Source organism: Podarcis vaucheri (assembly GCF_965113315.1).
Source record: "Podarcis vaucheri genome assembly, chromosome: 3".
NCBI lineage: Eukaryota > Metazoa > Chordata > Lepidosauria > Squamata > Lacertidae > Podarcis > Podarcis vaucheri.
In genome coordinates this window covers 106,963,887-107,107,616 of record NC_138761.1, presented here as the reverse complement: position 1 = coordinate 107,107,616, position 143,730 = coordinate 106,963,887, and the positions used below count along the sequence as shown (strand labels likewise).

Sequence of the window (143,730 nt, the reverse complement as noted above, 5' to 3'; positions counted from 1 at the left end):
CACCCATGAAGTTCAGAGCACAGCTGAATATTGTTTTTGGACAAAAGAGAAAGGCTGAACTATTTTTCTGGCCTTTCTACATTTATTGCTTTATTACACATATTTTTAGTACTGTTCATCTCTGCAACCCCCCCCCCCCAATTTTCCAACTTTATCTCAGCCAGTTTATAAAATCAGATCCATCCAAGAGAAAATGGCCCGAAGTTCAATTGGAATGAGTTTTAAATAAAAAAAAGATTGCGGAAAGCAGGAATTAATTCTGACATATCCTATCAGCAATTTGTGTCATCATTTGTCTCTCATTCCCCGGACAATTGAAATCAACAAAAGATAATCACTTTCAAAACTACAAAATTTCAACTGGAAAGAATTTTCTTTGCTCCCCGAGCTTTTGTTATTTTTTTTGCGGGGGGTGGGGTGGACCATTGTAGCATCTTTAATCTTTTCACTCGTCTGCACAGTATGCGATACAGATGGGGCAGAAAAGGAAATACTTGGCTACTTTCCACTTCTGATTCAAGAAATGAGAAACAAAAGAAAATTGAAAGCAAACCCACCAAACATGCAAGACACAAATGAAAAGGAACATTTTTATTACATGGCGGCTGGCTTGTGCATTTGGTGTTATTTGTACAATGGTAAGGAGGGCTATAAGCCAGAACCTGTTAGGCATTATCCGTAGATTTGAAAGAGGAAAGACCCCAAAATTGAACAAAGCAAAAGCTATAAGACACAATTAATTTAAGCTGCCATACACTGTACACAAACTGATTTTATCCTAACCAGAGGCCCGCCGCCAAAAATGTGGCTGGTTGTTTCAAATAAATATGTGACCTTCAGACTTCTTCACTTCTGCAGGTCCTGACCATATGCATGTCTCCAGTCTAACCCTCATTTCTCATGGTTTTGCTTTTCCTCTATATGGAAGAGACTGTATGCGATTGTGGGCATGGGATGGTCTCCTATGACCTGGAAAGGAGGTGTTTGCTGAGTGGCAGAGCGTGCAGAAGGTTCCTGAATCGATTCCTTGGTGGCGGCAGCCCCTCCTCCCCTCGCCTGCTCTCCAGCAGGTGCTACAAGCTGCCCAAGGGAGGAGGCTGGCAGCAGCTGCCATGGAGAGGCCATAGAGACACTGGCGGAGGAACAGGAGTGCGGAGGTAGTAGACTGCCCCCAGCACCACTATTCCGGTAGGCTCCCATCATGGCGGGCCCCCCAAGACACACCCCACACACCATGCCCCCACAGGTGGCACGTCACACCCCCAGAACACACGCCACCCCCCTGCAGGTGGCGTACCACACCTCCGGGATGCACACCACGCCCCCAGGGGGCACCAGCCATGCTCGCGCCTGCTCTCTGCTCCCGGAAGCAGAGCATGAAGCTTCGCCACTGCGTAGAGATGCAACAGGGTGCTGCTTTGCAGCTTCTGCAGTGACTCAGGACAAGGGCTGGCTAATCCCCGCCACCACTCGATGTCAGGCAGCAGAAGATCCCACCCCCATGGCAGGTTGGCAGGAACGGATAAGACAAGGAAAAATTCTTACCAACTGCTTTTTATTCAATACAGTGGTACTGTGGTGCGAAAGGGATCCAGAATGGGATGTAAGAAGCGACAGCACATCTGCACGTGCACAGGTCACGTTTTGCTGCTTCCACGCTTCCGTGCATGCACGTGGTGTCATTTTGAGCGTCTGCACATGCGCGAGCAGTGAAACCGGGAAGGAACGGGCTCCGTTACTTCCAGGTTGCTGCGGAGCACAACCCGAAAGCGCTCAACCTGAAGCACAGTCAACTCGAGGTATTCAGAGAGAGAGGCTTGGAAATGCAGCCTTTAGGGATAATGGTGGTGCTCAGAGTGAGACTCCACCCTGTCCCTCTCTCCGTTCATCACTATGGGTGCTGAGAAGTGCCCTCTGCCTCTGAGCTCTTTGCTCTCCTACTTTCAAGGCTTGCCAGCTTCTGGGACAGGGGTGGGGTCTGGAATGCTTTCTAAAGACACTGTGTCCATCAGCTGTTCCCCCTCTGGTGGTGCTTCTTCTCCCTCCTCTCCCATTATTTCCCAGCTTTTCCCTTCATCTCCCTCAAATCCCTGTTGTAATTCTGAACTGTTTTCTTCTTCTCTGGAAGGGTCAAGCTCTGCCCAGTCCCTGACATCCGAGCTCGGCAACGTGGACACTGGCAGGGGAAACAGGGACATTCTAGGATCAAATCAGAAGCCTGGGTGGCTTTCAAAATTCTGGAACTGTCCCTGAAAAATTGGGATACTTGAGGGGTATGGAATGGTGTAAAGCTAAAATCTGAAATAGCAAGATTTTTTTAAAAAGAAGAGAGAGGAGGGGGGAGGAAAGGAAAGGAGAAAGGAAGGACAATTGCAGTTTACTGCTTTCGATTCAGCCTTGGTGTTTTCAAGGAGAGATGGGATACAAATGCTTTAAACCAAGGGTAGGCAAACTAAGGCCTGGGGGCCGGATCCAGCCCAATCGCCTTCTAAATCCGGCCCATGGATGGTCCGGGAATCAGCCTGTTTTTACATAAGTAGAATGTGTCCTTTTATTTAAAATGCATCTCTGGGTTATTTGTGGGGCATAGGAATTCGTTCATTTCCCCCCAAAAAAATATAGTTTGGCCCTCCCACAAGGTTTGAGGGACAGTGGACTGGCCCCTTGCTGAAAAAGTTTGCTGACCCCTGCTTTGAACGAAAAGATTTGTTATCTGATGACCACACAATATATCATTGAAACTGAGGAAATTAATTGCTGTACAACAGAAGTAGCCAGCAGGATGCCCTCCACATAAGGATTTGTTTGAATGAAAAGTGGTACAGAAATATAATAAATCAAACCAAATAAGACTCCAGGACCCATCAGCCACAGCCGGTGTAGCGAATGGTCGGGGATGGTGGGAGTTGGAGTCCAACAAACATATGTGTGATGGCCTGGGATTTGGATTCGGAGGCTGAACTTGAGGAATTCCAGCCTGCACAGGATTCCCCGCATCCAGAACCAGCTGGGCCGGGGCTGGGACTTGAGCCTGATGGGTCCTCACCTGTGCTGGATCCTCAGGTGCAGGCACCAGCTGAGTCTGCTCTGGCTCCTGAGGGGGTGGAGGACCCATTGCCTGCAGGTGCTCCACTCTCAGCCCCGTAAGGGGAAGCTGAGGTTGCCTCCGGGTCCAGTAACCCTCCAGCCTCTCCTGAGCTGCAGAGGCTCAAGGCAGAGAGGTGGAGGGAACTAAGTTCCCACAGGAGGAGTGCTCGCCTCCAGGCCAGGAGAGGCAAGTCATCTGAAGATCGGGGCTGCCCTGTGCCTCGGGGCAGATAAAAGGCAGCCAGCCCCAGTCCCAAGTTGCGGGAGCAACTTTGTTGGTTGTCAGTTCCTGCCTGAACCCTGTCCTGCTATCCTGTCGGAGCTCCTGACCTCACCCAACTACCATTCCTGCATCCAGCTTCAACTTCTTCGGACTGCCTCCATACTGCACCTTCGACCTCGGACTGGACTCGGATCTCGCCTCTCGGTTAGCCCCCGGGACCAGCATAATATGGGGGGCATTCCCACTGGCAACCCCTGTCATAAAATATGGCAATGGCCCATTGCTAGAGCTTTGGGGGGTGGGGGGAAGGATTAGACAAGTTCACAGTTTAGTAATAGTGGTTGTGATTATTAGCCAGGATAATGGAACTTACATGCAAAGGGGATGGTTGTATACACACTATATATGTAAGCCTGTATTTGTTAAGATTGCTGGAAATTGTAGTTCATTGAGGGGAAACTACAGTTCCCATGATTATTTGGGGGAAGTAATGTGCTTTAACTGTATGATGTGTATTCTTTGCAATACAAGATGATGGAGACAAAAAACCCAGGAGATCAGCGTTGACTTTATTCTCTGCTTGTGAGTTTCCAGAGGCATTTCATCACAGCTGGAAACAGAACGCAGGCCTGCATGAACCTTGGTCTGATCCAAATCTTACATACTTAGGAAGATTTTAAAAACGAACTGGCATGGCAGATGATAAATTTAGTTTCTGCATATTTGGTATTGGCAAGCCTGAATTGTCATGGATTCTGCGTCTTTCTAGCGTAATTGACAATCTGATATAGTTTCAGCAATTATCCAATACAAATATTTCCTTTTAAAAAGGGGGTGGGACCTCAAGACCTATATCTTGTTTATTAGAACAAAAGCAGCTGAAAAAGCATTCTCCCGCATTTTTTCCCCTTAGAGTAACACTTAAATTGCTATTGAAATGGCTGGGAACAAACGCTGCAAAATCTCAAAGGCATACACTTTCCTAACCCTTGCCATCTTCGCTTTCAGAAAAGGCTTATATGCTTTAAAACGCTGTAGCTTAGGGAGAAAAGAGCTCTCAGGGAAGGGAGATTTACAAAAACTGTGCAAAATGTGGAGAGAGTAGACGAAGAGAAACCACTCTCTCTTCATCTGCTTCCCTGCCTCCCAAACCACTTGAAATATGAGAGACTTTTTTAAAAAGGTTGAATTGGGGCAGCTTTTGGACAAACAAGCAGAAGTTGTTCTTTGATATGATTAACTTACAGAAATAAGCCCTCTTTGTGCCTTCAGAATAATGTGTGTGGGGACAACGTGCGCAGGGCAATCGGGACCATTACCCATAAACAGAGCGCATTTTGTTGTTGTTTAGTTGTTTAGTCGTGTCGACTCTTCGTGACCCCATGGACCAGAGCACGCCAGGCACTCATGTCTTCCACTGCCTCCCACAGTTTGGTCAAACTCATGCTGGTAGCTGCGAGAACACTATCCAACCATCTCGTCCTCTGTCGTCCCCTTCTCCTTGTGCCCTCCATCTTTCGCAACATCAGGGTCTTTTCCAGGGAGTCTTCTCTTCTCATAAGGTGGCCAAAGTATTGGAGCCTCAGCTTCAGGATCTGTCCTTCCAGTGAGCACTCAGGGCTGATTTCCTTCAGAATGGATCGGTTTGATCTTCTTGCAGTCCATGGGACTCTCAAGAGTCTCCTCCAGCACCATAATTCAAAAGCATCAATTCTTCGTTGATCAGCCTTCTTTATGGTCCAGCTCTCACTTCCATACATCACTACTGGGAAAACCATAGCTTTAATTATACGGACCTTTGTCGGCAGGGTGATGTCTCTGCTTTTTAAGATGCAGAGTGCATAACTCCACCCAAAACCTACCCACATCTTTGTATGGGAAGCTCTGAAGGGGGCATTTCACACATATTCGGCCAAATGCACACTGAAAGGGCTCCTCATCCTCAGGAAGCATGATAATACAGTGGCTCTGAATGTGGGGAACTTTCCAAACTTGTTGATCTGAACACACTTAGACATCATGTTCAGATTTTCCGGCTCAATGAAGGAAGGCTGGGGGGGCGGGGAGGTTGTAGAGCTGGCGTGAACAGGAATGTTTTGGGTGGGGATGGTCCCACTGCATGCTTTGGGTGGTATTCAACCACATTTTGCTCAGAGTAAAGGTAAAGGGACCCCTGACCATTAGGTCCAGTCGCAGACAACTCTGGGGTTGCGGCGCTCATCCCGCTGTATTGGCCAAGGGAGCCGGCGTACAGCTTCCGGGTCATGTGGCCAGCATGACTAAGCCATTTCTGGTGAACCAGAGCAGCCCACGGAATCGCCATTTACCTTCCCGCCGGAGTGGTACCTATTTATCTACTTGCACTTTGACGTGCTTTCGAACTGCTAGGTTGGCAGGAGCAGGGACCGAGCTACGGGAGCTTACGCAGTCGGGGGGATTCAAACCGCCGACCTTCTGATCGGCAAGTCCCAGGCTCTGTGGTTTAACCCACAGCGTCACCCACGTCCCTTTTTGCTCAGAGTAGGTGCACCAAAATTAACACACCTAGCTTAGCCATGTTCAATCATTTTAATGGGCCTGCTCAGAGTAAGAAGTAGTTGAATGACCCCTGTTATGTTCACGCCCATTCAAAGAATGCATAAGCGGGGCTTCTGTTGCCACAATAATGAGTACTAGCTTTCGGGGAAAGAGTAAGCAATCCCTTTCTGTTTTGCTTCTGCTGCAACAAACACAGGAGGTGTTTGCTTGTGTTAACAAATAAGAACTTTGGCCAAACAAATACTATTTAGAGTTCACAGGGATCTTTCACAAACACAACAAATAAGAAAGGTAAAGGTAAAGGACGCCTGGACAGTTAAGTCCAGACAAAGGTGACTATGGGGCATGGCGCTCATCTCGCTTTCAGGCCAAGGGAGCCATTGTTTGTCCACAGACAGCTTTCTGGGTCATGACTAGAGGACTGACAAGAAGAAGAAGAGGAGTTTGGATTTGATATCCTGCTTTATCACTACCCTAAGGAGTTTCAAAGCAGCTAACAATCTCCTTTCCTTTCCTCCCCCACAACAAACACTCTGTGAGGTGAGTGAGGCTGAGAGACTTCAGAGAAGTGTGACTAGCCCAAGGTCACCCAGCAGCTGCATGTGGAGGAGCAGGGATGCGAACCCGGTTCACCTGATTACGAGTCTACTGCTCTTAACCACTACACCACACTGGCTCTCCGCCTTCTGGTTGACTAAACCACTTCTGGTGCAACGGGACACCGCCATGAGTGCTAAAATGCTGTTTAGCTTCCCGCTGCAGAGGTTCCTATTTATCTACTTGCACTGGTGTGCTTTCAAACTGCTAGGTTGTCAGGAGCTGGGACAGAGCAATGGGAGCTCACCCCATCGTGGAGATTCGAACTGCTGACCATCTGATCAGCAAGCCCAGGAGGCTCAGTGGTTGAGGCCACAATGCCACCAACGAATACTGCTGCCCTCGCTGTGCCAAATTGCTGATTATTGGTAGGGGAAGAGGCTCCCAGGTACCATACAGGGTTTCCCTTCTTTCCTCACCTCTGTGACGCAGGACATACTGCAAGTCACTTTAGCCATATTCCTTGAGTTGCAACTAGCCTAGGCATTAAAATTCTGGGCAGATGGGAATCCTGAGCATGAACTGCTGACTTTTTCTTATTATTTGAAAACCAAAATGCTTGAGGCTTGGAATTTGGGGTTGCCTAGCATCTATAAACTCTCCTCATTTGTGCTTTCCAGCCTAGCTTTTTAATGCACATCGTTGTTCTTTCAGGCACAATGACGACTGGGCTCTGAAAGCAGCGGAAACAGAAATGTACACATCAAGCGAGATAGTTATACACAAGAAACAGTCATCGGACTCCAGCATTTATAATACTTGTTGTTTTAGAAGCTCACTTGGCAAGGAGGGAGCTGGGGAGGGAGGTATAGGGGGAACTACCTACATTTTTGACAGCCTCTTAATTTAGAAAGCCCGAAAGTCTCCACCATTTCACAAACCAGGGAGTAATTTTCATAATTACTGTTGTACACAGAAACATGCATGTAGATGTGGTGGCTCTTTACAACCAACTTGCGGGGGCTCCACTTACATTGCCTACGCCCCCTTGCAGTGAACCAGGCCAAAAAAGGAGTGATGAGGAATGCTTTTGCTACCAAAGCTGATTATCTCAGCAGATAATACTGCCAAACTGCCATCATTAGCAGGAGAAAAATGCCACTTATTGCTTCTTATATGGTTTCCAGAAGTAACTATGCTCCCAAGCTTATTAATATTTCTTTTGCTAAGAGTTTATGATATTCTCAACAGCGGGGGGTTCTGTGAATGTGAATTTTTGGCAACCCTGTCAGTCCTGCAGAAACTTATATATGAATACACGTTACCCCTATTTTATCCCACAATGCACTTTGTCCAGAAAATGCAAAGCCATTTAAGTCCTTGGACTTCAGGCTCTCTGTGATCACTCAGTGTCTGCCTCGTCCATTCACTTTCAGGCAGGCCAACTGGATTAAAAAAGGACAGTTTACCCCAGATTCCTTTCATTCCTGGTCATATCTTCTGGAGGTCTTTTCACCTCTGCATCTGTTACATCTTCTTGCCTCTGAGTGTTTGTGTGACTTTGTTGTAGAGAAGGATTTTAGTCTTTCCCTAATCCAATCTTCTACTGAGTTCCCACCAGCTGTAATTCACTGTGGCCTTGTCTGGAACGCGAGCCCAAAGAGAAACAGTGGTGTGCTATACTGAGCAATTATTTCCTTCAGAACGGCACACTGTCTTATACCTCCCGTTGCTCGGTCCTTGCTCTCCTGCCAACCTAGCAGTTCGAAAGCATGTCAAAGTGCAAGTAGATAAATAGGTACCACTCTGGTGGGAAGGTAAACGGCATTTCCGTGCGCTGCTCTGGTTCGCCAGAAGCGGCTTGGTCATGCTGGCCACATGACCCGGAAGCTATACACCGGCTCCCTCGGCCAATAAAGCGACATGAGCGCCACAACCCCAGAGTCGGCCACGACTGGACCTAATGGTCAGGGGTCCCTTTACCTTTTACCTGGCTACCCAACCTTCCTCCTCTGCTTATTCCTTACCTGCTGCTTCTTGTGTGTATGTCATGTCATCAAGCCTTTGTTCCCCTCTGTCTACCTGAGAAGCTTGGCCTGTGTGGAAGCTAAGCCGTTTGCTCCAAGTTAGACACATGGCTTTTATAAGCCATTCTTGTCACAGAATCATAGGGTTGGACGGGCCCACGAGGTTCCTCTAGTCCAAACTTTGCGATGTAGGAATATTTTGCCCAACGCAGGTCTCAAAGCCATAAAACTGAGATTAAGAGTCTCATGCTCTACTGACTCAGCTATCCATAGTTCCTAAACCAGCAATTTAGGAACTTTATCCACTATAACTAAGCCAAGTTTTACTGCCTATGCAACTTTTTTTATTGATGTATGGAAAAGCACATGAACCTAACCTTTGAAGTGTTTGTGAGCAAACCCATTTTTTTAACCTACCATACATGTGGTCTTTTCGTGTCCTGGGGAAAGTTTTGGAACTTGCAAGGGCATATTTTAAAGGTCTAATAGCCTATATTTTCATGTTTTACTTTGATGGATATTTTGTGGTTTTAAATCTCTGCTGGAGTTCTCTCACCAGTGAGTATTTGCCCCTAATCTGGATCTTGGCAACTAGGAATTCTCCTTTCCACATATTTATTTATTCCATTGCACCAACAAAAAGACAGTGATGGAACAATGTAAAGAAAAGGGGGTGCTACTCCACAGGTGGTCAGGATGTTAAAAAGCATCTGCAATGGGTCTGCTAAGCCTGGCCCAATTCTGGACTTTCATTATGCAATATTACCTGCATGCACACAGGGCGTGCCAAATTAACAGGATGTGACCTGGAACATCTTTAGTTCCCCACTTCAATTTGCTAAATCAAAGCCTTGTATTCGAAAGACCATAATACTGCTACAAAGTCAGATCTGACTCCAGAACTGACAGCATTTTGACTGGGCAAAGATAACTAGATTCACTGTAATCACAAGTTCCCTCTGTTAATGTGGATTTATGACGGATAGAAGAATTAATCCTTTCCAAATTGGATAAGGCCATTTTGAAATCTGTTTCTAGTAAAATCAAATGTGTCTCTCTGCATGAAAAGATATTTAAAAGAAAAAGGGGGAAAAGAAACATGGAAACAGAACTCATTGCAATGCACTGTTGGCTGACCTTTAGATACTTCTTCTATTCTTTGCCCCAAAAGGCATTATACGCATGTAATTTCCAATATGGGAACAATTTGAGTTGTAATTAGGCAAATCTCAGATGGTTCCGCCACTGATTTGTTCATTCTTTCAATATTATTCTATGGGACACACCAAAAACATTAGGTTGGGTTCAAGAAAGGGACAATTAGGAAAACTTTAATCTTCTTACAAGGGGTATGTAAACACTTCATCACTTCGTAATGGTGTTCATGCACTTGACATACTAGGCATATGAATCATATTTTTGCCCTGGCATTCAGAACAGGAGAGCCACTCTGTCTGCTGACCAATTGCATGGCACTCTGCTCATAACAACGCAAGGTCTTGCCTGGCTAGATCTGAGCAAGGTCCGTCCAGTTCACCATTAATTTTCTCCCAGCAGCAGCTAGACTTACACACAGGACAGCCAATGCTTGCAAAGCCTCAGGAACATGGGAAGATGACTCACACCGAGTCAATCTTCATTGATATAGCCCAGTGTTATCTATTGTGACTGGCAGCTCCCCAGGGGTTCTGAAAGGTCCTTCTGATTGCTAGCTATCTTCTCCTTTTAAGTTGAGATATTAGGGATTGAATTGCAGACTTTGCACATGAAAAACATATGCTGTGCCTCTGAGGGATGGCCCAGAATCAGACAGTCCCTATCAAAGAATTTATCAACAATAACCTATCCTTATTGTTAAGAACTGAGGTTGCTATTGCATATTCTCTACAGTTTAAACCTGGTTTAATCGTCATGTCCTGAGGCCTCTGGGCCTCCGGAAATATGGCAGGATAGGTGATGAAGAGTGCACTGCAGCAGCTATGGGGTCATTATGGGATTCACATTGATAAATATGGAAACAAATACCATATTGGCCTGAATATAAGCCTCACTTTTTCCCCAAATTCCGACTGTGAAAAGTTGAAGTGGGGCTTAAATTCGCGACCTTGTGGTATGCTGCCAGGAGCGAGGGGCAAACAGCGCAAGGAGCACGGCAAAGCAGTGCCTGCCCTGTGTGTAGTCCCCCATCCTCTCCCCCAAGGCCAGGAAGAGAGGGAGCAAGGAAGGAGGAGAAGAAGAAGAGTTTGGGTTTGATATCCCGCTTTATCACTACCCGAAGGAGTCTCAAAGCAGCTAACATTGTCCTTTTCCTTCCTCCCCCACAACAAACACTCTGTGAGGTGAGTGGGGCTGAGAGACTTCAGAGACCCTCCCTCGCCCAGTATACAGCTAGGAGCAGCGAGGAATTGGGTGGCTTATATTTGGGTATTTTTTTCCTCCCTCCCCCTCCCATTTTAAAGGTGTGGCTTATATTTGGGCCAATACAGTACATTCATACCTCATGTTACATCCGCTTCATGTTACGTTCTTTCAGTACCAGAAAGGGTTACTTCTGGGTTTTGCTGCTCATGCATGTGCAAAAGCACAAAATGACGTCACGCACATGCACAGAAGCGGCGAATTGCAACCCGCGCGTGCGCAGACGCGCTGCTGTGGGTTGAGTTCTTTTCATGTTGTGAACGGATCCAGAACGGATCCCGTTCGCAACCAGAGGTACCACTGTACTATGAAGATGAAATATCTTTTTTTGTCACCATAGGTGGGTGGTATATAGTAATGAAATGAATGGCAAGGTCATATTCTGGGTATTGGATGGAAGCATGGTAACCCCTGAATGGCATTGTTGGTTTCACTGTATGACAGAAGATTCCCCCAACTACACACCCTCAAGTGGCTTGTAAATTCAAAACTGAATCTAAGTGCTACTACTGGACAGTACCATTTTCTACCAGGGAGCGGGTGGCGCTGTGGTCTAAACCACTGAGCCTCTTGGGCTTGCAGATCAGAAGGTTGGCAGTTTGAATCCCAGGGATGGGGTGAGCTCCTGTTGCTCTGTCCCAGCTCCTGCCAGCCTAGCTGTTCAAAAGCACACCAGCACAAGTAGATAAATAGATACTGCCGTGGTGGGAAGGTAAATGGCATTTCTGTGCGCTCTGGTTTCTGTCACGGTGTCCCGTTGCACCAGAAGCGGTTTAGTCATGCTGGCTACATGACCCAGAAAGCTGTCTGTGGACAAACACTGGCTCCGTAGGCCTGAATTGAGATAAGTGCCGTACCCCATAGTCACCTTTGACTTGACTTAACCATCTAGGGGTCCTTTACCTTTTACCATTTTCTACCACCCATGAGAAGAGTGGGTCCCACCTTCTACACCTAGCAAGTTAAAAGGAAAGAAATACAGTGGTACCTTGGGATAAGTACTTAATTCATTCTGGAGGTCCGTTCTTAACCTGAAACTGTTCTTAACCTGAAGCACCACTTTAGCTAATGGGGCCTCCTGCTGCCGCTGCACCGCTGTTCTCATCCTGAAGCTCTTAACCTGAGGTATTATATCCTGAAGTTCTTAACCTGAGGTATTATATCTGGGTTAGCAGAGTCTGTAACCTGAAGTGAATGTAACCCAAAGTGTATGTAACCCGAGTTACCACTGTAGAATGATCTGCAAAGCATTAGACCTACAATTTGAACTGTAGCTTTCTCCAGTTTTTTAACTGCCATGTCTATGGCTCCCAAGCCAGGGAATACCTAGAACTGTTGTTCTCCACATGTTGTTGGACCTCAGCTCCCATCATCATAGACCGCTGGCCATGCTGGCTGGGCCTGATGGGAGTTGGAGTCCAATATGTTTGGAGGGCTACAGGCTCCCCTACAACTCCTCTAATGCATATTCATGTGCAGAACTAGTATTTGCCTATCATAAGCACACGAACTCATGTGAAGTTTTCGTTAGAATGATGGGTCCTTTTTCAAAGGGCAATAAGCTCTATAAAGCAAAGGTATCTGTGCCCCAGCAGGTGGCTTAAAGAAAACAAACCACTTCTTCGACAAGCAGATCCTTTCACAAAAGCATGAACTCAGCTGTTTAAAAAATCACTTGGTTTTACAGCTGGGTTATTCTCACTGCAGTGAAGGAGATGCTCAAATCCTGCAACCTGAGCCCGCGTGTAATGGTGAGAATATAAAAATACAGAAGTGTGTTTCCCTACCAACCATCAATAAAACTGTTCTGCATTAGGCTGATTCTTGGTTCTCCATATTTATTTTCCTCTCTTTTCACTACTGAATGTTAATGTGAACTGACTGTCATGTACAATTACTCTTTACAGAAGTCTGACTGTGCCTTATGTTCTTGGGTAAAAAGATCTGGGCATGCAGAAAATACTCACCGGAGTGGATGACCAGCCTCTGAACCAGACTTGTGGCTTTGCACATTCCGCCTTTCATGTGGCTATGTAGATTCCACCACACACACCCCTGTTTCCAGCCAAAGAACTGAGTAAAAACCAAGTAAAAAGACAAAATTATTGGCAAGGGAGGAAACCCATTTCTGCTGGAAAGTCTGCCACCTATCGCCAGTTGCGCTGGACATTAAGTAGTGCCTGGAGAATTACCCTCTCAAGTGTGATTGGAAGAAGGGAAGGATGTGGGAGAGCAGCAATGGTACCCAGCATCTTAGCAGAGGGGTGGCATTGGGGAGTGGCACCAAAGAAAGTTGCTGGGGCCACAAAGGAAGAGACAGAGCTTGTTCTTGATATAGAAAAATAGGGTGGTTGGCTTTTGCTGCCCAACTCCCCAAAGGAATGAGTCCCCTAAACCCATGAGATGAATGGATGGAGGCAGGATGCAGTGAAAGCAAGGCAGATCTTTATTTTTCCATTTTCTGTTCTCCTAGCAAGAAGGCAAGAGAACCTAAAACCAAGAAGAAATATCTCTTTTAAGGGTATAAAACTCTCATTCTTGTTCAAGGCTTCTGGTGCTTTTTGATTTATCTGCAAGCTGTTCCTTCCTCCTGAGTTTCGTAAATTTGCTAAAATAATAGAACTAGAGCGGCTATTGTGATTGCCTGACCTTGAATGGAGTGAAGGAGATGTGATTTGTAGGAGCAGATCAGAGCTTTCCAAGCTGTGTGTCGCGGCATGTTAGTGTGTCGGCTTCAGTGTGTAGATGTGTCACCAACATGAAAAGTTTGGAAAGCTTTCCAAAAGTTTGGAAAGCCCTCCAGATGTTTTGGGACTACGACTCCCATTATCCCTGACCACTGGTCCTGTTAGCTAGGAATGATGGGAGTTGTAGTCCCAAAACATCTGGAAGGCCGAGTTTGGGGATGCCTGATCTAGACGTTATGAGAAAAGCTTCTACATCTTATTAACAGTGCCATAAGTATTGTTGTTTGCATGCCAATGGAAATTGTTTTGAAGGGGGATGTAATCTAGGTCATCGACAGAGGTGCTATTGCCCTCATTACTGATGGTTAAGAATGGGCTTCAAACAGAGTTTCTGAAAAGAGAAGAGATCTAATAGACAGGGTAGCCCTATATCAATTAGCATGGCGGGGGAAGACAGAAAAAGCCACAGCCAATATGAATAGATCAGCCTTCCCCAGGCTAGTGCACTCCAGATGTTATAGACTATAACTTCCATCATCCCTGATCATTGGCCATACTGTTTGGGGTTGATGGGAGTTGTAGTCCCAACACCTGGAAAGCACAAGGTTGGGGAAGGCTGAGGTAGATAATACTAGGCTAGACAGTCCCATGGCTTGAGAATACACTTATGGATAGCATGCCCTAAATCAAAATAAATCAGGATCTGGACTATGTTTATTCAATAGTACTTATTCTCCCAAGTGGACGTATCCAAAATCTAAAATTATTTCTATACAATACTGTAACTCTATGCAACATGTGAATTCATGAATCTCTTCCAGAAATTAACATAATACCAAAGGGGATGTAGATGAGAATTAATGCTATAACAAAGGCCCATTAATCATTGCTTTCCATGAGCCAATTTAACTACAAAAGTTGATGCTGATAACATGACAGAAGTTAAACACAAAAACCTGCGAGAAGTATGTCAATAAATCCTTTGGAGGCTTTGGAGATTTTGCCCTTCATAAAATAAAAAGCTCTAGAAATTAAAAACAACAGCAAAAACGGTCTTACTTAGAGAAAACTATTTGTCAGCTTTTAGCAAGCAGAGTATTAGAAACAGAACATGAAAAAGAAAACAGGGCTTGAACCTAAGAGAACGGAACAGTGTTTGTTAGGGTCTGACGGGGATAGAAGTTGCGAAGAAAAGAAAAAGATTTTTCATTTCCAATGAAAGTCCAATGGCTGCAGATGAGAACTTATTCGCAAACTTTTGATGCTTCTTCCAAACAGACAAAATTTAATAAGAAACACTTTTATCAGATGGAATCCATCCGTTCAACTCTCATCTTTAAAAGACTCCGTCAGACACAACATAGAGTGGTAGTTTCACACTCCAGAGGATTATTTTTTTCCCTGTAGAAGGGCCCAGGTTACATCTGAAAAGGTAAAGGACCCCTGGATGGTTAAATCCAGTCAAAGGCGACTATGGGGTTGTGGCGCTCATTTTGCTTTCAGGCTGAGGGAGCCAGCATTTGTCCACAGACAGCATTCTGGGTCATGTAGCCAGCATGACTAAACTGCATCTGGTGCAACAAGATACTGTGATGGAAATCAGAGCACATGGAAATGCCATTTACCTTCCCACTGCAGTGATACCTATTTACTTGCACCTTGTCGAACCACTGACCTTCTGATCGGCAAGCCCAAGAATGGCTCAGTAGTTTAGACCACAGAGCCATGGTACCCCTGGTCACAAGGAAGTGGCAAGGCAGGGCTTGTGTGGGGATGGACTGAGCAACTAATCTCATCCTGTGTCCGTCTCACTGGTGTTCAATCACAGAACCATTCCATTCTGTTTTGTGCAGACAAAAAGAATGCATTTAAACTGTAAGGACTTGTGAACATATTTTTAGTTTATTTTTTATTTTTAAAATTTCTATACCGCTTTATATTTTTAATAAAAATCTCACAGCGGTTTAAGGTAAAGGGTAAAGGGACCCCTGACCATTAGGTCCAGTTGCAGATGACTCTGGGGTTGCAGCGCTCATCTCACTTTATTGGCCAAGGGAGCCGGCGTACAGCTTCCGGGTCATGTGGCCAGCATGACTAAGCCACTTCTGGTGAACCAGAGCAGCGCACGGAAACACCATTTACCTTCCCGCCAGAGTGGTACCTATTTATCTGTTTGCACTTTGACGTGCTTCTGAACTGCTAGGTTGGCAGGAGCAGGGACTGAGCAACAGGAGCTCACTCCGTCGTGGGGATTCGAACCACCAACCTTCTGATTGGCAAGCCCTAGGCTCTGTGGTTTAACCCACAGCGCCACCCGCAGCTGTAAAGCGGCTTACAACATATTAAATCAATAAAACAATAGCCGGATGATGTTCTTCCTGCCTCATGAGGAGCCGCATGTTAAAAATGCACAAATTTAAATGCATTCATCCAAAAATTCCACAGCATTTTGTAAGCGACTTTTATGCCCACTGAAACTGCATCGCAAAATCCAACGAAAGGCATTATCCAACTGCGAATCGTGTTCTGATGCTCAGGATGATCCACCACTGAAATCACCTCAATTCCTCCCAAATCCCTAGTTTTATTGTAACAAAGAAACAGAGATGTTCCTGGAGTCAAATAGGGCTTTGGAGTTATTTGGGACACATTTCCATTTTGCAAGAACAATGTAAAATCTGGTGGGCTGAAAGGCTGGATACATATGCAAGAACAATAAAATAAAATAAAATTACTAACATATCCTGAACCAAGAACCAGCCGTCTTGTCAGGAACATTAGTACACAGCGGAGAGGATACCCATAAAAGAGATCACACAGTCTTCCAGTTATTTCCCAGTGTAGAAATCATTGCCCAAGAGATGGCTGCCTCATGCCTTACTCACAACTGGCAAAAAGCCCTCATAACATATTCTTCATAGTCAAGCGATAAATTTCATGCCTCAAAACTGGCTGGTGCACTCACACAAAGAAAGTGTGTTTTCAAGAGCTGAGCTGTGCCTGAGAACTTAGGCTTTGCATCTTTTTTTCTGCTCTCTAGTACACAATGTATTGCAATATTTAAAGATCTGCATGGCTGTCCAGCTGTTTTCATTGTACAAGGATGTGGGAAGCTATAGGGAAAGCGGTAAAAAGAAAGTAACTGACCCACAATGAGAGGAACCTGCAACTTGACACCTCTTTCCAGTATTCTAGGGAAGTTTGTAAAATGCATTGACCCCAAACAAAAGTTCATTTATTATTTTAAAAGATGTATAATCCACTGGCATTATGAAATATGGAAGCATGGTGCAAAAAAAAAAAACTAAACTAAAGTATAAAATATACGCTAAGAATAATAAAGTTAAAACAACAGTACAATAACAAAGGATGATCAGTGGACAATAATTTAAACTATCGGTCAGAAAAAGCTTGGGAAGCATAAATGCTCCTTATCCAAAGTGTTGCACATCTTCATTGTACTAATAGGACTATAGTGTTGGAAAGTACCCTGGCAGTCATCTTAGTCCTGCTCTGTGCTGAGTGCAGGATCCGCAATGCAGGATGCAACAACAACATCCCTGACAGATGACTGCCAAGCGTCTTCAACCAAAGGAGATCCCAGCACTTTGCAGCGCAGACTGTTCTATTGCAAGGGACTCCACTCTGGTGGGCAAACTTGGGCCCAGCAGCACACATAAGGGAACCAGCATATCCTTGCTGGCTGCAGCATGATGTGGAGAGGCGTTACACAATTGAATGATGCCAGGACTAAGGTGCAAGGAGACCCATCACAGGGGAATGCGATGCTTGCGGTGGTGGTGGTAGCAAACAACCTTTCACAAGGCTGCACGTATGCATTGTTTTCATCTAGCTACCCTAATTTCTTAGCTGTTGTTTCCTGTAAGCATTACACTCAAAGCGACGTGCCGGATAAAATCCACACAACCTAAGAAATCCAAAATAAAACAGATACAACCTGAAGACTTTTAAAAATTAAAAAAAAGAGACTGTTTCGGAACGTTGCTGTTCTTTGCATTTGGGAATTTAATTCACTTCATGTGCATGGTCTTAAAAATATAGCCATTCCCCATAATAACCAGTTCTAGGATTGTAGCCATAGGTCACTAGTTTCTCCAAACCACTTCCCTCACTTTAAATGTATTGGACTACTCTGGGAGGAACTATTTGAGCTGAAAATCCGTAGTTGTAAGCTCTGTACAAAATTGCACTATAGCTAATGCCATAATGGGGTGTTTGTGCCAAGTCTGCTTTGGGTATGGACTGGTTCTCCATTTGCTTAAAAGCCATCCATGCTCCTAGCTGTTATCAATTACCATTACATCAGTGATTCCTCCCCCTCACTGCCCCCACGATAATAGTACCCCAATGTGATTTTTCCAAGAGAGAAAATAATATGTTGCAAATATCCTTTTGTTCAGCTTAATCAAGCGTTCATTAAAAATGACATCGCCGCACAAATGAAATAATGGAATGTTCCCATTCTCCCTGACACATTCGCATGGAGCCTGTCCAGTTGGCTATTCACCTTATTTTTAAGACAATGCCTATTACATGTTCAACTGAGCTCCAAGGTAAGCATCCCTACTCACTGCTAGAGTGGAAACAAAGCTTTTATTTACATTTGTCGGAACAAAGCTTGTTCTGCCATGAGGGGACCTTTATTGACTGCAGTGTTTTGTATGGTGACAACGTTGACATTCCTCCAACACCATCAATGTGATTGTGGAGCACTGGGGTTTGCAATAACCTTTGCCCTCCTTCGCGATGGAAACCGAGATAGTGGAAGCCATAGCTGCTGGTAACCAAACAGTGCTGACCTGAATTAAATCGAGGTGTGCTGCACTTCCAAACTGCTTTCACTCCCGTTTTTCTCCTGTTTTAGTCGATAGATTTGTAAGTTCAGCCGGACATCACTTCATTGGAAACAGTTGCTACTAGCAGTTGCCATGGTGACTTCTAACATAGTGCATAAGCATACAGGCATGTAGAACGGGAGAGTGGAAGGGTAGTGATCTCTAAAGCCACCTTGAGATAGTTTTGTTCTTTTTAGCATGTGGTAACAAGCTACTTGTATTAGCATTCAACCTTATAATATTGATTGCAAACCAAAAGTATGCCATGAAATAATGCCTAGTATAACATGACTACTGTAATAATGGCCTTGGCCCTGTATACCTGAAGGCAAGTCTCTGTTAGGATATAGTTCTGTTCCACCTTAAAAGGGACAGGCATGACTGGTGTGTGTCACATGCCTGTTTACATTTCCAGCACAGGCTTGCTGGGAACTTCCATTTGTATATTGCTTTTGCATTGCTGTTTGCTTGGAGACGAAGGGAAGCAGACATGCTTTCCTTTGTTCCTGAACTATGCTGAATAGAATGCTGTAAATACACATGTCTCTGTCTGCCACTTTCTTTGTGAGGATTTATTCACTCTGTTGATAAGAGCGTGCACAATTTCTAAACGTATCTGAGGCTTGTGTCACTGATAAGATGCTGTACCGGGAACCGGAGTTCGTCCGGCTGCCATCCGGTGGCTGGAGCCAGCTGGGGGCCTGCCAAATGCCCCCGTCTCCCTGGCAGCATCCCAACAGTCTCCAGCCCCATTGTTCAGCCCAGACACTGAAAACCAGCACTGATGGCCTTCTGGCAGTTCCCTCATTGTGAGAATTGAGATTACAGGGAACCAGACAGAGGGCCTTCTTGGTAGTGGCACCCACTCTGTGGAACACCCTCCCATCAGATGTCAAGGAGATAAGCAGCTATGTGATTTTTAAAATATATCTGAAGGCAACCCTGTTCAGGGAAGTTTTTACTGTTTGCTGCTGTATTGTGTTTTTACTAATTTTTTGTTGGGAGCTGACCAAACTTGACCTTTGCCCAATGCATGGTACCACCCTCCCAGCCAGTGTTTGTTAGGATACTTCCGTTCCACCTTAAAAGGGAGCAGGATGTTTGTGTCACAGCCTGCGTATTTCCTGTGTTCACAGGAAGTTTATGTTTTCTATTGCTTTCGTTCTCTCTGTGTCGGAGACACTGACGCAGGCAGTCATGTCTTTCTTTGTTCTGATCAACGCTGAATAAAACTTGTAAATAATGCTCTCCTGAGTGCGACTTTTGCTGTGCATTATCTGCTGATAGAGTGTGCATGAGTTTGGAATGTGGCAAGATATTTTCTAGAAACTCGTGTCGCTAATTGCTGATACTGCGTGCCTACAGGAGATCGATGGATTGTCCGGCAGACGGCTTGGGGCCATGATGGACTTTGTCTCCCTGGCAGTATCCCAACAGTGTTAACATGTGTAGAATCACCTGCAATGGTCTGCAGGCTTCTATCAATGCCTTTCTTCTTCATGGACTCTACAAGATTATTAGCAACAGCTGGTTTTTTCTTTCTTTCTTTGAATCTTTGTCCAGAGTGAAGAGATATCTTCCACCTGGCTCACTGCACACAGAATAATGCTTTTTTGTGTGGTGGTGCTGTGGGACTGCTGATCTGAATTGTCTGCTTTCAGCATCTTCATGGCCATCAAAGAAGACACAGTCCATTTCACCCTTTCTGAGAAAGATCATCAAATTCCTGATCCAGGGATTTCTTAACTTTTGTGACTCTCTTGACTTTATGGTCAGCAACTACAAGTCTCTTGCCTTCTCCAGTGATCAAACCAGCATCCATAAAGGCATCAGTGATGGCAGCTATGGCACACAGGCCAACACCATATCTGATGTTCCACATAGCAACATTATATTTCTAATGTGCTATACTTTGTCTTTTCATTAAAAGAGAAAGACGCACCTGGTTTTCTTAATGTTAATCCATAACTTCCAACATTTCCATCTTGGGCATCAGCTACTTGTTCTTCATTTTCATCAGCAGAGAAAATTATTTCACTTTATAGTATTGAAGCATCCTGCTTACTTCTTTGCTTCTTTCATCTTCTTGCCACCTCCACTTTTTGGCTTGTCTGTTATGCTCAGGCAAATCTGGCAAGCCAATCTGATGCGGTCCAATAGAACCAGTCTTCTCTCTCTGACAAGTTCCTTCACAGCAACAACTTCCTACACATCTCTTTAAGGCATGCACAGTTAATGTGCAACCAGCATCTGCAGGACAGCCAAATTCAGAGCAAATTTCACACTTGCAGTTGAGGATGTCGAAAAGCTTGTCAAGTTTTGAAGCGGAAGCCTATTTGACATCTAGCTTGCCTCTACCAAGAGATATGTTTTTGGTCTGCTCCCAGCTTTCTTGGATCTTCTTCAAGATTGTGAATCTACAGTGGGGACAAGAAATGAACCATTTGCTCGTTGCATGGCAAGTCCCCCTCCCCCATTGTGAAATAAAGACACAGGACACTTTATGTAAGGTTAATGGGCGTAAAACACCACAACTTTATTGATTGCAGGAATTGAGAGGTATTGGCTTAGGCATTGGTTCCTATCGACTAACCGGCTTCAGCCCAGTTGCAACAAGACCGGTGAGGGTTAACCACCAATGGGGGAAGTCCTGCTGAAGTACGCCAACTAGGATCCCCCGGGTCTCACCACTCGGGGGCGTGTCTTAGGCCCACACCTCCATAGGCTTCAGACAGGGCAACACCCCCTGGAATCCTTTACCGGACTACCCTTTGCTTGGGGGCAGGTGATGGTGCTTCCTTCCCCTCTTCATTTGCATAACAATACCCCTGCCAATGCCTAAACGCCAATACCAGGAAAGTTGTGACGTTTGCTACGAGGTAGGCGAAAAAAACCAAATGGTTGGTGCCAATTCGCCAAGTGGAAAAATTCCTACCAGGCCCCTTGACAGCGACCAACCGAAGTCCATAGCAAGGTCAAAGGAGCAAGTGAAGGGCGGGTAGGGTGGGAAACCTGATCAGCTGGAGAGGCAAGAGAGGGCGGTCCTTGTGTGCACCGGGAATAAATAGCCCGGGCCACGCCGACTGGCTAGGCAGGGAGCTGACGCGCCCAAGGATTCCCTCATTCTCACGGGGACTGGAAGCCAGCCCCCGTGTGGGGGGGGAGAGGGTGTGGGCCCGCAACCCCACCTCCTCTCCAGCTTGGAAGTGGCTTTCCCAATTTTCAAGCACTTTGGGGTAAATGTCCTTTGCAAGACCGGCTGCTGGGTAGTTTCTGACATCCTCACTGCTTTATTCACTTAGCCATAGTCCATACCTCAAAGCATCTTGCAGAGTTGAGAATTCAGAGAACAAAAACTCTCTGCCAGTTCCGATTACGTTGCTCATTCGCGTGAATGTTCCCCAGTCTTGTTCCCTGTTTAGAAGCCATTATAGGTGAATTCCTATTGGTTAGGATGGTAGTAGTATTAACACTAAAGGACAAGAAATTTTTAGCATGCTGATGAAGATTCTTCAACCTGTGAAAGGAAATACAGCTACATTAGTGAATTTTGTAATATACAATTTAATATAAAATATGTATACTATATAAACAATAAATAAACATATTGATATGCAATATATAACTGCAAGTACCTGACAATCATTTCTAATTCTTCAACCTGTGAAAGAAGGAAATACAGCTACAGCACATCATTAGTGAATTTTGTGTGTGTAATTGTAATATACAATTTAATATAAAATATGTATAATATATAAATAATAAAGATATTGATATGCAATATATAACTGCAAGTACCTGACAATCATTTCTAATGCTTTTTATGCAATTTTACATGCATTTTTTCACAAACATTTTTTAAATAAGACAAGTTTAAAATGATCGGAAATTCCACAAAGATGCAAAAGTTCAATATTTTTATGTAGTTATTTACCAAGCAAAGCTAAATTATATTAATTTAAGCAGAATATCATTTGAATTCCCCAAGTCATATTGCAACTTTTTAGCACCCCTCCTTTTCGGAATTGAAAATTCAGTACACCCTCATCATCTCCCCACTGAAATCATGTTACTCCCCGTCTTAAAGGTCTCCCTTCCAGCATGTCAAGTATGCAGCTACTGGAAATGACAAGAAAATTGCCCTTTATTAAACAACTTGATTGTGTCCCTGTTAAGTTGATGCGAGTTCTGCCATTGATTTGAATTTAGGTTACAGCTTTTAATGACATGCCTGATCTGCACCTAGTCTAATGTATAAAGATGCCTTACTCTTCAGAATGGTATCAAGTATTTTCTTACACCAGTATTCACCCTTCTGTTGCTAATTTAACAGCTTGTGCTAAATTAAGGGTGTTTGGTTTTTTTATATGACAAAGGGCCTTCATTATTGGGGAATCAGTTCTCCATAATCATGAATAAAACTTTTATTCTGTGTGAATATGTGTGATCTTTCTAGACAGCAGCATTCATAATTAAAATTACTCTGCTAATCTTTATATAAGCCACTCTAGGACCTCCTCCCCCCATACATTGAAATTGTTCAGAATGTTGGTAGGAGACTTGGAACCAAGAAAAGCTGGAGGCGGTTGGAGGTTGGATGGCGGCTAACAGATTGAGGTTGAATCCTGACAAGACAGAAGTACTGTTTTTGGGGGACAGGAGGCGGGCAGGTGTGGAAGATTCCCTCGTCCTGAATGGGGTAACTGTACCCCTGAAGGACCAGGTGCACAGCCTGGGAGTCATTTTGGACTCACAGCTGTCCATGGAGGCACAGGTCAAATCTGTATCCAGGGCAGCTGTTTACCAGCTCCACCTGGTACGTAGGCCTGCGGACCGCCTCGCCAGAGTGGTGCATGCTCTGGTTATCTCCTGCTTGGATTACTGCAATGCGCTCTACGTGGGGCTACCTTTGAAGGTGACCTGGAAACTACAACTAATCCAGAACGCGGCAGCTAGACTGGTGACTTGGAGTGGCCGCAGAGACCGCATAACACCGGTCTTGAAAGACCTACATTGGCTCCCAGTACATTTCCGAGCACAATTCAAAGTGTTGGTGCTGACCTTTAAAGCCCTAAACGGCCTTGGTCCAGTATATCTGAAGGAGCGTCTCCACCTCCATCATTCTACCCGGACACTGAGGTCCAGCACCGAGGGCCTTCTGGCGGTTCCCTCACTGCGAGAAGCCAAGTTACAGGGAACCAGGCAGAGGGCCGTCTCAGTAGTGGCGCCCACCCTGTGGAACGCCCTCCCACCAGATGTCAAAGAGAACAACAACTACCAGGCTTTTAGAAGACATCTGAAGGCAGCCCTGTTTCGGGAAGCTTTTAATGTTTGATGTATTATAGTATTTTAATATTCTTTTGGAAGCCGCCCAGAGTGGCTGGGGAAGCCCAGCCAGATGGGCGGGGTATAAATAATAAATTTATTATTATTATTATTATTATTATTATTATTATTATTATTATTGAGGGCTGTAGAATGGTGTTTCCCAAATGAGTGTTTCCCAAAGCGGATGATATCCCGCCCCTAGCGTGCTGGAACCAATCCGGGGTGGTGACGGAGCGGGGACGGTAATAGCCTCAGGTGCAATTGGTGGGGCACTGAATAAAAGTAAGGGAGCAGTGGAAGTATAAAGAAAGAAGAGAAGATTAAGAAAATGTTGACAATTTTTTGTTGCGTAATGACGTTGACTGATGTAACATAAAGTCGTAGAGATTATTTTCCAAATAAACACTCAAAATGCAAGTTATAACCGATCCGTGGTCAAGTTAGCTGACAGGTCTTAAGAAGGTAGATTTCCAGGGGGCACTGAGTAGTGGGGGTTTTTTCTGAAAAGGCGGGGGGTAGGCCAGATAATTTTGGGAACCTCTGCTCTAGACCTTTCTGTAAGGTAAAAGATAAAGGACGCCTGGATGGTTAAGTCCAGTCAAAGGCGACTGGACTGGACTGGCGAGAGCCAGTGTGGTGTAGTGGTTAAGAGCGGTAGTCTCATAATCTGGGGAACCGGGTTCGCGTCTCCGCTCCTCCACATGCAGCTGCTGGGTGACCTTGGGCCAGTCACACTTCTGTGAAGTCTCTCAGCCCCACTCACCTCACAGAGTGTTTGTTGTGGGGGAGGAAGGGAAAGGAGAATGTTAGCCGCTTTGAGACTCCTGAAGGGGAGTGAAAGGCGGGATATCAAATCCAAACTCTTCTTCTTCTTCTTCTATGGGGTTACGGCGCTCATCTTGCTTTCAGGCCGAGGGAGCCGGTGTTTGTCCACAGACAGCTTTCCAGGTCATGTGGCCAGCATGACTAAACCGCTTCTGGCGCAACGGGACACCGTGAAAGAAACCAGAGAGCATAGAAATGCCATTTACCTTCACACCGCAGAGGTACCTATTTATCTACTTGCACTGGCATGCTTTCGAACTGCTAGGTTGACAGGAGCCGGGAGAGCGCAACGGGAGCTCACCACCGTCACATGGATTTGAACCGCTGACCTTCCAATCAGCAAGCCCAAGAAGTTCAGTGGTTTAGACCACAGCGCCACCTGCATCCCAGACCTTTATGTAGCAACAACTTAACTAATATACAGTGGTACCTCGGGTTACATACGCTTCGGGTTACATAAACTACAGGTTACAGACTCCGCTAACCCAGAAATAGTACCTCAGGTTAAGAACTTTGCTTCAGGATGAGAACAGGAAATCGTGCTCCATCGGTGTGGCAGCAGCAGGAGTCCCCATTAGCTAAAGTGGTGCTTCAGGTTAAGAACAGTTTCAGGTTAAGAGCAGACCTCCAGAACAAATTAAGTACTTAACCTGAGGTACCACTGTATATGCAGAGCTTAAGAAGAGTCTTGAAAGATAATGCTGAAGGCCTCCCATTTCCCACAATGGCTACTCAGAAGTAAAGGGGAAGCCCATGACTTGAAGGCAGGAGGTCTCTCCAACTTTTCTTCCCCAGTCGTTGGCATCCATCTGTCTCAAGAGAGAATGGAATTCGCCTCTGGGGGTGAAGTCACACACTTGTGGAAGCACAACTGTGGAACAGGCTCCACCAAGAAGAACTCACCGCAACAACACAGTTTTTAACCTGTACATAAACAAAATTAAGTGTGCTAAGAAATGCCTGTACACAGGGTTCAAGCCACAGCTTTCAAGAAAGAATCTTCTCCATGCAAGGTCCTCTTCAGACCTGATAACTTAATGACGTGCAAAGGGCAGAAGCAGAATTAAGTAAGAAACGAGAGAAAGGCAAGTTCACTTTTTCACCTTTGTATTTGTGGAAGTGGTTCTCATCCATTTCTACATACAAAATGTAGTCAAAAACAGATGTGAGAAATTGAGTTTACAATGAGGCTATTGCTGGAAAGCAAGCTGCTGGTCAATTTGTTCTTGTTGACGTCTGATTAAAAGGCCCATGAAATATTTTCAAACTTAAATCACATCCAAACAAAGCGAACTGTTGATGAATGCCTATTAAGCATCATGAGATGCTCAGATACTGCAATAATCGGGGCCATATAGAGATAAATAGCTGCAGATATATGAGTCAAGTCCCCCAGCTGGCCTGTGTGAAAATGAATGAGAACCACATGCAGTGACACTTGGAAGAAAGCATACGGTTAAAAGGAAGTACTCTCAGATCTCATCTGATAAAGACAGGTTTGTGTTGCACTTGGCCGGCAGTGAAAGCAACTTGCACATGCCGCTTGTGTAATTAAAAGAAAATACCCATGAAAGCTAAACGCTCTTAATCAAATTTGAATCCCATTTATCTTGTATGATGTGTGAAGCCCACCATCCAAAATAAGCCTATTATAGGCAGTTTCCCATTTCTGCCCACATGCAGAACCTGTATTCAACCTGTTCTGCACAGTGTGGAAGCTGTGATCATGAAGCTGAATTTGAAGGGGTCGACACAAAGGTTATCTCTGAAGACCATCCCCCTTCGCAGTTGCTGGATTTAGTTTGAGCTAAACTTTCCCCAGTCTTACTCACCCAGACATCTCTTCAAACCATCCCTAGAAAGAGACTACAAACATGATGCTTTGATCATAAACACTTCACTTAGAAGTGTCCCGGCAATTCATGCAGCTTTCTTTCAATACAGTGGTACCTTGGGTTAAGTACTTAATTCATTCCGGAGGTCTGTTCTTAACCTGAAGCACCACTTTAGCTAATGGGGCCTCCTGCTGCTGCCACACCGCTGGAACACAATTTCTGTTCTCATCCTGAATCAAAGTTCTTAACCTGAAGCAATATTTCTGGGTTAACGGAGTCTGTAACCTGAAGAGTATGTAACCTGAAGTGTGTGTAATCAGAGGTACCACTGTAGTGAGGTTGCATGTGAGCTTCTGTCAATTTATTTTAGCAATGGGTCAAAGTTTAATTATTTCTGTGGCATCTAAAGTGATCATTGGTGAGAATGATCTATTATATAGGAAGCTACCTTAGTGAGACCATTGGTCCATCTAACTCAGTCTTGTCTACACTGGCCTGAATTCTCCAGGGGACATTCCTAGCTCTTCTTGGAGATACTGCGGATTGAATTTTGTATCTTCTTCATGCAAATAGATTCTCTACCACTGAGCTACAGCCCTTCCCCTATAAGGAAGGTACATAGAAGACTGGGGAAGGATGAACTTATCATTATTGGGAAGAAAATTGGTAATTAAAATGAATGTATCGCCAAAAATGCAATTTTTATTTCAATCAATACCCTTCATCAGCAATTCAGGACACTTCAAAGAATGGCAAAAGGATATTCCTAGATTTATCCGGCATGGGAAGAAGCCAAGAATAAAATATAAATTACTGATAGATTCTAAAGACAGAGGCAAATTCTCCCTACCAGATCTAAGACTATATTATGAGGCATCCTGTCTATGCTGGCTAAGGGAATGGATATTATTTAAAAAAAAACACTGATATGGTTGGCATGCATATTTGTGGTATGAGAAGGTTAAAGTACATAGAGCTTTCCTAAATCACATAGCAAGCAAACCGGTTTATGGAGTATGGGGGAAATGGATGGAAAACTCTGAGAATGGACGTGAAACACTGAAGGCTTCATAAGCCTAAGCAATACTTTCCACATACGGGAGCAAACAGCCATGATGTCAATCTAGTGATGTTCTCAATATGTTCAAGCCAAAAATGTATCTATCCTCCCCCAGGATAAAGCACTGGAATGGACAGGGAAGGCACCAATTTTCAGCCATACAAAGTTTCCAGGTAGTTGGTTCACCACAATGTCACCAAGAAACCATCCTCTCCAATCTCAGAGCAGCTTTGTAGTTTAAAATAAAACGATGATGATGCACTAAATGAATGGATAAGCACAACAGTGTTCACAACAAACTTTTTAAAAAACAAAAACAATAAAAACTAACAACCCATATAAAACAAGGGGCAGGGATAGAGCAAGACTGATGGCTGAGCCAACATCCAATTTGTTGGTATGCATGTCTGTCATTTCAGTAGCACGGCAACTCAGGGAGATGCCTTGAGCTTTTTTCCTATGGTATGTCTTTTTTTCACCCTTATTATTCTGTAGACAGAAATTCATGCTCATACATAATAAATTAGCAGAAATATGAACCATGGCCATGTTTTTCGACAAAGAGGAATGCTTTTGAATGTAATGAATAGCTAGAAATAGCAGTCACTTACCATTTAGCCATAAACAACTGGATAGATTTCGAGGTACAGCTCACAATCCCTGACTGAAACAGTGTAGCTCATTTGATACTGCTTAGTGGATTGAGTAATTGCCATTTTGTTCAACCTATGCACACCCCAACACACAGGCAAAAGTACGCTAAACAATGTAAATTCAGCCAGAGCAAGAATCTCAGCTGCATTGTAAAGCTGAACATAACAGTAACTATCAAAACACTATGTCACATTTATTGAACCCCATCTCAAGATGTCTCACGTTAATTTTACATTTAAGAGGGTTTGCCCAACACAGAATGTAATCTTTTAAAGACACTGGATCTGCTGCCAATGTCCTCTTACTTCAAATTCAAACTCAGTTTGCTCTAAAAATTCTGGGTTGGTGCAAGGGAGGGGGCGAGTTTTCAATCCTCTCCCCTCTTTTTTTTTTTTTTTAGAAGTCACCATTCAGCAGTAGAACAAGACAAAACCTGTTCAGTGAGTCACTAAAATGGAGCAGCACTCTGGACAAATCCCTGGAAAATACACTGTTGGGAACATGCTTAAAAGGGAATGGCTAAGATGAGTTAATGTTCTACTTCTTTTCCAGCTCAAGCTGCCCAAATGCCTGATCCTAATACCCTGAGTGTTTTGTAGAATTGACTTCCCAGCGGGTATGTTTGCTTAAATCACAACTGAATAGAAATCACGGCGAGTTACATTTGAACCAAGCAAGTTCTTTCGCAAATACCTCCAACTTAATGAGATCTAATCTCAGGCCGTCAAAGGGAAAACGCATAAGCGTTTGCTCAGTTCTTTTGATAAAGTACACCTCTGGACTGAGCCAGATACAGGGTCAAGCCATTAAGTCTAGACTTATCGTTTATCAGAGATTAAAGGTGTTTGGAAGCAAGCTGCTAAGACTGAGGCCAGCAGCAAAGCTCGATTATAAAACATATGGATCAAAATGGTTCTCAGGACCAGATTTGGACTGCTATATTGTTTCCTTGAAAGAATGCGTTGGCCTCTATGAATATGACTGGGGAGAAAAATCCCTTTGTCCAGCAAAATGTTCCCAAAAAGCTAAGCAAATGAAATATTAACTGCCAACAAGAAAGTACTGTTTGAAGAGACTTGGGGCGGGGCGGGGGGAAATCCGAGAGAGACAAGAAAAGACATGTTCTATAGCGCCATCCTTCAGCATAAAGCAGAAGACCAAAAATATAAGAAGATAGCAAACTATCAGATCATTGGCTCATCTAGATCAGTGTTTCCCAAACTTGGGTGTCCAGCTATTTTTGGACTACAACTGCCATCATCCATAGCTGGCAAGACCAGTGGTCGGGAATGATGGGAGTTGTAGTCCAAAAACAGCTGGAGGCCCACCTTTGAGAAACACTGATCTATGTCAATATTGCCTACATCAGGAGTAACCAACATGGTATGCCTTCCAGATGTTGTTGGACTACAATTCCCATCAGCCCCAGCTAGATGGCAAAGGGTCAGGGCTGACAGGAATTGTAGTCCCCCAACATCTGGAAGGTACCATGTTGGTACCATGCAACCCTGGGTCTGCACTGGCTACTTCTGGCTTCCCCTGGTTTCTGCAAAGTTCTACCTGGAGATTGTCAGGGAATGGACCTAACATCTTTGGCATGTGTGCTCCACAACTGAGCTGCAATCCTTCCCCAAAGTATAACCCTGAGGACTTGTCTACACAGAGACTTTCTGGTGCTCCTGGTTCAATTATATACCACAAGCAGACAGAAATTTATGGAATGTTGTGGGAAAGGCAGCCTCCTATTGGGAGTGTTAGACGTCTGTCCTGATGGATTTTGCAAACCCATGCTGGAACCATGGAGGGCTGCAAAGAGTAGGGAATGGGAGGGACAATTCCGTAGTAATGCACATCTTACAACGTTTCACACAAAAATACCAGAAACAACAAATGGGGAATACTCATTTGAAGACATTAGGTTGCAGGAGAGACATTAGTTCTCATGATTACAAATAGTTATCACTGAAGGTATCTGACTTGCTTTCTTTCCCATATTATAGACATGGACAAGTCCAAGCAAATATGTGTAATGTTTAATGACATTCTTTTAATGTCACTGGAATAAAGCTTTTCTCATGCCTCTGTACAAGACACCTGGAGAGGGGCCGAGATCTTTTCAGCAGAGCTCCTCCCAGAAAAGACCAGAAACAAAACAAGTTCACATGCACACATGCAGGCAGAGAGACAAATAAGAGGCATTTGCATTATGCTGTGTGCTGGTTCTTGACACTGGCCACAGAAAATATTAACCAGTTTCCTAACAATGTATTCAAATAGATGTGTGTGGAAGAAGCTTTGGTGTGCAAATACACAACTTGCTCGTGCAATCTATTGTACAGTACTGTACAATAGCACACTAGCATGTGGTTGTTGTTGTTTAGTCGTTTAGTCGTGTCTGACTCTTCGTGACCCCATGGACCAGAGCACGCCAGGCACTCCTGTCTTCCACTACCTCCCACAGTTTGGTCAAACTCATGCTGGTAGCTGCGAGAACACTGTCCAACTATCTCATCCTCTGTCATCCCCTTCTCCTTGTGCCCTCAATCTTTCCCAGCATCAGGGTGTTTTCCAGGGAGTCTTCTCTTCTCATGATGTAGCCAAAGTATTGGAGCCTCAGCTTCAGGGTCTGTCCTTCCAGTGAGCACTCAGGGCTGATTTCCTTAAGAATGGATAGGTTTAATCATCTTGCAGTCCATGGGACTCTCAAGAGTCTCCTCCAGCACCATAATTCAAAAGCATCAATTCTTCGGCGATCAGCCTTCTTTATGATTCAGTTCTCACTTCCATACATCACTTCCATATAGCATATGGTAACTGCAGTACAGTGGTACCTCGGGTTAAGTACTTAATTCGTTCCAGAGGTCTGTTGTTAACCTGAAACGGTTCTTAACCTGAAGCACCACTTTAGCTAATGGGGCCTCCCGCTGCCACTGTGCCGCCGAAGAACGATTTCTGTTCTCATCCTGAAGCAAAATTCTTAACCTGAAGCACTATTTCTGGTTTAGCAGAGTCTGTAACCTGAAGTGTATGTAACCTGAAGCGTATGTAACCCGAGGTACCACTGTAATTGTTGCCCCAGAATCTCCATTCTGAGAAGGTGGCATTGAGGGCACTGAGTTGTCTTCCATCACACTGATCTCGGGCTTTCAAGCAGTAGAAGTTGAAGCCAAGCAAGGAAAAATGCACACGGTTCATCAGGGACCTCCATACAGTCCGTTGAGCTGCAGACCAAACTCCCAGAGAAATGCTGGCAGCCGCTATCATTGTTGTCGTTTCAAATCAGGCACGGAATGGATGATTTAAGGGAGTTTGTTCCCTATCTGTCCTTCTCCTGCCCCACTCCAGTGGAAGGTGTGATGCAAAAACAGGCTACAATGATTGGCAGACAGCATAAAAGTCAAAAGTAATGTCCTGGATGCCTTCTGTGCCACTTGTAAGTGCTGACTGCATTTGCTCGGCATGTTTAGGCACCTGGCGGGCCCTCTCAAGCCAACCCAAATATTTCATCTAAAACTGAAATGAAATAGCAAACAGCCATCATTCACAGAAACGTTAATTTTGCCTGGGATTTCTTTGTACAGACAATCTAAAAACAAGTGATTTGAACATAGGTGCTTGCCGAGCACATTCCAGTTCCAGCAGATTCCAGGCTCTGCCGAGTGGAGTCTGGTGGAACTGTTGATGGAAACAATTTTCTGTATTAATTGGGGGCAACATGCGCCTGTTTTAGTTGGACATCCATGCAACCTTCGCTTGGGAGCAACGGATCGCTCCTCATCTGACGGAGCAGAGGCAAGCGTTCTCAGAAGTCAAACAGAACAGAACACGAGACTACCCCAGACTTAGAAAAATATACTCAGACCCCAGCCATTTCTGCATTTCGATTCCCATATCCACTCCAGCTATTCCCACAAAAGACAGCTGAGAGAGGATCTCCGACCCTTGGTGCTGGTGTGTTCTTCTTCCAATCAAATGGCTGCTGTCCAAATATTTATAGGAAATTGACTCTTAGCCCAGGCTTGGCAGCAGAGCCAAACTTCGTTGTCTGTGACAGGATTGGACAAAACCCAATCACTTAAGCATTTGATGATGGCATGTACAGACAGTGTGGTGCACTCTTTGGAGCAGCTATGTTGAACCTTTAGCTCAGGGGTACATTTAGGCATAAGGGATGCAGGTGGTGCTGTGGGTTAAACCACAGAGCCTAGGACTTGCTGATCAGAAAGTCGGAGGTTCGAATCCCTGCGACGGGGTGAGCTCCCGTTGCTCAGTCCCTGCTCCTGCTAACCTAGCAGTTCGAAAGCACGTCAAAGTACAAGTAGATAAATAGGTACCGCTCCGACAGGAAGGTAAATGGCATTTCCGTGTGCTGCTCTGGTTCGCCAGAAGCGGCTTAGTCATGCTGGCCACATGACCCGGAAGCTGTACGCTGGCTCCCTCAACCAATAAAGCGAGATGAGCGCCACAACCCCAGAGTTGGCCACGACTGGACCTAATGGTCAGGGGTCCCTTTACCTTTACCTTACATTTAGGCATGGTTCAGCAGGAGCGTAGCATGGGGGTGCTGCTGGGGTGATTGCCCTGGGTGCATTTTTCGGGGGGGGGGTGAGCTGCTCACACTGCCGTCCCCGAGCCAGCCCTGTGCCACTTTGTGGGGCTGGGATCTGATCACAAAGTGGTGCAGGGCTAGATCAGGGAGGGTGGCGTGTGAGGGATGCAACAACCATCAAGGGGCTGGGATCAAAGGACTCCTGGTTGCTGCATGCTTCTGTTGTTTGCTTGCAGGTCTGGATCTGGAACAGACCTCAATCCAAGGAAGGGATAGCATTTTCGGGCTGAGGGGTTGGTTTGAATGCCATTTTTTGGTCCACTCCAAAGCCTGGAGTGTAAGATGGGATTCTGTAGTAGAAGGAACTGTAGAGCTGGTTGAACCAGACTCTTTGAGAAGTTAATGATCCTAGCCAATATCTTCTTACACGACTAGAGAGCTGGCCAAAGAAGCTTTCAGAATGCGGGAGGAGCCTTTTCCCTCACCTGGCTGAAAGCCATGTCATCCTAGGTGTAGGAAAACGATAGGTCAGGAGCCAGTCTGGTCTGCTCTCATCTAGAACTGGAAATTGGGAAGACACAGAGGTCTGATTTTCTCTCTGTGTGGAGTCCAAAACCATATATCACAAAGACATCACTGGCTCCCATGACCTCAATTCCAAGGAAGCCAAACCCAAGATATGTGTTGGCACTCCTGAAGTCTCTCACACGGTTTGGAGATTGAGGTGCATCTCAGAGTATGAACAATTTGTTGCTGTGAATAGTACATTCTTGGTGTCTGCTCTGGAATTTGGCATTGACCATGACAGTTTGAATGATGCTTTTTGTCTCAACACCTGACAGCCAAGAGCAGACCCCTGCTCAGACATGACAGGTACAAACAGAAAGGTGCAAATCCCATTGCTTAAAAGTAGATAACTGCTTGACCTGTCTAATGTTGCCATTGTTATTATGTGTGAAAAGTAGTCACAGCAAATCATCTTTAAAAATACCCGATTGTCTTCTGATATGTAATCTTGACTATGTCTGAAATGGGCCCCCTGTGTATTGATTCTGGTGTAGAGACATTTGGAAGGAGCTATTATGAAAAATCCAGCAACATCTTAAATCAAGCACAACCTTCCTTAAGAAAATTTGGAAAAAGGAACTCCACATAGCATCAAGGAAAATGGGTGATTGTCAGCGAGAGACTTCATCTCTCTCTGCCCTCCCCTAATCTCTGGAAGGCAAGCCACAGCAAATTAATTTGCTGACAGAAAGGAAACTGAAGCCTTTAAGATGTGGTGTTGGTGATGACTCGTACGCATCTCCTGGATAGAAAGGACAACAGATGCTTGTGTTAGAAATGTTATTGGAGAGAAGCAGGGTCTGCTGTCAGAAATCAAGAGACATAAATACATAATCTCTGAGTGCATCAGACATCCAGATGGAAAGAATATTAAGAAATTATAAGTGATGGACTAGTGAAGGGTCATTGTAGGAAAATCAGTAAGGAAATGTGCTAGCATGGGTGGCAATCAAAAGGGGGGGCAGAGCCCCATTTAGATACACTGGTTGCAATAAATGGATCCCTGTAGTTACTTGATAGAAAGACACTTTTTCACGTACAAATAGTCATCGTAAACCGGAAATTAACCTGAGGCTACACTCCTAAGCATGGATACTAGAAAGACAACACTATCAAAATCAATAGGACTCACTTCAGAGTAATTTTGTTTAGGACAGCAGTGCTAAAGTGAAATATAACACTATTTGTTTCAGAAATCAAATTTTCTTACTTCTTTTACAGTGGTACCAGGGGTTAAGAACTTAATTCGTTCTGGAGGTCCGTTCTTAACCTGAGACTGTTCTTAACCTGAGGTACCAATTTAGCTAATGGGGCCTCCCACCGCTGCTGTGCCACCACCACACGATTTCTGTTCTCATCCTCAAGCAAAGTTCTTAACCTGAGGTACTATTTCTGGGTTAGCAGAGTCCGTAACCTGAAGCGTCTGTAACTCGAGGTACCACTGTACTTTGTTACCTCCTGCTAATGTGTGTGTGCTCATTCTAAGACATTTAAAGCAGCATTATGTGATGCGGTCGAGCAAAAAACCAAGAAACAATAGGATGAAACCCCAGAAATACAAAACAGAAAAAGCACCCTGCACAATGCATGAATTTCCCTTCTTTTCCCCAAAAGGAGTATGCAGCGGGAGGTTCCGAGGGGAAGGAGTTACGGGGTTGCTTTTGCAAAGCCATGGGCAAAATATTCAAAGCAGGCAACATTACACAAAATGCACAACAAATGTAAACAAATGTGTGGTCCTTTTGATATGTAAGAGCAGTGAACAAACTGGGTAAGTAAGGAAGCATGGAGGGCTACAGTGCATAACATGGATTTGGAAAATGTGGGTTTTCAGCTGCAGTGCGGATAAGACAACCCCCCCCCCGTACTGCACACAGGAGGAAGCAGGCAGAGTCTGCTGGCCTGCTCCATTTTGCCATATAGGGGGTTGGTAAAGGTAAAGGTAAAGGTACCCCTGCCTGAGCGGGCCAGTCTTGACAGACTCTGGGGTTTGTGCGCCCATCTCACATCTATAGGCCGGGGGCCAGCGCTGTCCGGAGACACTTCCGGGTCACGTGGCCAGTGTGACAAAGCTGCATCTGGCGAGCCAGCGCAGCACAACGGTACCTATTTATCTACTTGCACCCGAGGGTGCTTTCGAACTGCTAGGTTGGCAGGCGCTGGGACCGAGCAGCGGGAGCGCACCCCGCCGCGGGGATTCAAACCGCCGACCTTTCGATCGGCAAGCCCTAGGCGCTGAGGCTTTTACCCACAGCGCCACCCGCGTCCCATAGGGGGTTGGTATTAACATGCAATTAGTGACTATTCAGTAATGAGATGTGTATTTATTGCTCAATATAGATAGAAATAGATAAAGGAATGTGTGTATTAGGCATCATGATTAAATGGAATGTGTGTTTGTAACTATAGAAGAAGGAATTTAATAATTTATTGATAAAGGCCCAGTCTTCGAATGATGGCGGGAAAGAATGATGCAGTGCTATTGCATCACGGAACAGAAAAGCTCATTAATAGAAAGACGTGGGACTTAAAGCAAGAAATTGATAATTAAAATTGGAGGGGTGTCATACTGGAGGCTGAATTCAACTGTGGCGGAACAGCTACGAATTTCCTTAGGGACACAGTGTGTGCAAACATGTGTCCCAAAATTATTGTCTGTTAAGGAAAAGTCATCTTTCTTCAAACTAGTTTCAAATCAACATATATTGATGTTCAAATTCCAGAGGGAAGAAGCAATTGGTCCTTAAGTATCAACTGGAATACTCTGTTTCCATCAGATGATCCAGTGAGGACATTTTACCTATTATTTATTGCTGTTTACCTCACAAGTCCAACTTTTTCTTTATGACACTGAGGACAGCTTTATATTTTGTTGCTGGACATGCTCTCTCAGTCTCTTATCTGTAGCATCACATGTTTTTCAACTGCTTTTAGTCGTGTTCAAGTCATGGGAAAAGCTGCAGAGATCGGCCACTGAGGCCATTTCCTCATATGGTCAAAGGGTTCCACCTAATGTTCACAGATATGTACTGACTCTTGTAGCACCTTCAATGAATGGGGTAAGGATTTATTAGCCACGAAAATCCAATTTCTCGCTCCCTGGAAATTACACACTTGGTCACTCACCACCAGAGTTTTCACTTAGGATGGAAATATATATGAGTCAAGGTGAAAGGAAATTGTAGCAACGTTCTAACAAGCTGGTTTCCAACCTGCCAGTGTTGTATGCTTCCTTTTCTGATTATTGGGAGAGGGCTGTGGTCTTATTTTAGCTTGGAAAGGAAATAATGCTTCTGGTTAAGAAGTACAAGCCATCCCCACCCCCCAAAAAGGCCTCACACTTGCTTGAAAAGGTAGACATATGTACGGGGAGAACTAGAGTTAGAATTGCATGTAAAGTTTCACGGATATGAAACAAGTGTCCTTGTATGCTATAGTCACTCCCAGCCCAAATTATAGCATGCTTTAACTTGGCTTTCTCCAACCTCGTGTGCACCAAATGTTGTTTGACTGCAACATCCCTGACCATTGGTCATGCTGGCTGGGGCTGATGGGAGTTGGAGTCCAATAACATCTTAAGGGAACAAGGTTGGGGAAATCAGCTCTTAATTTTTATGGAAAAGGACTTACCCATCTGTAACTATACGAAAGACGGCTACCCAACTGGATGGCTCAGCTGGTTAGAGTATGGCGCAGATAATGCCAATGTTGCAGGTTCAATCCTCATATGGCACATCTGCATATTCCTGCAGTGCAAGGGGGTTGGAGTAGGAGCTCCTCATGGTCCGTTCCAACTCCACAACTCTCCTGGACCAAAGCCGCCTAGTGGGATTAATTGCTAACCAAGATTTTGAACCCAGATATCCCCTATACTAGAGGTAGTCAACATGGTACACTCCAGATGTTGTGGGCTCCGTCAGACCCAACATGACCACTGGCCAGGGATGGTGGATTTTGTATTGTGTTCTGGTGCCAGAGCCCAAAGGGAAGGCAGGTCAGGCATTGCAGGACCATGGATAGCTCCCAGTTAGCAACTGGGGCAGAGCCACGCCATGCATTTAGATGACATTCAAAGCACATGGATTTCCCCTCCCAAACCATCATGGGAACTGTAGCTTCCCTTTCACAGAACTAGAGTTCCTAGCACCCTTAACAAATGACAGTTCCCAGGATTCTCGGGTGAAGCCATATGCTTTAAATGTGTGGTGTGGCTTTGCTCCACCAGAAGTTGAGAGCAGACTGAGGCCTTTTAAGCCTCCAGACTACCTCTTCTAGGTGCCACCCCCTTACGAAGAACTTCAAATCTTAATGGGACAACCCTCTAGCTGGAAGATGGACACTCATACTCCATTCCATAGCCTCCTGCACACCCTGCACTGCTAGACCAGTGGGGTACCGAGGGAATCTGTGAGGGTCCTGGATCTGGCCCTACAGGCCCTGGTAGTACAAGGAGGAGGAGGAGGAGGAGGAGGAGGAGGAGGAGGAGGAGGAAGAAGAAGAAGAAGAAGAAGAAGAAGAAGAAGAAGAAGAAGAGTAGTAGTAGTAGTAGTAGTAGTAGTAGTAGTTTGGATTTGATATCCCGCCTTTCACTCCCCTTCAGGAGTCTCAAAGCGGCTAACATTCTCCTTTCCCTTCCTCCCCCACAACAAACACTCTGTGAGGTGAGTGGGGCTGAGAGACTGGCCCAAGGTCACCCAGCAGCTGCACGTGGAGGAGCGGAGACGCGAACCCGGTTCCCCAGATTACGAGACTACTGCTCTTAACCACTACACCACACTGGATCTCTTCTGGGGGCTCCTGCCTGACACCCTCAGCCACAGGCATCTTCTGATCTCCAGCAGCCAACTCAGAGTCCTGAGCTTTTTCCAGCTCCTTAGCTGGTGCCTCTGCAGCCATCACCTTTGTGTCACCATTGCTGAAGAATTCAGGGTTATAATCCAACGATAACTGGAGGGTAGCACATTGGCTATACTGGCCCTACACTCGCTCCACCATTTGATACAGTTACACTGTGCATAGTTTCCCATTCTCCATCTTCTTCAGTCTCTCTGCCCATGACACTGTGTGTATCTGGGTGGTTGCTGCTGCTGCTGCTTAACAACAATAAGTGTTCCCCATATGAGTTAGAAGTCGGTGGTTTTTCCTCAACATATTTGTTAACACAGAGAAAATGGAGATGGTTGCCAAGTGTCTGTAGATAAAGCATCTAACTAGAGATAAGTGGGGGTAGGGGCACAGAACCATGTCAGTTTGAAAGGAGACTGGTCAGAGACAAAGACTCCTAACTTCGTCACTTTTTCCTTCACACTTTGACAAATTTTCATTGCATAACGGGAAAATACAACAGTAACCAGGATGAAGGCAGCGGAGGACCTGCCATTTTTCATTCTGCCTAACTGCATTGACTGAATTAAGATCCAACTGTTCTCACTGAGGTTGGTGTGTCCTTGACATGCTTGGACTCTTTGATCTGTTGTGGGAAACATGGTGAATTTGAAGATGTCAAATTCCCTGAGATCCATTATCCTCCGTTTTCCTTTTCCTAGTATGGGTTTGGGGAAGAGGCAAACAGGAGGCAGGGAAGGCTAAGGTGAGCTGGTGCTGAGGAAAGCTAAATTGACATCATTGAGGTGGGCTGTGTGTTGATGCCGGTTTCCCAAATTGAAAGTGTTAGTGTCTAAAAATTCCAATTATCTAATGCTACGCAGGTGGCGCTGTGGGTTAAACCACAGAACCTAGGACTTGCCGATCAGAAGGTCGGTGGTTCGAATCCCCGTGACGGGGTGAGCTCCCGTTGCTCGGTCCCTGCTCCTGCCAACCTAGCAGTTTGAAAGCACCTCAAAGTGCAAGTAGATAAATAGGTACCGTTCTGGCATTTCCGTGCACTGCTCTGGTTCGCCAGAAGCGGCTTAATCATGCTGACCACATGACCCGGAAGCTGTACACCAGCTCCCTCGGCCAATAAAGCGAGATGAGTGCCGCAACCCCAGAGTCGGCCACGACTAGACCTAATGGTCAGGGGTTCCTTTACCTTACTCACCCATCTAACTACATCCCAGAAGGATGGAGCTGAGGGCCAAACTGCTGTTGCATCTACTTCATAGCTTTCATATTGAGCGCAAACTCTTTTCTCAACACAAAGCCAGTCTAAGAGGCATAATCTGAATTATGATGCTGGTGTAGGAAGGGGAGCCCTGATACAGCCTCAGTCCACATCAGGGACCCTCTCCTCACAAATTGCGTTGTAAGAAAGCTATCACTGAAGTGAACAAGAGGTTTATTCCTATGCAAATTGCAAAACTAGGGAAGCTCAATACAAGTCAGAACCATAGTGTTGAGCCAAGAGTTAAAGCCCTCCTATCTTTCATGCTAGAGTACTGGTCCAGATGATGGGTCCTCTCTGGGGGGCAAAACTCGGGGGTGAGGCTGTGGCTGGATAGCTCAGTTGGTACAGCATGAAATTCTTAATCTCATGGTTGTGGGTTCGAGCCACAAACTGGGCCAAAAAGGTTTCTTGATGATGATAATGATGATGATGATGATGATGATGATGATGATGATGATACCCCGCCTATCCAGCTGGACTGCCCAAGGCACTCTGTGCAGTCCCCAACCCATATAAAAACATAATAAAACATCAAATATTAAAAACTTCCTGATACAGGGCTGCCTTCAGATGTCTTCTAAAAGCAAATGCTATCTGATGGATCTTCTATATGACCAAGCTGAAGCCTACACATGAATGCTAAATCATACCAAACAGAATCCATAACTCACATTGGATTCTTTATGAGTTGAGTTCCAAACCTATTCCCTCCCCAGCTCTCTGACCCAACAAAATGTCAGCAGATCCGAAGGGGTGGGGGAAGCCATGAAGGTTTATTTTTACGAGAATAATGCGATGACACATTTTTCGGCAACTTATAGCAAATTGTCAAGTTGTACTTGGACGAGCCAAATATTTTTGGATATTTTCTGTAATAAAAATATGAAAGCTGCAAGATTCGGACATGCTGGCTTTTATTAGATTGGCACTCCAAGAATAATAGCGGTTTATGTGAATTCAACACACACACACACAAACTGGGAGGGCGAGCGGAGTAGCTTGGTATTGTTGACAAAATTCATTAGAGCTATGTTTGTATTTAAAATCACACATATTCCTATAAAAGTTGCCCTAAAAATCCACGCACCCTGCTTATGAATCAACAACCTAAAAAAAAATTTAACCTCTCTTTTTAAGAATAGCAATTTATTTTTCACTATGCGTTAATGGCAATTTGTGACCTGCATTTAGTATATACATCAGAATATTTACAAGTACCGTATTTTTCGCTCTATAACACACACCAGACCATAACACGCACGTAGTTTTTAGAGGAGGAAAACAAGAAAAAAATATTAGTGGATATATGATTTTTGTGGTTCATGCTGTGGCCACAGACATGTGATCTGACAGTGAGTTTGGAGTAGCCCAATGCAAAAATCCTGAGGATCCATGTGGATCCGTGCTTTGTAACCACGGAGGAGGGAAGGAAGGGGAACCATGGATCCTCTGCTCACGACTGCAGCAGATCCCCCCCCCCCGCCAGCCGCAGGCATTCGCTCCATAACACGCACAGACATTTCCCCTTACTTTCTAGGAGGAAAAAAGTGAGTGTTATGGTGCAAAAAATACAGTAATTTAAATTGCATTCAATTCAATGTTTTAACTACTCTTCCTTCAAGTGAAACAAAGCAAGAAATGATATAATAGTCATGCATGTTGCCATGTGGTGGAATTATTGAAAAAGAAACAGAACTTTGCATCTGTTCACTCACTGTCTATGGGTCAATCCACACCTGTCAGCAAAATCCTGACTTAACATTGTCCATGCTTGTGAACTTTCTATTTTTCCCAGGAACTGTCTCTAGAAAACCTGTGTTTGCCCACAGGTTGGGTTGTGCTAAGTCCAGTTTTTTTCTGTGAGTTTCTGCCTTCCAGGACTTGTTGCCCCCTCTTCCCTCCCTGTTCTTAAAAGGGGTTGCTAAGGGCACTCTGGGCTTCTGGACTTGTTGGTCCTTCCTTATCCTCCTCCATTTTCTGGAGATGTTGGGTCCTTTCATTTTTTAGACAACAGGTTTTGTGATTATGCAGAGATGTGATACAATCAGAATACAGACGGGGGTTGTTGGGGTGGGTTTTTTTTAGAGTGTCATTTGGAAAATGAGAGGGAAGTCCAGCCAGGCAATAATTGGAAGTGTGCTATTTGGCAATCAGGAACTCCAATTAAAAACTGACCCTGGGGAATGGGGTCATGGAAAGTAAGGGAGGTGGGAGGAGACCACCCTTCCCTGCAGATCTGTGGAAACTTCAAAGAGAGCTGTTCATGATCCCTTCCAAAACTGGTTTATCAAGAGGGCCAGTTCTCTCTTTGGATTTTCCACACATCTGGCCAGACTGGATTGTCACAAGAAGCCTATGGCACAGCCATGGAACAGCATGAAAAGTTCTTGGACCTAGGGTGGGGTGGGGGAGATTACTCAGTGCACAAACCGATCAAAATAAAGATCAAGCAAAACTATGGATGGCCCGTAGGAGACTGTGTTCATAAGACACATAAATTTGCAAGAGATCTAACCATCTGGCTTGAAGCATTCCATCTGTTTTCTTCTGCTCTGTGACCTTTGAAAGAGAATCTCCCATATTGTCCCCATGCTTCAAATGTCATCTAAAATCTAGGATCAGTTAATCCATGGGCGGTGCCTTCTTTTTGGTGGTTCACATTCTGCAGAATAGCCTCTCCAAAAATGCATGTCTTGCATGATCTTTAGGTGCCTTTGACAAGCCAGTAAAGACCTTTCTTCGATTCCCCCCTCACCCCCCCCCAAAGAAAGCATCTTGCTCACTTTTTACTGCTGCAGCGACTATTTTCCACCCCCACTATAGAACGGTTTATTAGTGCTTATGAAACAGCTTTATCTTGTTTCATTAAATAGGAAAAGCTGTGTGCATCACCTTGAACTAATACTAAAGAAGTGGCTAACAGGTAAAGGTTAATGACCCCTGTGGGTTAAACCACAGAGCCTAGGACTTGCCAATCAGAAGGTTGGCGGTTCAAATCCCCATGACGGGGTGAGCTCCCATTGCTCAGTCCCTGCTCCTGCCAACCTAGCAGTTCGAAAGCATGTCAGAGTGCAAGTAGATAAATAGGTACCACTCTGCCTGGAAGGTAAATGGTGTTTCCATGTGCTGCTCTGGTTCACCAGAAGCGGCTTAGTCATGCTGGCCACATGACCTGGAAGCTGTACGCAGGCTTCCTTGGCCAATAAAGTGAGATGAGCACCGCAACCCCAGAGTCGCCCACACCTGGACCTAATGGTCAGGGGTCCCTTTACTTTTTTAAGGGAGCCTGCATATGTCCACAGACAGCTTTCTGAGTCATGTGGCCAGCAATGACTAAACCACTACTGGCACATGGAGGACTATGACAAGTGCCAGAGCACCATAGCGGTACCTATTTATCTACTTGCACTGGTGTGCAAGGTTGGCAGGAGCTGGGACAGAGCAACAGGAGCTCATCCCATTTGTGGGGATTTGAACTGCTGACCTTCCAATCAGCAAGCCCAAGAGGCTCAGTGGTTTAGACCACAGACCACCCACGTCCCGGCAGTGACTAACAACACAATCTCATACATGTCTACTTACGAGTAAAATACTACTGTTTTCAATGATGCTTAATAATAATAATAATAATTTATTATTTCTACCCTGCCCATCTGGCTCGGTCTCCCCAGGGAACCTTTCTGTAGAATTGCTGTGTACAGTCAAACTTCAGATCCCGAACACCTCTGTGTTTAGGACTGTCCCCTCTATCTAAATGTGACAAAACTATTTCCTCCTGTAGCATGAGTTAGGAATTTGGACAAATCCTATGCACTAAAAGTCACAACACATCTTTGGAACTTTAGTCCTTTGTGGATCTCAAAAAAAATTAAAAAATGACACTGTCACTTCATTGCCCCCAAAGTAGCATACGAGCAAGAGAGACCCCCTACAAGATCACTGAGTTGTCATATTCCCCCTGGTTCAGGGCTTTGCTTTCCTAGCTGCCATAGCAGCAGCTATACTGATAAGAGACAATCCTTTTCCTAGACTCTTATCAGTTTCATCTGGAATAATCTCAGCGGGCTCACACAACCCCTGAGAGGTCAAGAGCAATGACGAGTCCATTTCCAATCAGCTCATATCTGTTGTCACATCTTGGCCATGTGACCTTACCCTCTTTTCCTCTGCACAAACATTTTAGAGTTGATTAATGGGACTGATTTCATGACAAAAGTAGCGGACTCCACAAATGCTGGAGATGCTGTAGTAAATCTAACCCTCCGTAATCCAATATCCTACAAGGCCGCATACAGAGCACTTGTTCTATAGAAACAAATATTTCATCCCAGATGTTGTTTATAGATGGGAGGCGGAGGGAGCCTGTGAGTGGCAGAGATGCTTAAAAGGAAAAGAAAACTCCGGATTCCCAATAACTCTCAGGTCTCCAGGAGAACCGGCTGCCAAAAGTCTGTCTTATCAATGTCGGAAAGCCAAGGAAGCTTACTCCTACCTGTCACTGTCTTTTACCAATCAAAAGCAGTTATGCTTTGGCTGGATTAAGGAAAAGCTGCGCATAAACCCCCTGGAGACAGGCTATCAAATAAACCTTTAGACAGCATGGAGACGGCCATGGCAGATTTGATACAAAAGGCAGATCCATGCAACGTGTATGTTTGTGCGCGTAACAATTCATGCAAACTAATCATGCCTTGACACAGCAGTAGACAATCACAATGTGGATTTTTCACTCAAGGGAGCAGGCGTGCCCAAAAGTGACCTCTCCGCCTGCGGAACCGGTTTCCACATATTGCTCTAGTTAACATCCATTGTTTCCCTTCCACAAATTTCCTTTTTTTTATTGTTGACACCGCCTATTTCTACAACTGATCGCTGAAGAATGGATGCTTTTGAATTATGGTGCTGGAGGAGACTCTTGAGAAGAAGATCAAACCAATCCATTCTTAAAGAAATCAGCCCTGAAAGGACAGATCCTGAAGCTAAGGCTCCAATACTTTGGCCATCTCATGAGAAGAGAAGATGCACTGGAAAAGACCCTGATGTTGGGAAAAATGGAGGGCACAAGGAGAAGGGGACGACAGAGGACAAGATGGTTGGACAGTGTTCTCGAAGCTACCAGCATGAGTTTGACCAAACTGCGGGAGGCAGTGGAAGACAGGAGTGCCTGGTGTGCTCTGGTCCATGGGGTCACGAAGAGTCAGACACAACTAAACAACAACAACAATAACAACAACAAATTTGTACAACATCAGGCCCAAACCCATCTTGTCCAACTGTTGCCAACCAGATGCTTATGGAAAACCTGCAAGCAAGACCTAAGTGGAGGAACACTCTACCCCCACTTTGGAAACCTGGCTACTGGTATTCAGAGGCATATTGCCACTTGCAGTGGAGGAAATACATAACCATCATGACTAGAAGCCATTGATAGTCTTATTCCCCATGATTTTGTGTACTCATCCATCTACAGGTATAGAGGTTTGGCAGAAAGACAGGACTGTCTTTCCTTTTGCAGAGTCTGGGTTGTAGACCCTGGGTTGCAGAACCAGTAGGACCCATCTGTTTGGACATTCATGAAACACTGGAGGTCTTTTCAGCGGCCAGAACCATATTTTAAAACGAGTTGAAAGTACAAAGGATTGCATTATTTTGCCCCAAACTGGTCTTTGTAGGTTTTTGAACTGTTTCAAAGAAAACCTTGCAGAACCTATAACAGAAGCTGGGGTATGGCTGGACACCAAAAACCTTAAGGTCCATTTCACAGCACTTTCAACTCTCGGTAAAATCCATTATCCACCCCCAGTTTGGGCCAAGGGGGAAATGAATTGGACTGCCATAGATTCCCATCCTTCAAAATGCATAGTGAAAAAGCTACTACCTACTACAGGCTTAGGGACGCAGGTGGCCCTGTGGGTTAAACCACAGAGCCTAGGACTTGCTGATCAGAAGGTTGGCGGTTTGAATCCCTGCAACGGGGTGAGCTCCCGTTGCTCGGTCCCTGCTCCTGGTCACCTAGCAGTTCGAAAGCACGTCAAAGTGCAAGTAGATAAATAGGTACCGCTCCGGCGGGAAGGTAAACAACGTTTCCGTGTGCTGCTCTGGTTTGCCAGAAGCGGCTTAGTCATGCTGGCCACATGACCCGGAAGCTGTACACCGGCTCCCTCGACCAATAAAGCGAGATGAGCGCCGCAACCCCAGAGTTGGCCACGACTGGACCTAATGGTCAGGGGTCCCTTTACCTTTTTATTACAGGGTTGGCCAATCTGGTGCCTCCCAGATGTTTTGCATGAGGAGCTCACAGGAGCTGCTTAAGTATGATGTGCCCAAGAATCATGTAACTCTCCAAATGATGTCTCAGCACTTAAGCTGGAACAGGGACATCAGAGAGTGTTTTGGTTGCCCAGTTATTGGATCTTTGCCCCTATGGCATGCCAAACCTGTGAGCTGTAACCAATAAACTTTTGGCCTCGTTAATCTCACATTAGCCTCATTGCCTATCTATTGGCTCCCATACAACACACCCTGACTGCACATGGGTCCACAACAAGAATTTCCGTAACTCTAAAATTGTCGTTTAAAGAGCACTAAAAGAAAAGCTACATTGACCAAAACATGCCTAATTTGAAAATGGCACGCTTCCATTGTTGCTGTAATAGTAGCCGTTGTACGTAACTCCCTAATAATTGTATCAGAAGCTGAACAAAGCAATTAAAAAGAGGAAGAAGAAAAAACACTCAGCCTGTATCTCACAATTTAACAAAAGATGACAGGACAGGAAAGAGACAAGAGACCAGAAAATGCAGATATTCAGCCATAGGAAGGCAACATGAATTGTTAGCTGGTGAAAGCAATGTTCCCGGAGAGACCAATAAGAAAAAATGAACTTGGGTTTGGAGCTTTTTCTTTTAAAGACATAGATATAGAAAGTCTGAAGACCTGAAATTAAACCTTGACAGCTAAAGCTAAAGCTCCCCCCCCTAGAGTTGAAAGTGGCATTACCCAAGATATATACACATTCAGTTCTTATGCCCCGCTTTTATCCCTGGCCAAACAGATGCTGCACTTTTTTATATTACTTAAAAAACCTACAAAAGCAGAGACAACAGTGGAACACAGGGCAAATGTGTGCCCCATAAGCAATATTGACTTTATCATAGGACTTGTCTATATCAAGGCAAACTGTCACAACATTCCTAAGGGGTACCTTTCAGCTTCAAAGTGGTTCTGGGTTATCACATGGTGAAAAGACACTGCTAGAGATAACAAAATAGAGAAAGTTGACAGAGCTAAACTTTTAAATTCCAAAATTACCTGGGTCAATACAACTTTGCAACTCAATGCACACAGAATGCATAATCCACTTTCACTCTGTTTGAAGGGCATATATTAATTATCTGGGGTTTTTTAAGGGGGGAAAAAGTTGAAACATAAATCATTTTCTGACTTGAGCAACATGAAAACTTAAGTGAGGCTTAGTCGTCGTCTTAACAGAGTTCCTGAACCAAGTCATTATCAAACCTGCAGCTTTACTTCTTATATCGGCTGCAGACATCACTATTTTGTTTGGGCTTTATTTGCCAGGACATTTCCAGGCAGACAATAAAGGCAAGCGATGGGATTAGTCTCCTAAAACTGGCAATGTCACACCAGTAGGGTTGCCATATTTCAAAAAGTATCAGAATCAGAAGAAGCATTATTTATAATAATAATAATAATTTATTATTTATACCCCGCCCATCTGGCTGGGCCTCCCCAGCCACTCTGGGCGGCTTCCATAAAAACCAAAAATACAATAAAATATCACACGTTAAAAACTTCCCTGAACAGGGCTGCCTTAAGATGTCTCCTGAATGTCAGGTAGTTGTTTATCGCCTTGACATCTGCTGGAAGGGTGCATCAGCCACTAGCCAAAATGGATAGAGGTAAAAAAACTTAACTATACAACAAAGGGGAGATTATCCTCTAAGTGCAAGGAAGCATTTGGATCACAGGATGAAACAGGGGGGGGGGGATTCCTTAGGAACAGCTTCTGTAGATCTAAGGTCCAAATCTGAGCCCTATATAATAACTGTGCTGGGGGTTTAGCTTTAAATACTTCAAGTGCTGACAATATGTGATCGCCACCTTTCATATGGAAAAAGCGTGTCAGAATTTTGGTGCTTTGAGACGCTTTTTCCTTTGCATATTTCTGATGTGCTCCCCATGAGCCTGTTGACTGAAAAAATAAGACCGAGGTATTTAAAGACCCTAGCATGTTCGATCAACTAATTATTCATATACCATCTAGGGGCCCTATATTTCAAACAACCCAAAATTGTTGAGCTTTTTTTAGGGAAACCTGAAAGATTTTGATGCCAAAATAATTTTCCAATTGACTTGCCTAAGATCCACCACCTTTCAGAAATTTCCCCTGGACGCCAATTCCACCGTTGAAATCCTAGTAATGTCCAGGAAAATCCGGACGTATGGCAGTCCTACACGCTAGCCCAGACTTCCTCAAACTCGGCCCTCAAGATGTTTTGGCCTAAAACTCCCATGATCCCTAGCTAGCAGGACCAGTGGTCAGGGTTGATGTGAATCGTAGTCTCAAAACATCTGGAGGGCCAAGGTTGAGGAAGCCTGCATTAGCCTCTTCTCCCCCCTTCACCCCCTCCCCATTCTACTTTTTGGAGAAGGACCTTTTGAGAAATCCATATCCCCAGTTCAAGACCTGTTGATGGGGGGTTCATTGTTCACATGGCTGAAACCTTTATCCAAGTACATGGAATTGGCAGAAATGACTGGCAGAATCCGAGACAAGGGAGAAGAGGTGGTGGAAGAAGAATGGAAAAAATTTAAAGACTATCTACAGAAATACTGTAAAATTAATGAATGTTAAAAGGACGTTGGATTGAAAATAAGCAGTGTTGGTTAAAAGATTAATAAGAATATGTAAATATGGATTGACAATGGTGGAAAATATATATTTATTATAGGTTAAGATGTTGAGTAAGGATAAATGATAGAGGGTAAGGATTTGCTGAACTAAATATCTGAACTGGAATACAAAAAAGGGAGGAGTGAGGAGGTCAAGAAACTAGTGAATGAAATACAAGATATGAAAATACTATTTTTTTCTGTTTTGTTTTTTGGTGTTTTTTCTTATTCTTTTTTCTCTATTCTGTTAACTGTTTTCTATTGTGTACTTCTATGTGTTTGGTATTTTCTCATTTTTGTAGCTTTTTTTGGTTTTTGTATTTTATGTTTAAATTTTGAAGTTTTTGATTGTTTATGAAACTTTAATAAATATTATTATTAAAAAAATGAAACCTTTATCACCTCCCTGGGTTATACAAATCTGTGTTCTGAAAACCCTGTCAGAATAGTTACATAATCCATGCCAGATTGTCGAAGGGAGGAATTCAGCCAAGTGCAGCAATGGCCCAACTCTCCCAACGCAGTGAAGCTCTCCAAGTAATGAATTCAATCCATACTGAGTTGATCATCACTGGCTTTGGGGGAAAGTATGTCACACAAGAGGCATCTCTGGGTCTTTGTTCCTCAACAACACTCTGCACACGAATATGTGGCTGCCATCACATCCTGGTGATCTGTTCCTGGAAGTTAGAGAATTTCAATTTGCCTCTGCCCCTTGCTAAAGGAACCTCAGGTTCAGCACATGCTTTTTGGGTAACCACTGATCATCACTATGTAGCACATCATACAAGGATATAAGGAACCACAATAATTTAGTTGGTGAAGAAGCGGGAGGAAGCAGATTCTTTCCTCTCCCTGTTCTTCCATTCCTGAAGCCATTTTACCTACCAGCTTCATGGAGGTAACCTGCAAGCGTAAGTCAACTCGGCCCAAAAATTCTAAGGCCAGCTAGTGGTGTTCAATACGATGTGATAATCTTTATTGTCATTGTCCCATACAGAACAACAAAATTGAAAATCTACATCAGACATTCAGAAACCAACAAGCCTGCTATCCCAGTTATCCCAGCCTGCTTAGCCCCCTAAAAACTCTGATACCCCATAATTAAATACAATATACTCCCATAGAGACTACCTTACGCTGCGTTTAAAACCAAAATCGCATTTGAATAGAAACTGTTTCTCAGGTGGCTAGTCCTAGTCTTTATAACCCTGTACCTTCTTCCAGAAGGCAAAAGCTGAAAGAGATCATTTCTGGGTTGCGCACTATCCTGCACTATCTCTGCAGCTTTCTTATGGCACCTGGAAGCATAGATTTGATCCAAGGTAGGGAAAGTGCACCCAATTATTCTCTCCGCAGTCTTTACAACCCTTTACAAATTAAAGTTCATCAAATTAAACTAGTTTTTCAGGCCAGGGGGGCACATTAGGAAACATAAGAAACTGTTATGGACACTCAGGTCTATTTTTCTAGAAAAAGAGGTGCTGGAACTCAACACGAATGCCTCCCTTGTTCTCTTATAATAGCAATGGCTCCCACCTGAGAGGTGCCAGAACTAAGCTCCAGTGAGTTCCAGCTGAAAAAAGAGCCATGTGGACATCACAGAAAACCCATTTCACAGAAGAAGAAAAACTGATGATGCTCAGAGGTCCTCCCCAAACAGGTGAAGCACCGCCCAAAAAACCAGCTAGAGACCCAAAAAGGCAGGCAACTTGGCCAAACAACTGAAGAGAGTCCAAAACCCTCAATTTGTTTGTTGTTGTTTGTTTAAGTACAAAATTTATGTTTTATATAAAGGCAGGCATACATACACTCATGGGGTCTGAACAGGCAGTGACTTACCAGGAAGAAGTACTTGGGGGCATGGCGGGTAAAAGAAGAAGAGTTTGGATTTGATACCCCACTTTATCACTACCCGAAGGAGTCTCAAAGCGGCTAACATTCTCCTTTCCCTTCCTTCCCCACAACAAACACTCTGTGAGGTAAGTGGGGCTGAGAGACTTCAGAGAAGTGTGACTAGCCAAGGTCACCCAGCAGCTGCATGTGGAGGAGCAGGGAAGCGAACTCGGTTCACCAGATTACGAGTCTACCGCTTTTAACCACTACACCACACTGGCTCAGCAGCTGTGAAAAAGGAAAACTCCATGGTAGAGATCATTAGCAAGAGAATAAAACTGCCCAGGTTGGAATGTCATTATACAAATCTATGGTGCAAATGCTTTGAAATGCTGTGTACAGTTTTGATTGCCTCACCTTAAAAAGTATCTTGTAGAGTTGGGGCAGGTTCAGAAAAGGTCAACCAAAATGATCAAGGGAATGGAATAATTTCCTGATGAGAAGAGATTGCTGCCTTTGAGACTTTTTATTTTAGAGAAAAGGTGAGTAAGAGAAGCGTATAATTGTGTGTGGCATAGAGAAAGTGGATAGCAAAAATGTTTTTCTGCCTCTCTCATAACACTAGAATTTGTAGACATGTAATGATGCTGAATGTCAGAGGGTCCATGTCAGAAAAAAAGGACTTGATTTATAAGGCTACTGGCCATGATGATTATGTTCTGCCTCCATGGCTTTCCCAGCAGGTTCTCAGTTCTGTCAGGGGGTTTTCCTGATTCAACTAAGGAAAGAAGACCTGTATAATAAGGGAAATATGGCCCTTATTAGCGCGTTTTTCCCTAGACCCAGGACACTATTTTAATCAGAGTTTGCACATACATAGTTCCCACTGCTGAACAAGGAGGGTGCTGTTGTTTGTGTGTGCATGAGGCTTTGTCAAAGCTGAGCTGCAAACAGCTCTCAGAGGTAAGCCAGGGAGATGGAGCCAAAGCCAAGTTGAACCGAAACATAGCGTGCTCAGGCGATGTCCAGCCCAAACAGGAATCCTATTAAAGCCCTTCTTGTTCGGGAATGCCCAATGACCGGCTTAGATGGGCAGGGCAAGCCCATATGATATTTCAGGGCCAGGAATTTGTACCAAATTTCAATCAGGTTGGAGCACCTTTCTGGGTACTGAATGTACGCTATTGTGCTCTGGACTGGCTCCATTCACCCTTGCCTAAGCAACAAGGTCTTCCTGATGTATTGGCAGTTCAGCAACTATAACACACAAAACAACACCCCCTGCCCAGAGGTTCCTGGTTTTAGGCACAGAAGCTCCTGATAGCCTCTTTCCCCTTCCAGCAATGGGGAAGCTCCCTTATGACACACAAAACATGCTACCCCCTCTGAGTGTTTGAGTTCTTACACTTCTGTTTGGCTAGGGTGTACTTTCCTTTCTTTTCTTTTGGGCAAGAGCAAACTGCTCTCTTCGATATCAGACAGTTGTTTCTAAGATGGCCATTCCCTGCCCTCTTGTCAGGGTTCAGACCTGGAACCTGGGGCCGCTTCAGAGGAGAGAAACAGGAGAAGGACCTCCAGCCGACCCCAACACAACAGCGCTGAGGAGCCTCCATACCCAGACATTCCAACTGCAGAACAAAATGTCTTCCAGTCCAGTTGTCTGGGTTCATGGCTGGTTCTCAAAATCCCTCCCTCCTCAACCCTGAGGCCAGAGAAGAGGAGGCAACAGGGCAGAGCAGGAGCTCAAGAACCACTAGCAAAGTGCCCAACTAGTCTATGCACAGGTCAACTTGACTGGAGGGGAAAACACTCATGTAAACACCTGCCTGGATCAGAGCATGGTAGAGAACCAGGAAGCAGTGGAGCCTCCAGTTTCTGTGTAAGATCTCTGTCCGGCCTACCTGTCAGCAAGTCAGTATGCCAAATCCAAAGCTCAAAGTCCAGGGGTCTATCCATACAAGCTAAGTCCAAAGGTCAGGAGATGAGGTTCAGGATCAATCCAAAGACCAGTAGTCAGTATACAGTCCAGAGTTAAATCCAAAACACAGTCCCATGAAGGTCCAGGAACATTGAAGTCAAGGTCCATCAACATGGGCAAGTGAGCAGACACAGTGCCTCATCTCTGTTGCCCTTTTACACATGCTGATTGCAGCATCTGGGCTTCATGAGGCATATGACTCTCATCTGCTTCAAGCTTCCTCCAGCTGAGGAATCACACACCTCCTCCCAGAGCTATTGAGTCCCACTTGGCCAGCTAGGGAGCTAGGCTGTGGGCCTTGGCTTGCCTCTGCCTCCTGGAGTGTCCCGCCTGCTGCTCCCCATGCCTCAAAGCCCACCATGTTCATGGACATAGGAGCCCCCCTGGCTCTGGTGATGGATCCTGCTGCTCTGATTTTTGCTCACCGACCCCCTATCCCCTCATCATCCTCAGCCACCCTGTGAGTGTTTCCTACAGAGAGCCAGTGTGGTGTAGTGGTTAAAAGCGGTAGACTCGTAATCTGGTGAACCAGGTTCACTTCCCTGCTCCTCCACATGCAGCTACTGGGTGACCTTGGGCCAGTCACACTTCTCTGAAGTCTCTCAGCCCCACTCACCTCACAGAGTGTTTGTTGTGGGGGAGGAAGGGAAAGGAGAATATTAGCAGCTTTGTGACTCCTTCGCGTAGTGATAAAGAGGGATATCAAATCCAAACTCTACACCAATTTCTCCTTCCCCATCCCCAGTGTGTCCCAGTCCCGGCTATTCCCTCGCTTGGCTCCTCTTTCTCCTCTTCCTCCTCCCTGTTGTTGTGCCCAGTTCAATCTCAGTCTGAACATCACCACTGCTTGGTGTAAGAGCTCCAGTGCCTGAACTGGTTAAAAGAGCACCTGCATAATGAATATACTCAGGACTTCCATAGAGAACTCAAAAAAACTCATTTCACACACATCTGTCCTTGTGAAGTTTTCATCCTCTCTTAGACATAGATCAGGTCATTGAAATACCCAGAATGTAATACTCATAGGCAAGCCCAAAGGCCAGCACCCCCTCCCCTCTGCAGGCACCCCCTCCTCCCTGCCTTTTTGGGCAACCTTCCCCAAGAGTTAAGTGGGTTTTTTTTATATGAAAAACAGCTCCCTCCATCTGCTCCAATTCTGAATCATGGATATCTTAGGTAACGTCTCTTTCAGCACGATGAAGTGGCTGGGGCCTTGGTGGCCCCCAGAGACATTACATCGTCATAAATAAGGGGATTTATTTACAGATATAAATCAAGGCACAGGGTTTGAAACACACCATGGGGAAAACGGGGAAAAAGGGAGCGCAATCAAGAGATGGGCCAAAACCTCCGCAAAAATAACTCTTCCCAAACATAGCGAACATTGTTTCAGGCTCGCATTGGACCTGTCCCCAGCATCTGAGCTTCTTTCATGACTCATTTCCCACAGATTGGCAAGTAACAGTTTCCTCCAACAACTGGCTGACAAACATGGCTAAAACTGAGCAGATGTACTTTGATTGACTGAGTTGCTTTGGTTCTGAGGGGAGGGGGGGTGCCGCTCCTCAAAGGCTACTGTGCATCAAACGTTTCGTGGCTGAGAAAACAAACCCTTCTCTTCTTTTCAACCAGATGTGAGTACGTTGCTCAATTCTACACATACCAGAACAACACTGAGAAAAAACTGCAGGAGAAACATCTGCTCAGAATATTGCTCTCCAGATTGTCGTGTTTTGCTTGGGGAGACATACAGTACCTGCAAGTCTCTGAGAAGTCCTAGGCTCTTTTTGAGAGCTGGCCAAAGGTTTCCCTGTAGAGGAGTCTTCTGCTATTGAAAGGGCTCTAGAATTGTGCCTCTTTTCTTCCATGGGCTAGGGGGAAATGGAAAAATTAACAAACAAGTTCCTTTCAGAAATGGTCAAAAGAAGAACTCTATACAGTGGTACCTCAGGTTACAGACACTTCAGGTTATAGACGCTTCAGGTTACAGACTCCGCAAACTCAGAAATAGCACTCGGGTTAAGAACTTTGCTTCAGGATGAGAACAGAAATCGTGCAGCGGAAGGCCCCATTAGCTAAAGTGGTGCTTCAGGTTAAGAACAGTTTCAGGTTAAGAACAGACCTCCAGAACGAATTAAGTTCTTAACCCGAGGTACCACTGTATCAACTTGACAGAAACTGATCCAATAAAAGGCAAGGGAGTGGCTGCCTAGTAACATTTTAGCTTGCAATCCTTAATCTGTTTCAACTCTGGAGTAACTACCATTTAAACACAGGCTTACAGTAGTTCTATTGAGTAAGGCCTGACATCAAAAGAGACCTAGGAATCAGATTTCGACTGTATTGTCTGACCCAGTTACTGATTACAGTAAAACAAAACAGCAGTTGGATAATTGGACCATCGAGAAGAAACTTCACAAGAAACATAGGAATTGGCCATTGGAGCTGCTGGACACAGGTGTTATAGCAAACACAGCACTGCGGTCTTAGCTCTTTCTAGGGGGGGTAAAGCGAGTGACTTCAGTTGACAGAACTATAGCAGCACCCATGTGAAGCAGAGTCCATCTCATTATGTTACCTATCAATTGCTATTGTTTTATAAAAGCTAACTCCAGTGATTGTCCAGTAATATCTCAGTTTTGGTCTGAAGTTGCTGCCCAGATTAATCCTGTCTTGGCAAAAATCCTTGATATTCAGGGATGTAAATTTATTTTAAATTACATTCTTGTAATATGTTGACTAATGGGGGGGAAGGATTTCATGAACCCTTGTGGTTGCTATCCAGACATATACTTTAAGCTTGGGAGGGTAAAAATTCATGATCTTAATGCCCTTGCTAGATTTGAAGGTGCTTTCTTATAAACACCAGCATATCTATTCGAACATTTGGAGGGCATATATTGTATGTGTCAGTTAAGATGGATGTGCTGATATTTATTGTGTTGTGAACGAGAGTTGATGACTTTTTGGTTTGGTTTGGTTTGGTTTGGTTTGGTTTGGTTTGGTTTGCTTGTTTTCCCCTTTTGGGTGTTGTGTTTTTTCTTTAATAAACTTGCAATTTTTAAAAAAATATTTGTATTGCTTTCAACTGTATATTTGTTGCTTCCTTTACTTTTTTGCATTGCATTTGACTAGATTACAATTTGAATTCTATGGAATTCAAATTGCAATGCAATAAAATGCCCCCTGTAAGAAATAAAAGAAGCAATTAAGGTAAAGGTAAAGGGGCCCCTGACCATTAGGTCCAGTCGTGGCCGACTCTGGGGTTGCGGCACTCATCTTGCTTTATTGGCCAAGGAAGCCAGTGTCCAGCTTCCGGGTCATGTGGCCAGCATGACTAAGCCACTTCTGGTGAACCAGAGCTGCGCCTGGAAACTCAGTTTACCTTCCCGCTGGAGCGGTACCTATTTATCTACTTGCACTGGCATGCTTTCAAACTGCTAGGTTGGCAGGAGCAGAGACCGAGCAACGGGAGCTCACCCTGTCATGGGGATTCGAACCACCGACCTTCTGATCTGTAAGTCCTAGGCTCTGTGGTTTAACCCACAGCGCCATCCGTGTCCCTTAAAAAAAAAGAAGCAATTAAAATGCAATTTTAAAAATCTAACACAGAGCATTACAACAGGCAGGAAAAATAAATTGTTACATGGCCTGCCAAGACCCACTGCAATTTTTGAGTTGTCTGGGGGATGGGATTGGGAACCCCTGGCCAAGAGTACTCCTAGCCTTACACCCAGCCAAGTTCTTTTCTGACCATTTTTCAGCTGTGTGGCCAACACTATGTCCCATATAGAAGCAATAGAAATTCCCTTCACAGTACAGGTAAGCTGGAGATATACCGTATGTAGTAGGTTTAAGTGGATGGAGGGAGAGGAGGAGGAGAGGCTACCATTGCCAAGGCCCAGCCCTGCATGATATGCCCTCTATGAGGGGATGTGGGTGGCGCTGTGGTCTAAACCACTGAGCCTCTTGGGCTTGCCGATCGGAAGGTAGGCGGTTCGAATCCACATGACAGAGGTAAGCTCCCATTGCTCTGTCCCAGCTCCCACCAACCTAGCAGTTTGAAAGCACACCAGTGCAAGTAGATAAATAGGTACCGCTATGGCGGGAAGATAAACAGTGTTTCTGTGCACTCTGGTTTCCATCATGGTTGCACCAGAAGTGGTTTAGTCATGCTGGCCACATGAGCCGGAAAGCTGCCTGTGGACAAACGTCGGCTCCCTCGACCTGAAAACCGAGATGAGCACCACAACCCCATAGTCACCTTTGACTGTACTTAACTGTCCAGTGGTCCTTTACCTTTACCTTTTGCCTGCCATCTCTGAGGGGCAGGCAGAGGACTGGGTCACCCTGGGTGGGAAGAAAGAGGAAGCAGAGCACAAGGAGTTTTGATTTAATTTTTTAAAAATACTTTGTGCATCAGCGTCTAATCTTGCCCTAATCTTGCTCCTTTCTAAAAATTTCTTTATTGGTGTGTATTTTTCTTTTCTTTTAATCTACCAAAGAATAAAATAAACTCAATTTGGGATTAAGGCGTTTTCTCCAGATGATGGAAGGCCTGTTGGTGGAGCAGTGGGGGCACTCGCTGTTCTTCTGGTAGGAAAGGGGGGCAAAAAAAAGATGAGGGGGTTCGAGGAGGGTCAGTGAAATATACTTGGAGTCGAGACTGGATTTCATGCTCTTTATTCAGCTCATAGTGGTGAGGAGGAATGGAAGTTCCCCCACAATATCTGCTTTATATACATTATTTACACAATGGGCTGCACGTGATTGGCTAATTCCGGGATTCTACTGTAGGCCAATCAGGTTGTGGATTCACTTCCACCTGGAGCTGGATTGGGTGGCTCCTGCGGACCAATCATACTGCTGCATTGCTCTAGGACCAATCAGACTGCTACATTTTGGATCCTATTGTTCTAGGACCAATCAGAATGCTGCATTTTGGATCCTATTCAGCTCAGTATATAACAGTCAGGTGGGCAGGGAATGAAAAATATCCCTATTTTCCTCTGAGGAACGTCGGAGGGCAGGCTTCTGAAATGCGACTTAGAGAAGCCCCCAGCAAAAGCTGTGAATCGTGGACTTTTATTTGCCCATGAGACAACTGCCACTGATGGCTGGCTGGCTGGCTGGCTGAGAACTGTGGTTTTCCTGGTGCTGACACACTTTCTCGATGGATGCGAAGCTTTTCCAAACCTCAGGCTTTTGAAACTAGATACTGGCAGCCCTGCTCAGAACAATGATTTCATCCCGATACACACAAAGCCAAAGAACACAAGCCTGTGCCCCTCTGATGTTTATTTTAAAATAATTATTGCATGTTCTCTCTTGCTTTGGAGAGCGCAGAAATATCGTGCTAGGCGTGATTCAGTTCAGAAGGACCGCAGATTGCTGCCGTGAGGGAAACCCGGGGACAGAATCCTGAACTGAGGTATCCATGCAGAAACAGAGACTCAGGAACATAGGTAAACCACCTTATACCAAGTCAGAGTGTTAGTTCACCCAGTTCAGTGCATTGATTGGACGTGGCTCTCCTGGGTTTCAGATGCAAGTCTATCCCAGCCCTATCTGCAGTTGCCAGGGGTTGAACCAAAGACCTTTTGCAGCAAATCACATGCTGTACCCAGTGGCATAGCGTGGGGGGTGCAGGGGGGGCCAGCCGCACCGGGCGCAACATCGGGGGGGGGCGCGCTCACACTCTCAGCTATCTGCCCCTACCTGGCTCACTCACTCTCTCTCACTGCAGTGCTGGCTGTGCGAATCCGATCCAAGCCGCCGGGTCGCCGCCCACTGTGGACGGGGGTGCCAGGCGTGCGGTGCGGAGAGAGAGCGAGGGACTATCTGGGGGAGGGACAGTGCAGCGGCCACCCAGCGCAGCGCTGAGCGTGGGAGAGAACCACACCAGACCAGACCAGGCAGCAGCAAGAAGAAGCTGGCAGCGGCGGCAGGTTAGGGGTTAGGGGGCGCAAATTACTTGCCTTGCCCCGGGTTAGGGGGCGCAAATTACTTGCCTTGCCCAGGGTGCTGACAACCCACGCTATGCCACTGGCTGTACCCTGACCTTTGGTCCTTCCCTGCAACAAATCCAAAGCTGCTCTCAAGGACAGGACTTGTTTTCTTCTCACATCATTTGGGTCCTTAAGAGCAATTATTTCCCCCTGGGGCTGAAAATTCTATCAGGCACAATTTCCGCTCTCGAAATTACCAAACCCTCTTTGGCCTCAATTCAGTAGCCTCCTGCAGGGGTGGGTAGATTTTACACTGAGGACAGCAACACTACAGAAGGGTAAATAGCCAATTAACTTTTGAAGGATGGGGAAAGAGTCAGGCCTTCCCCCCTGCAATGTTTATTTTGCACGTCCCACACTTGCAATTCAAAATGCATAAATGGTTGCCTCCATTCGAAAGTGGCCTTCTAGCCCGCATTAACTTTCAGATGGTGGAACACCTATTACACATTCAAAAACACAGGCCATAAAGAAAGCAAACATGCTAAGAACTGGACAGAGAAGAACAGAATGCAGTAGAAGGCTGAGGGAGGGCTGGCTGTGAAGGGGGGATTAACCCCTACCAGACTGGAGATTCTTTAATTTTCTTTCTACAACTGGGCTTGCTTCAGAGCATGGGTAGGCAAACTAAGGCCCAGGGGCTGAATCTGGCCCAATCGCCTTCTCAATCCAGCCCACGGACGGTCTGGGAATCAGCGTGTTTTTACATGAGTAGAATGTGCCCTTTTATTTAAAATGCATCTCTGGGTTATTTGTGGGGCCTGCCTGGTGTTTTTACATGAGTAGAATGTGTCCTTTTATTTAAAATGCATCTCTGGGTTATTTGTGGGGCATAGGAATTCATTCATTATTATTATTTTTCAAAATATAGTCCAGCCCCCCACAAATATGGCAACCCTAAGTTAGGGTTCCAAGCAGACATTTGCAAACATGCATCTAGACCTCTGTAAGAAAATGTGTTTTCGGGAGAAGATTGGGCAAAGAGAAGAAGTGGGTAAGGACTGAGCACCACTGCCCTCCACTAAACTGCCCCATTTTGACCCTATTATTATTCATTTAACAATGAGGCATTGAGGGACGTTCTAGTAACCTCCTTAGCATCTCCCCATCGCTCACAAGTTGTGTTAATCTTTAACGCTAGCGTATGTCGTGGGAAGGGGTGGGGGCAGTGGGAGATCCTTGTATGCTGCCAAGTCAGCCTGAACCTAATTTGTGGGCATCTTCTAATGAAAATAGACCATATAAAATGTATACAAATTCGCCGTTTGTAGTCTGGGGTCAAATAGACAGTTTAACTTAGAAATAATTACAAGCAAAGTGTCCCCCGCGAGCTGCCATGCAGACACGATGATTGCCCAGACTTTCATTAAGAAAAGAAACCCAACCAGAAAAAGAGGGGGGTGGGGGTGGGGAAGGTTCCAGGCATTCTTTAACTCTATCGAGTTTGTCAGCACACTGCAGCTGATGACAATGCATCTGCCTGCGGATGCCAAAATAAGATGTTGAAATTTTTGTGATGCCTGCATTGCATTAGAAAAAATTTGTTTTTTTAATCCCAAGCGGAGCCAATTTGTTGGGCACAAAAGGGTTTGGGGAGTAGGGTGGGATGGGGAAGCGGGGCTTGTCGAAAAACAGGTGTGCTGTTGCCAGAATTTGGATCCAGCCAAAAAGCAATTGTTGTTCAAGAGTGTTGCCTTCTCCACCCCCTTTCAAAAGCCCATCACAACACTTGACCCCGTTTCCCTCCAAAATCCCTGTTCCTTTCTTCAGTTTCACCAGTGAAAAGTTACAGAGAAGAACAGTCTTGTAGCAGCTGTTTCCAGTGGACTTTGATCAAGCGATGCCGTAACCCCTATAGGGAGGCATGCTTAATTTAAAAGGTATTCTTGGTGCTATTCCCGTGGAACAGACATACGTGTGTCCTGGACAACATTCATAACCCATCCCCCCCACCTCTCTCTCTCTCTCTCTCTCTCTCTCTCTCTCTCTCTCTACCATGTAACTACCATACAGTATTTCCCCCGCAAGCTGAGGGCTTTTGTTCAAGGGACATTTGTTATAATGAACCTCCTCGGCTTATGATACAGGGGGCAGCTGTGTCTAAGCATCACTGAAGACTTGGTTTTTCCATCTTGTTGTTTAGTCATTTAGTCATGTCCGACTCTTCGTGACCCCATGGACCAGAGCATGCCAGGCACTCCTGTCTTCCACTGACTCCCGCAGTTTGGTCAGACTCATGTTTGTAGCTTTGATAACACTGTCCAACCATCTCGTCCTCTGTCATCCCCTTCTCCTTGTGCCCTCCATCTTTCCCAACATCAGGGTCTTTTCCAGGGAGTCTTCTCTTCTCATGAGGTGGCCAAAGTACTGGAGCCTCAGCTTCACCATCTGTCCTTCCAGTGAGCACTCAGGGCTGATTTCCTTAAGAATGGATAGGTTTGATCTTACTAGTTTTTAGTTAGTTTGATCTTACTAGTTTTTAGTTAGACTAAATTTCTGTGAAATTGCAGACGAAGGTTGAGAAATATCAACTTGCGTGGGACTTAATTTCAGATTAAACACCTATAGGCTTGCACCGTACGCAGGCCCCAGGCAGGAATTTTTCCACTTGGCAAATTGGCACTGGCCATTGGGTTTTCTCCCCTTGGGCCCAATCCATAAAACAGCCCAGAGAGAAATAACAAGACAAATGGAGGCTGCTGCTCATTTTCCTAACTCCTGTCACTGTTCCCTCGCATAGACGAGACAACTGAACAGGCCAAGACAGAAAGGAGAGTTAAAAGCAGATGGCTCCAGCGGTTGGCAATGGTTCCTGCTGCTGTGCAGGCCTTGACATTTGCCCGCTGATGCTGATTCCCAAAACTGGGCCTGATTACTTAAGGTTATAGCTTGAAAAAGCCACTCATGATCAAAAGTAAGAATAAATGTCCATGACCTAAGGTTTCCTCAGATTTTCCTTCACATCCGTGTAGGAACACCAATGAACACTTGACAGATTTCCTGTTCCTCATTGTTTCCAGGGCTGAATCCATACTGCATAGAAACTCTGCAAAAAAACAAAACTTCGACATTCGTTTTCATTCCAATACGCCACTTTCTTGGAAAATATTTATCTTTGCATCTTACTAAATGATTGGGTAGGAGTCTATTTACATCACCATGAAATATGCAAAAGCATAATCGTATTTGAACTTGTGCATATGTATGCTAGCCAAAGGGAAATTATAAAACATTTCTATATTCATATTCGCTTCTTTTCTGATTTTATCCTTAATTACTTCTAATTTCAAAGGTTCTGGTTCCTTTGCTTTCTTCACTAATATTTGCTGCTGAACACTTTGTACGAATTATGTCGCAGGAGACTGAGGTGTGGAGCAAATTGTACAACACTGATCCCTTTGGTTTCTGTTCTCTGCTTCTTTCATGTACATTTTTGAAGCAATAGGGATCCAAGTATACCACAAACAAACCACCAGTATACTACATAGAACACCTCACAAGCACACTAGCTGCAGCCTTTCTTTGTCCCACTGAAGGTGCCAATTCTCTCAAATAAAGTTTACAGACATGGGCTGATTTTTAGAGGTCCATGGCATCCATTTCCATTCAGGACTTATTGCCCTGTAGGAATGCAACTGACTAACATTACCAAATTTAAAAAATAAAAAATAAATGAGCGAGGACTTCCATTAAGAGGTTTAGTTTCAGTTGTTACCACAATCAAATTTCATTATGGTTTTTTGTGTTTTTTTAAAAGGTTTTTGGACAGCTCCTTTGACAGACAACAGGGGTTAGTTTACACAGCCACTTGTATCCTTGATTTCCTTTATGGTGAACTGGGCAATGATGGTGTTTTTTCATTTCATTAGACCAGCAGTGTATCAACATTTTTAGCCGAAGTGAAACTTTATAAGTCTTTCAGTATGTACTAGGCATTCGCACGCAATCATTATTACCCATTTGATTTGTCCTTTGCTTTCTGATGGCAGCCTGAAAAGGGCACTACGCTCAAATATATTTGGATTAAACAATGTGTATTATTGTCCTTGGCCACATTCCTGATACTCAACGTGTTTATCCACAGGATCGCATTCCACTGAAATCAGAGGAATGGTGACTTCCATTGCTTTTCTTTAAATGGACGGGTAAGCACTTGCTACATCAAACCCCATTGCTACATTAAACACCGTGTTTGGGTTGTTGTTCCTTTCAAAATGGGGAGGAATGAATATTCTCTCCCTTTTTTAAAAAAAGGTGGCCTGCCTACCAGTAGCATGGGGGGCAGTACAATGACCATTTCACCATTTCAGATTAGTACATCAGTCATTTATCTTCATAGGGATGCGGGTGGTGCTGTGGGTTAAACCACAGAGTCTAGGACTTGCCGATCAGAAGGTTGGCGGTTCGAATCCCCACGACGGGGTGAGCTCCCGTTGCTCAGTCCCTGCTCCTGCCAACCTAGCAGTTCGAAAGCACGTCAAAGTGCAAGTAGATAAATAGGTACCACTCCAGCGGGAAGGTAAACAGCGTTTTCGTGCGCTGCTCTGGTTCGCCAGAAGCGGCTTAGTCATGCTGGCCACATGACCCAGAAGCTGTACGCCGGCTCCCTTGGCCAATAAAGCGAGATGAGCGCCGCAACCCCAGAGTCAGCCACGACTAGACCTAATGGTCAGGGGTCCCTTTACCTTTACATTTGCAGGACGAAGGTTTGTTCACTCATTGTGGAACATAGGATCCAATTCCCAAGGGCTGAGATCCCTTTGTGCCCCCCCATAAAATATTTGAGGAGGCAGGGGGGGCCAAAGTTGATGGGCATTGCCATTCAAATGGTGTGCATGTGCTGTGTCATGTGATCAGCTTACCTGTCCCGCCCCCATATTTTATTCAAGTTGGCACCCCTGTTATGGAAAATATGCACTGCAACCTCTATAGGTTTTTCCATACGTGCCATCAATGTTCAATGGTCCTTTTTCTTAAAATCCTAGGGGCGGGGTGAGGGAGAACTTCTCCACTCCAACTATTGCAATTGCGAAAGTAACAGCACTAACATTACATCTGTTTTCTAGAAGAGAGACTTGAGGGGGTGGGCAAAAGGGGGGGGAGTTGGCATCAATCTCCTGTTTCCTCGGCCACTAATGGCTACTTGTTTGAAGAAAATGAAATGAAATGAAAAGGCACTGCTTCTAGGATGCTGTTTTTTTTAATGGACATTTTAAATGAATTATCTTGATTGATCTGCTTGTCAAGATAATTAGATAAATTATTCCTTCAATCTACATTTACAAACTCAGTCCAACAGGTACAGAAAATTATCCAGACTAAGAAGTTAAAGGACTCTGATGTAAATCAACAATGAGATTAGTGTTCCTATCGCTCGCTCTTTCCCCGACATACTGGACAACAGAATAAATAAGCTTATGTTTCAGCTTCCTTTGCGTTTCACTTTGAGTTCCCCCATTTCAGCTCTGTTTAAACGTGAAAGCATTTGAATGACGAACACTGTAGTTTTCTAAAGAGCATTCGTGAGAAGATCGCGAAGTATTTCCAGATCTTAGGCGCCAGTTCTTGGCAAACTTGCTCGGGTAAGAGAAAAGATCTACTTTAAGGCGGGAAAATATCGAAGGGTTGTTTTTAAATAACATGGATGTACATTAAAAAAAAGAACAGTACATTCCTGTAATTGTTTATTTCCAGGAGATTAAAAATGTATGCGCCAGGCTTGTAAAGATAAAAAACAAACTTTGCCTTAGACAGTTAAGGCAGCTGTCCCACACTATTTTCATTGGGAGTGTTAAAGCATATACCTAGCTCTCTCCCACTTGTATCTGCGGGATTCACAAGCGCTTAAATACAACTAGATCGTGCCTTTATTATGCATCTGCATTTCATCCAAATATTACTTTCAAGATGTCCTTCAAACAGGATTTTTTTAAACTTTTGCTTAATAATTAATTGATTGATTGATTGATTAAATAAATTTTATTTATCTCCCACCCTATAACTAGAGGTCTCAGGGCAGTTCACAGAACAAAAATCAGAATATAAAACCACAATATATATATATAATCAAAATAAAAACAACAACCCAATAACACCCTCTCTCCAAAAGAGAGAGAGAGAGAGAGAGAGAGAGAGAGAGAGAGAGAGAGAGAGAGAGATTTTAAATGGGCATAGGATGTCAATCAGATCAACCAAAGGCCTGGTTAAAAAGGCACATTTTTGCCTGGCACCTAAAGGTGTATAATGAAGGCGCCAGGCGAACTTCCCTGGGGAGAGCATTCCACAGACGGGGAGCCACTGCAGAGAAGGCCCTGTTCTTGTGTTGCCACCCTCTGGACCTCTCGAGGAGGGGGCACACAAAGAAGAGCCTCAGAAGATGATCTCAGGGTCTGGGCAGGTTCATATGGAAAGAGGCGGTCTTTGAGGTATTGCGGTCCTGAGCCATTTGTTTGTTTATTTATTTAGGGTTTATTTATTTAGTTACTAAATTTATATTCTGCTTTAGCTGAGATTCCTACATTGCAGGGGGTTGGACTAGATGACCCTTGGCATCCCTTTCAACTCTACAATTCCTCCCAGATGAGCCCAGGGTTGCAGCCAAGACTTCATGGGTGGCATTCCCCTTTGTCTCATCCCTTGTTGCCTGCCCCACCCCAAAACAGACTGCTCCAGAAGATCCCACAACCTTCTGTGCCATTGGGGGTGACGTCAAGCTACTGGATGGTTGCAGCACCTTCTGTGGCTGTAGAGGCCGATATGGGAGAGACATGTTTCGTTGCAGCTGGGGGAGATGAAAAGTGTGCAAAATGGTACACAGGATAAAACCAAACAGCCTACCTCCCCTACTGTGCATATACTGCCTACATAGTTTAAGCATGAACACAAAGTGGAAATTGTGCTTTTCCCAACAGGGAAAAGAAAAACAAACTAGGACAGAGAGAAGGAGTGGGGCAGCTGGTTGGCAGGCAGTCTTGAAGCAGCAGCACGGTCCCTTTTTCTCCCTGAATGCTGAAACAAATCTATGAAGATAGAAATATCTCCCTTCTATGAAGTCACTGGCTAAAGATTTCTCTTGAATCACAAGACCAAAGAACAAAAACCCAAGATACATCACAAGAGCCCTGGCTGATAAGATGTTCCTTGGCTGTTGTCATCTTATGGACACATAAAACTTATCCAACCTGGGTAAGGCGCACCACAGTAACAGGGAAAGGCTTGAGAAGGGAGTGAGGAACAACTCAGTTTGGCGATGAGGAATCACTGGCAGACCACATGTATGACTCGGGGAGATATCTATCTTTTGGTGTTCATGGTTTCCCCTTTTACGTTAGTCGGTCCAAGATCCTTTTACATGTTGCACACAATTGTGGCAAAGCGTAGTAGGAGAAGGCAGCTTATAAATGTTTCAAGGTTTGGAACCGAAATCAGAGGATAATGACAAGCAAGTTTCCTAACTGAGCACTGCAGATTATTTGCCATCATACTTAATCCACTTTGTGTTTCCTTTCATGTGCTCCTTCATGCCAAAGACTAGCAGCGACCAAGAGCATTCAAACAGTGGAGGTTTTGTCTCTGAGCTCGGGCAACAAGTCTACGATAGTTTTCCTCTCATAGTTTTTTTTTTTTTCCTTTTGTGATGGATGTGGTGATTCTGAAAGGTGAGCACTTGGAAAACAATACGGGCTGTTTTAGTCAGCTCAGGTTCGCAGGCCAGCAAGCAAACTGACCAAATTTTTAAAAATAATACAGTGATCTAGTTCTGTAGAAATTTGTTAAGCCTGCTTCACTCTTTCCTGGGATATAGCACACACAGTGAGCAGCGAGGGTGAAATGCTGTTCAGTCTTTGCAGCATGAAAATGGGCTTCTACTACCCATCATGCCACAGACAGGTGACCTTTGACACTGGAGTCAGTGAAGCGTCGGGGGCGAAAACCCTGTATGGCCTCCCCATGGTGACCAAAATGCAAAGAGCCGAGCTTGTGCATTTTTTCAAAGAGGAAATTTAGATAGGTGCAGGCTTATTGCCTACACAGAGCTAGGGAATGAGGCGAGACAATCAGGAGTTGCACCTTTTGTGTCCACAGCCCTCAGCCTTAACACCGGCTCACCACAGGGTTGCGTGTTGAGTCCCCTGCTCTATGCTCTCTATACGTATGACTGTACAGCCATCTACTCCAGCAACAAAATCATCAAGTTTGCTGATGACACTACGGTGGTGGGGCTCATTTCGGGAGGGGATGAGTCCGCCTATCGGGACGAGGTGGAGCGGCTCTGTGTTTGGTGTGGAGAGAACAATCTGGCTCTCAATACGGCTAAGACCAAGGAATTGGTAGTGGATTACAGGGGAAAAAAGGCGGACATTCAGCCCTTGTATATCAACGGGAACGGGTGGAGAGGGTGGCGGAATTCAGGTTTTTGGGAGTGATTATGGATCAGGGCATGACTTGGAGCGCAAATACCACTGCTCTGGTGAAGAAGGCCCAGCAGAGAATTTATTTCCTCAGACTTTTAAAAAAGAACAATCTGAGTGAGAGACTGCTGGTGTCCTTCTACCGAGGCTCCATAGAGAGCATACTTACATATTGTATTTGTGCTTGGTTCTCCAGTTGTACAGCTAGGGAGAGGAAGGTGCTCCAGAAGGTCATAACCACAGCCCAAAGGATTATTGGTCAACCTCTCCCACCTTTGGAAGAACTGTACGGTTCCCGTTGCCTTAGGAAAGCAAACAACATCCTGCGGGATCCATCTCACCCGGGATATAGTTTGTTCGCACTACTGCCTTCTGGCAGGAGGTATAGAAACATCAAGTCTAGGACAAATAGACTGAAAAACAGTTTCTATCCAAGAGCTGTGGCCTTTTTGAATGCTGTAACTCGATAGTGAGACCGGGGAGTTTGATGGGTGAGGGTGTGGGTGTGGTTGGAAGGTGGTTTGTTGGTTGTTGCTGTTGTTTTGTTTTTGTTGTTTTTAAGGGTTGGCATCCAATTTCGTTGCACTTGTGCAATGCTGCACTAGTGTAATGACAATAAAGAATCTATCTATCTATCTTTTCTAAACATCTATTAAAAAAAATCTATTAAAAATTACAGGAACTCTGCCTCCATTGTGTCTGATCAATTGAGTTAAATCTAATCAGAAGGGCAGACTTCACTTCCTGGGACAATGCCAGATTTACAGAAGCCGCCCTGGTTTCTGATTTGATCCCAGAATGCCTCGCTTTTCCTTAGAGTTTGGATTTGATATCCCGCTTTATCACTACCCTGCGGAGTCTCAAAGCGGCTCACAATCTCCTTTCCCTTCCTCCCCCACAACAAACACTCTGTGAGGTGAGTGGGGCTGAGAGACTTCAGAGAAGTGTGACTGGCCCAAGGTCACCCAGCAGCTGCATGTGGAGGAGCGGAGAAGCGAACCCGGTTCCCCAGATTACGAGTCCACTGCTCTTCACCACTATGCCACACTGGTCCCTATTTTCATTGGAGAAATGTTGGAGGTTATGGCATTGTCTGATCCCTGAGCTAAGGAGATAAGTAACTATACAACCTTTAGAAGACATCTGAAGGCAGCCCTGTATAGTTTTATTATGTTTTTATACAGTGGTGCCCCGCAAGACAAAATTAATTCGTTCCGCAAGTTTTGTCGTCTAGCGAATTTTTCGTCTTGCGAATCACGAAATCCCATAGGAATGCATTGAAGGAGCGTCTCCACCCCCATCGTTCTGCCCGGACACTGAGGTCCAGCGCCGAGGGCCTCCTGGCGGTTCCCTCATTACGAGAAGCGAAGCTACAGGGAACCAGGCAGAGGGCCTTTTCGGTGGTGGCGCCCGCCCTGTGGAATGCCCTCCCATTGGATGTCAAGGTGATGGACAACTACCTGACATTCAGAAGACATCTTAAGGCGGCCCTATTCAGGGAAGCTTTTAATGTATGATATTTTAGTGTTTTTTGGTTTCTGTGGAAGCCGCCCAGAGTGGCTGGGGAAACCCAGCCAGATGGGCGGGGTACAAATAATAAATTATTATTATTATTACTATGGTCAAAAAAAGTCCAAACAAAGCCAAATTTGGTACAACAACAGTTTATTAACTGCTCTTTAAAGTCACACATACTGTAAAGAGCAGTTCAAAAATTGAAGGGAAAATAAATTAACTTTATAAACAAAACATGTCTTTGTTTTTAGACAAAGGAAACAAAGTTGCGAGACGTTTTCGTCTTGCAAAGCAAGCCCATAGGTGAAATTCGTCTTGCGAGGCAAATCGAAAACGGAAAAACCTTTCGTCTAGCGAGTTTTTTGTCTTGCGAGGCATTCGTCTTGCGAGGTACCACTGTATATGTTGGAAGCCACTCAGAGTGGCTGGGGCAACCCAATCAGTTGGGTGGCATAGGAGCAAACTCCTAGGGGCTGTGGGGCTTTAGCCCCCAGAATGAAATATTTGAGGGGGCTGCCCCCCAAGTTGATGAACATTCCCATTCCCATCATGGGATCGATTATGCAGGGCGGGACTTACCTGGTCCCCCACAATATTTTATTCAAGTTGGCACCTCAATGGATGGGTATAAAGAAATGTTGAAGGGTACGGAAGTGTGGTCAGATATAGTTATCAGATCCCCACTGGCAAATATTAGGTGGCAGTGAAAGATAACCAATGGGCTCCATGCAGTGTGAACTCAGCAACTAAGTATGTATGATTGACAGCATGCATGTTCACATGCTGACTCTTCTTCCCATTTTCTCCACTTTCATTGCCACACTTCCATGCTGAGAATGAAATAACTGCCAGCAGTGTGGGATATTCCCTTGTTTAATTGCATAACACTTTTTTGAGGGGGAGGAAGCAAAGCTGAACAAACTTGAGATTTCTTGAACTGACCAGAAGCACTCGTAGAACTATTCCCCTATGAAGCAAATGAGAACATGGATGAACTACAGTGGTACCTCGGCTTACAGACACTTCAGGTTACAGACTCCGCTAACCCAGAAATAGTACCTCAGATTAAGAACTTTGCTTCAGGATGAGAACAGAAATTGTGCGGCTGCAGTGGTGTGGCGGCAGCGGGAGGCCCCATTAGCTAAAGTGGTACCTCAGGTTAAGAACAGTTTCAGGTTAAGAACGGACCTCCAGAACGAATTATGTTCTTGACCCGAGGTACCACTGTATTCATATTTGAAAAGGCATTGTTTCAAAAAAGGAGAGCATACGCTTTATAACAGGGCTTTAATTCATTTTGCTGATTGGCACCTAATGAGGAAGTGACCCATGCTGCAGCAGCATACATTGTGGGTGCAGCTAACATTAATAATAATTATAATAATTATTATTATAATTTATTATTTATACCCCCCCCCCAAATGGCTGGGTTTTCCCAGCCACTCTGGGCGGCTCCCAACAGAATATTAAAAACAAGTTAAAACCTTAAAAAGCTTCCCAATACAGGGTTGCCTTCAGATGTCTTCTAAGAGTCAGATAGTTGTTTATTTCCTTGACATCTGATGGGAGGGCATTCCACAGGGCGGGTGCCACTACCGAAAAGGCCCTCTGTCTGGTTCCCTGTAACCTCACTTCCTGCAGTGAGGGAACTGCCAGAAGGCCCTCAGAGCTGGACCTCAGTGTCCGGGCTGAATGATGTGGGTGGAGGCACTCCTTCAGGTCTACTGGGCTAAGGCCATTTAGGGCTTTAAAGGTCAGCACCAACACTTTGAAACGTACTGGGAGCCAATTAATTAAGAATTGTGAAATAACATACTATTAGACTGTACAGGTGATCATTCTAACTGCCTGCCTTAATGTGCTTGTGTTGCATTGTGTTAGTGGACTTTACTGTTGTGGATATTATGCATTTTTTAAATCATTTAAACTGCTGTGGATATTTTTGGCATAATGTAAATATGTGTGCTTTTCTCTGCAATAACAATGTACTGGAATAGTGGGTGGGTGTGCAATGGCAACAGCTTTATATTCACTCCCCCTCACACTGTTTCTCTCAAACACCTCACCCTCGGCTAAAACCAAAACCGTACACAAATTTCAACTGCATACAAATTCACAGCCTCCTTCATGCATAGGACACCAGTAATTGCCAACAGAAAATGTACTGCATTAAAGCAACAATCCTGCACACACTTACTTGGAGAGTAAGCCCCCAGAAATGCAGCGGGACTTGTTTCCAGTTTGAAGGAGCACAAAGCACAGAAACAAGCTTTGTGCCTTGAATGAATGTACATTAGCTAAAGTGGTGCTTCAGGTTAAGAACAGTTTCAGGTTAAGAACGAACCTCCAAAACGAATTAAGTACTTAACCCGAGGTACCACTGTATCGCAACACTTTTTTGTTTCATTTTCACTTTTTTTCAAAGTTTCAGCGCAAAGTTTTTCAAAGTTTAAGCTGCATGTATTCAGGTCTCACCTCACCCCAAAAGAAAAAAAAGAAAAAGAAAAGATAGCTCAGCAATAAAGAAAGGCCAAGAAAAATAACCCACTCACCCTGACCTGCCGAATGTTTCCCAAGAGTCGCTCTTTAACAGGTCAGAATGTCTGTCTCTGGTACATTATTATCCTAACCTTAAGCCTGAACATTCCATGAATTAAGGCAAGTTTCACCCCCATGTTGCTTTAAAAACTTACCTCCGTTCGAAAGATAACCCTGACTTGCATTCTTCCAAGTTCAGGTTTATTTAAACCGAGACTCACTTGTCTCCAGTTATGACAAGAAGGTGCACGTGCGAGAGAAAATTGCTTGCCTCAAATGTGGAGAAGGGAGACATCCCGTGGAGATGAACCGCAATGCAGTCCGAGGGTGAATGAGCTGCCTTTGTGGGAAACGGTGGGAAATGATAGGGTGTCAGTGTTGTGTTACTCTAACTTTACAGCAGCTTGGAAGGTAGACAGTAAAAAGTGTAGCATTCCTCAAGCGCTTTCTCACACATAGGCTGAGCAGAGGCAAAAGAGGGCTTCTGTACTTTTAATTGTTATCATATGGGAAAGGGAATTTCACTGAGGCCCAAAGACATATCTAGTCCACCATTTTTTCCCCCTCGCAGGAGCTAACCAGAAGCCAATGAGAACACCACAAACAGACATGAGCACAATAGCCGTCTTTCACTCATGGTCTCTGACAAACTCCACCTGTTGAAATTCCCTCAATTATTAAAGACACGGGATCCCTGACTGCCTTTGCCTTTGCTCACTCCACAGCTGTGCTCCTCCTCACACTTACCTGGGAGTAAGCCCCACAGAAGATGCCAGGGCTTAAATCTGAGCAGACCCTGATAGAATTGCACTGCAAGTGTGAATTTACAATGACACATTTGCGGCACAGGCCGTCCCCACAGCTCGGATTTGAACCCATTGCCTAAGAGGTTTTCCCACGAGCATTCATGAAACTCATAAAAACGAGCAGTTTCAACTCCTGAGCCAACATGTGATCACACAGCCATACAGTACTTACTTTGTATTCACACAACCTCCAGGATTCAAATAACCAAAGTTTTGTAGAAGATCTTAGAAAGGTTATTCTAGCTGGTTCAAATGACTGTAGGGAACATCTATACGGACCATTACTCATCCAACAAATATTGTTTTTGTAATCCTGACGTTTTTATTTGTCACTTTTAGGCAATAAAATGCATACTTCTGCCAGTTATTTGACATTACACTGGCTTTGGACAATTGCCTTTCCCACATATTAATAGTAACTCATTATGGACACAGGACTGGTATTTAGTTAGAGCAGGCCAGCTTTTCTACAGAAAAGAAAAGAAAAGAAAAGAAAAGAAAAGAAAAGAAAAGAAAAGAAAAGAATGAAATAACTACTATTTCATATTGCAAAAAAACAGAAACCCAGATGTTTTAAATTTCCATACAGGGAAAAACACACAAAGTTCTATTGTTTAGGAAAGTGATCATAAACATGAAAGATTAAAAAAAAAAAAAACACCCAGTGGTTTTGGTGTTGTCGTCGTTGTTTTTTTTTAAAAAAATACCTAATTATATAGCTTCATTTATCTGTACCTTTTCCTCTCTGCAAACACAGGCCTATAAATAGCGTAATTCTACATTAGGGCAAAGGTCCTGAAGCACCTCATTGCAACACGTTAGCATTTGAAATAATACAGCCAGTTCAGAGGGAAATAAACTTGCACAAGGAAGATCCAGGTGGCAAAAACGTACCCGTAAATATCCCAGATCAAAACATGCGTACTGAGAAGGGAAGTTTCCGGCTTCAACAGGAGTAACCGCTACTCCTGGCAGGTATGCTTAGTAATGCAACATTGCAGTGGGAACTTAAGAATGCAGAATTAAGGTTCATTCAATTTCGTTTACTTCCAAATAAAACTGCAATCCTATGCGTGTTTACCTGGGAGTAGGGTTGCCACCTTTGTTCTGTCAAAATACAGGACCGAGTGGGGAGGTTGCAGGGGGTGTTTTAAGAAATAAATAAATCTAGTGCTAAATTGTCTTCAAAGCAATCCATTACATTTTATTGCAGCCTAACGGGATGGCTCCTCTGGAAATTGACACACAGAGAGACACGAATTTGTAAATCTGTCTGTGCTTGGTTTAAATACATGACCTTTCAAACACGCTTTTGAACACATGCATTTGGAGCGGATCTCTAACATGGAAGAGAGAGAAGACCTGAAATACAAGACAAAACTGTATCAATAGTACAGGACATTACATTTTACATTGAAACACGGGACAATCCTGTATTATGCAGGACAGGTGGCAACAAGTTCAGTTGAAATCAGTTGGACTTACTTCAGAGTAAATATGAAGCAGTCAGGCTGGTTAGGACTGCAGTTTGCAGCTTCGTGTGTTTATTGGGAAGCAAATCCTATTAACAAATCAGAAATGTGATAGCACAGGGGAATGGCAAAGTTAGGCTAAGCGACATGGCTGGAGGCTGCAGCTGACCACTTCTCTGAAGAATGATTAGCTTTTAAACTGCTGATCATCGGGGACTTCCGGGTTAGCGCCATCGGCAATGGCGGAGTTCCTCTGACCGAGAGGAACCCGCTCCGTGAGAATCGGGTCTTGCCGCCGCGGCAAAGGCGGGGACCCCTTAAAAATCCCAGGCGGGGGACTTCCGGGTTAGCGCCATCACCGAATGGCGGACTCCCTCCGAGCTCCGGAGGGAGTCGGCTCGGCAGGGGCTGGGTCCTACCGCGCCGGCGACACGGGGACCCTTAAAAACCACGGGAACGGATCCCGTGGACATGGTGACTCGGCTGGCACCGTTATCGCCCTCCTGGCTCGTGAAGGAGCCTTTTTAAAGGCTACGGATCGGGCGCCGGGGAGTGGCGTGGTGCTTTGAGTCCTCCGCTTCCCCTGCCGGGCGCAGCCGCATGCCATCCGGCGGAGAGCGCTGGCTTCTTCTAAAGGAAATTCGGACAATTAACAACAACCCGTGAGTAATTGGGCAACCGGGTATAAAAGGAGGAAAAAAGAAATTTTTTTCCGGATTTGGCACGAGCGGGAGGGGATCCAAAAAGGAAGTCAGTCCCCTCCCTGATTGGAAACATGCTAAAACAAGGACTGAGAAACCAAGATCGATTCAGAAGTTTATTGATGACAAAAATTACTAACTCCACAATGTGAATTATAAGAACTGTGCTGGAGGAGAAGAGTCGAGGGTGAGAGGAAAAAGGCAAACCCCCCCCCCCCCCGGGAACCGGGGCGATTCGGATAGCCTGGCGAAGAGAGATGGAGAATTTGACAGCTGTCAAAGCTGGAAAATATAAAGAGGACTTTGCTACAAGTTCTTTGCTGGTTAATTTTGTTACAATTTGATATAAATATGGATATAAACTGTCGGGGGAAAAGAAACAACAAATTGACTTTTGGATTAGAGGATACAAAGTTACTGCAATCCCTCTAGAGGGGTTTCGGGACATTACAAGTGTCGTATGTGGAAAACTACTCTGGGATGTGCACAGGTCTTATCTCCTGGGAAAGCTGCAGAACTGAAATATTATTTTGTCTACAGAGGTGACCATAATACAATAGAATCTTCTATTGAAGCAAGAAAGGAACTGGACGTAAGTCTATGTCCCTGAATAACAAACTTCTGTAGAGACATTAAATTCTGGAACAAGAATGTTTTGACAGCTGAACAAGACAGAAACCTGAGAAACCAAGAAATAAAAGAGCAAATGACTAAATACGACACGGAAAGAACAACGGGAGGAGCAACAAAAGATTAAAGAAAATTAAAGGCCTCTATTGGACTGGATTTTTGAAGTTAAATATTATTAAAACAACCAAATCTGAAGAAACCGGCAAGATGGACTGAGAAAAATTTGGCTGCGGACTTAAGATCTCCAGGCCGACAACATACAGACAAATGGACATGGGGAATCAAAACCGGGGAAGGGAGGGGGAATCCTAGAATCCAAAGGCTTTGTAACCAACTTTTTGAACTTTTCTATATTTTCTATCTTATATTCTTTATAACTTTGATATTATATGTTTTTGTTTTTTGTTTTTTTAGAAAGGGGGAACTCGTGGAAGGAATGAGAGCTGATCTTGGGGGGAAAATTTTGTTCTATTATAAGACGAGGAGTGACGTTAAGATTGTGTAAATTTAAATTGGTTTATGAGTAAAATATATTAGGCCTAAATTGGGGATGAGAACTTGTGGAACCAACTTAGAGAAAGGGGAATACAGTCGGGAGGGGAAGGAGGAAGTCCCAGAAAGAAGGTTATGAAAAGAAGGGTCTAAACTAGTTTCTCTTTTTCTTTCTTTTCTTTATCTTTCTTATTTTTCTTATTCTGTTATTATTGGAAATTTTAATAAATATGATTATAAAAATAAAAATAAAAATCCCAGGCGGAGGAAGCCTGGGAACGTGGGATTCAGCGGGCACCAAGAGCGCCTCCCCTACTCGCGGGGAAACCCATTTTGGGGCTCCGGAGTGAAGTGGGGTGAGCGGCACGGTGCTTCGAACTGATTGCTACTTTTTAAAAAAAAATTATTGGTTTTTCACATTTTATATAGACAAATACAAACACAAAAACAGACAAAAAAGACATGTATAATATCAGAAAATCTTATTTTCCTAACCTTACTCCCTGACTTCCCCCCACCCCCTCCCTTGCATCCCTATTCCCAAAATTATGTCAGCAAATTGGCATTTCTCCTCTTATACATCATAAATTTAGTCCTTATATAAAAAGAAAACAAAATAAATTTTTCTAAGTTGGACCCCAGTTCTCTTCCGTCGATTTCCCGATTTATCTTAGATAAAAGCCATATTAACTAAACCCCATAATCTTGAGTGTTGTTAAATATATCCTTCCCTCCCTCCCATCCCCAATTTGCGCCCCTTCCCAATACATGTCCAAAATGTCAGTTCTTAGCCTGGGTCCCACACGTCCGAGGCTCTCAAGTCTCTTTCAGTCCCTCTCCGCCGGTCTTGTTGGTAGTCTTTTATGTCGGTCATCAAGTCTCGAAAAAGTTCTGTCAGAATCAACCCATGATCTCTTCCCATACACATTTTTGGAAACTGCTGCTGAAGAATTTCCACAAGGCCTGGATCTTCAAAATCATAGTCAAAATCAAAGTCAGTGTGAAGGCCCCAATTATATTTCTTTATTTTAAAGTCCTGCATTCCATAAATTCCCGGGGCCTCCACTTTCGTCTTTTGCATCTTTCGTAGATTTGTAGTAAACTTAATCCAAAGGTCTCCTTGCTTATATTCCACAGGTGTCAGTTCCTGTTTGGTGCTTTTCAGCTTTACTTTCTCTTTTTCTTGTTTAGTCTCTTCCACTTCTTTAGATATCATTTCAGATTCAGCTGTGGATTCTTTCTCATTCAGGTCCTCACTACATTCAGCAGAACTGCTTGTTCCGGGAGTCAAGGTCATAAGTTGTTTACTTATAGCTGAGGTCTGCTCTTGTAGGGTTCCCACCAGCTGGAACATCCTTTCGATTTCCACTAGTATTTTTCCATCCACAGCCATTGTAGTTTCACAGATTTCCCCCTAGAGGGAATCTGGATACTTAGTGTTCTTTTCTCCAACAATCCTCAAACTTATTGTTGTTACTTTATTTCCAACAATTTTATTCAATTGTAACTCATTTTAATCCAGAGGGATCTTAAGTAAAGGTTTTTCCACTTTAAATTGCCCGTTTGACAGCTTTGACAGCTGTCAAACTCTGCTCCTCTTACACAAGCTCCGAAGCAGGACGCTCCCGGGCCCGGGAGGGGGGGTTGTTTACAACAAAAGAGGAAACTTCCGAAACTCCACTCTCCTGCTCAAGATTTCTTTTTTACGAAATCTTGGAAGTTACTGTCTTTTTTAACTCACCCCTTATAGGGTGGGCTCTCCAGCTTAGTTCTTATGTCGTTGCTCTAAATCGTCTGCAAAGGGGGGGTGCGGACTTCCTTTTAGCACACCCCCGGTCATCTCAAATTCACAGGAAAAGTTTCTAAAAGTCCAATTCCGTTTTACTCACGGGTTATTTTTCAGTCCGAATTTCAAGGAAGGAAGTCAGCGCTCTCCAGTCATGGCTCGCGGCTTCACTCGGCGGAGGTAGCGATCGACTCTCAGCGCCGCGCCGCCCCCCGTATCCTCTCCGCAGCCTTTAAAAAGGCTCTTCGTGAATCAGGGGGCGTTTAAGGCACCCACCGAGTCTTCAGTCCGCAGGCTTCCGCGCCTGCGGTTTTTAAGGGTCCCCGTGTCGCCGGCACGGCAAAGACCCATCCTCCGCTGAGCCGATTCCCTCCGGAGCTCGGAGGGGATCCGCCATTTCCAGATCGCGCCAACCCCGGAAGTCCCTGATTGCTACTTTCACCGAGTGAAGCCGCACAGCTGTTGCCAGAGAGCGCTGACTTTTTCCTGTGGACAATTGGATTTAAAAGTAACTATCCGTGAGTAAAGTGAAGAATTGGAGTTTTAAAAGTTAAATTAATTTGGCACTGAAGCAGGAAGGTTTAAACAGGAAGTCCGCCTTCCGCTTTTGTAAATAGATTGAAGCAAAGACATTGCAAGCTAAAGTCTGGAAAGTCGTTTGTAAAGGACTAAATTTTCATCAGCTAAAAACACCAACCCCCCCCCCCCTTGGAAGCAGGAGAAGAGGGGGAAAATATTAGATTGTTTAAACCTGCAGGAGAGAGAGTAAAGAAAGATAAATTTCCACCGTCTTGAACCTGGGAACGGGGTGTCAAAGACAGACGCTTTGGGGAAGTTCATTGACTGCGAATAAAACGTTTTTTTGACAGATAGTTAAAAAAGAGAAACATATTGATTCCAATGTTTCCTTCTGCATATAAAAAGGAATAAAATATCTGGAAAATGAAAGTAATTTTGTTGCTGGAGCTGCTTTCAAAAAGACGGATACAAACAGAAATTGTTTCCTCTAGAGGGAGCTTGTGATACTGTTGCTGGAGTCGATCTGGGGAATTTTACAGCTGCAGAGATTAAAGATCGTGGGAACCTGACATTGACCTTGAGCAAGAATGTGTCTAGAAGTTTTAGTGCTTGCTCTTTGCAAGACAAGCGCTTTACTGGAACAGCTACATGAAAAGATGGATTTGATGACTGTTGCAGTTAGCAATTTTGGACAAACGGTGAATACCTACATAGAAACTACTCAGGAACCATCTCAGGAATTTGCTTTGACAGGGCAAGTTGTGCAGAAGACAAAGGAGGAGGTTGTTGCTGAACCTCAAGTAATAGAAATGGAGATAGCCGCAGCCTTGCAGGAAAATAAGTTGTTGTTTCTGACGACTGAACCTGGAGAAAATCAGATTGGGAGAGATGGAGTACTGCTTGGTTTGGAGATGGGAAGCTGGATGGATCCCCCTATGCAGGGATGTTCTGACTTTTGGGATCTGGTTGTGGGCCAGGGGGAGCTTGGAGTTGTGGGGGCCCTTAACTTTGGAGGGACTTTGAAACATGCCTTCAAATATCTTTTGGATTTCAGTGCTGACTGTAGAGAGTGGGCTGACCTGTCGAGAAGGGATAAAGGCATTGTCAAGTTGGAGTCTCCCCGAGATCTACCCCTCAGTGAGAAAGGAAGGAAATTAAGAATAAGATCAGCAGAAGATAAAGTAAAGTGCAGGTATAAACATGAAGAAGACCTGCAGAAGGGACATGGAAAAGACTTAAGAGCCTCGGATAGAAGGTCACCAGGTTAATGGACTAGATGGAAGGGATAGAAAGGACTGACAAAACCCGAGACCAGGAAGAAGAGACGATGGATGAAGATTGGAAGAAAGTTTAAAAATTCATTTAGAGAATTAGTGTAAAATTAACGAGTGTTAGAAAAATGCTGGAATGAAACTATTTGGCTTTAGTAGAAATACTATAAGGAATTATATATAAATAAGTTTTAAACTCTAGGGCTTTTTATGGTAAGATAAGGTTAAAATAAATTAAGGTGATTTAATGATAGAATATAGTGAAAGATGGAAATGATTTGCTGAGATAATTAATAATTAGAATACAAAAAGGGAGGTGTGAGGAGGTCAATGAAACAAGTTAACGAAAGATAAAGATTTGGGAATATTGGATTTGTTTTTAAATTTTTTGTTTTTCCTTTTTTTGTTGGTTTTGATGTATTGTGTGTTTTGTATTTTTCTTTTTTTATTGACTTGTATTGCCTAATTCCTTGTTTTTCTGATTATATATATTTTTTATATATTTTTCTTTTCTTTTCCTTCTTTTCCTTCTTCTTCTTCTTCTCCTTCTCTCTTTTTTTTCTCTATAATTTTAAACTTTCAATAAATAGCATTTTTTTAAAAAAATAAACTGCTGATCATCGGAAACCAGCCACACACTAGCCCAGTGGCGGCCAAACTAGGCCCTCCAGGTGTTTTGGGACTACAACTCCCATCATCCCTAGCTAACAGGACCAGTGGTCAGGGATGATGGGAATTGTAGTCCCAAAACATCTGGAGGGCTGAGTTTAACCACCACTGCACTAACCCAAAATATTTTGTCCTGTACCTTTAACAATGGGGACTTAGCAGGTGGCTTTTTCTGTGGCAAGGAAGGGAAAGTGTTGGGGACAGCTATCAGAATCACAGGGGTGAGGCAGCCTCAATAATCATCCCAGATCTTGAATAGATTTACTCAAAAGTAAATCTCATTGAGTTCAATTGATTTTAGGTCCCGGGTTTTGCTCCAAAAGGCTCCCATGGGATTGCATACAGATCGACATCATCCCTTCTGGTGATTAACAATTGCTGCTAGAGCACCTGCCCCTAATTTAGTGAAATTGTGGGACAGTTTTTCTTTATAAAGGGGACCCAATTGGATTCCACCATTTAGAATATGTCTGTTTTGTTTGTGGTCTGTGTTGTGTCAGTGAGGAGCTATCCTATAAAAAGAACTGGATGAACTTCAACTATTTGGACTACACTCCTTTGGAAACATGAAGAAGGCAGAAAAACTGCTTTGCAGGTAAAGTGCTTTGAGAGAGGGTTCCTCCTCTCACATTTACTCAGTTTTGTCTGATCTATTTACATGGTTAATTCCTCTCTCTCTTGTTTATAGAATATTACTGCTGTTTCTCTGGTTCCAGTCTGGAGTAGGGAGGAATGGACCAGCATTTGCTCCTCCAGGTTGGATAAAAGACTCAGTTGCTTCCTGCCCTCTAGGGGAACTCTAAAAATTGTGTATCTTCACGTTGTGTGATTACTGTATTATTATTGTAACTGTAAAACCTTTAATCCCTTTTAGGTTTTATAGAGAGCACCTGTTCCTCCAGTATGTTTTGGGTGAAGCTGGATAAGTCCTTTCTTCAGGACAAATTCTTCACAGTAGAAATAATTGGTGAGCTGTAATCCATGGGGAAAGATAAAGAGGGTATCACTTCATGCTTGCAGCCTTACTCCTAAGTGTACATGTTCCTTTGGGAGTATCATTCAATTATATCAGGGTTTCCCAAACTTGTTTTTTTGGACTACAACTCCCATCATCCCTAGATAGCAGGACCAGTGGTCAAGGATGATGGGATTTGTAGTCCAAAAACAGCTGGGGGCTCAAGCTTGGGGAAACCCTAGATTCTATCAATGGGGCTTACTTGGAAGCAAGTGTGACCCAATTAAGCTGTTTACAAGAGGACGTAGGTTTTTCTCAGTGATAATTCAGTAGCTCTAACCTGAAAAGTTCATTTACCATCTATGTTTACATGTATTCCTTGAGTTTATTGCAGACAGAGCTCTAATAAATTACTGGGGGAAGCCATGAAGTAATAAGTTTCTGAAGGGGAAATGTTTAATGGCCAAATTGGGTTCCTGGGTGACCTTGATTGTGAAAAACTGTTCCTACTGTGGGCAGGAAGACTGAACTGAAAACTACAAGCCCTTCAGTTGCATTAAAATAACACTTGAGCAAGTGGTTAAAGGATGGGTGTGTCTGTCTGTTAACCAAGTTTGTTAGTGTCCATCTTCATCAGATAGTTTTCCTTGAAAGCGAAAGGGATGGATTCATAATCCCATTTCCAAAAACTGCTTATTCAAGCCTTGCAATGACAAAAGTATGCTAAATTGAAATTATAATCTGTCTTAAACCAATACCTTCTTTTTTAAAACACACACACACACACACACAACCCAGAGGACATGCACCATGAACACTGCATTTGAAGGCTATTTTTAGCAATTAACTATGTTGTTGGGATAAACAGTTGGCTCCAAACTCCACTGAAAATCTCTAAAGATGGTAGTACATTCTTAATTGTGATGGCTTGTTTGACCAGAATAAACTAGCAGCTAACACTCTGTTGTGTGTCTCTCTAGATCCCTCTGGTGTCTCGGTTTTGCTTGACGAGGAGCTAGAAGCTCGCTGTGGCTATGTCCTGTCAAATGATGTGTGGGGTAATACCATATTCCGGGCTTCTTTTCTTGGCTGTCATGTTATAAATGAGGTGAGGCCAACTAATGTTCTGATTCTATACTCTCAATATCAGCAGTGCAGGAAAGGTTAATGTGCAGTATTACTGTTCGGTGCACCCTACCAGAATGAAATAAAAACATTTGATCTGTGAAACTTCTGAGAATTGTGGCAGGGACTCCTGACTTTGAAAGCTCCCCTCATTCAGTCTAATCTTTGGTTTTACATTGAGGTAGCTGCTTTTGAGTCTTGCAACGCTAGGATCCCTAGCTCAAAGGAGAATGGATGGTAGAGAAAGGGAAGCAGAGGCTGGATTTGATTTTCCAGAGATGCTGGATTTCCCCTTACCCAACTGGGGACCTTCTGGATGAACACAGAGCATTTATCTTGATTTATTTAAACAAAGTTTACATGTAGCTTAGACATAATTCAGCAGTGCATTCATCCTGATTTGCCTGTAGAGCGTTCTTCCTGTTACTCATTTGTTCATCTGACTTTCTTCAATGCATTCCTATGTCCCTTCCTGACTTCAGAAAGCCTGCTTAAATTTATTTTTTGCTGCACTAGTTACAGAACACTCTAAAGGTAAAGGGACCCCTAACCATTAGGTCCAGCCGTGGCCAACTCTGGGGTGGCGCTCAGCTTGCTTAATTGCCCGAGGGAGCCGGCATACAGCTTCCGGGGTCATGTGGCCAGCATGACTAAGCCGTTTCTGGCAAACCAGAGCAGCACACGGAAACGCTGTTTACCTTCCTGCCAGAGCGGTACCTATTTATCTACTTGCACTTTGACGTGCTTTTGAACTGCTAGGTTGGCAGGAGCAGGGATCGAGCAACGGGAGCTCACCCCATCGCGGGGATTCGAACCGCCAACCTTTTGATCGGCAAGTCCTAGGCTCTGTGGTTAAACCCACAGCACCACCTGCGTCCCTATCCCCCCAAACATTGCAGTCACTAAGTAATGAGTACACCACCTGTGCTTTTTTTCCTCCTTTTTGCCTGCCCTCTGTGTACGTATTATGCTAAAAAACACCAGATGCACTTCCAGGCTTCCACACTTTGCAAAGATCTCTCACACATTTGAGGAGATGCTGACACAGGAGTGCAACATCATATCCCATTGCAAAGAAAGTGGATACCTTGCAATAAATTAGCAATGGTGCTCTTGCAAAACAAATCTGCTCCCCCATGCAAAAAACAATGATAAAATATTTTAGTTTATTGAGGCAAGAAAGGTGACAGAAAACTACCGTGGAATGTGCAGGATAACAGCCACGCTTTATAATCTCCATGCAGTTGCTCAAATATTTTTTATCCGGAAGCCACCCAGTTTTGGATCACACAATGACAAATGTCATGAGATGGGCAAGAGTCTTTCTCTTCCTGGATACCCAGGGAAGCAACTACTACTGAGTGAAAACATGATTGCCATCTTTGTGGATACCAGTCCTCCACACTTCCTATAGATAAATCCAGCTGGTAATTTTGAAGTTGCATGTGCAGAAAAGCAGAATAAATCATTCTTCTTTTCATACAATTTAGTGCTGGGCCCAATGTTGTCAAAATGGAGCCATTCAAACAGGTGAGGAAAATCAGCTGAAAATGAAAAGAAAGAAAAAATCAGGCAAAATAAACCTAAAGAGGGGTACCCCCAAACCATGAGGACTAAGTGAGCTCAGCAAACATATAATTTTGAAAAGGGAGAAGTGTGAAGAGAGAGATGAAATGGAGTATCCAGGAAAAGAGCCATCAATGATGTGCTTGACTACTGAATAGGAACACTCCATACTTCAATATTTTGTAACAACTATTTGTTATAGGTGTTCTGCTGCCCAAGCATGCTAACCCACACACATTTGTGTTTTGACTATCAAGAGAAATGTGTGATGGGGAAGCTGGGACTATTATTTATTTATACATACATACATACATACATACATACATACATACATACATACCCTGCCCATCTGACTGGGTTTCCCCAGGCACCCTGGGCGGCTTCCAACAAAATATTAAAAATACAATAAAACGTCAGACATTTAAAAAATATCCTAATGAAAGGCCATAGATGCGGAGGCAATGAGAAAACAACTCTGGGATAACATATGCTAGCATTAAATTAAGTTATTTTAAGGAACCAGCTATGTCAGATTCTCTGTGAAAAGCTCTGGGTTGGGTTTTGCAATAGAACAGCAGCAGCAGCAGAATCTGCTCCAGGTGATGCTCATGACAAAATCTATAGAAGCTCAGTGTTCTCCTCAGATATTATCTCCTCCTTGAAGATGTAAACTACAATGGCACAACTGATAGTAAATGCAGCAAACTTTTATAGATCATCACCCTGGCTTTATTAAGCACTTTCGTGTGGGGGGGGATGCATCTCTGTCACTAATTTCAGTGTTTTCTTCCCAAACCAATATCCCAAATGATTGCAGATGGATGAAAAGTTCTCTCTTACTTTAAACATCAGAGTGTCCTTATTCCAAGACCTGAGGGCAGCTACAAACTACCAACACCCTATGCGCTGCTCCTACCCCACATGGGCTCCAAGGGAAATTCTGTGTGAAGAGAATTACATGGAGGTAAGAAATGGTTCGATATGCTTCATAAGAATGAGTTGGTATAAAAATGATAAGAATGTAAGAGCATTTAGCTAAAAGATTATCAAAATAAGACAAAAATTAAACAGAAGTATCAAATATTTAAAGAAGCAGAAAGGGAAGTTGAGGGAAGTCGCAGGGTAAGGGGAGGGTTTTTTTTTCTTTTCTCTTATATGATAAATGTGTTGAATATTAAATTGTAAAATCTAATTAAAAAATTATATATAGATAGAATGAGTTGTGCTACCAATGATCCTGCCATGTGCAGGATGTGAGCAGCCTTCCTCCTTTGCACAACAAATAAAAACATTGGAAACTTAAGTTCTCTAAAATAAGGAAACTGCTAGGAGGGAACTGAACAAATTTGGACCTCATAACCTGTTGCACATTCTATAAATAAGTATAATCTCGTTTCAAGGTATCAGTGAAGACCGATGTCCCTGTGATTTCGGATTATGAGACTGCAGAATGGATGTCTGCATTGCCTGAGGTAAGAGGGGGAAAGTATATGATATGCTGGTTTTTGTAAGTTTTATTACCTACCTTTCATGGTAAGAAACACTCTAGAGTTGACTTATGGCAATTCAAAAACAGAAAAACTTAAATTTAAATCCAATGAAATATCAGTTGAAATCTCTCTGCCCCTTTCTCCCTCTGAAAGAAATGGTTTGTAATAAGCTGTCCATCCTATGTGTATACAGTGGTACCTCGGGTTACATATGCTTCAGGTTACAGACTCTGCTAACCCAGAAATAGTACCTCAGCTTAAGAACTTTGCTTCAGGATGAGAACAGAAATCGTGCTCCAGCGATGCAGCGGCAGCAGGAGGCCCCATTAGCTAAAGTGGTACCTCAGGTTAAGAACAGTTTCAGGTTAAGAACGGACCTCCAGAACGAATTAAGTACTTAACCCGAGGTACCACTGTATAATGGAATGCAGAGCCAAGTGCAGTCATTATTTCTGGTCCACCAAAGGAACTTGAAGTAGTGGTTTTGGATTTTTTAATTTATTAAAAAGGGAAGGGGAGTTGTTAAAACTTCATCCTCACAACCGTAAGGTAAGTTAGACTGAGATAGCATTACTGGTTCAAAGTCACCTAGTGAGGTAGCAGGTATTCAAACCCAAGTTTCACTGGGCAACATCTAGTATTTTGTCTGCTACGACAAATCACATCAATTCTGGTCATGGCATAGTTTCTCCAAAACCTCAAAGTGCCCACTGAGAGGAATATCTCCATTCTGCATGGTGGATCTGTAGCCATAACTAGATATCAGCCCCCCTTTTATGTTCCTAGCTTACAAAAATCTACGGCACTTCAAACCCACTGACAAAAACTTTACTAATATAGAAATAGTTGGGTATTCCTCTGGAATATATCTAGTTCATGAATGCCGGTGGATTTTATGGCTGGTTGAAGATTTGTACTGAAGTCTAGACCTTGCATAACATTCTTTAAAAGCTTGTAATGAAATTGAAAAATTGCTCATTTTTTGTTCTGAAGCTTAAGCCGCTTGAAAATGCTTATCAGCCTAATACACTCCCCCCCCTTTTTTTAGGCACGAAAAGTTCTGTATCAGATATGGCAGCTGATATTCTATTCTCCTTCGGGGAGAAAGAAAACATTGGTGAGTGACGCTGACAAGCTTGGCTACAGTTTCAATAATACGCTGTCGAGAGTGTTCCTCAGGTCTCCCTACTCCACAAATGAAACAGAACATTCAGTGGTGAGTTAATCCTACTAGGAAGAAGATGGCATTGCTCAGATAGGTCTCATATTCCAGCTGGACTAATAAAACTTTACCAAATGTTTTTTCAATAGGCTAATGGGGTCACTATGAGCACAATCAGCTCCACTTCCATGTACAGACAAAGATGGCTGCTTCTGTTGATTGACACCACAGTGTCATGCCCAGTTGGTGAGTACCTCCCTTCCCTTTCCCTTAAAAAGCATAGTTCATTCCTACAATCCAATGTGACCTGATCCTTTCTAGGAAACTGTTTCCTTTATGACCCTTTTCATGAAGTCCCATGACACCTGGTCAAATGCCTTTTCCGCATCTCTTGATATTAAAACAGCCTTTTTGTCTGAGTTTTCTCCTTGGTATTCTAGTAAATCTATTACATTCCTCATGTTGCTGTGTAATGTATCTACCTGGCAGAAAGCCAGTTTTCTGGGAAACTGTTACATGAATGTTAATACAAGCCAGGACCTACAGCAACTTGAGTTGTATGCCTACTGTGTTCATAAATAATAATAATAATAATAATAATGCATGTATTAGTACTAGGTCTTAAAATAAGATTTGGCCAGTATGTGCATGGGTGGTGTTGCAAGGTGATTCACAAACATTAAAATGGGGCCCCGTCGCCCAGGGGAGGCTCCAGAGCTGGGGGACGCGGAGGAGCCCCCCCGAGGCCTAGTAAGGCCTCACGAAATGCGGCGGGCCTCCCTGCGGCCTAAAAAAGGCCGTCTGGGGGCCACCAAGGCCCTGGGAGGTGACTGGGGACCCCCCTCCACCACCCGCCGCACCCCAGGGCCGCCAGGCCTGGCAGGGGAAGGGAAGGGGCCGCGTGTGGCGTTGCCTCCCCTCCCCGCGGCCCACACACCCCCGCAGGCATGGGGGCAGCTAGAGGGGCCCCCGTGCCACCACCCAACACCCTGGGGCATCAGGGCCCACCTAAGGAAAAGGATCCCCCTTTTGAAGGGGTATCCTGAAGTCCATTACCCCCCGTTATCCCTTGGGATCCCTCTAGTGGGGGGGGGCAAAGGCCCCAGGCTTACCTTTGGAGCGAGGAAGTCCAGCGATGTCCTTCCTGGAGAAGCTCTGGAGCCAAGTGAGGATTCCTAGGTAAGATCCTCCCTCTATTGTGTGGGCAGGTAATCCCTCCCCTACCTGGCCTGGTCTCCTTGGCAACGCTTCCCCCAGGTGGGATTGGACAACTGACTGAGGTAGGCGGAGACCTCCAGGTATCCCACCTGAGGGAAGGCAAACCAAGCCTATGCTGTTGGAGCCGCTCCAGATCTAGGGGCTGCACGCGTCCACGCAAAGGGCGCCCCCCATTTTAAACGGGGAGCGGTCATTGTATGCCTACTGTGTTCATAAATAATAATAATAATAATGCATGTATTAGTACTAGGTCTTAAAATAAGATTTGGCCAGTATGTGCATGGGTGGTGTTGCAAGGTGATTCACAAACATTAAAATGTTACCTCCTGGTGATCTTGCCTGTTTTTTGTCAAGCACTGATCTGAGTCTTACTAATCGGCAGATGGTACCAGCTTTACGGATGTTGCCATAGTATGGACTGTGCCAAGTATTGTCCCCCGATTGGTCCTTCAAGAACCCGCCTTTACATCCCATAATATATCAATGGCAGTCGATGGGCAAAGAATAGAGAATCCTGAACATTTCGGTTATTCGCTGGATCGTAACAACACACACATTGTAACTACTATCCCAATTGGAGCGTCTGGGGGCAGGTTAAAGGTAAATGTGATTTTTATAAAATCAAACAATATGGAAGCAGACTCAAGTTGGTATACCAAAAAAAATGCAAAGGGAGTTTCCATTAATTCAGTCAGCTGTTAGATCAGCACTGCAGTAAAGCAAAACCCAACTACTTATTTCCTTTGCATATAGATATTGCAATCAACCCAGCTGCCATAGGGTAGGCCTGTCTCCTGACTTGTACTGCATATGTAGGTGAACTCTGAGGCCTCATGATATGGGTTTACAAACTAGAAAACTGTATAAACTCGCCCCATGAAACTTCTGCTCATGTACAACACTGTGACCTGCCTTTTGGGTCTCTGAAGGAATGAGGTCACTAAAACCTTGCGACAGAAAGATTAGTGTGTTCGTGCTGACTTCATATTGCCATTGAAGTGTTATGAAGCCTTAGATGGCTGAAATCATCATACCTGAGAAATCAAATAAGGGTGACATGAGTCCTCTTAAATATATCTATGCACCAAATCAGATTTTTATAAAGGTGTGCAAAGACATTCTTGGTGGCTGCTTTTTAACTCTGGAGTGCCCTTCCTCTAGAGTTTTCTGAGCCTGCCTTCAGAAAGCAGTGTGATATACGGTATTTCTATTCAGAATAGCTTTTGACAGTATCATGTACTGCCAATCTTTCCAGAACCCTCTGGATGGGGCAAGCTTTGAAGTCAATAAAGTGTTAAACTTCTGTTATTTGGGACAATGATAGATGCATTTAAGCACTGCAGAACAGAATGTGGGAAGATACAAACCCTGTATGTTTTGAGTTCAGGGGCATATAACTACTTAACTGTACAGGTGGTTTTCACTGCTGTTCGTCTAAATCAGGCATGGCCTAACTTAGCCCTCCAGATGATTTGGGACTACAGTTCCCATCATTCCTGACCACTGGTCCTGTTAACTAGGGATAATGGGAACTGTAGTCCCAAAACATCTGGAGGGTCAAGTTTGGCCATGCCCGGTCTAAATGAATCTACTTTCCTTAACACTTTTTTCCCTCTTGTAGAGCACTGTATCCAATGGTGTCTATGGGGCAGTATATAGCATTGACTTATTATTGGAGCATACCTGGACAGATACAGATTGGCACTTGACCAAGTACACTGTGATTAAGCAAATCACCACACCCTTCATGCCTAGAATACCAAGAGTAGTCAATAGTAAGTGGGGCTAAGATACATCTACTTTTCAGTTATATGTAAAACATAGGATTGCTGCTGGGTCGTTGTACAAAGCTGTGCCTTATTGATAAAGTATTTTGTTTTTGTTTTTTTATTAAGAGATGAATGTACTTTCATTAGTTCCTCTGCTGGGTTTTTTTTTTTTTAAATAAAATCTTCATTTACCATTTGGGATCTAATCCCCTAGTCCTGGGTCCTAATATTAACTCAAAGATGGTATGTGGAAGCATGTAAATGCATGGCTTGTAGCTTTTTTGTCTCAAAGGTGAAGAAAACAATTCTGCAGTAAAGGGTCTTGTTGGAGGGAGAAGACTAAGATCCCAGTTTCTTACTGACCAAGTTTATTTTGTAGGTTCCTTTGCAAAATAGATCCAACAACACATGGGCAGAATATAGATCCTTAAAGAAGACCCTTTCTTCTGCATGGAAAGATTTTGGGAGTCAGTTTACTAAACCTACCAGTTATTACCTGTGGATATACCAGTTGACTTCCATCATCTAGTTACAAAAAACATGTAGATCAGTTTACAGAAACTTGAATTCTCACTCCCCACGCCCCCAGTCACATTCTTAAATGAGAGTAAACTAGTGGTAAATTCTCCTGAGAGTTTATTTTCAAAGTGGAGACCACAGGAAACAAACTGTGTTCTAATATTCTAGTTGCAGGTAGGTAGCTGTGTTGGTCTGCCATAGTCGAAACAAAATTTAAAAAATCCTTCCAGTAGCACCTTAGAGACAAACTGTTACTGGTATGAGCTTTCATGTGCATGTATCTGAAGAAGTGTGCATGCACACGAAAGCTCATACCAATAACAAACTTATTTGGTCTCTAAGGTGCTACTGGAAGGAGTTTTTTTATAGTGTTCTAATGCACTGTTCTTAAAACTTTGAGTCCTCGGATATTCTTGGACTAAAATTCCCATGATCTCCAACAAACACCTGGGTGCCTTAGGCTGAAGAACACTGTTCTAATATTCATGCCTTCCCAGTGACAAAATGCTTTTGTCTTAACACAGACACTGTTCCAGAAACACGACTCTTTGATGTAACCTTGGGAGTCTTCCTTCATGATGTCATTCTGGTAGCACTTAAAATAGGAGAGGAACAGCTATCCCGTAAGGAAGCACAGCAAAGGGGTTACAAGATCTCTGACATTCACTTCCCCAATGGAACAATAGGCTTTCAACTGGTAGTACCTTTTGATGATCCCAACATCTTAAGAGAGGTAAGGCAGCTAGGCATGATATCTCACTGGGGCAAGCATTGTACACACACAATGGTTGAGCTACTGGTAGGTTGGATACAAAAGCTATTTGAGTCTCCTTATGCATGTATTTTCTTGATCCCGGAATTAGACACTAACTCTAACCATACTAATGTGCATATAATTAACTTGATCTTGGCAAATATGCATGTGTTTCCCTGCACTGACCACTCAAAGTATTGAGAGTATTGGGAAACTTTTGCCTCAATAAGTTTGATCTTGTGCTTTCTAGTATCTTACGGTAAAATATTGTTGGGAAGTGGTGTTGAAAGGTAATATGAAGGTACATGTGGGAGAAGTTCATACCTAGGATATGGTGGTGGGGAGAAAAACATCTGTGCAGCACTAGAGATCTTTCTATTGTCGTCCTTCCAAATTGATTTTGGCATAATGCGACTATTGCCTTGAAAATCTGTTCTGATTAAGCTAATGCAGTCAAATTCTCTCTCTTCATGGGTTTTATAAAACTTGTTTAAAGTATGTGAACAAAAATGAAACCAAGTATCACCTTCATGTGAACTACACTCTGAATGTGGGACCTCAGCTGAAGTTGTATCACCACCCTGCCGACATAGAATGCATAATTGCAGATGTTGGTAAGTTGTTTTGTCTAAACTGACAAGTTATAACTCCTGAATGGCTTGTTTAAGTTGCATGCACGATAGCTAGACAATTCCTATTGTATCCTCTAGAAATATAAACCACTGGGAGCAATGAAATCTGTGTGTAACTGAGTAGATGAGCCAGTAAACTGTCTGGATAGATTTTCTTTCTTTGCTTTTTAAGAGTTTAAAACTCTCATAGCATGTCCTAAAGAGGTCTCGTTATCCAAAGGAGAGGCAAATATTTGCAATACGTAACCCCAAACTGTATGATAGCAGTCTTCTTTAGGGCTCTGGGTTCCACCATCAATGCTAATTTGAAACAAAGAATCTACTTCTACTTTTCTTTTCTCTCACTCCATGACTCCTCCATTTTTATTTTTATATACATTATTTAATCACATTTTTTTTAGTGTAAACCATCTAGGGCACAACCCAAATTTGACTATGTACCACCAGTTGGAAGACCAAGTATGCAGATAAACTGTGGGAAATCTGTGGCCTTCCAGATGTTGAGGGACTTCAACTCTATTGGCCATGCTGGCTGGGGCCAAAGGGAGTTGGGGGTCCCAACAACATCTGAAGGACACCAGGTTACCCATCCCTGATATTGATACTCTTTATATTTGCAACCAAATGGAAAACAGTTACCCAACAGAGAAGCAGTTTCTGGTGTCCCTACCTGTTAGGCAATTCAATGTTAAGCCACGCCTGTCAGAAGCCTCATGAGATGCTATATTTCATACAGCTTTTTTCAAAAAACAACAACAACATTCACTTAGCAACTTTCTTTTTTCCTTTACAGAACTACCAGAAGGCATTGGGTACTGCGACAAAGAGAACATGTATTTAGCTGTTCCGATTGCAGGCCTATACAAATACTGGAGCCTATATATAGGCAGTAAGCCACTAACTCAAGCCACTGCCCTCGCAGATGGGTATTTTGTTACTGCAAATGATACTCATCTAATATTGCAAGTGCCTCTCTTTGCTGTTGGGATTATTTATGAGGTATACAACATGAAGGCCTTGGTGCCTAAAGCTTCCTTATCTCACTTGATGGAAAAGCAGTGATATAACTAAATGTGATTTTCTAGGGATGGGGAGCCAGCAGAACTCCAGATGTTGCAAGTTCTACCAGACCCCAACTAGCAGGGTTAATAGAGATGATGTTGTTGTTTAGTCGTTTAGTCGTGTCCGACTCTTCGTGACCCCATGGACCAGAGCACGCCAGGCACTTCTGTCCTCCACTGCCTCCCGCAGTTTGATCAAACTCATGCTAGTAGCTTCAAGAACACCATCCAACCATCTCATTCTCTGTCGTCCCCTTCTCCTTGTGCCCTCCATCTTTCCCAACATCAGGGTCTTTTCCAGGGAGTCTTCTCTTCTCATGAGGTGGCCAAAGTATTGGAGCCTCAGCTTCACGATCTGTCCTTCCAGTGAGCGCTCAGGGCTGATTTCCTTCAGAATGGAGAGGTTTGATCTTCTTGCAGTCCATGGGACTCTCAAGAGTCTCCTCCAGCACCATAATTCAAAAGCATCAATTCTTCGGCGATCAGCCTTCTTTATGGTCCAGCTCTCACTTCCATACATCACTACTGGGAAAACCATGGGAGCTGTAATCCAAAATCACCTGAAGGTCCACAGGTTCCCCATAGGTTTTTCTTCTGCAAGGATATGTGTCGAAGTATGGATGCCAAGGGAGGGTGGACCGTGCCTCAGATGATAGCAGGGGTGGGCCATGCACAGGTTCTAGGTATGGAGAAAGGGGTATTCACAGGACTGTGTAAGCTAGGACGATTATCCTTTCAAAGCAATCCTAGCTGATTAGTGTGGCGTTTGTACGGAGCCCCCGGTCGTCTCATGGACTATTGACCCATACACCACTAATCTGCTGCCACCAACCAGGTCCTCCCTGGTAAATCCCTTAGCCTCAGTCAGGTCCTCAAGTTAACAAAGAAGAGTGTAGTTTATTGCAGACACAAACAAACTTTAACTGCATTCCAAATGTTACTCTTTACCTTTTTAGTCTTATTTTATCCTGCCTCTATCTCTTCTACCTCCCCTCACTCAAGAACCCACTGCACTAACTGTCTCTCTATTTCCAACTGCCTGCCAACTGCTTTTCCAACTGCCTTTCCCAACCAACCAACCCACTAAAACCAACCAACTACCCACCAACAACTAACTCAAACCTCAGGCTCAGCCCATTTATAATCAAGTAGGCTCCGCCTCCGACTTTCCTATTGGTCTACATTTTAACCCTTTCTTCCCCCCCCCCCGTACAGACATTTTCTAAACGAACAGGCAAACACCACAGTTAGTCAATTGGGTTTTAACTGATGATGGGCTTTTAATTTATTTTGGTTGATGAGATGATGGCTCAAATGCATAATTTTTAACCAATGCTAGAACATATAAATGAAGTTATCCTTATAGATACATTTCTTATCATGTTTAAAGGAAGTGTCATTTGAGAGAATTCGAGCCAGGTTTGATCTTCTTCTGAAGAAAACAAGCACTATGGAGACTTTGGATATCTTCTCTGTTAGATGCAATTTTCACTCTTCACAATTCATAGGTGAGCTATATTCCAGTCCAGTTTATCACTAAAACAATGTGGAGATGTCTTATGATCTTTTTTAAAAAAGTTTTTTATTTATACTTTTCAAATTTCTACATTTCACATTCCAAAATTTGACTTTCTTGCAGTTCCTTAAATTTATTTTTTAGTATCTTCTGGAGATCCAAATTCATTTAACTTGTTCATTTAATTATGTGCTGTAAATATATACTCTCATAAAAGTGCAGGTTATTACAATAATCCTGCTAATGTTTTTATCTGTTTACAATTTATCTGTAAATATTCAATGATTCTTATGATCTGGTTTATTGTCATGGGCTTTTCTTAGTGTGCTACCCTAACGGAACAGTAACCGTCTCTGCTCTCATGAAGACTGTGCCATCCATTGACATGGGCAAAACTAGGCTGAAGGACAGCACCTGTAGGCCTAAGGAGTTTACAAAGGAACAAGTCTTCTTCCAGTTTCATGTTTCTACTTGTGGCACTTCACTAAGGGTTAGTCCTTGGGCGAAGGGTGTGGAGAACAGAAGGGGGAAAGTCTGCTCTTTCCAAGCATGATGAACCTGAAATATTTTTTCCCGGCAGTTTGAAGGTGATCACCTTATTTATGAAAATGAATTATTATTTGAAAAAGAGACTCTTCCAGGACAGGGACCACCAACTATCACAAGAGATCCAGCATACAGGTAGGAGTTACTTTTTAAAAAAAGATGAAACCAGCACTACTCTAGTATCTAAGAAATGTCCCTCTGTTGCAGGCTGACTATCTTGTGCTACTACCCAATCAAAGAAACACTCATGCAAAGTGCTGTGATCTATGGCTCCTCCTCCTCTTCTAGAACTCTTCCTACTGGCTATGGCACAATGATGACTAGGACAAATGTAGCAGGTAAGCAATCTTGTAAAATGCAAAAACCTGGAAGTATGTAACTTCATTTTGTGTGTGTGTGTGTGTGTGTGTGTGTGTAAGAGAATAATTATTAAATACTTTCTTCTCCTATAGGCCCTAGAAGAGCAAGGCAAGTTCTACATATCACCTCAAGCATCTTCAAAGGTAACATTTTCCTAAAGGGAGAAGGAGAGCTATACTAGAACTAAAACTGAATATATCAATTGCTTTAAAAATAATGATCTCCTTCTCTTTATTGCTCTTGCTGTTGGCAGATGAATCTTTCACAGAAACCTATGGGCAGCATTCGGTAGCTCTCAAATACTCAAGGGAACCTGTTTATCTTGAAGTCGAACTAAAAGACGAAGCTCCTGGTGTTGAACTGTTCTTGGATAACTGCTGGATGGCTGGGTCTGAAGAGTTTGGCGCCATTCCCCAATGGAGCATCATTGAAGATGGGCAAGTGGCTCTAAACAACTGTTCTATAACCGTATTGATCAAGCTTCGTGGACTAATAACTCTTATGTCTCCTCTCTCAAACAGATGCGAGAGCAAAGACAGTGGATCTGTGAGCTTCAGCCCAGTTACTAAAAGTGACAGAGTGAAATATCCCAATCACTTCAAAAGGCTGAGAATACAGATGCAGACTCTTCCACTGAGAAAGGTACAATCCAAGTGAAACAGACAGGACTAGAAAATATTCATTGTGCAACTTCCATAGTTGAGGCAATCGGTTCAGTTTTACTTGAGCATGACTAATTAAGAAGAAGAGGAAGAGTTTGGATTTGATATCCCGCTTTATCACTACCCGAAGGAGTCTCAAAGCGGCTAACATTCTCCTTTCCCTTCCTCCCCCACAACAAACCCTCTGTGAGGTGAGTGGGGCTGAGAGACTTCAGAGAAGTGTGACTAGCCGAAGGTCACCCAGCAGCTGCATGTGGAGGAGCGGAGACGCGAACCCGGTTCACCAGATTACGAGTCTACGCTCTTAACCACTTAATTACGTACTGTGCATTCCCAATCAAATGTCCCACCCCGCATTTTCAAATATATTGGGTGGGAAGTGCATGATAATGTTACCCAGTGAGCAGTACTTTATTTTAGTTTCTTTGGGATTCCATTCTATATGGCAAAAGCCGCTTAAGCCAAACTCCTAATGGAGTTCAGTAAAATAAGAATGGCACACAAAGGGCCAGTGCAAATGATGTCATGCAGGGGAAACAGAATAAGCAGCCCTAGAGTATTGGTACAAACATCTGACATCATCCCTCTTTGCTAGTAAACACTGATGGGAGGTCTGTGTAGGTCTTTTTCTCTTAAAAGTTCTGAATGGCATAGACCTGGCCTGCACAAGTTGTGATCCATCAGGTCAAATGCAGAGAACTCAATTGTTTTAATGGTTCCCTACCTCCTTGCCTTGGAATGCAAGAGGGGACTGTGTTGGTTAGGCTTGATCGGTGCTTTTATTGAGTACCTTCTTGCACACAAAATGAGTTTTGATGCATCACAGTTACGCAGGACTGCGCTATACTGTTGTCATCCAAGCACTGGTCAGAAGTGTGTCACTTTTAAGCAACTTTTTAAATGCAGGTGCTTAGCATATTGCTATTTGAAACAAAAATGTAAAACCCCACTACAACAAAGCTAGCATCTTTTCATAAAGCTTTTTTTAAAAGAAAGAAAGAAAAAGAAAGAAAGAAAGAAAGAAAGAAAGAAAGAAAGAAAGAGAAAGAAAGAAAGAAAAGTTCAATTAAGGGATCCTCTCCATAGAAATAAGGCTTGTTGAATGAGAGCACTTGGGTACAACATTTTCAGCTGTAGAACTTATTCTTGCAATTTTCTAAGCCTGCCTGAACAAAGGGTCCTTTAATTTCTCTCTTCCGCTTCTAGGTATACTTCCACTGTACTGTAAAAGTCAGCACCTGCCTTCATCTGCCTGGTAATGGTCTTCCAGAAGGACAATGTTTACAAGGAAGGAAGCTTGGTAGGTGCACCGCTGAAAACTCGGGAGATGCTGGCCATTAACCAGCTGCTGACCTTTTAATATATTGTAAGGTTACTTGACTTATCCCATAATTTCAGCGCAATGTTGTTGTTAAAGAATGGGGGGGGGGGTCACCAGCTCTTTTCAAACTTCCTGGTAAATATGCACCTATTAATTCCAGGAACATTTGACTATACTTGCCATACTTCAGATCAGCGTTCTGAAATCCACGGTTACGCAGTGGCTGGACCAGTCTTGGTTAATCACTCCTGAACAAATAAAGTAGTCGGAAACGCAGATATATAAGGTATGTTTGGGGAATTTCAATAAACAATATACAGAAGAAGTTACTTTTTTATATAGAATTGTGCATCTATCAGTATTGCTGATTGCCTGTGGCAATCCAGGGTTCTCCAACTTACCTTTCGTAGACCTACCTTGAAATTCTGATTAAACCTGGAACGCTTCGGCATGCAAAGCATAAATTCTACTCAGCTTTAGACCTCAGCCTTATAGCAAGATGGTATACAAGATGCTGTGTATGGAGGACGAAATAATGCCTTCGGTCTTAAGATCAGTAACTTAGGCCACAATTGGTGCTGCAATACATATGCAGTTAGGTTCTGCTGATGATTTAACCTGTCTGCACTTCATTGGTGGCAGATTTAAGCATGTCTAATTCTACATGGTGCTGGAGGAGACTCTTGAGAGTCCCATGGACTGCAAGAAGATCAAACCTATCCGTTCTGAAGGAAATCAGCCCTGAGTGCTCACTGGAAGGACAGATCGTGAAGCTGAGGCTCCAATACTTTGGCCACCTCATGAGAAGAGAAGACTCCCTGGAAAAGACCCTGATGTTGGGGAAAATGGAGGGCACAAGGAGAAGGGGACGACAGAGGACGAGATGGTTGGACAGTGTTCTCAAAGCTTGAGTTTGACCAAACTGCAGGAAGCAGCAGAAGACAAGAGTGCCTGGCGTGCTCTGGTCCATGGGGTCACGAAGAGTTGGACACGACTAAACGACTAAATAACAACAAATTCTACACTGAATTTTGGGCAGAGTCTCTCTCCCAGACTCTGAAACCATAAAAATGAACCCTGTAATCACAGACCCGCATAGGCCATAGGCAACAGTCCAAGACAATGGCCCACCACCTGGATCCAGAAACCTTTTGACAAATTTAGCAGCTTGATGTAGCCACACCTGCTGAATGAGAAGTTTGACTTAACTTTCACAAGCCGTCGACTGCTGATTATTCTAGTACGAAGAAGATTAAAAGTTCCTCCTTTCTCCAAAACAAACCAACCAACCAACCAACCCCAAACACCTACCTGGTACAAAACCCATGCTTATTTGCTGAATTCTAGGACAAGGGCAAGTCTGTGTGTGGTCTATGTATGTAGTAGGCACCCACATGTGCAAGGGGACAAACTGATAATTATTTTTCTTTTCCAGATATAGCTACACAACCCTACTTGCTACGGCTGGCCTTTGGATTTGGTGCATTACCTGGGACTGATTTAAAATGTACATATTGGCTTCCTATGGCAACACTTCATAAATAAAAATCTGGAGGTGCAAAATGTGAGTTGATCTTATTTTAGGACTGAATTTGCTACTTCGACAAAAGCATTTTGAATAATTTTGAATTTTGGGGGGAGCCAAGAGGCCTGTGGGGTGCAGTTACAAACCCAAATATTCAGTGCTGGACTGGTGGGGTCAAGACCTTTGTTTGCCAAAGGATACAGTCATACCTTGGTTGACGAACGCCTTGCGAGTCGAAAGTTTTGGTTCCCGAACGCCGCAAACCTAGAAGTGAGTGTTCCGGTTTGCAAACGTTCTTTGGAACCCGGACGGCCAACGCGGCTTCCACGGCTTCCAGTTGGCTGCAGGAGCTTACTGCAGTCAATTGGAAGCCGCGCCTTGGTTTCCGAATGTTTTGGAAGTTGAATGGACTTCATGCTAAGCTGTCACCTTCTTGCATAGTCTTAGTTACAAGGATAAAATGAGAGCCTCAACTTAAAATGCTTTAAGTGTCTTACAGTAGAAAGAGTCAAACTGTCTCATTCTGCATGACAAATTCATTTGTTCTTGGAGGCAAAATCACATTATTTTGTATCTACTCAATTGTACTAGACAGCTTGGCAAATATCCAGGGTTAGCTAGTAAAACATTTTGCAACAACCCATGCCTTTGCCATTTCAAGCAACACCAATGTAACTTTATTCCCCATTTTGTAAGGCCAAGAGTTGAATAGCTGGCTGTCAAGCAACAGCCTACTTTAGACCTCCTGCCAGGTGTGCATGTGGGCCAAACTACCTCATAGAATAAAACAAAGCCTTATGTAATGCAGTGAACCACTTCTAGACAACTATAGTAGGATCACCAGACAAAAGTATGGCCATTGTTTGACATTAATGGCGCAGATCTTATAGGAAGTGATGCATCCCAATTTAGAAGAAATGTGAAAAGTGCATAAAATAATCTGCATCATTGTTCTGGACATTCTAAGGCTTTTCTTACAATATAACCGAAGGCTTCCCATAAACTGTCCATGTCTGAAGACATTCTAGCCAAGGGAGAGTCCACCAAACCGACATATCAGCAGCTGCCCATCTGCTAAATTTACAGGCCCCCAGGACTGTGAAAGGCACTGCCAGAATTGCTTCATGCATTTGTCATATAGTGCTGGAAGGCTGTAATCCTGCATGCTGACCTATTTTTCTATAGAATCTCTACAGTTTATTGTCTCCCTGAAGCTCAACAGGCTCTTTTCCGTTGGAAATATATTATTAAAATGTAGGGGGGTTTTTTTGTTTCGCAGTCTCTCTTCTAATCAATCTATGAAGGCTTTACACAATGATTATTAAACTTGCTTGGAAGAGCCAATGTGACTTGGTTGTCACATTTGTCTAATGTCCTAAATGTGGCAGGTTGTTTCATACTACACAAAATCCTTAAATAAGTGAATGTGGCCCCTGAAGGAATTTAATGCTTGTCTTGAGAAAGACAAAATGTTACCCACCCTTGGTTCCAATATCTACAATGAAGAGAACCCGAGGCAAGGTTAATACAGCACTTTTAAAAAATAATCTGCTCTGTCACTAGAAAAAATCCACAGTACAAACAGGTTACACTTCAAATTAACTGACTTTAAATTTAACAAATTAACACAGTGGAGTGGGGTGGGGAAAATATGTGTGTTCCTATTACCAGGTAATCTAAGGCAGAGGAAATATGTGTGTTCCTATTACCAGGTAATCGAATCTCAAGTTTGTCCAGGTTCATCTGGAGTAGAATTTCAATAGTTTCTTTTTAGCTTTTCTTCTTTATCAAGAATAGTCTGCTTTAAGCTCAGAGAAGCATCTTCAAACTTAGGGTTTAGCTCCAAGACCTTGTTGAAATCCTTCATGGCGTCATCAAAGAAACCTGCCTCAAAAAAGAAATGAAAAAGATGCCTTTGTCTTACTCTGCATATGACTATTGTACTATTTTTCTGTATCTCTTCTATCAATACAGTATATTTAATCTTGTTGCCCTGCAGAAACTGCAACTCCTTACTTTCATTGTCTCCCACAGAACCTCCCACAAAACCCAAATTTGTTGAGTTGCCCTAACAAATTTCATAAATGAATAATAATTATTTGCACGCTTTTGTTTTCCAAAGACACAAAAAGTACACACCACAAACTATTCCTTGGTATAGTGTAATGATTAATATGCAGAATAATAAACTCTGAACTAATTTATGTTTGTATGTCTGTGTGATTGAGGCTTCAATCATCTGGATGCACGAGTAGACAGAATTACAATGTAGGATATAGAATCTATTAAAAAGCAGTTATGTTCCCCCCTTGCCTCTGAGACCATTTCAGTGCACTGTTCCTTTGCCTACAGTGGGTGTTTTCACCTCATATATTAGTTAGCAATACTAATCCTAATTCATAGGCCCAATAAGACAAAGCAATGGGTATTACAGTGCAATTGTGTAGACTTGTGTTTAGGAACTATCCAAATGCTTGAGTAAACCATTTACATGTACAGTAGAAGTATACCAGGTTGAGCAGGAGATTAAGCAAGGTTTCAGTCACTGCCATCATACTTGGAAGTGATCTACTTCTGATACATTAGTTTGAATCTTCTTCATAAAACTTTATCTAATAAATCACAGCACACAAGTAAAAGGGCAGAATCTTCAAACAAACAGGAAACAAAGCAGCTTTTACAAAGTCAACACACATTATGGACACTGTGCCCTTTCAGATAGTGGGTCATTGTGTTCTAGGGTCAAACATTGCACAAACACTTTATTTTTACAGTACTGCATTTCTAAAGTGGAATCTTTTGGGAATATGGTGTTATGTAAACCCAAGGGAACCCAAGGGGACGCGGGTGGCGCTGTGGGTTAAAGCCTCAGCGCCTAGGGCTTGCCGATCGAAAGGTCGGCGGTTCGAATCCCCGCGGCGGGGTGCGCTCCCGCTGCTCGGTCCCAGCGCCTGCCCACCTAGCAGTTCGAAAGCACCCCCGGGGGCAAGTAGATAAATAGGTACCGCTTACCAGCGGGAAGGTAAACGGCGTTCCGTGTGCGGCTCTGGCTCGCCAGAGCAGCGTTGTCACGCTGGCCACGTGACCCGGAAGTGTCTCCGGACAGCGCTGGCCCCCGGCCTATAGATGTGAGATGGGCGCACAAACCCCAGAGTCTGTCAAGACTGGCCTGTTCGGGCAGGGGTACCTTTACCTTTACCTTTAAACCCAAGGGAAATCACGAAATGTGCTGCTACAGTTTTGCATTACCTTTTTATTCCATTTGTTAAAGGGGATGTGTTGGCATTCAGAAGGGGGGCTTACTCTGTGTTCTGCTGAAATCTGGGTTTCCTCAGTGGAAGGACTGATAAATGGCAACAAGGTTTCTGGAAAGACTGCTCACCTACACTAGCAATAAGCCATGGGTCGGCAAACTAAGGCTCATGGGCCGGATCAGGCCCAATTGCCTTCTAAATCCGGCCCACGGAAGGTCTGGGAATCACCGCATGGCTCGCCAGCGAGCGAGTTCTTTCCCTCCTCCCTCCCTCCCTCACATGGCGGCAGCAGTGCCTCCTCCCTCCCTCCTCCTGGCTTCTCCCCGCCCTGCCTAAAGGAGGAAGGGGGCTGGGCTTTGTTGGTGCCAGCTCCTCTCCAGAGCCCTTTGTGCACCGCTCATCGTCCCCCCTCCGCCACCACCAGCCCCTGCCACTCGCAAGACACAGGTAAGCAGCCACCGGGGCTCATTTGGTGCTGTGGAGGAGGGGAGAGTCAGGAGGTGGCTTACCTGAGTAGAATGTGTCCTTTTATTTAAAATGCATCTCTGGGTTATTTGTGGGGCCTGCCTGGTGCTCTTGCATAGAATATTGTGTCCTTTTATTTAAAATGAATACAATATGTGTAGTGTGCATAGGAATTCATTTTTATATATTTTTCAAAATATAGTCCGGCTCCCCACAAGGTCTGAGGGACAGTGGACCTGCTGAAAAAGTTTGAGGACCCCTGATAAGCCCTGGCAGTGCACAACCACAGGAGAGCACTGGGTTTATGCTAGGGCAAGGAGCAGAAAATAGATACCTCTCAAATGTTTAGCAGCAGCAGAACCTCTGATTATACTGTTGAATATAAGGAAGCTGGGGCTAATCAGAAATTCAGCTCAAAACTAATTCCTGCACATAGAATTATTCAATTTTAAGTTAGAATTGGGACATGGGTGGCGCTGTGGGTTAAACCACAGAGCCTAGGACTTGCCGATCAGGTCTGCGGTTCGAATCCCTGCAACGGGGTGAGCTCCCATTGCTCGGTCCCTGCTCCTGCCAACCTAGCAGTTTGAAAGTACGTCAAAGTGCAAGTAGATAAATAGGTACCACTCCGGCGGGAAGGTAAACGGCGTTTCCGTGCGCTGCTCTGGTTCGCCAGAAGCGGCTTAGTCATGCTGGCCACATGACCCGGAACCTGTACGCCGGCTCCCTCGGCCAATAAAGCAAGATGAGCACCGCAACCCCAGAGTCAGTCACTACTGGACCTAATGGTCAGGGGTCCCCTTTACCTTTAAGTTAGAATTAGCCACTATTCTGTGGATCTTGGGATTGATCCTACAAGCCTGAAGTCTGCCCTGATTAGGGAAGATTTTAATATTTGATGTTTTTTTTTTTTTTTAATCTGTTGGGAGCCACCCAGGATGGCTGGGAAAACCCAGCTGGATGGGCGGGGTATAAATAATAAATTATAGTGATGATGATGATAGGGTGCAGCCTCACGTCATACAAGTGAAGCCTAAGAGCCTGATAAGCACTGATGTGCACACAAGAATCTACCTCAGAATCTTGCTAGACTGGGGTTCCTCAACAAAGTGGAAAAGGTTCCCAGAAGGTAGAAAGTTTTAAAGTCATCTGTCAAGAGAACCTACTCAGAATGTTGCCAATTGAATTAGGACAAAGAAATGCGTTTAAATATCCAATAAGGAAAGCTTAGTTCCATACCTAGTCTATACAATATTAATCCTCGGTTATAGTATGGGACTTCAAATTCAGGCCAGGCTTCTATAGCTGATGTATAATCCTCCATTGCTTCATAGAAGTCAACTCTCAAATACTTGATCTGTCCCCTGTTGTTAAATGCTGTTGCCAGATCATGACTGATGAAAAGAAAGGGAAGAGAGTTATTGTCACCTACAAAGAATTGTGATGCCTAAACATAAAATGACACAGAAAATCTGTCAAGATTATAAAAAGTTAAGACCCGGCTGAAATAAAGTGAGTCTTAAAAATTAGGTGAATAAAACAAAACAAAAAAAAATTGCTTAAAATCCATACTTTGGAACTACAGGAAGAAGATGCACACAGTGGTCACAGATCTGTTGCAACATCTTAAGCAACAACCCAGGGCTAATCCTGTACATGTTTACTCAGTACAGTGAGGCTTGCCTTTGAAGTAAAAGTACACAGAATTGCAGCCTTGGGATTGCTTGCAAAATCACTTCCTGTGTAAATGACACTGAGGTCTGTTTCCCAAATCCTCATGTCGTTGGCATTTAAATTCCACCCTTTACTCAAAGGATTGTAATGTGACATCAGTAGTCCTCCCCCTCCTCATTTTATCCTCCACATCGACCCTGGGAGGCAAGTTTGAGGCAGTAGTGACTGACCCAAGGTCACCTAGTGAGCTTCATGGCCCAGTGGGAGGATTTGAATCCTGCCATCCCAGATCACGCAGTCTGGTACTCTTAACCACTACACCACACTGCCTCTTTCCTTTCCCCCTCCTCCCCTTTTAAAAGGGAAAACGAGGGGAAGGGGCTGTGAAGTTCATTACTGCAGCAGAGACGTTGAATGATTTTGGATGAGGGGGAGAGAGAAAATACATAACAGCTTTCCTGCGAAACACACACACGATATTAATCTCGTCTATTGGAACTGGACTTCCCACCTGCTGGCGCATGCGCAGTACTCGATGTAGCTGCTGTACAGCTCTTCCGCCCTTTCGTACCGTTGCTCCCCAAACGCTGCGTGCGCATCACGCAGGACGTTCAGCGCAGGCGCAGACTCAGCTGTCGAGCCTCGGTCCATTATTATTATTATTATTATTTTAACGGCCGCTGTTCGGGTGTGAGTTCGGTTCCCAACGCGCAGCTCTCCTTCCCAACCCGCCACAAAATATCTACCGCGGGAACAAAGCCCCCTTCCCTCCCTCGCGCGTGCGCGCCCGCCCGCCCGCTCGCGCCCAACTGTCCTTCGTGGCAGCCGTTGGGGCTGAGGCAGCGTCGCGCGACTCTCCTGCCGTGACGTCATCGGGAAGGCCCCAACCATAGATCTATTCAAGAAACGAAGACTGCCGAACGTTTCGGAGCTTCCGGGTTAGTTGGAGATATTCGCTCCGATGGCAGCTAAACGGAGCACATGCGGTTTTTAATGGGTATGGGCTACGGAATCTTACGGGGAATAATTATTATTATTTTAAATAATGCTAATAGTATTTATGGCAGTGTGTATACACACACACACACACACACACACACACACACACATATATATATATATATATATATATATATATATATATAACTAATTTTATATATGTGTGTATGTGTGTATGTGTGTATATATATATATATATATATATCTCGAACATTATATATGCAAATAAAAATACAGTGGTACCTTGGTTTATGAACTTAATCCGTTCCGGAAGTCCGTTCTTAAACCAAAGCGTTCTTAAACCAAGGCACGCTTTCCCATAGCAGCGGGGGACTCAATTTAAAAATGGAACAAAACTCAACAGGAAGCGAAACATGTTCTGCTTCCAAGGCAAAGTTCCCAAACCGAAACACCTACTTCCGGGTTTGCAGCGTTCTTAATCCAAGTTGTTCATAAACTAAGCTGTTCTTAAACCAAGGTACCCCTGTAATAATATTAATAAAACAAGTGGTTGGGTGGCCCTCTGTCATGGATGCTATAGCTGAGATTCTTTCATTGCAGGGGGTTGGACTAGATGACCCTCGGGGTCCCTTCCAACTCTCACATCATAAAACTCTAAATTTTAAAAGGCAAAAATTTGGAAGGGACCCTGAGCAATACCTTCCAACATTTTCTCCTATGAAAATAGGGACGTCCCATTATCCATAAGGATAATTTTACTATTTCTACCCCACCCATCTAACTGGGCTGCCCAACACATATAAAAAACATAATTAAACATTTTTAAAAAACCATCCGCCTTCAGACGGCTTGTGGGGTTGGATAACTCTATACCCTCCAACATTTTTCTAATTAAAATAGGGACATCCTAAGGAAAAACGGGACGTCCTGGGGTTAAATCAGAAATCAGGATGGCTTCTCTAAATCAGGGATGTGCCTGGAAAATAAGAGACTCCTGCAATGCAGGAATCGTAGCAAAAGAATCTCTGATATATGGCCATTGAACCTCTGTTTAGAAACATCCAATAAATGAGTCCACCCCATTCCAAGACATTTCCATATTTCTTCTATCCAAAAGCTCTTACCCTCAGAAAAGTTTTTTCTCGTGTTTAGTCGGAATCTCCTTCTTTCATTCCATCAGTTCAGGTCCTACCCTCTAGATCAGAAAAGTTCTCTCCATCTTCAACGTGACAGCCCTTCAGATATTTGAAGATCACTATCATCACCTCTCAAGTCTTCTCTTCTGCAGGCTTAGCAATGCCTGACTCCCTCATCTGTTCCTCAGAAGGCTTGGTCGCCACACCTTTAACCTCTTGGTCGCCCTCTCCTTACCCCAATCTGGACAGGGGCACTACACATACACAAATAAGCTTACAGGTGCATATTCTCGCCAGAGTTGAAAATTGAATGTGCAAAATGCATCCTCTGTATGTAGTTCTCACATGCAGCCTTTAAAAATCGCTAATATTCTGCTGATCGGCTGCTTGGGCAGAGCGTGGATTCAGTCTTCACCCAGTACCTGATTTGAAGGTGTTTTAGCTTTGGAAAAAACCACTCCATGTGCTGCTGTGACTGATCTGTTTGAGCATGGGTTGCCATCACAAATTCTTTCCTTCCAACGTTTTTGGAAACTTCTTTGGCCCAGTATATAGTGTCCATACAAAAAGAAGAAGAAGGAAGGCCTTGTGAAGTAGAGAGTGACTTCAAGAAACCAGAGAAAGTCAGGACAAGCATTCATTTTGTTTGTGTTATGTCTCAGACCTCGTTTATGTTAAGTAAGTGTCCTGCCAGATTTGAAGAAAAGATTCAGATCATTTCAGTTGCAGGAATGGATGAGTCATTAAATTGCTTTTTTTGTTGTTTCTGAGTTCATTCCGTCCTCTAAACACCTTAATGTGTTTCTAAACTTTTCAGACCATATCTATCAGGTGTGTAGAATCCCAGAACTAATACCATATGACAGGAAAGACATGTTAGAAGCTTCCCTTCTCTCCAACTAAACACACTGAAGCAGCATAATTTTTGCAGAAGAACCCCAAAACTCAACATTATAGTGTTGTGAGGGTTTTTTTTTTTAATGCAGGTGGTTAGGCTGTATGCTTGAGTCTCTTCTGTTTCCTGGGTCCAGCAAATAATCAGTTGCTGAAATAGCCATGCTGTCTTCCTGGTGAGTTAATGGCCCTTGTATGTGTTGTTAAGGTAACAAAGGAAATGGCTCTGTGCCAGAGGACAAATATGTGGTGCTCCCTTTCCTCAACTGGTTGCCGAAAGACAAAAGCCAGAGTTGGAGGTGTGTGAGAGCTAGAAGCAGGCAGCAAGCTGAAGCATGTAAGGGAGAGACATGCTTGATTTCTAAGGAAATCCAAGGCTGTGGCTATAGAATAAGCAAGGCTTTCTTGGGGGGTTAATGCTGTGAGCCCCTGACTTGTAAGCTCAGGTTGAATATCTGTGTAAGCGCCTGGAACCCCTGAAATCTCACATGACTCTGAGATTGGGATGGCACGCAAGAACAGAATTGCTCTTTGTTTAGGGTTGCCATGTTTCAAAAAGTAAAAACCAGGACACCCTGAAAGTTGTTGAGCTTTTCTTTTACAAAAACACCAAAAAAAGAGACTTATACAAGCATATGAACAACTTGCATATAAACATAGACTTGCCATGGACAAATTCAATGATATTTGGAATCCATTCTTACAAATACTGTAATAGGTTAAAATCTGGCGAAGTGCAATAACAACCTTGTAAAATATACAGTTTTGGTTTCCCCCTCCCCCCTTTATTTTTCCTTCTATGCGGGTTCTGTTTCTATTTTTCTATTTTTTATTTACATCTCACCATGTTCAGTGCACATATCATTATGTACTTTTTGAACTTTTAATAAAGATGTTAAAAAACAAAAATGCCAAAAAACCACATTTTTTCGCCACATCTCAGGAATTCCCTCCGTACGTCATTTCTGCCCTTGAAATCCTGGTAATGTCCGGACGTATGGCACCTTTGTGCATGAAAACAAACGAGCTACTCTAATCAAAGCTCTGGTTACAGCTGTGAGTCATAACACTATCTGTTAAATTACCCCAGTTTACTACTTCACTAAACTGTGATTTGGAGCCAGGCTAAGGCTCCAGTACACACTTATCTGGAAGTATGTTTCATTGAACTCAGTGGAGCTTACTTCTGAGAAGGTATTCCTATGTGATGATTGCACTGTAAGTTTGTTGCATTTAGATTCCATTGAACGCTGTAGGGCAAATTTATCATCACTTAGTTCTCATTAAAAATAGTGAGGCTTAAGTGCAACTAACTTGCAGTGCTATCAGATGCGCCAAAGAACAATCTTTTAAGTTCAGTGGGCTGTCAGTCAAGCTGCAGCAGAATCAGCCAATGTGGATCATAGCAGCGGCGTAGCGTGAGTTGTCAGCACCCGGGGCAACGCAAGTAATTTGCGCCCCCTAACCCGGGGCAAGGCAAGTAATTTGCGCCCCCCCAACCCCTAACCTGCGAGTTGCCGCTGGCGCTGCCGCGCAAACAACGCTGCTTGCCCGGAGGAGGATGGAGGCAGAAGCAGCCGCCGCCTGTGGCTGGGCCGAGGAGATGGCGGCGGCGGCAGGGTGCAGAGGCTGCCCGTGCCCGGCCAGGCGTCGGTGGCGGCGTCGGCGCTGCTGCAGCGGCTGCTCCTCCTGCGAGCAGTGAGCGGAGAGCAGCCACAGCGAAGGCGGGGGCGCGCGCGCTAGGGCGCAAGGCTGGCGGTGGCGGCGGGGAGCCTGGCGGAGGAAGGAACTTGTCCCTTCCCTCTGGACTCGCGCCCCCCCAGATGTTGCGCCCGGTGCGGCTGGCACCCCTGGCACCCCCCACGCTACACCACTGGATCATAGACACCATTGAGGCTGCAGCATTCAGAACCAATTGAAGTTTCTGAACTGTCTTCCAGGGACATGGAGTGAAATGATTCTATATTGAGTTAAATTAGCATGTGGGAAAGGGAAATTAACCCTGCAAGTAAGATATTGACATAGTGAGATTGCAAATCCTATTAGTGCTGCTGAGTTATTGGCCCATTCACAAGTTTCCTTTGTTGTTTCTATTGGAACATATTTCAACCAGGATTTGTTTTCTCTGCAGAATTATCTTCTATAACCTGAGGGCCACAAAAGAAGCCTCAAATACACATTAGGTCATGCTGTCAAACAGGGTTTGCAAAAATAACTCTAAGAATACCCAAAACCAAGCTGTAAATTATTCTGAAAATCTGAACAAATGTGAGCCTTAAAAAAAAATACCTCTCAGTCCTACCTCACAGAACTTTGGTCTGACTACCAACTTTTTGTTTACTATGGCAGTGACACGTTTACTCTGAGCAATGGACCATTGCATAAGTTTCCAGACCTGGTTTCCTTTTCAAAGAGTGTATGCACAACAGGCCTAGTCAAAAACCCAAATGGGTATGGCCTTGGAAATGAAAAGTAAAACCAAATAAAACTACTCTCCTGAGTTGACATGGCTTTGATAGATATTGTTGATGTCTTCTCTGGAGGCAGATGAGACCAATAGTGGGTCCAATAGTATTTTTAACCGATGACACATGGAAGTTAGGATCCAAGCCACTGTGAATAGGGTGTGTTTGGCTTATTATACATTTGATATTGTATATGCTCATCTGTTAGCAGAAAATACTGAACGCACATGAATTTACGTATGTGGAATCATGCAATTCAGTGAATGCACTTGGTTGATTTATTTCTTAAATGATATTCATATATTAAATGTAAACGTAACTTAACCTTTAGGCATGGCAGATTAAATAGGGTCACTGATATTCCATAACTGGATATACACATAAAAAAGAGGAATATACTGACCGACAGTGGAGTTCTCAATGCAAGGAGAAAGCTACGCAGAGGCAGCCAAGTATTTTAGGGATAAATTGCTCTAGTTCCATGTTGAGGAAAGTTGTTCTTGAAGGTGCTACTGGAAGGAAATTTTTTTACAGTGGTACCTCGGGTTACATACGCTTCAGGTTACATGCGCTTCAGGTTACAGACTCTGCTAACCCAGAAATAGTGCTTCAGGTTAAGAACTTGCTTCAGGATAAGAACAGAAATCGTGCTCCGGCGGTGCCGCAGCAGCAGGAGGCCCCATTAGCTAAAGTGGTACCTCAGGTTAAGAACAGTTTCAGATTAAGAACGGACCTCCAGAACGAATTAAGTACTTAACCTGAGGTACCACTGTATTTTGTTTCGAGGAAAGTTTGGTTCTCTCTCCTCACTTTTCCACCCAAATGTGGCACCTGTTCTTTTATCATGGCTTTCATTTCCATCCATCCATCCATCCCTTCTGAGGTGTGGGCAACTTTCCTATCTTCAAAAAGGAGTAACCATTTCCTGGGGCGATCGTCTCCAAAACAAAAGGTCGTCCCCCCCAAAATGGGCTCCCTTAAAGGTTGGCTTTTGGAAGCTAGTAGTGGGGGCTGCTGAGAATGGAGAGGGACAAAGCGAGAAATGGGGTGAGGTAGTGCCTTGGAGGGAGAGCTCAGCAGTATAACCAGTTATAACTTCGTTGTCCAGGTGCAACTTCTGTGTCTGCCCACCCAGAGGCTGGAGTTACTACTCCCCATGTTTATTTTATCTAATACAGTGTTACCTCGGGTTACGTACTTAATTTGTTCCGCAGGTCTGTTCTTAACCTGAAACTGTTCTTAACCTGAAGCACCACTTTAGCTAATGGGGCCTCCCGCTGCTGCCGTGCCACCGGAGGACGATTTCTGTTTTCATCTTGAAGCAAAGTTCTTAACCTGAGGTACAATTTCTGCGTTAGCGGAGTCTGTAACCTGAAGTGTATGTAACCCGAGGTACCACTGTACAGTCATACCTCGGGTTGAAGTAGCTTCAGGATAAGTATTTTTGGGTTGTGCGCTGCGGCAACCTGGAAGTAACGGAATGTGTTACTTCTGGGTTTCACTGCTCGCGCATGCGCAGTCAAAATGACATCACACACATGTGCAGAAACGGTGAATCGCGACCCGCACACGTGCAGACGTGTGTTGCATTCGCTTCTGGATGCGAACGGGGCTCCGGAACGGATCCCGTTCACATCCAGAAGTACCACTGTACAAGTCCTGAACATCTTTGATAGCTGTGTGAGAAGAAACTTTTTTTTGACAGGTTTAACCTCCCTTCTTCAGTGCATCTCTCTGTGTTGACATTAAGTATCCAAAAATCAGAGACACAGAGCCTTTATTAGCAACGCTCTAGTCTACTTTCTCTCTTGCTTCAGTTTATATCTGTGCAGTTCATTTTTCCCACCTCAGGGTATGAACATATATTCACACACAGTTAGATTTGCCATACGTCTGGAATTTCCTAGACATGTCAGAAATTTATTCCGGCAGGGAGTTTGGAAAATCGGCAAAATATCTAGGAAGATGTTGCCTGAAAAAAGCTAAATGACTTTTGTGTCCTGACTCTTACTTCTAGAAATATGACAATCCTAACTTAGTGAACAATAAGCAGTACATGTAGGGTCCCTGTGGGAAAATCAAAACTTGCTATCCAGATATAAAAGTATTTGTTTATTTTAAGGGCCTGTAACAGAGAATACGGGACAACTATTTTAAGATAAGAACTCGCACTGAATCAATGAACCATGGGCTAAGTTGCTTTCACAGTGACAAACAAATTTCCTGTTTTTTTAATGTATTGTATACATTCTCACAGAGCTACATAGAAAAGAAAACTTTTCCAGAGTATGCTGATCTTTATTAAAATGAACGGTTGCAAGATATAAATTACATTAATATGCCATAGATAAATAATGTCAGGGGCTTTTAACCTTCCGCTGTACATTGTGTTTCATCCACATAGTAGTGATATTTGAGCCAGTCCATTCTGCTGATATATTTTGAGTCCTTCTGGATTAAAAAAATGGGGTTTAAAGGGACCTGAATGTCATTTGGAACAGCTTGTCCCACTAGACATATATGTCTCTAAGGGCAGAGAAATATCATTTAAATCAAAATCAGAGATAGGAGATAGCATTTATATTCTACTTTGCCAGATGCAGAAAAGTTTTTACAATGCACCATACCAGCCACAACTATTTATATGGCTTTATCTGTACCTATAAATGGTTGGATATGAGAGGGGCAGATTTAGTTTTAACCAACGCATTCAAATATAGTTGTAGAAATATGCACTGCACAGTGCATATGACTATAAAAACAACAACATTGATTTTTATGCAGAATGAACTTTCTTTGATTAGACACAATTATGTGCATTACACAAGTGGCATCACTACATGCATTTGCACTTTTTTTTTTTTAACAACAAAGCAACTCCTTTGAAATAAAAGCTTGCAAAGTGCAATAGGCAGGAACTGTTTTTAATTGCAGCAGGTTCTTCAGCTCTAGACATGCTCTGCTCCATACTGGTATGCTTCTAATTTCTTGGACAGATCATCTAGTGGTCAACCGTTAAGGAACATATCACATTGTTGCAGATCAGATTTTGCAGAGACGTTTGCTACACGAGGAAGCACACGAAACAGCAATGCACCCACCACTGAAAAGATCTCAAAAGAAAGGATATGTTTTGTAGATATTGCCTCAAGGTATGAAGTGGCCTGCTTGTGAAATTTAGCAAGTGATTCACATTTACAGGCCTCTTCCGTTGTCGTAGAAGGAAGACGACTTCTTGCTATTCCTGAGGAGAAAATGAACCATATGCTTTCGGTTATCTATATATTAGCAATATTTGTTACCCACTCTTCATTGCCATGGGACGCGGGTGGCGCTGTGGGTTAAACCACAGAGCCTAGGACTTGCTGATCAGAAGGTTGGCGGTTCGAATCCGCGCGACGGGGTGAGCTCCAGTTGCTCAGTCCCTGCTCCTGCCCACCTAGCAGTTCAAAAGCACGTCAAAGTGCAAGTAGATAAATAGGCACCGCTCTGGCAGGAAGGTAAATGGCGTTTCCATGCACTGCTCTGGTTCGCCAGAAGCGGCTTAGTCATGCTGGCCACATGACCCGGAAGCTGTACGCCGGCTCCCTCGGCCAATAAAGCGAGATGACTGCCGCAACCCCAGAGTCGGCCATGACTGGACCTAATGGTCAGGGGTCCCTTTATCTTTACCTTCATTGCCACAGGCAATCTCAGAGCAGGGTACAATAAATAAAACATTAGTATCTAAACCAGTGGTCCCTAATTAGCTGAGTACTGCGGACGCCTTGTTTTTTAAAAGGCTGAGTCATGGACCCCCTTACTTTTGAAAATGTTGATATCTCTGTGGTAGGTTTTTGCTGTGTGAATGGTGCCACTATGCCCTCCAGCATGTCCCAGTACAAAACCAGCATTGTGTCTTCCGGGCCGCACTCCCATGTGAGTCACAAGACCCATGGGAGAGCACAGCTCCCCAAAATGGGATATCCTGAACAGAAAACCATTAAACGTCTCCATGACAGAAGATATCATGATAGCATAGCTTTCCTCCTCAGTACATCTCTCTTCAAGGGTAAGCGTCGTCCTGTCATGCAGCTGTTACACACCACACGTTTAAAAACACACACCCCAAAGAATCCTAGGAACTGTAGTTTGTTCGGATGCAGTGTGGGGTGAACTACAGATCCCAGGATTCTTGAGGGGTGGGTGTCTTAAATGCATGGCATGCACGCAGCCAAGGGGAGAGAGACAATTCCCAAGAAAAATGGCAGCCCACTAAGAATGCAGTTTCTCAACCAAACTGAAATCTATACTGCGGGGAAAGAAGCAACACAATGCTTTTCCTTCCTGATGTATCGGCCAGATTCTTACTTGAGCACGTTTTCTTATCTGCATTCAAAGTGAATCCTTCATAGCACTCACAACGATGGGAACTGCCACTGGGAACACAGATTTGTTGGCAGTCGTGGGTTCCAGGAGCGCAGACGTCCAAAGCTGAAGAATGAACTATTTAAAAAAGAGAGAGAATCGCGATAAATAGGCTTGCACCCTCCCTTTCTCATTAAATATATGCTGAATGAGCTGCCATATCTTTACTTGAACAGGTCTTCTTGTCCGGATTCAAGGTGTGCCCTTCAAAGCAGTCGCAGTGCCAAGAGTCACCGCTGGCGACACAGATCTGTTCACAGTCATGGTCTCCAGTTGTGCAAACATCCTTTTCTCTAGCTAGGGAGGGAGTTGAGATACACTGTGTAACTTGGTCTTCACAAAGACTCATTTACTTATTTAGCACATCCATATCCTGCCTTTCTATCAAGGAGGCTCAAAGCGGAGTGACCTGGTACAACCATTATATATATATGGAGAGAGAGAGAGAGATTGGTTTATAAAGACTTTTGTAACTGGGGAAAAAACAAAACACGCTAATTGAAAAATGATTTGAATCACCCTCTTGAGGTATTTAGAGAGAGTGGAAGTGACATAATAGCTAGGTTTGTCACCTGAGACATGGGGAACTCTCCAACTCAAATTGTACTTTAGCCATGACATGGCAAGGTATAAATAAAGTTTTGGGGATGCTATTCCCTCAGACCCAGCCCTCCTTTACCGGCAATATGGGAATAAATAATAATGACCTAGCTTACAAGATAGTTTTGAAGAACAATAAGATTATTCAAATGCAAATAAGAAATCACATCGCTGAATATTTTTAAACCCAAAAAACACAAAACCTCCCATCACGAAATGTGCTGGCTAATGAAGCTGCCAGATTCTTACGTGAACAAGTCCTCTTGTCTTGATTCAAGACGTAGCCTTCAAAGCACTCACAATGCCAGGAGCCATCACTACTCACACAGATTTGCTCACAATTGTGAGTCCCAGGTACACAGCTCTCCCCACCTAGGACAGATAAGGAACTACATTAATAATTCAACACTAAACTTTTTTCTTTTTTTAATGATAAAAAGACCCTCAGAAAATGTATTACGTGAAGGAGCCTCCAGATTCTTCCTTGAGCAAGTTCTTTTATCCGGATTCAAGGTATACCCTTCATAACACTCACAATGCCAGGAGCCATCGCTACTCAAACAAATTTGCTCACAGTTGTGTGTTCCAGGTACACAGTTCTCTTCACCTAGGTTGGATAAGGAACTATATCAATAACTAAATAATAATTTTAAAAACAACAAATCTCTTCATAACGTGTTACCTGAGGGAGCCTCCAACTCCTTCCTTGAGCAAGTTCTCCTGTCTGGATTCAAGGTGTACCCTTCATAGCATTCACAACGCCAGGAGCCGTCTGTACTCACACACAATTGCTCACAGTCGTGGCTTCCAGATACACAACCCACTCCACCTAGGATGGATGTTAAGGAATTACATTATTAGTTGAATAATAAATGGAAAAATTACACAGAAAACAGAAGAAATCTCACAAAATGTGTTACCTGAAGGATCCTCCAACTCCTTCCTTGAGCAAGTTAAGTAATAGTTGAATATTAAATTGCTGAATTGCTTAGAAAACAAAATAAATTTCATGAAATGTGATACCTGAGGGGGCCTCCAACTCCTTCCTTGAGCAAGTTCTCCTGTCCGGATTCAAAATGTACCCTTCATAGCACTCACAGCGCCAGGAGCCGTCTGTACTCACACACAATTGCTCACAATCGTGGCTTCCAGATACACAACCTTCTCCAGCTAGGACAGATAATAAGGAATTACATTAATAACTAAGTTATAAATTACTTTTTTTAAAAAACAAATGTCCTCACAAAACATGTTACCTGAAGGTGCCTCCAACTCCTTCCTTGAGCAAGTTCTCTTGTCCGGATTCAAGGTGTACCCTTCATAGCATTCACAACGCCAGGAGGCATCTGTACTCACACACAATTGCTCACAGTCATGGCTTCCAGATGCACAACCCTCTCCACCTAGGGCAGATGTTAAGGAATTACATTAATAGTTGAATAATAAATGGATAAATTACTTAGAAAACAGAAGAAATCTCACAAAATATGTTACCTGAAGAAGTTTCCAACTCTTTCCTTGAGCAAGTTCTCTTATCTGGATTCAAGGTGTACCCTTCATAACATTCACAGTGCCAGGAGCCATCGCTACTCACACAAAGTTGCTCACAGTTGTGGATCCCAGGCTCACAGATCTCCCGACCTAGGAGAGGCATTAAGGAACTACATTAATATCGAAATAATAAATTGATAAAAAGGCAAATCTCCACATAAAATGTGTTACCTGAGGAGGCCTCCAACTCCTTCCTTGAGCAAGTTCTCTTGTCCGGATTCAAGGTGTACCCTTCATAACATTCACAACGCCAGGAGCCATCTGTACTTACACACAATTGCTCACAGTCATGGCTTCCAGATACACAACTCTCTCCACCTAGGGCAGATGTTAAGGAATTACATTACAGTTGTACCTTGGAGCAAAAAATACGGTAAATCTCACAAAATGTGTTACCTGAAGAAGCTTCCAACTCCTTCCTTGAGCAAGTTCTCCTGTCCGGATTCAAGGTGTACCCTTCATAGCATTCACAAAGCCAGGAGCCGTCTGTACTCACACACAATTGCTCACAGTCGTGGCTTCCAGATACACAACCCTCTCCACCTAGGATGGATGTTAAGGAACTACATTATTAGTTGAATAATAAATGGAAAAATTACACAGAAAACAGAAGAAATCTCACAAAATGTGTTACCTGAAGAATCCTCCAACTCCTTCCTTGAGCAAGTTAAGTAATAGTTGAATATTAAATTGCTGAATTGCTTAGGAAACAAAATAAATTTCATGAAATGTGTTACCTGAAGAAGCTTCCAACTCCTTCCTTGAGCAAGTTCTCCTGTCCGGATTCAAGGTGTACCCTTCATAGCACTCACAGCGCCAGGAGCCATCACTACTCACACACAATTGCTCACAGTCGTGGCTTCCAGATACACAACCCTCTCCACCTAGGGTGGACATTAAGGAGTTACATTAATACAGTGGTACCTCGGGTTACAGACACTTCAGGTTTCAGACTCCGCTAACCCAGAAATAGTACCTCGAGTTAAGAACTTTGCTTCAGGATGAGAACAGAAATCACACGGCGGCAGTGGGTGGCCCCATTAGCTAAAGTTGTACCTCAGGTTAAAAACAGTTTCAGGTTAAGAACAGAGCTCCAGAACAAATTAAGTTCTTAACCCGAGGTACTATTGTAATTGACTAATAAATGGATAAATTGCTTAGAAAACAGAAGAAATCTCACAAAATATGTTACCTGAAGAATGTTCCAACTCTTTCCTTGAGCAAGTTCTCTTATCTGGATTCAAGGTGTACCCTTCATAACATTCACAGTGCCAGGAGCCATCGCTACTCACACAAAGTTGCTCACAGTTGTGGATCCCAGGCTCACAGGTCTCCCGACCTAGGAGAGGCATTAAGGAACTACATTAATAACAATGTAATAAATTGATAAGAAACCAAATCTCCACATAAAATGTGTTACCTGGGGGAACTTCCAACTCCTTCCTTGAGCAAGTTCTCTTGTCCGGATTCAGGGTGTATCCTTCATAGCATTCACAATGCCAGGATCCATGTGTACTCACACACAATTGCTCACAGTCGTGGCTTCCAGATGCACAACTCTCTCCACCTAGGGCAGATGTTAAGGAATTACATTACAGTTGTGCCTTGGATCCCGGACACCTTGGTACTTGGAGGTTTTGGTTCCCAAACAGCGCAAACACAGAAGTGAGTGTTCCGGTTTGCAGACGTTCTTTGGAACTTGAATGTCCGAAGGGGCTTTCGCAGCTTCAAATTGGCTGCATAAGCTTCCTGCAGCCAATAGGAAACCACATTTTGTTTTCCAAACGTTTTTTGGAAATCAATCGGACTTCCAGAACGGATTCCATTTGAATTCCAAGGTATGACTGTAATAGTTGAACAATTAATGGATAAATTACACAGAAAACAAAATAAATCTCACAAAATGTGTTACCTGAAGAAGCTTCCAACTCCTTCCTTGAGCAAGTTCTCTTATCTGGATTCAGTGTGTACCCTTCATAGCATTCACAGTGCCAGGAGCCATTGCTACTCACACAAAGCTGCTCACAGTTGTGGGTCCCAGGCCCACAGGTCTCCCGACCTGGGAGATATATTAAGGAACTACATTAATACCTAATTAATAAATTAGTAAAGAACAAATCTTCTCTCAGCATGTGTTACCTGAAGGATCCTCCAGATCCTTCCGTGAGCAAGTTAATTAATAGTTGAATAAAAAAATTGCTAAATTGCTTAGAAAACAAAATAAATTTCATGAAATGTGATACCTGAGGGGGCCTCCAACTCCTTCCTTGAGCAAGTTCTCTTGTCTGGATTCAGTGTGTATCCTTCATAGCACTCACAATGCCAGGAGCCATCTGTACTCACACACAATTGCTCACAGTCGTGGCTTCCAGATACACAACCCTCTCCACCTAGGATGGATGTTAAGGAATTACATTAATACAGTGGCACCTTGGGTTACAGATGCTTCAGGTTGCAGACTCCGCTAACCCAGAAATAGTACCTCGGGTTAAGAACTTTGCTTCAGGATGAGAACAGAAATCGCATGGCAGCAGCGGGTGGCCCCATTAGCTAAAGTTGTACCTCAGGTTAAAAACAGTTTCAGGTTAAGAACAGAGCTCCAGAACAAATTAAGTTCTTAACCCGAGGTACCACTGTAGTTGACTAATAAATGGATAAATTACTTAGAAAACAGAAGAAATCTCACAAAATATGTTACCTGAAGAAGTTTCCAACTCCTTCCTTGAGCAAGTTCTCTTGTCCGGATTCAAGGTGTACCCTTCATAACATTCACAGCGCCAGGAGCCATCGCTACTCACACAAAGTTGCTCACAATTGTGGGTCCCAAGGGCACAAACATCCACAGCTGGGGAAGGAGTGTACAGAAGACTTATGCCCGATGGTGCCACAGAAAACCTTTAATGCTCTCTGGTCAAATAACTTATTAAGCATTTCCTGGCTGAGATGGCACAACTGTCTCATAGGGAGACACAGTTCAGTTTTTATGTGGGGAATTTATTTATTTTGAACATTTGTATACTGCTGTATCATGAAAAGATATTACAAATCAACTTACATCAATAAAACCATATAATACATTAAAAAAGAAAAAGGGAAAAAAACAGATTTACCTAACAACATACCTTAGATCCTGAATGCCCTGAAACTCAGATGTTTTGGCTCCTGGACGCCGCAAACCCAGAAGTGATTGTTCTAGTTTGCGAATGTTCCTTTGGAACCCAAATGTCCGAAGGGGCTTCCGCAGCTTCTGACTGGCTTCCTGCAGCCAATCAGAAGCCACGCTTTGATTTTCAAACGTTTTAGAAGCTGAACGGACTTCCGGAACGGATTCCGTTCGACTTCCAAGGTACGATTGTATATCCTTATTTTAGCAGCAGAAACAAAAGGGAGTAATCACCATGTAGTGATTATCTTACCACAGAACGTTTTTCGAAATTTGGAAGCCAGCTTTTCTATCACACCATAGGTCTCCACATAAGAAACGTGCTCATTGACCGGCTCACTCACTATCAGCCGCAAGAACTCCATGTCCGCTCGGTCAACCCCAACGGCATAAATCTCGATTCCAGAGGCTCGAGCCTTGTAAGCCACCTCATGAACCCGATCCTGAGGCCGGCCATCGGTCACTATAATGACCACCTTAGGGACGTCATGGGAAGAGTCCCTTGCCCCTCCGTCTCTGGTGAAAACTTCGTTGATGGCTGTCTGGATGGCCAAGCCAGTCATAGTCCCCACAGATAATGGATGGATGTGATAGATGGCATTCTTCATGGAAGTTTTGTCAAAGTACTTCTGAAGATTAAATTCAATCTTGACTGTGCTGGCATAGTTCACCACCGCCACACGAGTCGCTCTTTCCCCCACATCCAAGGCTTCAATCAGTTTGGCCAAGAAGGTTTTCACTTTTTCAAACTCCTGAGGCCGGACACTGCGGGAGCTGTCTATTATAAATACAAGGTCTATGGGGCGACTCCGGCATATAGCCTCTGCAAGACAATTGAAGCACAATATTCCAAATTAAGTGGCTGGACTTAAGAGAGACTTTGACCAACTACTCCTGATTTTTTCTTTTCTTTTACAAGTTGGACTCCGGTGTGGTACAAATGGAAAATCAAGAAATCTGCCTGCCTGGGATAGTAATATGTAGCAGTTTTAGGTACAGTTTTAGGCCTGCTCAGAAGTACATTTAAGAAGAATATAGAAGAGTTTAATAGGGCTTGCTCCCCTCAGGTGAGTATAGGTTTGCAGTCAAGACTTTAATGATTTTATCACTGTGAAAGTATTGCGAATATCAGTGTCATTTTTATTTAAAAAAATAATAATTCTACACTAATGGTCATCACAACAGGCTTGACACAATTGGAATAGTGTGTTTTCAGATAAGTGTTTATAGTAGGATTGGAACTCCTCACCCCTGAAAGTTTTTCACGATGTCCGCCACCCCCATTTAATATGAAGTTACCAATTCTGGAGAAAATCTGAAAGCAGGACACACACACAAACATGTCACCAATGACCCATTTGTGATATTCCAACAACTTCTTTGCAGTTTAAGCCCCTGTCTGGAGATCCAACCATGGTAGCAAGTCAGGGAGAATATTTAACATTTGTGCAACTTTTACAGCTTCTTCAAATTCCCTATCCTCTCTCCACCCCCCCCCCACCCTGCCTGCCTTATTATACTTATGCTTAGCCGCATGGTCTAACAAGCCTCTCTTGAGTTCCTATATACCAATGATTTGGGAACTTTCACCACTTTGCAAGTAAGCCAAGTTATACTGCCTGTGCAACTTTTCCGAGGGATGTATGGAATAGCACATGGACCGGACCTTTGAAGGATTTGTAAGTGAACCAATTTTTAACTTAACAAATGTTGGGTCTTCTTCTATGCTAGGGGAAGAGGGAAGTTTTGGAACTCACAAGGGCATAATTAAAAGTTCTAACAACCTATTTTTCCATGTGTATTTATAACATATATATTTCTATTACTACTTGGCTTTTCTCTAAAGCACCCTGGTATCTTCCAGGTGTTTTGGGTGACAACTTCCATCATCCCTGATCATTTGTCATGCTGGCTATGGGCTTGTGAGAGCTATAGTCCACAACATCTCAGCTACAGCATTGAGAAAGTCTGGCCTAAAAGTTTCCCAATGTATCATCAGGAATTCTCATCAATCCAATATGGTTGTTGAGTGTTTATGATAGAATGCCTGCCATCATCACATCTCGTCAATAAAAAAAGATACACCAAAACAATTTGTGTCCCCCCTGCAGACCTGCCAGAAAAAAAGGAGATTGTGTTGGTCCTGAGCGTGGTAACTTTGCCCCTGAAGGACCAGGTGCGCAGCCTGGGAGTCATTTTGGACTCACAGCTGTCCGTGGAGGCGCAGGTCAATTCTGTGTCCGGGGCAGCTGTCTACCAGCTCCATCTGGTACGCATGCTGAGACCCTACCTGCCTGCAGACTGTCTCACTACGGTGGTAGATGCTCTGGCTATCTCCCGCTTGGACTACTGCAATGTGCTCTATGTAGGGCTATCTTTGAAGGTGACCCGGAAACTGCAATTAATCCAGAATGCGGCAGCTAGACTGGTGACTGGGAGCGGCCGCCGGGACCATGTACCACCAGTCCTGAAAGACCTACCTTGGCTCCCAGTACATTTCCGAGCACAATTCAAAGTGTTGGTACTGACCTTTAAAGCCTTAAACGGCCTCAGCCCAGCATACCTGAAGGAGCGTCTCCACCCCCATCGTTCAGCCCGGACACTGAGGTCCAGCTCCTATTATTATTATTAACTGAATATTTGGGAATACAAGAAATAAGAGCATATAGCCAACACCTAGAAAATATGCCTGACCTTTAGCATTTATCCAGACCCTCTGCCCATAGCACAGAAGCTAAATTACCTGTAGAGGAGACTGTTGAAGAACCCTCGGTATCTCCGGAGTAGGGTTCATCAGCCCTTGCTGCAGCTTTTCCGCCGAATCTCTTGCCCTGCAGTGGAATGGAGCGCAAACCTACCCGAACTGATCGCTTAGGAAACCTGTACCGGACCCCTAAAACTGCAGGAAGTAGTAGGAAAAGGCAAGCGCCAGGCGTCTTGAGTAGCCAGAGCATTTCAGCTGCTTTGGTTTGAAGACCAGCTCCTCTACCTCCCTGACACTGTCTGTGTGCCTTTCCTTGAGACAGGTTTTATTTTATTTTTTAAGTTCCTGGCCAGAGAGCAAGTGTGTGGCGGGCAAGGAGAAAGCACAGTCAGTTCACTCCACCCTTTCCCAGGCAGTTTCTTCCGTTGAGTCACCCACGTTCCCTCAGTAGCCTTCTCAGTAATCACAGTGGGGAAAATCAAAGCCAGGTACTTCGCTTCATCAATCAAGTGCTTCAGCTGTCAGGATTTGGGGTGGCCAACTTCAACTTAGCAAGGGGATCAGCTGCAGTGAAAACAGGGCACAAAGGGAAGCCAGTATCCAAGAAAAACGCAGGACAGGGTAGGAAAAGAATGTATTTAATTCATCGGCACTAGCATCCGATTTAAATTCATAGGTGACAACCAGGAAAGTGAATTTATCTCCCCACCACCCCCTGTCCAAATATCTTTGGGAAAATTCATACATGCATTTCAAACTAACTTGAGAGATTTAAAGTGATCAGTTAATTGGAAAGTAAAATAGTATCACCTTTTTGGAAGAACCTAGGGAGCTGGCTTGAATTGTGTCAGAACACTAGTTCATCTAACTCAGCAATGCCTAAACTACTCAAGTAATGTTTAAAGCAGCTCTCCCAAGGTTTCAGGCAAGGATCTGGAGATGTCAGGGCTTGAACCCGGGACTTTCTGCATCCTTCTGCCCGACGGCCCTTTTAGCAAAGTTCCCATACCTTCTCTGACCTCAACATGCCTGCTGCATGCTGAATATAGGTAAGTCACATTCAAGCAAATCAGTGTTTAGATAATGGCAATGAAGTTGCACATGTTGTTCTCGGCACATCGACAGAGAGCCAAGGAGCAAGTCTTGGCTTGTTTACATGGATGGACCACCCTCGTATAAACTCCCAAGACGACCAACAGTCCACATTCAGAAGTCCTGAGGATCCACGTCAGTGATACAAATGGAGCTGAAATCCTCCTGCTTCCTAAAAATATAACCAGACTTCTCGCAAGCACAGGTATGTACATAAGAACAGAAAAGTATTCAAGAGGTGAGCCCATCATGACAGCATCAGAGGGCTATGCCATCATATCAGAGGGTTGCAGCCAGAGTATTAACCAGAGTAGACACACTAAAATCAATGGGCCTAAGTCAGTCGTGTCCATTAATTTTAATGGGTCTGTTCTGGATAGCCTTTTAAGTAAAGCCAGAAAAATTGAAACGTACAGCACAGTGCAATATCTACCCTGAAGATTGAGGTATTAGCCTGGGAGTCAATATGTTTAACAGCAGTTCTGAGATCTGAAGACCAACTGAACCCCTCCTTGCACCTGTTTTTAAAAGGTGTATGGGGAACACTGCAAAAGTAATGTTTATTTAGCATCTGCCATGGAGATTGAGATATTGCCGTTAAAGTTGATGTGCATATTCAGGGCTGTGTTTTTACCTACCAAACCTGAACACCCTCTTGAAAGTAGATAGCACAAACAGAAAGGAATCTGTTTTGAAGACTGGGAGATCGCTGTGAACTGTTTATAGCAGAATTCTGTATCTGAACTTCAGATACCCAGCGTGCACCTCACACCTGTTTTATGGTTATGGGAAAAGAAAATATACATGTTGCAATGTCCTGAAGGCCAAATTAGACATTAACCAGATCTATATTGGGGATGGGATTCAGCTAAGGAGTCCCATCACCTGCATAAGGGCTTCTGTAACAGAGTCCCCCCCCTCTAATCCCCTAGGCCTCCTGAAATTGGCTTGGGGGGTAGGGGTTGGGAGAACCTCCATAATAGTATGTAGGGGGGAAGGAGGTAGGGTTGTTCTATCTAGCAAACCAAAAATGCTTCCCTTAATGGAATGATCACCTTAGTGCAACACTGAATTCCTCCCAAGGTCTTCTTCAAAGCAGCTAAGGGATATTGGATTGGGACCATAACAGCGAAGAGGGAGCTTATCTCTCCTTCCATCCAGACCAGGCTTTGAGATGGACTTTTGTCAGCCACCCAGCTCTCTCCTGGGATCCTCTCCCAAAGGACAGTTGGTGGTAGGCGGGGGAAATCTCTGGAGTAGTCTTTACCCATGTTCCCACTCTCTCCAAGGGTGGACAAGTCTATTGAAGGTGCTTCCCCAAGCATGCCCTAACATTTAGAGCAGAGATGACCAACTCCCAACAGACTGTCACAGTATACTGTCTACTCACAGTATAAAAAAACTGGAGATGATCTACCCACTGGGCCAAAGTTGTTGAGATTTTTTTAGGAAGACTGGGGGGGGGGGGAGAGATCACTGAGGAGCCAAAGATCTACAAGGAAGAAACCCTGAGATCTGACTGCCTTTTAACAATTCAACCAAAGCAGGAGACAGTCCTTATAACCCAACCCCCTCTTGAAGAATGGTGCCCACCTCACAATCCCAGCCAACGCTCATATGCAATTTTAATGTGACTCGAGAGACATAGGAAGCACATGCACAGACAGAAAATGGGAAACCCAACGCCTTGACTTCAAAGTGTGTAAAGCAAGTATTGCTAAAATTAACAGTCCATGTTTTTAATACATAGTTAAAGCATATTCTGCAAAATATTACATCTGCCATCACCCCACAGCCAAACATATTGCCGTATTGGGCTGAATATAAGTCATGCTTTCCCCCCAAATTCCAACTGTGAAAGTGCGGCTTACAATTCGTGACCTTACAAAAATTGGCCTTCACAATATCGCTGCTGAAACAGACATACTGTAAAACGGAATGGGTGTGAGTGCCTGTGGAATTTTAAGGGAGCAGCTTATATTCAAGTATTGTCTCCCCCCCCCCCCCATGAATTTTAAAGATGCGGCTTATATTCGGGGCAATACAGTACAGTGGTACCTTGGGTTACATACACTCCAGGTTACAGACTCCGCTAACCCAGAAATATTACCTCGGGTTAAGAACTTTGCTTCAGGATGAGAACAGAAATCATGCTACGGCAGCGCAGTGGCAGCGGGAGGCCCCGTTAGCTAAAGTGGTGCTTCAGATTAAGAACAGTTTCAGGTTAAGAATGGACCTCCAGAACGAATTAAGTTCTTAACCCGAGGTACCACTGTATTTAAAACTGCATTGATAGCTTTATTTTTTACTTTCTCTTTCTCTCTCTGTATCTCAAACACACACACACACACACACACACACACACACACACACACACACACAGAGAGAGAGTGAGATAGAGAATCCAAGCTATGCCTTCAGATAAACAGAACATGAGATACTACTGAACTCTGTCTCCTATGTCAACCCACAGCTAATAACATTTGTCTCTGGCTCCAATGGTGAAATAGACTTAGCTCTGGCACAAAAGAAAAGAGATATGAAATCAATTTCTTATACCACCGCAATGAAAAATGAATGTATATTCTCTGGCAATTGTTTTTGCTTGAAGCTACAGGACTGATTTCAAAGTATGAGTTTTATTTTAGCAGACAAAAAAAAATCAAGAATTATTTTAATGAACACAACAAATGAAATACACCACTGGATTATTTTTTTAACAAGATTTTATTAAACATCATTTATAAACAAAGATGGAAATGCACACAGATTGGAAGCATGCAACTGACACAAATGTAATTTCTTGCTGCACTTTTGCTGCATTCACAGCATATAGGAAAAACTTCAAATTAGTGCCAGCTTTAGGCTTCCTGAACATACTGTTTCAAGGCATTGAGTAACAATAAAGAAAGGTAAGAGAAAGTGCAAGTAAATATATATATACATATGCATGTGTATATATATATATATCGTATACCACATCTGAACTTCCCACTACAATATAAATGAAGAAGAAAAACACAAGCTGTTATCTTGCCAACTGATCAGATTGTCCTTCAGAACTAATCCGTATTTGTAAAATGCCTGATCATGTGAACACCTACGTCCAATACTAATCCTTATTTATCAAATTAAATGAAAACGTAAATGCATATGAATGAAGTTATATACAAATATAGAGGTACTTGCAGAATTAAACCCTAAGGCATAACTGTAAAATGATTGAGATGATCAATGAAATTAAAAACTACTGGCAAGGGGATGATTTTCATATGGATTTTAGTAAAGTTATATCAAATGCCTCTCAACCATGTAGCTTTGCACCTAAAGCCCTGAATATTAAAGCAGTCTGGCAATATAAAAAAGTGAAGCTGGTACGGGTGTTCAACCACAAGTTTTCAGTTTTCTTCAGGCAGGTATGTAAGGAGGTGGAGGTTCCTTCTCTGGCATCTTTACTGCCATTTCATAGGTTGGCAGGACATACTATAGAAGGGAAACACAGATTTTAAATATACATATATATGAGGAAGTTGAGAAATCAATTTTAGATATTCTTGAGAAAGTTTCACTGCTATGTGTTTTTAATAAATAATAATAATAATATTTTATTTATACCCCGCCATCCCCAGCCAAGGCCAGGCTCAAGGAGGCTAACAAGCAATAATAAAAACAAGTTGAATGAATACAACTTAAAAACAAGATTAAAATACAACATTATAACATTAAAATGCAGCCTCATCACAGGAGGAGAAAGGAAAAAAGAAAGAGGGGGAGGGAATCAAATTGACTCCAAGCCAAAGGCCAGGCAGAACAACTCTGTCTTACAGGCCCTGCGGAAAGAAATCAGATCGTGCAGGACCCTGGTCTCATGAGACAGAGCGTTCCACCAGGCGGGAGCCAGTGTTGAAAAAGCCCTGGCTCTGGTTGAGGCTAATCTAACTTCCTTAGGGCCAGGGACCTCTAGATTGTTGCTATTTATGGACCTTAAGGTCCTCCGTGGGACATACCGGGAGAGGCGGTCCCATAGGTACGAGGGTCCTAGGCCATATAGGGCTTTAAAGGTCAAAACCAGCATCTTACATCTGACCCTGTACTCCACTGGGAGCCAGGTGCAGCTGGAAAAGCACTGGGTGAATATGCTCCCATGGCAGAGACCCCATGAGGAGCCTCGCTGCAGCATTCTGCACCCGCTGGAGTTTCTGGGACAGCTTCACAGGCAGCCCCGCATAGAGCGAATTACAGTAGTCAAGCCTGGAGGTGACCGTCGCATGGATCACTGTGGCTAGGTCGGGGCAGGAAAGGTAAGGGACCAACTGCGAAGGTGGAAAAATGTCGCCTTGGCTGTTGCTGTAACCTGCGCCTCCATGGAAAGGGAGGCGTCAAGGATTACACCCAAACTCTTAACGGAAGGCAATGGCACTAATTGGGCCCCTGCAAGAGAAGGGAGTTGGTTCCTCATCCCCATACCATCCCGACCCAGCCAGAGGACCTCTGTCTTCGAAAGACAGGCCACAGAACAAAGTGGCTTATTGCTGAACAGTGTGTCAAGATACCTGCAGTTAAGAGTTCGACAATAAATCCACAGATTCAGAATATCTTTATGCTTAACATAAACATTTTAGATGAAGCTATCACTTTGTGTCTCCTGGTCATGCAAGTACCTGGCTGGTGTTACACGAGTGGACTTGCAAAGACCTTCACCCAATGTCGAAAGATTGCAAATTAGCATAAAATGAAAACTGCTCACATTTTGTGCTACTACTTTATCACAGAAATCAAAGAAAGTATGTTGCTTGGGGGTGACTACTCCACCTCAAGAGTGACAGCATAAATAATAGTTAAGAGAAAAATGTGATTTCGGAGGCATCCCTCCTGGAAAGTTCACTTTCCTTTAGAATCACACACTCACAAAGATAAATACTAAAATAAAAGTCTTCCCTATTTCACTTCATGTAAGCATTTGTTGTTCTGTTATAACATACATTACAGCAGATGCTTACACAGGGAAACCCATTACAGCTATTGCAAGAATTGTACTGCTTTAGTAATAGATACAATTTGAAACAGCTACTAATTTAATCATTTGTCAGATGTATTCAGGCCATAAATGATGAGTGGAATTTTAAAACTTCTTAAGATTCCAGAAAAATTCATTGATCTGGAGTTGCCAAACGTTTTTCATTTGCTTCACTGTTTCTCAATGTTAAGAGTAGCTGTGGCCTTGCCATAAAATGTTTGCAGTGGCTGTTTGTGCATCATGCTAGCCCAAATCATGGCATAGCAAAACTCTGACCATGTGGGCTCCTGGATAGGAACTTGCAGCTGTTTTGCTCCTCGTTGAAATACTCTTTCAAGCTCATGGGTAAAGTTCTCTCCACACTAACCACAAGCTGTAACCAAGACCACCACTTGGTTGAAACTCACAGCTTGCCTGGAGAAAGCTTAACCAGAAACCCATCTTTGAATAACACACTAAGACACGCCTTAGCTCAACTCAGCATGGTGTTGTAGTGAAAAGGTCCAGGGAAGAGTACAGCAGTTGCAATCTCCTTTCTGGGAGCTTGTATGTTTACATAGTCCCAGGGTTGGCTAACCCGAATATGCAAACTAGGCCATTATATAACATTTGCCTTAATACACTGCTGTCAGTTTGATACCAAAGCTTGTAGCTATCAGATTTTTCATGTTGTTGCATTTTGCATCCAGACACTAATGCTTGACGGAAGAATGCTAATTTGGCACTTGTAAAAAATGAAGTTGGTTCAAAGCATGGGTAGACAAACTAAGGCCCGGGGGCCGGATCCAGCCCAATCGCCTTCTCAATCCAGCCCATGGATGGTCTGGGAATCAGCTTGTTTTTACATGAGTAGAATGTGTCCTTTTATTTAAAATGAATTTCTGGGTTATTTGTGGGGCTTGCCTGGTGTTTTTACATGAGTAGAATGTGTGCTTTTATTTCAAATGCATCTCTGGGTTATTTGTGGGGCAAAGGAATTCATTCTTTTTTCCCTTCAAAATATAGTCCAGCCCCCCCCCCCCCCCCAGGTCTGAGGGACAGTGGACCGATCCCCTGCTGAAAAAGTTTGCTGACCCTCTGGTTCAAAGACATATAATGTCATCAGCCCTGTCACGCAAAATTATAACTGGCGGCTTATTTTGGTCTTGTCAAGATTTTACCTGTGGAGGTGCTTCAAATGCAGGGTACACTGCGATCTCAGGCAAGTTTCTGTTGCAAATGTATTTATAGCAATTCCACACACAGTTAATTAGGTAGGCCTGCAAGAGGACAAACAAAAATTTAAAATAATAAATAGCAGATTTGTGAATTACATTTCTAGGAAGACCATACATACATACATACATACATACATACATACATACCATTTAGCAGACATGCTATGTAAGCTTATTTAGTTGTTTATTCCAGCACAAAGTAAGTGCTATCATTTTCTAAGGAACTGAAGGCTGCTACAGCTAAAACTACAGCACAAACACCTTGTTGTCACTGAGCCAGCACTTCTATTGCATCAAATTAAAATACCTTCATTTTAGCTGGATAGCATGCCAACATCAGCATAATGTATATGGAGAACAAAACAAAGCACAGAGGAATGTAAACTTCAGAATTGCAGGGAAGATGGAATTTAATTGTTTCAACAGTTCCTAACTGTGATTGTGTACTCTTTATGCTTAAAAAGACAGGTCCAGTGCACCAAACAGAAAGCTTTTAGACTAGATTCTGAAACTGCTATGAAAGGAGCTGAAATTACCAAACTGAAGTAGTAAAGGGATGGTGTTGAGTGCATCCATTATCTCATGCCTCTCTGAGCGGAAAAGCTTTATGCAACAGACCTCCACACCTGTCCCCAAGCTAATTTGTAGGCAGAAAATTAAAAAGACAGGCCAGTAACTCCTGATGCATTCCACTGTCTAGAAAGTGTGGACCCTTTCCTGGATGATGGAACAAAGAGGAAAGCAGTATTAACTAGGTAACCTGGTGCTGCAAAGAGGCTGCCTTCTAATTGTTAGAAGTGGGTGGGAAATCTTTCGCCTGTATACTTAATTATGTCTTCCAGGTTCCTGAACTTAGTCCACCAGGGCATTTAGGCAAACTATACCTGCCTGCCATATGACTATCACATAAAACCAGGCATGAAAATCGATTATCTCCAATCTAAGCACATAGTTTTATACTGTATGGATGCCATGTACTTGCAATGTATAGTTCAGGAAAAAAAATGTGTCTAAAACACAGGGAACCTCAAGTACTTCAAAAAAATGTCTTTTAGCTAACAAGGGAATTAGCACACTAATCTCTACTTGCTATAAACCCTGTTTACTTAGCCATAAGTTAAACACTTGAAGACTAGAGAGAAAATTCAGCAACAACTCTAGTGTTCCCTAAAAGATGCAATGTATAGTATCCAAAAACTGACCTTCAAGATGATCACCAAGGCAAAAAACACCAGAACAGTGAACAGAAGACAGCTTGAATCGAGGGAAAGGAGGTCATCTTTGTACGGAAACTCTGGCTAATGAAGGAAATAGAAGTGTTTTAAATCTAGACCAGGATAATGTTATTCAACAACTTCAAAAGCTATCTTTTGTACTTAAACTATGTTTCTTAAGCTCTACTTTATTTGTAAAGAAAATTAGATGAAATGAAAACAGTTTCATAGAGTATCCATTTAGCTTGTGACAGATACACCTCTGCTTTGGCACCACAGAAGGCAGGCCCATACAAGTCTCCTGACGTATTTAAATATGACACAGATCCATTCTAGGAAGCAAGGAGGAAGTCATTAGGATGTTCCATTAGCATGGAATCCAAGGCCAACACACAAAGATTTTCCTCAAAAGTTTCAGAAGGGAGGAATACACCAGTCATAACCAGAAAAAGGACATCAGACCTTGTTCTTTTAAAAATGAGTTAAAGTTATAATGACATTCAACGAAGCTGCAATTTTCATCCACTGAAATATAGCTAGTAAATATATTTTAACCAATATGATATAAGAGAGAACACCTGCTGTTAAACAAACAGATGTAGAAATTTTCTTTAGAAATACAGTGGTACCTCGCAAGACGAAATTAATTCGTTCCGCGAGTTTTTTCGTCCAGCGAATTTTTCGTCTTGTGAAGCACGGTGTCGGAAAAGTTTTGGAAAAGCTTCAAAAACCACCAAAAAGCTCAGAAAAGGCTACCACACCGCGTTCTATGAGTTGCTCCTCGAAGTCAAGTTGCAACTGTATTAACGGTGTTAAGAAAAAGGAAACAAACTTGCAAAAACCACAATACGTTTTTGTCTTGCAAAGCAAGCCCATAGCGAAATTCGTCTTGCGAAGCAGCTCAAAAACCGCAAAACCCTTTCGTCTAGCGAGTTTTTCGTCTTGCGAGGCATTCGTCTTGCGGGGCACCACTGTACAGAAGTCAGGATACAAACATACTGGGCATGTATGGAAGTCACTGTAAGAATGAGCCACAGCAAGCCACTCCCTTATTTCCCTCTGCTCCTCTGACACAGCCATGAGTTTGGAAGTTTTTGCTTCCAATGTTTATTAACCAGTTTAGCATCAAGTCTACATTGCAAGCAAGCCAGCTTCATAACCCATGATCTAAAGCCAGCTTGTTTCAAACACACACAGTGTTAATTTCAGTGTTAATTTTTATATTACAAGCTAGAGTAATTATAAATTAGACATGAAAGCTCCCAAACTGCTCATTGTGGCCAAGGGGGAGAAGGAGGGGGAGCACATAAGCTCAAGGCTCTCTGCAGCTCATTCTCACCATGCGAACTCAGCCTTTATCTGCATATCAAACTCTGATAAAGCATCCCCTTCATCACGAAAATAATAAATTTGTCTCCGTATCAGAATACACCATTTACATTTAGACACTTACCAGCTGATCCAGGTAGTCCTTTATTCTTGGTAAGTATGTCAAAGAACTTATAGCCACCAGACAGCTGAGAACAAAGTCAAAGAGCTGGTAACAGAAGAATGGAATCAGCCAGCCAACTCGATGCTAAAAGGGCAAAACAGGAAGAATTCATTAATTCTGAAGTGAATCGAATCGAGGAAAGTTTAGTGCTGAAAACCATTCATATATACTTACAGCAATTGCTCCATACACCATCATAGCACTTATTGTGAACATGAGGAGCGAGATAGCAAAGAGAACACATGCATTTTCTGGTGGGAGAAAAACACCAAGAGTCATTTTTAACAATAAAAGTACATCAAGGATTTATATTTGTTGAACATCCAATTAAGTACCTCGCAAAATGGAGTGAAAATTAACATAAATGGCAAACGCACTGTGCACTGGTTAACAGAAGAGTGCATCAGAATGTAGCAGAAGGAAGAAAAAAAATTCAGAAATGCGATCAAGAGTATTGTAGGCCTTTCTAGTAACTGCTTTTTGAACCACTATTTTAAATATACAATATGATGAAGAATTTCTATCACATAAAGGGGATATTGCAGCGCACTGACAATCTATCAGTATGTAGGCATAAAAGTTAATATAGAGGCATAATGGAGCCCACCTCTAATCTACCAGAACACTCTACATCTTTGACAAATTTTAACACTCACGAATTTTTCACCACAATGAATTATTTTATCTATTTTAGGAAAGCTGGTTTGCAAGGGGAGAAGCTAGTTTAACAAAGCATATTCCTTAAGAATACTTAATTTTCTTTTTATGTTCTCTATAGTTTCACCGTTGTTATACAGCTTTGCAATGCTATTCTGCTGAGCATCTCAGTGTCATTTGTTAGGGAGGGAGCACCTTGACTTCTGCTGTGGATTTTAGAGCAGCTGTCTTTCAACCTTTTCAGACCCATGGCCCACCTTTGACCCAAACATGCATTTGGAGACCCATTTCTTAATCTTTTACAATATAACTGCGTAGCGGCAGTGCTCTTGTTGTGGCCCACCATGGATCAGGCCATGGTTCACTAGCGAGTCCAGACCCACCAGTTGAAGCCCAACTGAGTTTCAGTCAGCATTTCCTGCTTATCAATTTTTTGACCAAGTCAGCTTGACTCTACACAAATAGAATAAGATACTGTTTACTATCACTTGAGATAGAAGATACTTTGCCAGGTTTTATTTGTCTGAAGAAAGTTGGAAAACAGCATGCTAGGCAACACTTAGTCACAAGCATAATTCTTAGCTGAAAAAGGCATTAGGTAAGTTTCTTCTGCCTCCAACTGATGGAGTGTGTTGTTTTCTATACAGATCTTCCATGAACATTTTTCTGTTCCAAGATGAGAGGTTAGTGTGAACAGACCTCCTGTATATAGGACTTGCGGAGTGGTGAGGGATCTTCTAATCAATCATCTTCTCACCAAAGAGAAACATGGACATGTTTCCCCATGTTGTCTGGCATATGCAGAAAAGAGGAGAAATTACTGAAAGCCACAAATTATGGCTTGGCAAGCTAAGTGAAGTGTTTGATCCCTGATTAATGTACCTCACAAATGAATTTTAAAACACATTTTCATATGGAATTATGTACTCTGAAAAACACACAACATACTATATCAAAAATCATTGCTCTCCAGAATATATACCTACCAGCCACCCTCTCAGAGGGATAGTAGCTACCAATGATTTCAGATTGGATATCCACTGTTGGCACAGTATTAGGGTGAGTAACTTCAACAGTCAGCAAAATGCCCATCAACAGATTCACGACCTGCAAAAAACAAAACAAAAGCTACTACATGAGAACAGGGGAAAGCAAAATACTGAACTACAAACCACTTATATAGCAAAGCTTTCTCAGTATATTTACTCAAAACCCCAAAAAGTTCAACAAGGAATGCTCCCTAATAAGCACATTTGTGTCTGAAGTTTCCACTTGTCATATCTGGCGAGATTTCAGCGACTCTTTTCCCTGTCTAAAATCTGGCAGGTCTGATAAGCTGGGGGACAGAAGATACAAAAGTTAAAAAACAGCAGACCGCCTGCTTACATTAGATAAGTTTCTTTCAACCATACTGAAGATATCAAAATAACTCTAATTTGCCATTCAGAACTAGAACAGCCAGTGGTGAGTAGCGGACCCACTTTTTTCTTTTTGTTCTACTTCCTGCTCCATGACACCCACAAGAAATCAAGCAAAGGGCTGCATTCAATTGGGCAGAGGCCACTGTTGGCCCTCACCTCACCTCAGTATTTACTCTGGTTTCCACTCCTTAACTTGTATAGTGGTACCTTGGGTTACAGAAGCTTCAGGTTACAGAGTCCGCTAACCCAGAAATAGTACCTCAGGTTAAGAACTTTGCTTCAGGATGAGAATAGAAATCGTGCTCCGGTGGCATGGCAGCAGCAGGAGGCCCCATTAGCTAATGTGGTTCTTCAGGTTAAGAACAGTTTCAGGTTAAGAACGGACCTCCGGAACGAATTACATTCTTAACCAGAGGTACCACTGTATCTATATATTTTTTGTTTTCTACAACGTAAGCACTTAAGAAGCTCCACATTTTCAGCTTTACATGTCAAGACTGCAGCTAATTGGAACAGGGTGAGCAAGCTTGAGAAAGTTAAAGGGGGCTTAATTTATCCATTTAGAGCATGGAAGCCTCAGATTAAAAAAAAGAAAGTATGGTTTTCCTACTTCCACTTGCTCCTCCTGCACTGCAGGGAGTTGGACTAGATGACCCTTCGGATCCCTTCCAACTCTACAATTCTATGCTTCTTTCATCACGTCAACAAATGTGACCAATCCCCTTCTTTTGCCCTTGGCATATTTCTATGGGGCTGTGCCAGTCCTTGAGGTCTCTAAGGGACTTAATGAGGTTTTTAAAGGAAAGGAATGTAAAAGTAGAAAGGACAGAAGAGATTCAGAAGCTGCTGTTCCAGAATATGTTCTGCTGTCAAGCACAGCAGAGTCCATGCTTTCTAGTTATCGATGAAGAGAGAGTTTTAAGTTTCACAGAGGATAAGGTTACCTTCCAATGACTATTTGCCATGATGGCTATATACTACCTGCCACTGTCTGAGGCAGTATACCTCTGCATGCCAGTTGCTGGAAATCACAAGAGGGGAGTGTGTTGTCAGTGTTTGAAATTAGTTAGGCTCCAGGCGCATTTTGCACCTGGCTATTGATTACTTGCAACCAAGTGAAGATACCTGGGTGCAAGGGCGCCTGACATCTCTACCATTATGAGGTACATGCCTGGGAATCACTGGATCTAGACTGTTTTCACACACTAAATGCAGCATCATGTAGAATTCTATCAGTTATATTTTATCTGTACAGCTGGAATGAATTTCTAGAACCAAGATGCTTTTTCTGTGCAGCCTGAGCAGGAGAAGTCACCATTAAGAAGAAGAGGTTGAAATAGGCCAATATACAGGTGGACTGTCCTTGGGATCAAGGGACATTTCTTCTTTAAATTCTCAATGTTCTTAACCTAGCTCAAGGTTTTCATCTGGACTGGCCAGATGTTTATCTGAGAATTAATCAGTCAGTCCATCATCTGAAAAATAAGACTTTAAAGCAGTTTTGCCCAAAAATGGCAACTAGACATTCCGTTTTGGCGACTGCAACTCTGGTTTAAGGAGCCATTTAATTTCTAACTTATATATCGGAGTTTCTTACACTGTGTTGCACTCTGGGCCTGCTTGCAGGTTTTCTGTAAGCATCTTGTTAGGTACTGTAATAACAAAATACTGGACTAGACAGGCCACTGGCCTGATCTAGTATTTGCTTATGTTCTCCCAACAAACTACAAATTATGTTACATGACCTCCACAAGATCTTGAGAATGAACATTCAACCCTCCATTATTTTGCCTATCCAAATGGCTACCGACACACAACACAAAGTGAAAGCAGAGAAATCTGGAGAGCAAACCACTGCAAGAAGGAAACTTGATGAGAAACTGTGTGACAATCCCACAGATCAAGTTGTCATGCAAATCACCCTTGCGGAGACAAGTGGCAAGGTTGCTAACTAAGGTTGCTAAAAGGAACAACTTGTATGAGTAATAACACTTAATGAAACACAAGCGACTCTTGTTACACGTAACTGAGCTATTAATATATATTGATGCTGTGATGAGACCTTTCTAACTCCTGAGAACTTTTCTAAACATTAAGATACCAAGCTGTAGGTATAAAAGCCTGAGCTAAGGAAGGCAGAGGTGGTACCACCTGTGTTGTACAAAGGATACGAAATGTCCGTACACTCCTACAGAAACACTGTGTTACAGACTTAAATGTTATATTTTAAGTCTGGTCCCCCAAAAGAAGCACTGGCCATAGTTCTGGTTATGGGGGGGGACCAGTGCAACTCTCCCAAAAATGTTTGAAACTCCCATTGTTCTAGGCACATTTTGCGACACATAATTTCATTAATGCAAGCAGTTTCTGAGCTCTGGGATCAGTCCTGAGCCTAAGATTTCAGATTCAAACTGCAGAGTGGAAGGAAAAGAGGAGCTTTTCTGCCTCCCCAGCTACTTTCTGAAGACTGGAGAAGAGACTCTCTTAAAAATATTAGGGGGGTGAGCAAGGGAAGGACTAGGCTATGTGAAAAATGAACATAATATTTTTAGCTGCAGCTCGTTCATTTCCAGCTTTGTATTCTTGTTATAAAAAAGCACATCCAGACATTCCGTTGCTGTGCCCCTAACCTATGTTTAAGGTGCCATTTAACTCCTAGCTTTCATAGCTCAGTTTCTAACACAGTCTCCAAAAACACCAAACTTTGGAACACTAAATTCAAGGCCATGGATTGAATTTAAGATGTGAAGATGCACTAGACACACCAAATGTTTTTAATCTCAGCAAGAAATATCTTCATCTTCCATTCCCCCTCCCGACACATTCCCTACGGATTAACTGAAAACATCACCAACTTTTTGAGGTCTTTGGGCACATCAGCAAACTGGAGAAACTCATGGGCACCATATCACATTTTGCAACCAAGCAATATTGATGACATTAGAATGCCTGTATCAAGACTAATTTCAAACAGGGTGGGGATGTCCTGCAGGCAGAAAAGAAGACCCCCTGAAAGCAAATGGGTGCCCATGGGCATTACACCGACAACCACAATGTAGAGTTTCTCTCTCTGTTGACTTCAGATCATATTTACGTACAGGAGGCATTGAGTCAATATAAAATATTCACTTTGCAAAACTGCTAACGATTTTTAAACAATTTAAGGACCAGTATTTCCACCACCTAAAAATTGTTCTGTGACATAAAAGGTCATGTTTTCCCACCTAAATGGCTGTTTCAACAAATTCTTATGCTGTCTTCAGTCTCCCAAACTGGTATTAAAAATGTTCCCCCCACCTTAAAACAAATATCACCAATGCAACATATTTAGTTTAAAATGTAATAAGCAAGATTGACTCCCAAATAACAGAAGCCACACTGGGAAGCCTCTCTCAAGCTTTTTCAGTTTATTACAACAGTTAAGCAACTTAGGTACAGCATTCTGTATCTGACAATTGTGATACTATTATACGCTGCTCATCTCTCAATGATCACCATCAATGAATATTTTAGAAATACAAACTTCACGGTATTCTATTCACCAAAGAGGTGGGTTTTGTAACAGGAATTTACATTCACTGCAAAATGAGCTACCATATTTTTTGCACCATAACACTCACTTTTTTCCCTCCTAGAAAGTAACGGGAAATGTCTGTGCGTGTTATGGAGGAAATGCCTACGGGTGGCATGCCTACAGATTTTCCTCCTCTAAAAACTACGTGCATGTTATGGTCGAGTGCGTGTTATAGAGCGAAAAATATGGTATATATCTAGGAAAGGCTGAATATGAACGTGGACAGTTGGAAAAATATAAAAAGCAATAATTTGGCTCCAAATCTTCCTATCAGTCCAATGCAGTAGTAAAAAGCTTTACATTTACTTAAAATATTTCAAAGGATTTGGATGGTTTGACAATCTACTCTTTCCACCTAAGAAAATATGAATATGGCATGTGTTTCATATTTTGAAAATTATTTTTTCAGGGAGCATGAATTAAAAATTTAAACTGCACAGACAAATCCCCAATGTGATTGTTTTAAAGTATTCTAGCTTAATATTGCTCACATACCAAATCTGAGAAAGCATACCATCAAGGAGGGGTGGAAATCAAATGGCAGCAATTGAACAGAATTGAGACATGCTTTTATAAAATGAACCACAACGCTTTCCTTTAAGTTTGCAAAAGAGGATTTTGTTTGGCTAATCTTAATAGGTTTGTTATAATCCGCAACACAAACAGAAAACAAAAGTGCCTCATGAATAGACAGGCATTATGTAATAATTTGTGTTCCAAGCAGCCAGTGAACTTTTCCCTATTATAATCTTACCAAAGAACAGAGACTGAAATGCACTTTGCCTTGCATTTAATGTGTTTTTCTAGGTTAAAACAGAGGAACACAGGCTCACCATACCAAAAAGGGTTTATAGGAGCTGGTCAACTTACTGGTGAAATATGATCAAACACTGGTCAAGGGTTGCATCCAGTGCTACTCAAGTGGATTTCCACTTGAACAGTAGGATTTCCCCTTCCATTCCGGCTCTTCCAAAATCTGCCCATAATGGTCCTGACTTCAAGTGACAGAGGAAAGGGCAGTTCCATTGTGCACATGGAACCTTGTTGCACGAGCAAAACTGCAGTCTTACACACAACCCTCAGTTTTAAAAAGCATTTATTTAGCACAACTACAATTAAAGACTTATGCTAGTTATGAAAACTCAAGGTGTGGCCCAATCCTACTCAGAAATCATATAATGTTCAACTGGGCTTACTTCTAAGTAAATGTGAATTGGATTGCAAAAATATTGCAATTCTAAAATTAATGCAATGTATATGCCTCATTAACAATGTTATGCATTATAGAAGTATATGACTATATCCATTATATAAGTATGTGACTATATAACATGTGAAAAAGATATCTGGATAAAAATCTCTATAATTACATACCTCCCTCAACTGAGTATTGATCTGTCTTATTCATCAAGATCCCAACTTAAAACTACATTCTGTAGTTTTAAAGTAAACAAAAACAGCTGTAGGAAAGGTCATGCACCTACAGTTTTGTTGAAAAGTGTTTGAATATCTCAATAATATAATGTATCCACACACACTTGGTTACATTTTTAATTTTACTACGTACTGTAATGCAACCAATGTAAATTATGTGAATAAAAAGAGGTGGAATGCGAGCTCTGCCAAGATTGCCAAAGAGAACAAAGCTAGTTGCTGGTGGCTATAAACAGGATTTTGTTTAAGCCAAACATCAGATTAAAGGAAAATAACATTCCATGAAACTGCATATTTCAGGATGGCTGTGCCTATTTGCCTACAGGCACCCTGATCTGGACAGGGAGTAAGACCTTTTGTCACATACAGTATTGAGAAAAATCCTTGCAATTCAAAGGATATCTGCAAGCAACATAGTAATTGGTCACGTAGCAAAGAGCTAAGGAGCTTGTATGAGCTTTGAGGACACAGCTACTTTCTGGAAAAAAAGTTTCTGCAGCACTCCAAGGAGCCATATGAAGCCTCATCATCTTCCTGCTCTATCACCTTCTCTGTACTATTATCTCTCCTTCCCCCTCCAGTTTCAGGATGCATTTAAGACAGAAACTTCAAGTCAATGTATTTTTAATTTCCTTACTATAGTATCTAAAGTTTTAACTTCCCAAGTACTTTCCCCAGAATTTTCTCCAAAACCACCTAAGTCACACAAAAGCTATTTTTGAAAGAAGACATTTTGGATACATACTTTACTTAAAACACATTTCTCAGGCATTTAACACCATTTCTAAATTTGAAGTTTGTAAGTTCACAATGTCCTATTAACAATCAGCTAGAGAACACATTAAATATCCTACACAGTCCATAAGGCCACTATACGGTTGCAATATAAATACCAATAGTTCCCATTGTTTTAACTTAAGCAGATCAGCAAGCTGAAAGAAACTGCATCTCAAATTTTCCTACAGTTTACTTTAGTTCATAGAATCTGAAGGAGCTGACATCTCCTTCCACAGAAGAACACTCAATGGAACTGCAACTCTATCACACCAGTTTTGTTAGTGCTATGTTGCCATCCACCTGTCTCGCGACAATGCCAACATGCATGTCCCGAATTTCTATTTATTTCAACAGTGCATAGTTTTGTGTGCATAGGCTTAACTTTTACAGCCTACAGCAGAGGTGGCTGAGCTGTGGTGCTCCAGATGTTGTGGAATTCCAACTACCATTAGCTCTAGCCAGCATGACCAAAGATAAATATTGTACCCCAGTAAAACCTGAAGGCCAAACGTCAGCTAATCCTTGTTAATCTGAACCCTACTACGCCAGAACAACTACAGCAAACTTCAAACCTACAATGCAGCAGCCATGGTTGGTCAAAATGGATGAAATGTACAACTGTCATTTCTGTGCAAGATTCCGCTACACTACAGCATAGGGTGGGGTGGGGCTTGCCCCTGCTGTAAAGTCTCAGAAAGCATCAAGATGATTATTTCCTGCTTCTTTAAAAAAATCCTACCCATGCCAGGCTCAAGGGAAGGGGCAAGGAATCGAAAGATTTAAAAAGTAACTCTCCAGTGTTAAGCACATTTATGAACCCTAGCTAATGAGATGCTATGCCGGAACGCCTTCTCTAACTACTGCTGTGTGGGAAGTGTCCTATTGACCCAATATTCCCTCCCACCTAGTACAAAGATGCAATCTCTTCCTGCTGAAAGGAAGAGACAACACAAACAGCATCGTAAGGGTGACTGGTCAGCCTCACCATGGAAAGGACAACTGACTGCATGCCAACACTTCCCTGAGTACCAGCAGCTGAAAACATCAAAAATAGAAGATCTTGTGAAGACAAGCAAGTGATAAAAGTGGTGTTGAAAATTCAAGGAAGTCACACCCCAACCCCCTCCATGCTAACTAGTGCAAGAGTTTGACCTACAAAAAACACTAGCTGCTAAGTGACTTCCCCACTTCCTTATAGAAGTGGAAACTATTGTTACATATATTATGAACTTTGTAGCAAGTTTCACAAGAAGCAGTGAATTAATTTCTATTTCAATTAAAATTGCGCTCACAACTACAACCTTGCAATTTGCTGTTTCAAAGCCACAATGCTATCTCAGTCAGCATTTTCTCCATAGTATTAAAGTTCCAATTGTCTGGTTTTATTAACTCTTTCAGTAACATCCTCCACTAGCATCTGAAAATAAAGAATGAACTCAGCTGTTGTTTGGAGTCTGGAAACTAGTAGCTAATTCATTCTGCCCATAGGATCTATATTTTAGGGGAAGGTGTACTATGAACCTTCAGAAGAATTCTCACCACTATCATCAAAAACTGAAACTCCCAGAATTCTCTATGGAAGAGTGGCAATTTTAGAACAAGAAGATGACTGGATTTTATGAAAAATAATTCTCAAGAGGGAATGGTAATTAAGCATATTATAAACTATTTTTTTAGTGTTTCTTCTCTCCTGTCCATCACTGCAGAAACTATAGGACCAGAAACAGACTGAGTAGTCAGTATGGAAAGGGATTAATCCAGTATGGATTAAGAACGAATGCTTAGCACTCAGAGCCCACTCTACTTTGTGCAATTGGCAAAAGGGGCATGTAGCAGGGAAGAATCCTAAGGAGAAGCACAAACCAATTCTCTCACACAAACCTTGGAAGGTCTCTTTCCGACACTACTTCCATGAGTGTAAAGATTTCACAGGTGAGAGGGTGTCGTTTTATTTATTTACTACATTTATATACCACCTTTCTCTTCTGAGGAGCTCAAGGTGGTGTACGTGGTTCTCCTTCTCCCCATTTCATCCTCACAACAACCCTCTGAGGTAGGTTCAGTTGAAAGAGATGATAACTGGCCAAAGGTCAGCCAGTGAGCTTCCTGGCTAAGCAGGGATTCAAATCCTGGTCTCCCATATCATGGACCAACACTCTTAACCATTGCACACCACACTGGCTATCACCTTGGATTAGGATCTGGGAGGTAAAGGTAAAGGGACCCCTGACCATTAGGTCCAGTCGTGGCCGACTCTGGGGTTGCGGCGCTCATCTCGCTTTATTGGCTGAAGGAGCCGGCGTACAGCTTCCGGGTCATGTGGCCAGTATGACTAAGCCACTTCTGGCAAACCAGAGCAGCACACGGAAATGCAGTTTACCTTCCCACTGGAGCGGTACCTATTTATCTACTTGCACTTTGACGTGCTTTCGAACTGCTAGGTTGACAGGAGCAGGGACCGAGCAACGGGAGCTCACCCCGTCGCGGGGATTTGAACCGCCAACTTCTGATCGGCAAGTTCTAGGCTCTGTGGTTTAACCCACAGTGCCATCCGCGTCCCTTAGGATCTGGGAGACCAGAGTTCAAATCCTCAATCAGGAGGAGAGCTACCTACGTCACCTTGAGCTACTTGGCAGAAAAACTGGGAACGCACAGCAACAAGTGCGCAGCTGCAGGGTTGCTTTCAAAAGGCTTTGCAGCGAGGAAGTTAAGTCTTCGCAGGCAGGAATGCCTAAGGAAGACCAACCGCAGGCGGCCAATCCAGTCTCCTTCCGGGATCGCCGCTCTCCCAGGTCTTACGTATTTGCTGGCAAAGTTCTGAAAAACACTCCGGGGGGGGGGCAACGCGCATGCGCGGCCGCTCCACGGGGCACGTCAGCGCCCGAGGAAAAAGAGGACGTTGTACGGCGGGACTGTGCGCACGCGCAATAAAGGCTCCCCATCACCCAGAACGTCACCTCACAACCCCTCCGAACGGACAAAAGCGGCCCTTTCCCCTTAACAGCGAGAACTTCCTTACCATGTACCAAGTGCCCAGGATGATAGTGCCGGTGCGGACATGGCAGCAGCCGCAGCAGCGGGTGCTGTAGAGCCGGTCGCGGGCCCGCTTGAACGTCATGGCGGTGTCGCTAATGGCGCCGGCCCGCTTCGCTCGCCTCGGAACGGAACGCTGAAGGCGCTGAGGAGGTCTCTTAAAAGCGTCCCTACACGTCCGGATAAACCAATCAGCAAGCGGATCAGGAAGTGAAGGGCTTCCTTTATCAAGCTCGCAGGGCGGGACTACGGCGCGCTATTGGCAGGCGAGCCGGCCACTCACGAGGCTCCCGGCGGCTATGCAGCCCCGCCCACCGACGCCTCACGACGATGCTCGGGAGAAAGAAAGAGGCTGGGTCTCGTGGCCGCGGGGGGGGGAGGAGGAAGGGGAATCGGCTTATGCGATTGGTCGCGGCCGGGATGTAGGCAGGCGCGCGCTTCGGCCGTTGGCACCACCAGCCTGCCCGCGTTTACCTCAGAGTTAAGCCCCGCCCTCACGCTGTCGGTTGGATTAGGGGCGTCCGAGTGGAGGATGTTGAGAGGTTTTGCGGCCTTGACGTGAGGAGAGGAATCTGCTTTAGATTCCCCAGGAGTTAGTCGCTTAATCCAAATCTAGTCAATAAATGAAAGATAAAACAGCAAACCGTTAAAAGCACAAACAAAAAAAGCAGTTGGTTGGTTCCTTGCATTGCAGGGGGCTGGACTAGATGACCCGCCTTGGGACCTGACTGACATTCTTTGGGAAGTTTATTTCTTTATGGGCTCCAACCATCATCAACAACAACAGGGGGTGAGGCGGAAGGGGCTGCCTGTCCCTGTCCATTTTTGGTACAAATATACACTAAGCGGGAAGGAGGCAGCAGGGAGAAGCCTGTGTGCATCCTTCATAGTAAACCATTCTCAATCCCCTGCCCCCTGCACACACAAAAAAGAAGTTAAAATACTACTAAAGTAGGATACAGTGGTACCTCGGGTTACATACGCTTCAGGTTACAGACTCCGCTAATCCAAAAATAGTACCTAGGCTTAAGAACTTTGCTTCAGGATGAGAACAGAAATCGCACAGCGGCTGTAGGAGGCCCCATTAGCTAAAGTGGTGCTTCAGATTAAGAACAGCTTCAGATTAAGAATGGACCTCCAGAACGAATTAAGTACTTAACCCGAGGTACCACTGAACTGGCAAAATTAGGCAACGCAGATGGAATGGGTGTGATGCTTGTTGGCGCAAGAAACCCACTTTCTCCCCCCAGCCCTACAAAAAAGAAAGCCATTTGTATGTGTGCCTTTTTTTGGAAAGGAAACCGATGGAGAAATGCAGGGGGCCTAACACTTGCTTTCTATGTGATGTCGTATATAACCTTGCAGAGTGTATAAGTTCTGTGAAAACTTAATGCCAGCAGATCCTAGGGTGTCTGAAATTGTCTCCTAGGCACCATTGCAGGTGCCAGTGTCCTGCCTCCTTGCCACCCAGCCTACTCAACAAATTCATTAAGCAAGTGGCTGGCATAACATTTCTAACTTTCATTGCTAGCTGCGCTTTGGTGACTTTTAACAGCAACCTGCAGTAAACGAAACTACTTCCCTTTCCCCCATTGCTTGATCGCTAAGAATTCGCCTTGAAAATTCTACATTTATTCAGCGATAACTCCCCTCCCAGGGAAATTTACATAAGCTTTTAAAACCATGCAGTTGCTTTTATACTCTAATCATACATTTTAAGACAGCTTCATTGAAACAGCTGCTAAGTTTTTTCAAGAACATTACATCAATGTGCCTACAATGTGGCACACAGAGAGACTGAAAGTTAACAAGAGAAATCCCTGAATCACAGTAGGCCAAAGTTTAATCGTGCAAGAGCGGCACGCAGGAAGCAAGGTCAATAAACAGTTCAAAGTCATAACATAAGGCGACAGGAAAACCAAGGTCCAAAAACAGTCTGAAATCTAAAACGGGGTGGGGGTCAGGGAAAACTCGGTACCAGCAGTTTTTGATACAGATGAGGTATGAGTATGCAGATATCGATAGAGGGGCCAAGGGTGCCAGCAGAAAATGGCTAACAAAAACAAACACAAATGTGAGTACTGTCTGTGTACTAAAGAGCTGATGCAAAGATAGTGTCATAGCATGCTTGGACTGGAACTGAAGGCTATTAGATCTGAGCCTTCAGAACACAGCTGCAAGTCATCCATTTTGCTTGCATATTTGATATACTAGCTAACTTGGAAGTATTCATTTACTGCTGAGGAATCCTTCAGGCAGGCACTTTGGCATTTTGCAGCTATCTGTGCCAGCACCTGCACTCCTTAGGGGTCTGCCTCTGCCCCTGACAAGGGGGCAACTTGTACTTTGAGGGATAATGTTGAATTGTTGCTTCCCCTGAGGCTGCAGAGCTCCCTCCGTCCTTCAACACAAGCTGCTCCTCTGTGGTATTTTACTCTGGGCACTCCAGGTCATCCTCCAAAGGGGGTTCCTCTAGTGAGCATCTGCACCATATATTTAAAGG

At 43.6% G+C, this 143,730-nt stretch overlaps 4 protein-coding genes and 2 long non-coding RNA genes across 8 annotated transcripts; 2 read left to right on the top strand and 4 right to left on the bottom strand.

Moving 5' to 3' along the window:
* The first annotated feature begins 57,455 nt into the window (after positions 1–57,455).
* LOC309528376 lies at positions 57,456–65,741 on the top strand. Its single transcript, XR_014217723.1, has 3 exons — positions 57,456–57,492; positions 62,120–62,180; positions 65,565–65,741. It is a non-coding gene; the product is annotated as an uncharacterized lncRNA (long non-coding RNA).
* Positions 65,742–79,396: 13,655 nt separating this feature from the next.
* On the top strand, positions 79,397–97,064 carry LOC309528186 (uncharacterized protein). Its single transcript, XM_082215505.1, has 23 exons — positions 79,397–79,440; positions 79,534–79,601; positions 79,720–79,812; positions 80,781–80,908; positions 83,309–83,455; positions 83,892–83,963; positions 85,030–85,197; positions 85,293–85,389; positions 86,744–86,961; positions 87,983–88,136; positions 89,174–89,382; positions 89,900–90,017; positions 90,829–91,034; positions 92,487–92,604; positions 92,936–93,102; positions 93,193–93,293; positions 93,366–93,496; positions 93,611–93,661; positions 93,772–93,955; positions 94,040–94,160; positions 95,387–95,480; positions 95,662–95,787; positions 96,937–97,064. Exons 1-22 carry the CDS (start codon positions 79,412–79,414, stop codon positions 95,751–95,753), a joined length of 2,766 nt encoding a protein of 921 aa, XP_082071631.1. The 5' UTR covers positions 79,397–79,411; the 3' UTR covers positions 95,754–95,787; positions 96,937–97,064.
* On the bottom strand, positions 81,977–92,244 carry LOC309528301. 3 transcript variants are annotated; one of them, XR_014217630.1, is made up of 5 exons: positions 92,045–92,244; positions 90,706–90,850; positions 88,617–88,655; positions 83,332–83,431; positions 81,977–82,469 (listed from the first exon to the last, which is right to left on the bottom strand). It is a non-coding gene; the product is annotated as an uncharacterized lncRNA (long non-coding RNA). The 3 variants fall into 3 exon arrangements; XR_014217631.1 differs by lacking the exon at positions 88,617–88,655; XR_014217632.1 differs by lacking the exons at positions 88,617–88,655; positions 90,706–90,850.
* Positions 97,065–98,543: 1,479 nt separating the features above from the next.
* Positions 98,544–103,298, bottom strand: TTC32 (tetratricopeptide repeat domain 32). Its single transcript, XM_082215679.1, has 3 exons — positions 102,931–103,298; positions 101,985–102,139; positions 98,544–98,910 (listed from the first exon to the last, which is right to left on the bottom strand). The coding sequence occupies exons 1-3, from the start codon at positions 103,290–103,292 to the stop codon at positions 98,783–98,785; spliced, it is 645 nt and encodes a 214-aa protein (XP_082071805.1). The 5' UTR covers positions 103,293–103,298; the 3' UTR covers positions 98,544–98,782.
* A 6,233-nt stretch (positions 103,299–109,531) lies between these two features.
* Positions 109,532–120,655, bottom strand: MATN3 (matrilin 3). The gene is made up of 19 exons (XM_082215465.1): positions 120,339–120,655; positions 117,849–118,418; positions 117,131–117,277; positions 116,676–116,822; positions 116,345–116,491; positions 115,853–115,999; positions 115,625–115,771; positions 115,170–115,316; positions 114,829–114,975; positions 114,604–114,750; positions 114,376–114,522; positions 114,138–114,284; positions 113,905–114,051; positions 113,564–113,710; positions 113,342–113,488; positions 113,131–113,253; positions 112,450–112,578; positions 112,225–112,359; positions 109,532–111,118 (listed from the first exon to the last, which is right to left on the bottom strand). Exons 1-19 carry the CDS (start codon positions 120,547–120,549, stop codon positions 110,883–110,885), a joined length of 3,315 nt encoding a protein of 1,104 aa, XP_082071591.1. The 5' UTR covers positions 120,550–120,655; the 3' UTR covers positions 109,532–110,882.
* Positions 120,656–124,099: 3,444 nt separating this feature from the next.
* LAPTM4A (lysosomal protein transmembrane 4 alpha) lies at positions 124,100–141,496 on the bottom strand. Its single transcript, XM_082215669.1, has 7 exons — positions 141,214–141,496; positions 131,975–132,095; positions 130,506–130,582; positions 130,293–130,415; positions 128,828–128,923; positions 127,569–127,667; positions 124,100–124,874 (listed from the first exon to the last, which is right to left on the bottom strand). Exons 1-7 carry the CDS (start codon positions 141,310–141,312, stop codon positions 124,800–124,802), a joined length of 690 nt encoding a protein of 229 aa, XP_082071795.1. The 5' UTR covers positions 141,313–141,496; the 3' UTR covers positions 124,100–124,799.
* Between the last annotated feature and the right edge of the window lie 2,234 nt (positions 141,497–143,730).

What these genes read in the sequence shown, in the direction of transcription:
- MATN3 (XM_082215465.1), bottom strand. Translation starts at nt 120,549, where the DNA reads ATGCTCTGGCTACTCAAGACGCCTGGCGCTTGCCTTTTCCTACTACTT. An exon ending in TTCAACAGTCTCCTCTACAG is followed by an intron (nt 118,419 to 120,338) that starts GTAATTTAGCTT and finishes ATTGTCTTGCAG; the next exon opens with AGGCTATATGCCGGAGTCGC. An exon ending in GGACAAGAAGACCTGTTCAA is followed by an intron (nt 112,360 to 112,449) that starts GTAAAGATATGG and finishes TTTTTTAAATAG; the next exon opens with TTCATTCTTCAGCTTTGGAC.
- LAPTM4A (XM_082215669.1), bottom strand. Translation starts at nt 141,312, where the DNA reads ATGACGTTCAAGCGGGCCCGCGACCGGCTCTACAGCACCCGCTGCTGC. An exon ending in TCCTGGGCACTTGGTACATG is followed by an intron (nt 132,096 to 141,213) that starts GTAAGGAAGTTC and finishes TGTTTTTTGCAG; the next exon opens with GTCGTGAATCTGTTGATGGG. An exon ending in TGGTGTATGGAGCAATTGCT is followed by an intron (nt 130,416 to 130,505) that starts GTAAGTATATAT and finishes TTGCCCTTTTAG; the next exon opens with CATCGAGTTGGCTGGCTGAT.
- TTC32 (XM_082215679.1), bottom strand. Translation starts at nt 103,292, where the DNA reads ATGACGTCACGGCAGGAGAGTCGCGCGACGCTGCCTCAGCCCCAACGG. An exon ending in TACTGCGCATGCGCCAGCAG is followed by an intron (nt 102,140 to 102,930) that starts GTGGGAAGTCCA and finishes TCTTTTCATCAG; the next exon opens with TCATGATCTGGCAACAGCAT. An exon ending in ATTAATATTGTATAGACTAG is followed by an intron (nt 98,911 to 101,984) that starts GTATGGAACTAA and finishes TTTTTGAGGCAG; the next exon opens with GTTTCTTTGATGACGCCATG.
- LOC309528186 (XM_082215505.1), top strand. Translation starts at nt 79,412, where the DNA reads ATGAAGAAGGCAGAAAAACTGCTTTGCAG. An exon ending in CTTGTGGCACTTCACTAAGG is followed by an intron (nt 93,103 to 93,192) that starts GTTAGTCCTTGG and finishes TTTTCCCGGCAG; the next exon opens with TTTGAAGGTGATCACCTTAT. An exon ending in GACTAGGACAAATGTAGCAG is followed by an intron (nt 93,497 to 93,610) that starts GTAAGCAATCTT and finishes CTTCTCCTATAG; the next exon opens with GCCCTAGAAGAGCAAGGCAA.